The 112,202-nt window shown below is 41.8% G+C and overlaps 12 protein-coding genes, 4 non-coding genes and 2 pseudogenes across 16 annotated transcripts; 10 read left to right on the top strand and 8 right to left on the bottom strand.

Moving 5' to 3' along the window:
- Window positions 1-3,533: 3,533 nt before the first annotated feature.
- Trnaf-gaa6 (transfer RNA phenylalanine (anticodon GAA) 6) lies at window positions 3,534-3,606 on the top strand. Its single transcript has one exon. It is a non-coding gene; the product is annotated as a tRNA-Phe (tRNA).
- A 726-nt stretch (window positions 3,607-4,332) lies between these two features.
- Trnai-aau10 (transfer RNA isoleucine (anticodon AAU) 10) lies at window positions 4,333-4,406 on the top strand. Its single transcript has one exon. It is a non-coding gene; the product is annotated as a tRNA-Ile (tRNA).
- A 19,449-nt stretch (window positions 4,407-23,855) lies between these two features.
- Window positions 23,856-23,929, bottom strand: Trnat-agu14 (transfer RNA threonine (anticodon AGU) 14). Its single transcript has one exon. It is a non-coding gene; the product is annotated as a tRNA-Thr (tRNA).
- Window positions 23,930-24,630: 701 nt separating this feature from the next.
- Window positions 24,631-24,704, top strand: Trnai-aau11 (transfer RNA isoleucine (anticodon AAU) 11). The gene has a single exon. It is a non-coding gene; the product is annotated as a tRNA-Ile (tRNA).
- Window positions 24,705-31,042: 6,338 nt separating this feature from the next.
- Hist1h2bc (histone cluster 1, H2bc) lies at window positions 31,043-35,307 on the bottom strand. Its single transcript, NM_001408764.1, is given in 2 exon segments — window positions 31,043-33,495; window positions 34,888-35,307. Coding segments are annotated over 2 exon segments (405 nt in total). The 5' UTR covers window positions 35,265-35,307; the 3' UTR covers window positions 31,043-33,467.
- A 162-nt stretch (window positions 35,308-35,469) lies between these two features.
- LOC100910554 (histone H2A type 1-like) lies at window positions 35,470-36,129 on the top strand. The gene has a single exon (XM_003751711.6). The coding sequence runs from the start codon at window positions 35,577-35,579 to the stop codon at window positions 35,967-35,969; it is 393 nt and encodes a 130-aa protein (XP_003751759.1). The 5' UTR covers window positions 35,470-35,576; the 3' UTR covers window positions 35,970-36,129.
- Window positions 36,130-36,721: 592 nt separating this feature from the next.
- Window positions 36,722-37,126, top strand: Hist1h4m (histone cluster 1, H4m). The gene has a single exon (NM_001271221.2). It carries the CDS (start codon window positions 36,760-36,762, stop codon window positions 37,069-37,071), a length of 312 nt encoding a protein of 103 aa, NP_001258150.1. The 5' UTR covers window positions 36,722-36,759; the 3' UTR covers window positions 37,072-37,126.
- A 6,319-nt stretch (window positions 37,127-43,445) lies between these two features.
- On the bottom strand, window positions 43,446-43,836 carry Hist1h2ao (histone cluster 1, H2ao). The gene has a single exon (NM_001408759.1). It carries the CDS (start codon window positions 43,812-43,814, stop codon window positions 43,503-43,505), a length of 312 nt encoding a protein of 103 aa, NP_001395688.1. The 5' UTR covers window positions 43,815-43,836; the 3' UTR covers window positions 43,446-43,502.
- Window positions 43,837-44,799: 963 nt separating this feature from the next.
- Ung-ps1 (uracil-DNA glycosylase, pseudogene 1) lies at window positions 44,800-45,871 on the bottom strand (annotated as a pseudogene).
- A 787-nt stretch (window positions 45,872-46,658) lies between these two features.
- On the bottom strand, window positions 46,659-47,125 carry LOC103690190 (histone H2A type 1-E). The gene has a single exon (NM_001409012.1). It carries the CDS (start codon window positions 47,098-47,100, stop codon window positions 46,708-46,710), a length of 393 nt encoding a protein of 130 aa, NP_001395941.1. The 5' UTR covers window positions 47,101-47,125; the 3' UTR covers window positions 46,659-46,707.
- A 237-nt stretch (window positions 47,126-47,362) lies between these two features.
- Window positions 47,363-48,113, top strand: H2bc8 (H2B clustered histone 8). Its single transcript, NM_001408754.1, has one exon. The coding sequence runs from the start codon at window positions 47,391-47,393 to the stop codon at window positions 47,769-47,771; it is 381 nt and encodes a 126-aa protein (NP_001395683.1). The 5' UTR covers window positions 47,363-47,390; the 3' UTR covers window positions 47,772-48,113.
- Window positions 48,114-55,133: 7,020 nt separating this feature from the next.
- On the bottom strand, window positions 55,134-56,747 carry Hist1h2bo (histone cluster 1 H2B family member O). Its single transcript, NM_001106114.1, has 2 exons — window positions 56,371-56,747; window positions 55,134-55,321 (listed from the first exon to the last, which is right to left on the bottom strand). Exons 1-2 carry the CDS (start codon window positions 56,745-56,747, stop codon window positions 55,282-55,284), a joined length of 417 nt encoding a protein of 138 aa, NP_001099584.1. The 3' UTR covers window positions 55,134-55,281.
- Window positions 56,748-57,010: 263 nt separating this feature from the next.
- Window positions 57,011-57,498, top strand: Hist1h2ai (histone cluster 1, H2ai). The gene has a single exon (NM_001408670.1). The coding sequence runs from the start codon at window positions 57,037-57,039 to the stop codon at window positions 57,427-57,429; it is 393 nt and encodes a 130-aa protein (NP_001395599.1). The 5' UTR covers window positions 57,011-57,036; the 3' UTR covers window positions 57,430-57,498.
- Window positions 57,499-62,153: 4,655 nt separating this feature from the next.
- On the top strand, window positions 62,154-62,626 carry Hist1h3b (histone cluster 1, H3b). Its single transcript, NM_001408765.1, has one exon. It carries the CDS (start codon window positions 62,175-62,177, stop codon window positions 62,583-62,585), a length of 411 nt encoding a protein of 136 aa, NP_001395694.1. The 5' UTR covers window positions 62,154-62,174; the 3' UTR covers window positions 62,586-62,626.
- A 2,206-nt stretch (window positions 62,627-64,832) lies between these two features.
- On the top strand, window positions 64,833-65,863 carry H1f5 (H1.5 linker histone, cluster member). Its single transcript, NM_001109417.2, has one exon. It carries the CDS (start codon window positions 64,890-64,892, stop codon window positions 65,556-65,558), a length of 669 nt encoding a protein of 222 aa, NP_001102887.1. The 5' UTR covers window positions 64,833-64,889; the 3' UTR covers window positions 65,559-65,863.
- Window positions 65,864-91,170: 25,307 nt separating this feature from the next.
- On the bottom strand, window positions 91,171-91,641 carry H2bcl1 (H2B clustered histone like 1). Its single transcript, NM_001409088.1, has one exon. The coding sequence runs from the start codon at window positions 91,596-91,598 to the stop codon at window positions 91,218-91,220; it is 381 nt and encodes a 126-aa protein (NP_001396017.1). The 5' UTR covers window positions 91,599-91,641; the 3' UTR covers window positions 91,171-91,217.
- A 218-nt stretch (window positions 91,642-91,859) lies between these two features.
- On the top strand, window positions 91,860-92,320 carry hist1h2ail2 (histone cluster 1, H2ai-like2). Its single transcript, NM_001408761.1, has one exon. It carries the CDS (start codon window positions 91,892-91,894, stop codon window positions 92,282-92,284), a length of 393 nt encoding a protein of 130 aa, NP_001395690.1. The 5' UTR covers window positions 91,860-91,891; the 3' UTR covers window positions 92,285-92,320.
- Window positions 92,321-94,153: 1,833 nt separating this feature from the next.
- Ost4-ps1 (oligosaccharyltransferase complex subunit 4, non-catalytic, pseudogene 1) lies at window positions 94,154-95,670 on the bottom strand (annotated as a pseudogene).
- Window positions 95,671-112,202: the final 16,532 nt, after the last annotated feature.

Raw genomic sequence — 112,202 nt, forward strand, 5'->3', positions numbered from 1 at the left:
CTCCTTCTCCTTCTCCACCCTGTCTTAAAGAGCCTTCAACTCACTGCTCTGGGAAATCAACTGTATCAGGACATAGAGATCCACAGAGCCTAGGGTACATCTTGAATTGGCAGGAGAATTTGGTAGCATTGTTTAGATGATGATGGTTTGGAAGGCGGGAAAGATGCAAGATTGAGGAGGGTCATGAAGTCTTGTTCAAAGACTGAGGTCAAACAATGTTGGGAAAGGGTAAGAATCTCTGAAAGGATGCCCCTAGAAGAAGCTGTGATGGTAAAATTTAGGCTGTACTGAAGACTCTGGGATACTAAAAATGCCAGGACTATGGAATATATGTCAAGGAAATCTGAAGGCATAGAATGGAGCATGCCTAAGACAAAGACTCTGTATGCTACAGGACTCAGAGCTGCAGGAGCAGGCTATTCAGTTCTATTGGAGCCTAGGTGATTCTGCCCCAAGCTCTAGGCACTGTCCTGAAGTTGTAGGATTTGGTGTTTGCTGTGTTGTACTTTGGTCTTACTTTGCTTTGATCTTTCCTGTTATGCATTCATCCCTCCCCCTTGGAGTGTGAATGCTTATTCTGTCCCATTGTCTATCGGAATGTTGCAATTTTATTTTGATTGTACAGGAGCTTACAGTTAAGAGATTGCCTGGATCACAGAAGTGACTCTATACTAATGATTTTGAACAGTGTTGGGACTAAAGATAGTGGGGACTTCTGAAATTGGGCTGAATATGTTTCATATTATGAGATGGGTATAAGATTCTGGTGATAGATAATGTTCTGGTGTCAAGTTAACAAGGGTAGAATTGTGATAGTTAAATCTTGATTGTCAACTTGACAGTACATGGAATCACTTTGGAGACAACTCTCTGTACATGTAGTTATATAGTTCCTCCAGTAACAGTCAGTAACTGGGGACCAAACATTTGAATGCTTGGATTATGGGGGAGATTTCATTCAAAATACCATACCTTACTGCAGTCAAATGCTCTACCACTGAGCTATACCCCCAATACCATACCTTACTGGATCTGTTGCAGACCCTTCTTTTCTGGGTGTCATTCCAATGAGCAGTTTTCTAAGTCACTAGATTGTGGCTAGAATGGCACACCTAAGTAAGGAATGTGCTGCCTCCCAAATGCAAAAGTTGATATTGGGCTTCTTTTTTGGTTCTAGGAGGATAGGTGCAGTAATTTACTCACATCTCTAGATTTTCCCAACATGTATCATACTATTGGATTCCTAACAGGATTCCCTAGGTAAAAGGTTGCTAAGTTTTAGTTGGCTGTATTTTCCCATGTCTGAAACAAAATATCTTTGACGAAGGTATATTTCTCACTTACCTGCTATGTTCATATACTGTCATAATACACATACACAACACACACACACACACACACACACACACACACACACACACACACACACACACACATACTTCTCCTTGCTCTGATCAAATACCTCACAGGAAGAAGCTTAATGGAAGAAAAGTTGGTTTTGGCATACAGTTCAGGACAAACAGTTTACTGTGTTGGGGAGATATAGTGGTGGACCAGCTCCTGCTCATGACCCTGGCAGCAGGACATTGCTTGCTCACATTTTGTTTGTCAGGAAGCAGAGAAGGATGTTGTCATCTGGCTCCTTTCTTTTCCCCATTTTAGTCTGTCAGGAACCACAGCCCATGATACAGTGGTGCTCACATGAGGGGAGTCTTCTCCCCTCAGCTCATCTTCTTTATAAAATTTGTCATAGATTCAATGCTGTGCTTCACTGGTGCTCCAGGTATTTCTCAATCTAGCTGCAATAGAACTATCATGTCATTTTTTAAAAAAAAATTCTTTGATTAGAACAACTCTGCAAACTTTGTGTTCTTTGAAATGAACACAAAGGCAAGCATATTGCTGCTGGGTAGACATATCTAACAGAAATTCCCACAGTATATTACACTCAAATCAAGTCTCCCTCCTGAGTCTCTTAATATAGTCATTACACAAATACACATTGAGTACTCCCCATGTGTTTTCTAGATGATGTAACAGGAAAGGAAAACAAGAAGCCTTTGCTCTCTGGAACCCAAATTCTATAAGGAAGACAGAAAACATAAACAGTGAAACACCTGTGCATATTCCAGCACTTAAAAGACCTAGGTAGGAAAATCCAGAGTTTCAGGGGAGCCTTGGAGCTATGTAGTAGGATCCTATATTAAAAGTATATATTGTGCCTACACACACACACACACACACACACACACACACACACACACACACACGGTTAGAACAGGAGAACAGGTGCCATGTAGATACAATTAGATGTTTATCTAGATGAGTCCTTAAATAAGACAATTTCTGTAGGGAAAAAATAGAAGTAGATTAATAAAACGTAGAATATGTATGAAGTGCTACTTCTTTCCTCTCTTTTCTTTTGAGATGGGATCTTTATGTAGTTCTTGCTATCTGTTTTGGAACTTGCTATTTAGACCAGGCTCACCTGGGACTCACAGAGATCTACCGGCTCTTAAGTGCTGGAATTAAAGGTGTGTGTCACCACATCCAGTCCTGAGGTGCTACTTTGTATAAGGCTGTTATAGAAGTCTTCTCTAAACAATCAACATTTAAGCAGAAATATTATTTAAAAACAAGAGAGGGAAAATCCTGCATAAGGTCAGAATGTGGGTATGGTCCCTAAAGCAACACAAAGCAGAAAGAAAGAAGTTGTTAATGAGGAATTTTCAACTGAAGACTTTTTTTAAAGTACTTTTTCCCCCTCACCAAGCCATGGTCAAGCCAGGCAAGGTCAGTTATGGACTGGCAGAGCTTCCGGCGGGACAGTAGCCTGGGAACTGGCACTTGATATTACCCCCCTATGTATGTGGTCAAATATTTCAGACATTTAGATGTACAATGCTTTGTTTGCCATTCCAGAATGTACTTTGCTAAAGGGAAATTGAGATACCTTGAGCTCCCTGTCATGTGACCTAGGAGAAACAAAATCTCCAAAAGAAAAAGTAGCCCAAGGATTAAATCGTTCTGTATCCAGGTTCAGTGTGCTGTAAGGAAGGAGATAACATCTATTTAGAGAAGTTGTTCAAATTGGGTCACATCTGGAACCATGTCCGTTATTTTAAACTTTTAAAAATTTCCCACTTGACATTTGTTCTCTCATTGCGTTTGGGTTCAGTGTTCAGGCTAAACTAACACTCTCTTTCTCCCTCTCTCCCTCTCTCCCTCCCTCCCTCTCTCTGTGTCTCTGTGTGTCTGTGTGTCTGTGTGTCTGTGTGTCTGTGTCTGTGTCTGTGTCTGTGTCTGTGTCTGTGTCTGTGTCTGTGTCTGTGTCTGTGTCTGTGTCTGTGTCTGTGTCTGTGTCTGTGTCTGTGTCTGTGTCTGTGTCTGTCTCTGTCTCTGTCTCTGTCTCTGTCTCTGTCTCTGTCTCTCTTTTTCCCCTTCCTCTCCCACCACCCCCGTCCCTTCCTCTTCTCCCCTCCGCCGGGGACGGTCTAGAGCCCTGACATGGCTGGTCAGGAAAGAACCAGTAAGCCGAAATAGCTCAGTTGGGAGAGCGTTAGACTGAAGATCTAAAGGTCCTTGGTTCGATCCCGGGTTTCGGCAGAGGTTTACTTTTCACACCTAGTTGGTGGAGGTTTCACGTCATCCATTGCTCCTTTATTTAGCCTCTGTTGTATGATAAGAGGTTACATAATTTCACTGTTATCACAGAGTAAGACTTGAAAATCTTTTTGTTTACACGAAGCTAAGTTGTTCTTCAGTTTCCAATAGTTCCCGGAATGAAAATAAGAAAAAATTATACAGCGCATTATTCGTTTGAAAGTAGCTTTTATTAAAAGTCTGTATGTATAAGATTCAGGAAGGAAGTGTAGTTCAGGAGTAGTGGTTCTATATGCTAGACTCTGAGTTCTGTTCCTAGTAACATCTTGGTTCCCTGGGTCTCTTCGTACCAAGAAGTAAAGCCACAGCTATGTGCTGTGGAGTAACCCAAACCTAGATGCTAATGTGAGCGAATGTTTAGAAACTCCGTTCCTCAATACCACCAGTCTCTGAGGATTTACTTTGAACCAACTTGAAATTCGAGTTATCTCTTGGCAATAATTAACGAGTTATCGAGAAGTTTACAATTTGCTGTCTAGTGACTAGGCGTGCTTCTAAAAGTGAAACATGGGGTCATGAGAGCTTTTACAGGAAAACTTCGTCAACGTTAAAGGTTTTGTTCTGAGTGTGATGTCTAAGTATTCCAAATTCTCTTGTTTAAAACTATGAATATAAATTAAATAAAAAAAATCTCCTCCTGTTGCTTTACTTGGACCACTTGATACAGTTGGCCGGTTAGCTCAGTTGGTTAGAGCGTGGTGCTAATAACGCCAAGGTCGCGGGTTCGATCCCCGTACGGGCCACTAGTTGAAGTCTCCATTTTCCTTCTTTCTTTCAAGTCTCTAACAACTGAGAGCCAGATTTCCGTTTGCTCCAAGGTTTAAAATTCCTCCAAGGAATTCACTACATTAAAAGGACGAGTGCGCTGCTTAAATTCCAGCACTAGAGAGGCAGAGTCAGGCAGATCTCCAAGTTCCAGGAGAGTCAATCCTGCATGCACAGTCAAGTACTAACCCGTCTTTTAAAAAAATTCAAGAAAGAAAAGAAAAGCTAGGGGTGATTGCCTAGGTCTGCAATTCTCTCTCTTGCAAGGCAGAAGGAGTTGATGCTAGCGGGTTTGAAGCCTACGTTGGTTGGGCTACAGTGTAAAACCCTGTCTCACGAAACTTTGCCTGTAGTATGAGAGCTTAGGTGTATTTTAGAGGAAATTAGGAGAAGGAACAAAATTCTTTTTCAGTATATTGAGAGAAGGGCAGACTCAATGAGTCAATGAGTAAGTTGGTGAGAGCGAGGCAATAATAACAGCAAGAAAGTTTTTGTCTTTGTTTTCTGAGCAGTCTTAACTCTGTGGTGTTTGTTTTGAAACAGGGTCTCATGTAGTCCAGGCTGGTCTTAAACTGGAGTGTATGCAAATCTGGCCTTGAATCTTTGATCTTCCTGCTTTAGCCTCTCAGCTGGGCCTACCTTTTTAATTTTTCTGGGGTAAGTAAGCACTGGGGTAAATAAAGCCCACCCAGGCGAGGCTTCCAGGTGGCTCCCGCTAAGATCCTTGGTAGCTGTAGTAATGGCCGGGGCTTGCTGAAAGTTGATTGGGCTGATATGGTTTGCAGGGCTCTGTGGGATCCTCTGAATTGCGGAGGCTGCTGGACCTTTAGACTTGGAGGTGAGTATCCTGCACAGAGACCCAGCTGAGGTGCAAGGGTTTCACATAGGAGCAGCAGGGTGTTTCAAGACTCCCCTGTGTTTGGAGATTTCTCTGGTGTAAATGTTTCTTGCATAGCCTCATCTACTCAGACACACCAATAGTGAATTAATATCTGCAGACAGTTACAGTGCACTTATATAGACTGTGAGGTGCCCTGTGACATGTGAAAGGCTGATTAAGTGTTAGCTTTTGGTACAGAACCCATTATTAAATGCACCCCTTTTGCGCCTGTACCGGAGCAGGGACGGCAACACCAAGCAGTAAACGCCATAAGCTGGAGGTCACACTTGGCTTCTTTAGTTTTTTTTTTTTTTTTTTGTAATCCCCAAACTCTCTGTGAGAGGAAAGATAGATCCATTCCTAAACTAAGATGCTCTGGTATAACTTGAGAAAATTCCTCCCTCTTGACAGTTTCTCAGCTTCTAGCCTCTCTCTCCACTCTCTCCACTCTTCCTGAAATAAAAACTTCTTGCTTAGGGCACACTATGAGGCCTCCTTTTCATGCTCCCTTCCCTCTCTCTTTCTGGGTCGACCTCTTTCACCCTGGTACAGTCAGTCTCCTTCTTACTTTTATAAACACCACTTTTACCTCTGAAATGTTAGTTATGCTTTAGAGAGAAGATCAATTTGTTCAGATTTAAACAAATTGTATCTCTTTTCTGTGCCTAGTTTTGAGCTTTCTGCTTGGTTCAACTCTGTTGTGTGCTTACATTGAGTTTCCAAGAGAGACAGTGAGGCATACCATTTACCATTGGTGAACATTATTGTTGGAAATGTAGTTATTGTAAAGATGAGGTGTCCTTTCATACATTTCAGAAGATATTGACAATAGCCTTTTCCTCATGTCCAAATAGGTAAAAAGTGTAATTACTCACTATAGGTAAGTTTATTGTAAAGCATTATTATAACTCAAAGAAACCTAAAGGCACTAAAATGCAAAACAGAATCCAGCTCCCTGGATGATTTCAGGTTGGAAAGGGTTTGTCAGGGTAGGATGCTGATCCCACCACCAGACCACCAACTATTTTTCAGAAATCAAACAGGAAAATCTAAGCCTCACTGGACTCAAAGTCCAGTGTCTTAACTACTCACTCATCGAAACCTAAAAGACTTATTCATGTAAAAATTAACATGTATTATTTGCTAGAGAGGAGACTGATCTCCATTTGACAGGCACGTTTCAGAGGACACTCTCTTATATTTTTGGTTGTGAGCCTAGCCTTTAACGGCTGAGCCATCTCTCCAGCCCAGAGGACACTCTCTTCAACTCCATTCAACTCCATGCACCTTGTACCACAGCAGAACACCTCCATGTTCCTCAAGCCAAGGCAGCAGGTAGACCATCTCTAAATGTATAATCTGTGTCTCTCAGTTAGGGTTTTCATTGCTGTAAAGAGACACCATGACTAAGACAACTTTTTAAAATTAATTAATTAAATCTATATAAGTGCACTGTATCTGTCTGCAGAAATGCCCTAAAAGGGCATCAGATCTTATTACAGATGGTTATGAGCTACCATGTAGTTGCTGGGATTTGATCTCCAGCCCCCAAGACAGCTCTTATAAAGGACAACATTTAACTGGGGCTGGCTTACAGGTTCAGAGGTTCAGTCCATTATCATCAAGGCAGGAACATGGCAGTGTCCAGGCAGGCATGGTGCAGGGGGAGCTGAGAGTTCTATATCCTGATCTGAAGGCTGCCAGGAGAAGGTTCTCAATACCCATCCCAACAGTGACACACTTCCTCCAACAAGGCCACACCTCCAAATGGTGCTACTCCCTGTGGGTCAAGCATATTCAAACCACCACCCTGTGTTGGTTTTTTTTTTTTTTTTCTGTTTTAGTATGTAAGGTATGTAAGTGTTTACAAAACAGGCATGGCTCATTTTAAAATAGAACCCTGTACTTAGTTTGTCTGGAGTTTTAGAATACACACCGAGTATAATCCATTGTGCTGTGGAAATGGTAGTGTGCCTACAGTTACTGAATTTGTGCAACAGCCGTGGGGTCAAATTCAGCTGGCTGCTGAGCCTTCTTCCTTAGGAGGATGTGAAATGACAGTGATTGTCAGTCAAGTGAACATGGTAGCACCATCCTCATCTCCAAGCATCTCTCTATAGGTTTCCTACTTACTTCTGTTAGAAATGAACAAAGAATAACTTCATGTCACACAAAGAAACACATGGACAACGTGAAAGTAGGTTGCAAAGAGGCTGTGCCAGAATTCAAACTAGGCTAGCAAGAATACTTGGCCAATTTGGCAAAGTATTCTGTCTTTCATTTGTGACCCTTCTGCCTCTACCTCTTTCAGCAAATCCTACCTATGTGTACCATCAAAACTGGCTCAGTCTTTCGTCTATAATATGTGTAGTGACTTCATTTCACCCTGTGAGTGGGGGGCTTGACTTTGCAATCTAATTTGCCAAAGGTCAGCTTCAACAGGTCAGGTAAACTAGGGAGGTATCTTAGTTAGGGTTTTGCTGCCGTGAATAGACACCATGACCAAAGCAAGTCTTATAAAAGACAACATTTAATGGGGGCTGGCTCACAAGTTCAGAGGTTCAGTCCACTATTATCAGGGCAGGAACATGGCAGCACCCAGGCAGTCATGGGGCAGGCAGAGCTGAGAGTTCTACATCTTCATCTGAAGGCTGCTAGAGGAAGACTCACTTCCAGGCAGCTCGAGTGAGAGTCTTAAGACCATGCCCACAATGACACACTTACTCCAACAAGGCCACACCTCCTAATAGTGCTACTTCCTGGGTCAAGCATATTCAAATCATCCAGGAGGATAATGTGTGGAACCAGCTACTGATAACTCAGCAGACTTTTCTGTGAGAGAATAAAGCTTGACTCACTAGGCCAGCACTCCCTGTGACTGGTGAGAGAATCTCTAAACTCCACATTCTTTGAGAGCTGGCGAGAAAGAGAAGATAAAAAGGGGGTAAAATTACACACACACACACACACACACACACACACACACACACACGCACACACGCACACACGCACACACACACACTGAGTGGATGAAGCAAGACAAGCACCAACAACTTTATTTCCCCCCTTAACCCTTTTATACCACCTAAAACAAAGTTTTCTATGTAAGAGAAAATTTACCTCATAGCCGCAAGTTACAAAGTTTCTAAAAACAGTCACCACAAAGCCATATTCTTCAAAAAAACAGATTAAAATCACTACACAGAAGGAAATTACAATAGGATTATTGATTACCTATTCTTCTTTTGAAACTCACACCTAACTAAATATTTCTCATCTATCTTTCCACAACTACATTGGGAAATAATTTTTATGTCATTGATTAACAAAGTTTAAGCAAGCCAAGTTTGTAGTAACAGGGTTTTCCCTGTGCTTAGCTGGTGACACTCTGTATTTACCAAGAAACAGGTCATCTATTTTACATCGTATTTTTGAAATCTTGTTCAGCTAAACTGGCTAATCATCTGTCCTTTGTTCTTATACTACTAATACAATTAATTACCTACTCTTTGTCCGTGGCCCTCCTTTTCATGGTGCACATTGAAACCTGTGACCACATCCTAGACCACAAGATCAAGGACCTCAGACAACCTGGAATAAATGTATTCTTTGATCACTAACTTGCCTTAAGCCTATTTTTCTTCCTAGTATGTGCTTGCAGTGTATTAATGCTCACGGTCCTCCTTTTCTAACACATGCAGCCCTTTCTATTCTACAAGGAGGGGCACATTCTGTGGGATGATGTCACAGGTGAGGCAGGTACAAGATAGAACAAGGCCTGTCATTGGACGAGAAGGAAGGATGGGCAGGAGAAAAGTTTGAAGGAGGAGGAGGAGACCTGAATGGAAGAGGAGCAGAGAGATAGTAGCTGGGGACAACACGGAGGCTGACGTTAAGATTCCACGCTGTACCTTTACAGGTTGTTATGAATGTTCTTAAGGGGTGGATGTGTACTGGGTGTTGCATGTGTAGGTGGGCAATTATATCTTATCAATTGGATCAAAGGTTATTGTGTTGTGTGGTCTTTCTTGTGGAGAATTGAGTTTGGGAGAGTGTGTGGCAGCAGAGGGCCGCCTTGGAGTTGGGATGTGTGTTTCAGGCAAGATATCTAGCAGATATCTTGGGGTACTGTGGTGCTGGATCTAGTGGGGGTAAAAGACAGCATTTTATTTTTTACAGTTTTACAACAACAACATTCTATTCTTGATTCTAACTTTATTATATCTTTCTGGAAAATCAACTTAAACCATCTCCTTAAACTTTCTATCAACTACCTTATCTTCTTAAAACTATTTAAATCAAGTCTGGATTTCCACAAAATCATTAACTCACCTAAATTATTATTTTATGAAAGTTTCATCTTCATATTGATCTACAGGAAAATTGCCCGAGAGAGTGGGCTATCTCCCAAGAGGCAGGCACACCAAATTATAGGCAGTGAGAGTCTCCCTAGCGCCCAATCACGCCATGCTAGATATATGAGGAATACAGCAATGCCCCTGCGGCTGAACCTCTCCAAGATACACCCATAGCAGCTGAGAAAAAACAAGTCAGACCATCTCCAGGAAGCTTACTTGCCCACTGCTGCTCCCCTTGCTTGCTGTCCACCACTAATTGATTGCTAAACCTTACAAAGGAGAAGGGGAAGGCTCAGGAAATATTGAGCCTCTGTTGAATGAACTATGTTTGACAGGAAAGGAAAAAAAAAGCTTTTCAAGCTCCTTGCTGAGCCCTGTAGAGTCTTTGAGACTTGGTGCACCAGTATAAAGGCAGTCCTGCTAGCCTCTTCCTTTTCTTCCTACCTCTTTCACTCCTTAGGTTATTATCCCATGTACCTGTGTCTATTGCTTCTATCTATCTATCTATCTATCTATCTATCTATCTATCTATCTATCTATCTATCTATCTATCTACCTTCCTTCCATTTATATACTTATCTCTCCATTTCAATCAAGAATTTCTACAAGGCAAAATTGTGTCTCTTATTTTTAGGGATGGGAGGATGGGAAGGGAGGGAAGTTAGTGGCAGTGGAAACAGGTTTTCTCAACATACGTATGGTCTGTGTCTGCAGTTCTAGCACTGGGCAGATAGGGCAGATCAGGAGTTAAAGGTAAACCTTTAATACTCAGCAAGTTTGAGGGCAGTCTAGTCTATAATGAGACCCAATCTTTCAAGTCCCCCAAATCTAGAATGTTAACAAGTTGCCTATGACAAGGTACTTACTTGGACAGTAGTCTCAATGATGTAATCTTTTTTCTCACCTCATGTCTCTCTTTAATGTTTTTTTCTTATGCTTCCCTCTTGCTTTTAAAGAGACAGCCACTTTTTATTTTACTGGAATATGTCTCTCCTACAGAGTAGAATTCTATTTAGAAAAAGAAGAAATCCCCTTAAAAGAACTGTGGTTGGAACATAGTTGAAACATTTTTGCATCGTTTAATCACAGTCTTAATACTAAACCTCTCAGTTTTTATTGAGATATAGTCTCACTATGTAGCCCTGGCTGTCCTGGAACTCAAAATGATCATCCTGCATCAGCCTCCTAAGTGCAGGTATAGAAGGCATGCTGTCATGGTTTGAATATGCCCAGAGAGTGGCACTAATTGAAGGTGGGGCCTTGTTGGAGTAGGTGTGTTACTGTGGGCATGGGCTTTAAGACCCTCACTCTAACTGCCTAGAAGTCAGCATTCTGCTAGCAGCCTTCAGATGAAGATGAAGAACTCTTATTTCCTTTTGAACCATGCCAGCCTGGACGCTGTCATGTTCTTGCCTTGATGATAATGGACTGAACCTCTGAGTCAATAAGCCAGCCCCAATTAAATGTTGTTCTTATAAGAGTTGCCTTGGTCATGGTGTCTGTTCACAGCAGCAAAACCCTAACTAAGACAACCACCATACCCAGTTTTCTTTGGAGACTTCGAAGGCTTCATTTTTAACACCATCCATCAGAATCCTTCCATTTGCTTTTGACCTGGGAGGTAGTTGACTTTCTCACTGATACTTCTCTCCCTTACCCTGGGCCTTGGGTACCACAGATGTTCCAACCCTTTTTCACTTTTCTTTTTCTTTGAGAGTTGCTTTTGGAGTTCAGGAGTTTCTGCTTTTGAGTTCCAGGAGCAGCCCTTAAATGTTTAATTTTATAGGTGTCCATGTTGCATATGTCTGTGTTTAACGCTTTGGTCTGGACACTACCTTTCCTCTTTACCCTGCATTTTCTTTTTTCTATTCTTCAGTAATAATGTTAGCATTCATTATAGTTTCACTGAACTACAAAATTTTAATGCTTCAATATTAAAATGTATTCTTGGAATGGGTTTTTTTTCACTACCTGTGAAATACACTAGATTTTGCTCTGTGTAGTACTGGCTGTCCTGGATGTCTCTCTGTAAACCAGGCTGTCCTCAAACTCAGAGATTTGCTAGCCTCTGCCTTCTGGGACTAAAGGTGTGTACCACCATACCTGGTATGCTAGGTTTTCATAATGCTTCTTCTGGACAGTTAAGAAACTGAAACAAAAAAATAATTAAAATCAAAATACATTTAAAAAACTGAAATGATTGTAAAATATATTTTAAAAAATACTTATTAGATGTATTTATTTTATGTGTATGAGTATGTATGAGTACCATATATATGCTGAGCCCACAGAGGTCAGAAGAGTGTGCCAGATCTCCTGGAACTGGAGTTATGTATGGTTCTGAGCCACCATGTGGATGCTGGGAACTGAACTTGGGTCCTCTTGATGGCTAAACCATTGCTTCAGTCCCACTTGTAAACTATTTTACTGTTGCTAAGTATAGGTTTGTTTCTGCCAGGACCCAACTTCCCTCCGTAGCTATTGCCTGGTTTGTTCTAAACTCCACAAAAGCAAATTACTTAGGGTTGCCAATAGACTTGTAATATCATAGGTATATTTATGTAAACCACATTGCTACATTCTCAAATACTCTTTCAGTCCTTCTGTGAGTAATGTTTTGGGGAAGTTATTCCTGTAATAAACCAGAGGCAGTATTAACGCACAGTAGCTATTTAGCTTGAGCATTTTGAAATTTCTTTAATCTTGAAATAGGCCTTCTCTATTTCCTTCAAGGGAGCGCAGTATTTGTGAGAGCTTACTTTTGTCATTCTACCCCCTTTGTTTTTGCCTAGGCCTCCTGTATGCTAGGTGAACATTTACCATTATGCTATGTCCCCAGCCCTCTGGGTAGCCTTGGATTTAAAATCCTGCCTCAGCCTCTTGAATGTCTGACATTAAAGATCTGTGACACTAGGCCCAGTTAGTTAACTTCTTAGATGCCAAGGGCCAGCCTTGGCTTGCTCCAGATTCCTGAGAGAAAAGATGTCTGGAAGAGGTAAAAACAACTCAAAGTCAAATTGTAGGTCCAAGCTAGAGGCCTATGTTTTGCTCAAGATGGCTCCCTAGATAGCTCTCTGTAGATAGCTCACGGCTCTGTAGTCTGCTTAAGACAGCTTCTCAGACTGCTATCTCTCTGTTCTCCTTGAGACAGCCTTTCCTTTGCTATTCTGAAAAACTCTCTGGTTGAGACAATTAGCTTTCTGCTTACGACAGCTCTCTTTGCTAGTGAAAAAATCTAAAGCTCTCTGGATAGCTCATGGGTTTTCAAATTAAAGTTAGAAAAGCTGCTATAAGAAATTCTTGGATTTTTCTGACCAAGGTCAGAAATCCTATTAGAAAAAAAATTCTAAAAGGGTTGTGCTCACTCTCCATGGATTTTCCAATCAAAATTAGAAATCACATTTAAAAAAATTCTTGAAGAACTGTGTTTGCTCTCCAGAGATTTCTAGATAGCTCAGCTCTCTAGAGAAAAATTTTAAAGAAGGAAGTAGTATTACTTTTTGCTAGCTTACCTCAGATACAGACCAAAAGCCCAGATTTTTATTACATATCAATTCAGTTATTTATTCCAGATTCCTTTCCCCCTCCCTCCAGGTTCCTTCTTGACTATCCCACAAGTTAGCATTCATAACCTTGGCCCCTTGACTCTAAGGAAAAGACAACAAGCACAAGCACAGACAGTAAGAAAGCTGGGTGGAACCCTGCCCTAGAAATATCATACCATGAATGTACCTAAATTTGCTCTGTCCCATGTGAACCTTGAACTCAGGAATCTGTCTGCCTTTGTAAGCACACACACACACACACACACACACACACACACACACACACACACACACCACACCACACACACACAAAACAAAAACAAAAACAAAAAACTTAAGTGTTTGGGATCTCCCGTTATCACCACTCCCTAAATTTTTTTATCTCCTTTCTTAGTATTTTTCTGAGAAGTTGGCTAACAGAGCAGCTGCTTTTGTCCCTTTAGATTCCTGAAGCCCCTCATATAATTCATATTGCATCCTTAAATTATATGTTTTTGAACTCATGTTTTCAGAGATCTTTTCCTAAGTGCTGTCCAGAAGGTTCCAGCATTTACCATTTTGCTGGATCATTAGCCACACCTTCCCCTCCTGAACTCATGCTGTCTCTGATTATGATGGAATCATTAACATTAACAGGGAGGATATTCCTTAAAGGAGGAACAAAAATATGTACATTATTGTACAATTAAGCCTTATATCTACAGCAGCCATTGATACTATTTGGAAGCCTATTTCTGCTGACCCTGTTGCAGGGATAAGAACCATGTCATTCCACCCCTACCAAAGTCATGCTGGATCCAGCACCTAGAGTCTCTGGATTCAGGCTTTCTCTGCTTCTCCATTCATTTTTTTAGTCACTTTCATTCACTTTCATTATCTTACTACCTAATTCCCATCATAGACTCTTCCTTCTCCAGGAACTGTAAGCCCCTGTCTTACATTGATGATACTGAATTGATGAAAACACTGCCTTCAAAATCTACAATTTTTATGATTTTGGACAAGGTAATTATCTATGTATAATTACTTCTGCTACTATAAATCAGGATTGATTGCAACTAACAATGACAGTTGCCCATAAACTTACTTTGTTAGTTTATGGAAAGATCACTAAGCATTTGATTTAATAGCTAGAATAAATGAGCTCTTTTCTCCTTCCTTCCTTTCTCTCTCTCTCTCTCTCTCTCTCTCTCTCTCTCTCTCTCTCTCTCTCTCTTAATACAAGGTCTTGTTGGGCATAGTAGCTCATGAATTTAGTCCCAGAACTAAGAAAGTAGAGGCAGGCAGATCTCTGTGAGTTTGAGGCCAGTCTACAGTGAGTTTCAAGCCAGTAGGCTGTCCAGGGACCCTGTCTCAAAAAAAAAAATAAAATAAAAGACTTGTAGTAGTTCTGGCTGGTCTCTTGGCCCCCTCAGTGCTGGGATTACAGGCGTGTGCCATCACACTTGGCTTTCTGTTATTAGTTTCAACATGTTATAGAAACTAAAAAGAAAAAGCCTTAAAGAATGTATATCAGGAATACCCTTGTGTGCCAGCTCCATTCCTTTGCAAGCCTCAGAGAGTGCATTGGAGCCTTAGCATTATGTTTGGCAAGTGTACTTAACATGTATTGGCTGTGCATGACAATACAAAGTACTGTGAATTCATCACAGATAGAGGACAGATGTTGTTCTGTCCTCATGCAATCCACCCTTCAGGAGATAGGTAGTTAAACACCGATAAACATAGAAATATGTCGGGATCCAGTCATGACTCAGGGTCAGAGTTCTCAAACTGGAAGCAGGGATATCTGGAAGGCCCATAATAAACACAGACTACTCTTTGGGTACAAACTGACAGGCAATTTTTCAAGGCTTAAAGTTTCTCTCTCTCTCTCTCTCTCTCTCTCTCTCTCTCTCTCTCTTTCTCTCTCCCCCCCCCTCTCTTCTCTGCTCTCTCCTCTTTGCTCTCTTTCTCTCTTGCACCCTCGCCTGCAGCTTGAGGCTGCACACACTGTACATTCTCTTATGCACTCTGCTTTTCTCCATTGCGCTTTTGTTTTCTGGAACTCCCACACTCATGCACACCTCTGTTCATTACCTTTTCATTCTCATACACACTCTTTATACACACCTCACACATAGCTCACACACACCACATGTACTCTCCTTTCACTCACACATACAATCTTCATATGCACCCCTTATTCTTTCTTCACTCACTCTTCACATACTCTTCTCATGCTCTCTGTCTCTTTCTCTCTCTCTCTCTCACACACACAATCTCATGTACACCTCACCCTCTCTTCACTCACTCTCCACTTGCTTTTTACATGCTCACACATGTTCACACATGCTCTCAACTTTCTCTCTAGCCTTTCTCTTTCCCCAGTCTTTAATTGATACTCCAAAAGCAGGTAGAAAAAAGACATTGTATAATCATTGCCAAATCAAATTCAAAAGAATAACCATATCCCACACAGAATTAAGAATTACAATTAGGGGTTGGGGATTTAGCTCAGTGGTAGAACACTTGCCTAGCAACCGCAAGACCCTGGGTTCAGTCCCCAGCTCCGGAAAGAAAAAAAAAAGAATTACAATTGTTCCCCAAAGTTTCAAGCTTCCCTTATTCCCAGGCCTGTGGCCAAAATAATAATAATTGCTAACTTATCATTATGTAAACTTTAACTTTTGACTTATTATACTTCAGAGCTCAGAGCTCTGAGGTCAGCTACCTGCATTTTCCTGTGAAGCTTTAGTGAAAAATGACATGGACAAAGCTGCTAGGTAGTGGCCAGAAAGAATCAAGTTAACCCTTAACTCACTAATTCCGCTAGCTTTCTGTTCCTTGCACACAATGACTCTCATAAGAGTCCCAGTAGTTTGACTTAGTTTTACTAGTATATAGTTTTATGCATTCTGTATTTCCTTATCCAGGAACCACTCTCAAATGTTATGCAAAACTTATTTCATAACTTCAATAACTTTTTCCTTTTTTGGGGTCCCAATGTTGGCTCTAATTAATTTTCTAATAATTTCTTCAAACTTTCTTTGCAAGTCAAGCATTAATCTGGAACTACCATTGTGCAATGATTACATTGTTTCCTAAATGAGAACACACAGCATGCACCTGGGCCATTAGGACTGTGCTGTGTTGTGCCCGTATGGTTCAATTTCCAATTGTTTAAGAATCATTAGTTTCACAGAACATCCACTTTCACAGAATTCACCAGAGCAGAAGGAGAAAGAAGTAGGAAAGTCAGATATAATAGAATAATTATGCACACCAAGGCCAACTGAAAAGCAGTCATGCACAAATGAAATTTATACAGCTGTTGTCCAGAGCTAAGGTTAGTAGGAGAAATTGGAGCAACTGATTTTTACAAAGAGCTGTTGTGGGCTTCTGAGATGTCTCCATCCCGACCAACTGCTGGCAGTCTCTGTTATGGTATGCTGTCTCCAGCAGAGGAGCAAAAGAAAACATGTTCCTGTGAGGGCATGGACTCTCACTTATGCTTATGGAATTCTCCCAAGAAATCTAAGTGCACCCAGAGAAAACTAGGCAAAGCACAGTTTTTCTGGTTTTTTTTATTTGTTTGTTTGTTTTTGTTTTTCTCCAGAGAGACAGAGAGAGGAAGAAAGGACTTGTGGAATGTGTGAAGCCTATTGGCAGGAAGAGCTCAGTTCAGGGCCCCATCTCCAGGTACAAGCTTCAAGAGACAGTGTCCTGTGACTTGTGGTCTGTGGCCAGGTATATAGCAGTACATACCAGACTCCAGAGAGAGGGAGATACAGGGTCTCATTCTGAAGCTCAAGCTAGGCTGTGATCCCCCTGCCTTTGCCATCCCAAGTGCTGATATTTCAAGGGTGAGTCACAAGTCCAGCTATTCCAGGCCATCCAGGGCTGTTGTATTTAATGATTGTTGCAGAAATTGAATGGATTTAAAAATGTACAGCCTTGGGTACCCGGTATTGTAACTTTAATTTTTTAAATTCTATTTTTAACGATGGTTCTTAAACTCTTTAACCTTCCTTGTAACCCACCACCCACCAGAAGTAGTGGAAAAGAAAGGATAATGGGGGGGTGGGATTATGGGGGAAGTAGGACTGTTTAGAAAGGTTCTTTGGAGCAACTCCAGTCTGTGTTGCCTGGAAATCAGCAGTTCAGTTCACAGGTTAGCAGGCAGCTGCAGCTTGATCTATTCACAAACACCTCACAGATACACTAGCAGCCCAGTTTGGTAGAGTCAGGTTAGTAATAGTGGTGACAATGACCTATCAGAGACAGCCAGGTCTCAACCTCAGCTGGAATCAACAGAAAGGACCCTGATGGACACCAGGAGAGGTTCTCAGCCGTGCCTGTCTCAGAGAATCAAAGATCAGGGAAGATGTGAAACCCACAAGTGTTGTACAGCTAGCTGTACCAGCAAACCAAGGTCTGTCTCTCTCACTCTGGAGTCCTATTTATACCCTCCAAACATCATGTGTCTTCCATGTGCCTTGCCTCAGCTCAGCTCTTGCCTCAGCACGAGTACATCCATCCAATCAGTCCGAGTCCTTGGAAGCAGCAACAAGCTGCAGCACACCACCAGTTTTTTTGGTGTGTTCTCTCTGTGGTGTCCTGACAAAAGCAGCACAACTATGCAATATAAGGTGGACTATGGGGAAGTGGACCATGAGAGGTAACTTAGTCCCCACATAGGAGCTTCGCCTGCTCGCAGGCACCAGGCCCCTGTCACTAGCCACAGTCCCGGCTTGGCCATCAGTCAAGTAAGGGCAATGCCTCAAGCCTTCTATGTGTAGATGAGGCATTCCTAACATGCCAGACTAAGACAATAGGAAAAAAGACATGGCCAGAGATCTCCATGCTAATGAGGTACATAGAGGCCTGGAGGGCATAGCCAATAAACTTCACTTCTCAGACATTGCTCCCGGACAAAGGTATTTAATCTCAGGTCCACCCTGAGTGGGGAAGGGTGTATGGTTTTACACATTCACTTTCCATTATGGCAATAAATAATTCAGAACCATGAACTGTCTCTTTTCATTGGGATCTGCCATGGGGAGCTATGGAGAAGGCCTTTATCTACAAAGCCTCTGTCTCATCTTCTGTAGAAGGCCTCTCTGCACTCCCAGCCATAACCACCACTAAGCCTGGGATCATCAAGCCAAGGAGAATCGTTGTGGGACCAGCCGGAGCGCCCCCGAAACTTCCCCCCAGCCCCCTGCTCCACTGTCTGTCTGAGGGTCTCAACTCCATTCTCTCTCAGCTCTTCCACCACTTCCAGCAGCACTGGGGTATAGGAGAGTCAGAGAGCCTGAGAACCAGCTTGAGACACCCCTCCCCCAACCCCCCAGCGGTGCCTCCGAGCTTTCCTATGGCCCAGCACCTGCCTAATGCGGGTTATGCAGTCAAACTCCCGGAGTCCCACCTCTGAGCGGTGGAGCTCTGTGTTGGAGCAGACGTGGGGCCCACAATCCTACAGCGGACTAATACATGTGTGTTGTTAGCAAAGAATCTTTCATCATGTGTCCTTTCATGTGCTTGCCTTAGCAGAACATCCTCTCTCCTGTGTCTGCTTCAGTGATGCATTCCTCCAAGAGTCGGCCTTAGCCTTTCACACCTGTGTCTACTTTAATAAAATATTCCCAGCAAAACACCATCCAACGGGTTCTTTTTCAAAGAAACGTTAAGTTTCCACTTCAGGCTATAGCAGCTCTTGACTTTAATCCCAGTGTGTGGGAGGCAGAGGTAGTAGATTTGTTTAAGTTTGAGCCTAGCTTGGTCTACCTGAAGAGTTCCAGGGCAGCCAGGACTTCTGCCACCCTGTCTCCAAACAAAGGCTGGACAGTCACTGGCAGAAATGCCTTAACCAAGAGTGTCCAATGAAATGTGTGGACTGTTCAGAGCAGCGTGTCCATAGTTAGTAAACTGGGAAATAATCCTGGTGTTGAAGGACCCTAGTTCTTACTGAAGTGTAAGAGCTGTTAAGAGGTTTGGCCTGGTAGAAGGTAATTAGGTTATGGAGTTCCTATGAAGGACTCTGAGGGCTTTCACCAGCCTTACACCCACTTCCTCAGGTCAAGATTAGGACAAGTACCAGTTTCCCGCCTCTGGTCAAGGCTAGGCCATTCTCCACCCTGAAAAACTGCAGAATGTACTGACTGACAGTCACCTGACCCTCTGGTCCCAGAAACAGTTCAAATGTATGTCAGATCTTGCTAGCCAATAGATTTAAAGGTCAATATGCTTAGCCAATATTTTTAAACTGTAACCTTGCTGATGTAACCTGTACCCCTAAAAAGTATAAGAACTGTTTGTTGTAGCCATTCGGAGTTGCCTTCTAGTCACTTGCCATGAGGGGCTGATTGAAGGTTGACCCTGACATGACAGAAAATAAACCTCTTGCATTTGCATCGACCTCCGTTCTCGTGTCTCACTTGCGGCGTCTCCTGGTAGTTAAGACTCACTTCGAGCCTTACAGGGTCCAGGAGAAAAACAATTTTGGATCTGAGTCTTCAAAAAGAAGAGTGTGTTGTCAGAAAAGGAATGTGTCACTGACTATAACAGGAGGAACTGTTGTTTGGAAGCAGGACACAGAAAGAAATAGTTTAAATGGGAATTTATGAATTGCCTCATAGAGAAAGGAAATCTATAGAAGCCACAGTACTTTTTATTCTGATAGTGGGGAGAAAAATTGGCATGGTCAAAGACCAACTTTCAATTCTAGAAAGCAACAATCAACCAAGATATGATTTCTGACAGCTTTCAGATTAAATTCTGTCTTAGTGTCATTCTGTTGCTGTGACATATCCTGTGACCGAAAGCAAGTTAGTAGAGGAAAGGTCTTCTTTCAGTTCATAACTGAAGGTCACATGCCCTTACCCAGCAGAAGCCAGGAAGGAACACTTGACTGCTTCTGGCTCCAGTCTAACTAACCATCTACAAAATCAGACCCACGGGCTGAGGGAATGACTACACCCACAATGGGATAAGCCCTCCTGTATCAATTAACAATCAGGACTCCACCCCCAACACTCACCCTTAGTTGAAACTAAAGATGTATATGACAATATTAAAGGCAGAAGCTGGCTGGGTCTTGCAGCTCTGGCCCATAATCATAGCTACTCAGGAAGTCAAGAGAAGAGGATCAATAGTTTGAGGCTTGCCTAAGTCATGGAGTGAGTTCAAGAGAGCCTGAGAAACTTAGTGATACCCTTTTTTTTTTTTTTTAATAAAGTGGATGGAGGGACCAGAGAGATGAAACAGTGGAACAGTGGTTAAGAGCATATACTGTTCTTGCAGAGGGCCTGATTTCAGTTCCCAAAATCAATGTTCAGTAACTCTCTCTCGTTACTCTAGTCTAGGGGATCTAATGTCCTCTTCTGGTCTCCTATATACCCACACTCATATGCACACACATACCACCCACCCATATGCATGATTAAAAACAAAATAAATCTTTAAAGAAGTGGATGCAGGGGCTGGAGAGATGGCTCAGCAGTTAAAAGCACAGACTATTCTTCAAAGGTCCTGAGTTCAATTCCCAGCAACTGCATTGTGGCTCACAACCATCTGTAATGGAGTCAGATGCCCTTTTCTGGTGTGTCTGAAGACCGCAACAGTGTACTTACATAAAAAAACAAATAAATACCTCTCTTTTTAAAAAAAAGTGGATGCAAAGAAAAAAATTAGGTTAAAATGAAAAATAAACATTAATTCAAAAGAAGATGGAAGGAACAAAGGACACATAAAATTCAACAGGAAACATGAGCAGGAAAGACCAGTAGAAACGATAGGTTAAGTTGTAAGGGTCTAAAAATCGATGAAGGAAGACCCCAGACTCAGATAGTATACAAAGACAAAAAGGGTTTAATCTGCAGAAACAGCTAGCATGACAGGGTTTCCATTGTTTCCAAGTGCATCGAGTTCCTTTTGTAACAGGACTGCTTAATTGCTTCTGAGATCACAGCAGACTTCTAAAACTTAGGGCACATTCCAAGGGGTTACAGAAATCTCTAACGGAAGGTCATAAAGAAGACATATACTACAGGACTCCAGGTACCAACAAACAAAGAAACAAAAACCAAACCAAACAAAACAACAACAAAATCCAGGAGATTAGTTATTGATTGAGTTTGTCAGAACTTCAAGGACAGCTTAGTTAGAGTCTAAATCTCTTCCATGATCCTGCAAGCTAGTAGCAAATGGTGAAAGGTAAGCCAAGAAATTGCTCCTAGTGTGCATGCACAAAGGTATTGTCTGTTATAACCTCTTATTCAATCTAGGATTGACTTTATGTGCAGACCTGCAGTGAGCTTTTTTACCATGTGAACACATGTTCTCAGTCTTACAAATACTGAGAAAAAGGGCAGAGGTAAGTCTCCCTCCCCTTTCCTCATGGTGACAGTGATGACTCAGAGAAGAGCAACACCCTGCCAGGCTTTGCCTAGCCTCCTGCTGTGCCACTTTGAGTTCTAACTGAAGGCTGCAGAAGCCAGCCTTAAAATGACTTGGTCAGGTGGATCAGCAGTAGAGCGGCAGAAGCAGAATACCTTTCACCCAGGATAGATAGTGAATGGTCTAAATGGTCCATGGCTTAGTTTCTGAATGGGATACGAAAAATGAACTACTCACAATACAGTCCTATGAATAATTAAGTCAAATGTAAATGAGACAGGGAATTCAAACCCAGAGATTGTTGGGCTGGATTCTAATAAAGCAAAAGGAAGGAGCCAGTTACAGCTTGCTTCAGGAAGCACCCTAAGAGCCCAGATGAGGTGGTATGGTTGGGGCCTGTAAGATTCACAGAATAGAAAAACAGAAATAGCTGCCTAGGCTAGGCAGGGTCCTTGAGCAAACCTTTCTTACACCTCCCTCCTTCCTTAGTACGGCTTTTCAGAGACCTTGAAGGAGGAACAGGGAGGCTGCTTCGTGATTTAGTCTCTGCCAAAATGCTGTGAGATCTTCCTACATACTCCAAGCAGCCCTCCCTTCCTCCACATCCAAGCCATCTTTAGAATCCTACTTTAAGGTTTTAAAACAACTAATAACTTACCAAATTTAGAGATAAAGAAGCAAAAGCCACATACAAAAGCACCATTGTTTGTTTACAAACAATACTTCACCTGAGACTGAAAATGAACATTATATCTGTTTTCCTGAAGAAGCCTTAAAGTTCTGTCTCTTGGATCAGAATCCCATAATAGTATGCATGTTCATCTCAAATCCCAGCAGACAGAGACAGGGCTGCTGCCAGTTCCAGGCAAATCTAGGCTACAGAATCGGACCCTGTCTCCAAAGAGACATAGGGGAAAGAAAGAAAGAAGGAAGTGAGGAGGGACAAACACAACGGAAAGACACTGAGGAGAAGCAGACCTGGTGGTATGTGCCTGTAATCTCAGCTTCTTAGAGGCTGAGGTAGGAGAACTCTAACAAATGCAGAGTCAGCCTGGGCTCCAGAGACTAGCCTCAGCTATAACATAAGTCTCAGAGAGAGAAGACAAACAAACAAAACCAAAAAAACAAAACAAAACAACAACAAAAAACCCAAAAAACAAAACAAAACAACAACAAAAAACCCAAAAAACAAAAAACAAAACAAAAAACCCCCAAAAACCAACTAACCAACCAACCAAAAAAAAAAAAAAAAAAAAAACAAAAAAACAAAAAAACAAAAAAACAAAAAAAAAAACCAAAAACCCAAAAAACCCCCCAAACCAAAAAAAACTCCCCAAAACAAAATACGAAAAAACAAAAACAAAAACAAAAACAAACTCCCGGGGTTGGGGATTTGGCTCAGTGATAGAGCGCTTGCCTAGCAAACACAAGGCCCTGTGTTCAGTCCCCAGCTCCGAAAAAAAAACAAAACAAAAACAAAAACAAACTCCCCTCAAATCCCCCCCCAAAACAAAAAACAAAGGAAAAAAAAAAACCTTCCAAACTTCATAAAATCTAGTTCTCTGTAGAATTCTGTGAACTTTATTGAAGAAGGGAGGTTAGACTTTTACAGAGTCTAGCACAATCCGAAAATACATTTTAGAATATCAAAAGTAGGAAAAGAAATAGAAAACAAAACATGAATGAATAATTTTTTGGAGTTCGATGTCTTTTGCAGTTATTCTATGAAAAATCTGGTAGAAAAAAACTCAAAGACATCAAGTCATAGGATAATGTTTTTTCAATTACCTGTGGTCAGTCTGTCAGTTAGATTATATATGTTTTGTTACTAATCATTTTAAAAAATAGTATCTCACTATTCATCAGAGTTGTCTAGCCTCTGCCTCATCCCAAACTCAAATCATTGCAAATGTGCACCATCATTCCTAACATGTTTAAAGTTCATAAATTATTATCGCTTCTTTTCAGTGTCTACACACAGTGTGCAAAGGAGCACACTAGTCTAGACCGACTGCATCTCTAATCTCATGATCTCAAAACTAAAGTTCTGTAGTGTTTTATATAAGTTACTGGAAAGTTTTTGTCAAACTACTTCATTTCCTATCTACATATTCCAACTCAAGGCTGTTCCGTTTCTCAGCAAAGTTTAATAGACGGGATATGTTCCAACTCATAAGATGTGAATAAAAAACGCTCCCACTTAATTAGTGCAAATAACTGGTGGGATTGAGTAGAAACAAGTGAAAGAGTTAAAAAAAAAAAAAAAGGCCCCGCTGGGATTTGAACCCAGGATCTCCTGTTTACTAGACAGGCGCTTTAACCAGCTAAGCCACGGAGCCAGAACTGAGGGATAGTGTAGTTATACATTATTTGAATACGATCTAACATGTTTGTACGGCTCAGCCATCCTGGAAATTAGTTTAGAAATGAAAAAGATCAGAAATACCAATCACAGCCAAAGAAGAACTTTCTCTTAAAATGGCTGTATATCGTAGCTGGATTGAAGGAGCGACTTTCCGTTGGCAAAGGCTTTTGCTAAAGCCAGAGAAAAGAATCTTGTCTGCGATGGGTGCATCGCAATATACAGGAGCCGCACATGCGGCAGTGTAGTTTACGTGGGCGTCCCAGGAGGAGCGAAGAAAGCCCTTTCCTGGGCGCGGTTCACCTGGTTTAAGGGAAAATAAAACAAACCCCAAATATTTCTTCGGATGACATAGCGCTCCTTGAGGCAGAATCCCAAACAAGATAAATCAATGCGATTTCTTATTCTAAAAAAGAAAGGTCAAAGAAGAAAGAAGGAAAGAAAAGAAGGGGAGAGTGGGGGATGGGCAGGCTTCCTGGAGGGGAAAAACGGGAAAGGAGATAATATTTGAGATGTAAATTTAAAAAATATCCAATAAAAGAAAAAGAGAAGAGAAAAGAAAAGAGAAAAAGAAAAGAAAAGAAGAGGAAAGGAAAGAAAAGAAAAGAAAAAAAAAAAAAGAAAAATGCCTGTTTGAAATCTTTTGTAAGAAGTGAGGAAAGCAACTCTATAATATATGGCCGGTTAGCTCAGCTGGTTAGAGCGTGGTGCTAATAACGCCAAGGTCGCGGGTTCGAACCCCGTACGGGCCAGTAAGGTATCCAAATTTTACAACCCCTGGCTTGGACAGGTCTATTCTCTCTAAATAAAGCATAGTTCATCCTACCAATGCTTTGTTATCTGAACCTTGGATAAGTGACACATGTTCACTCACCACTTTTGTACTGATTATCAAGTATGGTCCTTATATATGCTAGGCAACTGCCATGCCTTTCTGATCACCTCAGTCTCTCTTTTTTCTTTCTTTCTTTCTTTCTTTCTTTCTTTCTTTCTTTCTTTCTTTCTTTCTTTCTTCCTTTTTTTTGCATTTGTTAAGGCTTTCTTTCTTTCTTTCTTTCTTTCTTTCTTTCTTTCTTTCTTTTTTCTTTCTTTTTTCCCCTTCTTTATCAACCCGAGTATTTCCCATTTACATTTCGAGTGCCATTCCCTTTCCCGGCCTCCGGGCAAACATCCCCCCAATCCCTCCCCCTCCCCTTCTTTATGGGTGTTCCCCTCCCCATCCTCCCCCCATTGCCGCCCTCCCCCCAACAATCACGTTCACTGGGGGTTCAGTCCTAGCAGGACCAAGGGCTTCCCCTTTCACTGGTGATCTTACTAGGATATTCATTGCTACCTATGAGGTCAGAGTCCAGGGTCAGTCCATGTATAGTCTTTAGGTAGTGGCTTAGTCCCTGGAAGCTCTGGTTGCTTGGAATTGTTGTTCATAAGGGGTCTCGAGCCCCTTCAAGCTCTTCCAGTTCTTTCTCTGATTCCTTCAACGGGGGTCCTATTATCAGTTCAGTGGTTTGCTGCTGGCATTCGCCTATGTATTTGCTGTATTCTGGCTGTGTCTCTCAGGAGCGATCTACATCCGGCTCCTGTCGGTCTGCACTTCTTTGCTTCATCCATCTTGTCTAATTGGGTGGCTGTATATGTGTGGGCCACATGTGGGGCAGGCTCTGAATGGGTGTTCCTCCTGTGTCTGTTTTAATCTTTGCCTCTCTCTTCCCTGCCAAGGGTATTCTTGTTCCCCTTTTAAAGAAGGAGTGAAGCATTCACATTTTGATCATCTGTCTTGAGTTTCATGTGTTCTAGGCATCTAGGGTAATTCAAGCATTTGGGCTAATAGCCACTTATCAATGAGTGCATACCATGTGTGTTTTTCTGTGATTGGGTTACCTCACTCAGGATGATATTGTCCAGTTCCAACCATTTGTCTATGAATTTCATAAAGGCATTGTTTTTGATAGCTGAGTAATATTCCATTGTGTAGATGTACCACATTTTCTGTATCCATTTCTCTGTTGAAGGGCATCTGGGTTCTTTCCAGCTTCTGGCTATTATAAATAAGGCTGCTATGAACATAGTGGAGCACGTGTCTTTTTTATATGTTGGGGCATCTTTTGGGTATATGCCCAAGAGAGGTATAGCTGGATCCTCAGGTAGTTCAATGTCCAATTTTCTGAGGAACCTCCAGACTGATTTCCAGAATGGTTGTACCAGTCCGCAATCCCACCAACAATGGAGGAGCGTTCCTCCTTCTCCACATCCTCGCCAGCATTTGTTGTCACCTGAGTTTTTGATCTTAGCCATTCTCACTGGTGTGAGGTGAAATCTCAGGGTTGTTTTGATTTGCATTTCCCTTATGACTAAAGATGTTGAACATTTCTTTAGGTGTTTCTCAGCCATTTGGCATTCCTCAGCTGTGAATTCTTTGTTTAGTTCTGAACCCCATTTTTTAGTAGGGTTATTTGTCTCCCTGCGGTCTAACTTCTTGAGTTCTTTGTATATTTTGGATATAAGGCCTCTATCTGTTGTAGGATTGGTAAAGATCTTTTCCCAATCCGTTGGTTGCCGTTTTGTCCTAACCACAGTGTCCTTTGCCTTACAGAAGCTTTGCAGTTTTATGAGATCCCATACCTCAGTCTTTCTTAAGCTAAAATTTCTACTTCATTTACTGCCTCTTTATCTGTACTCATTATTGGCACTTGACTGTCTTCTTGTCCACTGGACCTGGACATCAGTATGTTTGTTCGTTATTGCTTTAGAATGCTCTCCTGCCTGATAGCTCCAAACCTCGAGCATCACCTCGAGCATCATCCCTTCCTCTTATTTTTGCTTTCATCTTCATACCAGTAAGGTAATAATTTATTTCTTGAGAAGTGAAGCTTTGGGTCATTCTCATGTTTTAAGTGTTAGATCTTTAGTGCTGATGTATAATAGGTAGAGTCCATATGTTTTTGCTGTATGAAGGGCACTAGACACACATGCAGGCAAAACACCCATATACATAAAAATAAAAAAGGTTGAAGTCCTCATTATATTTTATTTGTGTATGAAGTAAAATCCAGAGAAGAAATGTAAATACGTCCATAAAGTAATACTTGACTGCACTGAAATTATATATACAATTGAGCTGTCAGTCATGGTCATTTGTATTCACGCAGCAGGGAAACAGCTTGACGGTTCCAATCTTGTACTGGTTAGTTCTTGTCAACTTGACACTAACTGTAATCACTTGAAACAAAGGGAATTTCAGTTGAGGAATTGCTTCCATTAGATTGGTCTGTAGGGACTTTAGATTGGTTTATGATGTGGGAGGGCCAAGTTCACTGTGGGCAACGCCATCTTGGACAGGTGGCTCTAGGCTGTATAAGAAAGCTGGCTGAGCACAAAGAATTGAAGCAAGCCAGAAAGCAGCATGCCTCTATGGTCTTTGCTCTAGGTCCTGCCAGCAAGTTCCTACTTTGAATTCCAGGGCCGTCATCCTGCAAGCATGACCTATGTATAACCTATAAGGTGAGAACAAGCTCGTTTCCTCCCTCAAGTTGTTTTTGGTTGTGGTGTTTTATCACAGCAACAAAAGCAAACTTGAGTCTCAGGGTTAAATTCCCTGAGATGGAGGATTACATGATAGGCCTGTGTATTACTCAGAGTTTTCTAGAGTCACAGAATATTAGGAACTGGTTCTAATGCTTTGTCTCCCAAAAAGCTGAGCTTCCAGACCTGAAGGTCCCTGTCACCAGCTGGCTTCGATTGATAATAAAGAATTGCCAGTCAGCAGGGAGATGGAGCAGACTTTTAAATTGCTTGGAGCGGAGTTTTAAATTGCTTGGGCAAGAGACTGAGGAGCGGGGGGGGGGGGGGGAAGAGGAATCACCATGACTTGAGGGAGAAGGATCAAATTTAAGAGCTGCAGGAGAGAAACCATCCAGCAACATAGAAAGGGAATGTGGAAGTGTGTGTGTGTGTGTGTGTGTGTGTGTGTGTGTGTGTGTGTGTGTGTGTGTATGTGTGTTGGTTCCAAAAGGTAACAGGGTAGCAGAATGAAATATAGAGTTTACAAGGTGTTAAGCCAGGGATAGTGGAGGAAAATGTATGCTAGCTGTGAAAGACCCCCAGAGTGGGGAGACCCTCACTCAAATCTCGGGGTGACACGACCCCTCAAGAACTCACACAAGACCGTCCTTGTAATCACATGAGGTTTATAGATAGGAACCAGTGCTCTGGGGTCGAGACTCATATCCCACGCAGGGGCAGTAGAGTTCGACCCCGAGAGGCTGGGAGAAAGGGTATTTAAAGGGAGAAACCACAACCCGAGGGGGCAGGGATGGCATTATTGGAAAAGTGTGAAGAATACCAGTGAAAAATCACAAGGAGAAACTCCCTGTTTCTCAAGATTGTTCAACTTTATGGTCTGCTAGTTCCTGGGAGAAGCTGCTTCCTGCTTCTCAAGATTGTTCGCTAAGATTCTAATCTAACTTCATGGTCAGCTAGTTCTTGGGAGAAAGCTGTTGAACCGGCTGATGTAATTACCCATTCTATGGTCCTAGGAGAAGCTTCCTGGAACATACAATCCCAGGGCCTAACCGGTTTCTTTCTTCTGCTCTAAACTTTGTGTCTAGGGGGGCAACTTTCAAACTTTTACCTTTCATTCCCCACTTCTTCTAGTGGCTAGTTCTTTTTTTTTTCTTTTTTTTTTGGAGCTGGGGACCGAACCCAGGGCCTTGTGCTTGCTAGGCAAGTGCTCTACCACTGAGCTAAATCCCCAACCCTGGCTAGTTCTAATCATAGAACTAAATTTCTGTATCTTTATAATATTGATTTTTTTTTGTCCTCCTAAAGTATGATACAAAACATCAGCCACTCTACCACAGTTTAAGTTCTGGATTGGGTGATAATTGTTAGTGCCTGGCTGGCAGGAGTGGTGTGTTCCAGGCAGAATGACACTAAACCACACATCTCACATCTCCCAGCATCAGGTACTGGTGCACTGAGACAGGTCTTAAGCTCCATATACACAGTCTGCAGATATGTATATACATGGCCTCACCCAGCCATTTCAGCCCACACAAGCCATTTTGGAGAGCAAATTTCTCATGAGCAAGGGATAGGGGCAGTCAGGGATGACCATGAACTAGTGGGTTACCTGGCCCATGCTAAGGTCCACTGTTCTTCGGGTAGTCCATGAGTATTGTTTGTTGCTGGTAGCCCCCTGTACCCAAGGTCTTTGATGGATACTGGCCCACTGGGGCATAGGAGCACAGAGTGTTGGGTTCCTGTATCCACAAAACACTGATTGGACTTCCCATCTATCCTGGGGCAGTCCCTGACCCAGTGTCCTTTTTTTTTTTTTTTTTTTTTTTTTACAATAGGCATTCTGATTTTTAGCCAGGAATTCTCTTCTGTTGCCAGGTACTGTCTTCCTAGTCTCTCTAACTACTGTGGCCAGTATAAGTTTTTCCCCTGCTTTTTATCTCTCGTTAGCTCTCTAGCTTTTTTTTTTTAATCTCTTTTTTTACAGCTACTGATGCTGTCCATTTATGTGCACAGATTTTCTCTGCAACTTACACTAACTCTCTCAGCGACTTAGCTTAACCCTTCAAGTTTCTTCAACTTTTTCTTTATATATTTTTCTTACTTTAGTCAAATTGGTGGGGTGTTTTTTCAGCCCCTCAGAGACCCACCATTGGAGCCTGGTATAAGACTTGTAGCATTCCCTACCTTCAGGCATATTGAAGTCAACAGGCAGAAGTGAGGGCCTTCCATCCGTGTCTGGAACATTTTTTCTGGCCTCTAGTAGGATTCTGTATTTCCTGTAACAGCTACTAACAAGCATCTCAAGTGGGATGGTGAGAAAATAAGAAGAGAAAATAGAGGTCCGCCGAAAAGGACAAAAGCATTCAGTCACATAGAAAGACAATCAAAAGATTAACAGACAAAAAAATAGAAGTGTGCATAAAAACAAAAAACAAGCAGCCGCCGAGAGATCACCACAAAACCGAACTGATTCAGATGGGAGCTTCGGTGAGCTCACCAAAAACAGGTGAAGGGGAGCAGATTCCACATCACTCCTCCTTCTCAACTAGAATCTCAACTAACAAGTTGTGTGTTCTAGCCCTAACTTCAGTAACACAAAACAAGACCTAAGACACACAGACAAAGACTACTCTGAAAATACAGACGGCCAGGAGGGCGGGTCTTTTCTCCAATCCAGGAGAATCACCGAATCCTCACCAGCACCCAGACCAGAATCTCCTAGGTGTCCCTGGGGTCCCTTCTCACCTCCTGGGATGTCTCCCAGGGCAGCGCAATCGGTGAGCCCCTGGCACATCTACCGCTCACATTCACGTCTCTCCTGAGACATGAGCCTCCCTCTCAGCCCGAGATGGGAGCGACTGCAAAACCAGAACTCCAGAACTCCCAAGCAAATACAGACCCAGAGTTTAGCTGGCACAAAACACAAAGACACAGACAAAGACGTAGATGCTATCTCACCTCCAACTGGGTCTTTGATCCTCCCTAACTCAGATTTGGTATTGGTATGACATTATTTAAGCCAGATTAACAGGTGGGTTTCCTTGAGTTAAATTTCTTGGGTAGGAAATGTCAAATACGATTCTTCTGAATATCCAAATATTTAAGACGAAAGTTCAAGTCCCCAACAAAAGGAGATGAATCATAAAAAAACAAAACAAAATGAAGCAAAACAAATGAACAAGCAAAAATGGTTTATAGTAATGGTACACCTATAATCCCAACACCTGGAAACAGTAAAGAATTCAATTTTGAGATGACCTAACATCGTCTTTGCCTAGCTTGCTCAAAGCCCTGGGTTTGATCATGGCCTGCTGGCACACTTTTGTGCCAACACTAGAGAAGCAAAGGCAGGGGACCTCTAAAATTGAGGTCAACCTGGTGTACATGTAGCATGTGGTAGAACCCTCCTGAAATACCAGTCATGTGGAGCAGGAGGCTCACACTCCCCCCCCCAACCCCACACCAGTGCTTTCCTTTGCATATCAAGGAAAAACAAAGATTTCTTTGGAATATTAGAGGTAATCATAAAAAGTGATTTCTTAAAGCATAGAGAAAATTTTCACTATCAAGATCACCATATTTCAAGAAATCTTTAATAGTTCAGCGTAGGTTTATGCATTTGAATATAGAATGATCTTAGGAGAGTAATCAACAGGACTGGGACGGTCAAGTGATTAAGGCATTGGACTTAAGATTCAATGGCCTTTGTGGGTTCGAACCACACTCCCAGTAGCTGGAGGGTTTGTGAGGGTTTTCAAAGTAGTTTTGAAATACAATTACATACCCACCCCACAAGGGAATATTTTTTGTGTTTATTTACTTTACAACACAACCTGGTAGCACAGGCTGCATTGGGAAATAGTGGCTCTGTCTTCACAGGCAGTGGTTTGTCGATAGTTTTCAACAAGTCTCAGGTTTCCAACAAGAGGAAAATCTATCCACCATTTTGCCTGAGCTTTTAACATTCCAAGAGGATTGGCCAAACCTTTATACCTTTTGTCTTTATGGAAATAAACTCTGGTTCTCTGAAGTTTGCAGACCCAGGATTCCCAGAATGAAAGAAAAGGCCAGGCCCTGTGCTAAAATGGGACCTTGCTAAAATATTTAATAAACATTTTACTGTTAGCTTTTCCCTCATTCTTCCTCACAGGGAATCTATGTCCCTATATTAGTGTAACTGTATATTGGGGAAAGAAACAACTGAACTTTCTAGGAGCTATTTAATACTGGTTCTGAATCGACATGAAGCATGTACTCCTTCAGTTACAGCAGGGACTTAGAGAGGCCAAATGGTTAATGGAGCTTTGGCTGAAGTCCAACTTACTCATCCTCAATCATTTCTCTCTCTCTCTCTCTCTCTCTCTCTCTATATATATATATATATATATATATATATATATATATATATATATATGTGCTTAGAAGTTGGCAGAATCTTGACAGTGGGTCCATAACTTTTAGAGTGAAAGCTATTGTGGTTGGAAAGGTTAAGTAGAAGCCATTGGAGTTGCCTTTACCAAGGAAAACAGCACCTCAAAAACCAATATTGCATCCCTGGAAGGATTAAAGAAGTTAGTGCCTACATCAAGAACTTGAAAAATGTAGGGGTGGTGGTTTCCAGCATATCTGTCTTTAACTCTATCTGTCTTGTGCAGAAGACAGGTGGATCCTGAAGAAATGACAGTTGACTAATCACACACTTAATCGAATAGTGACTCCGATTGCAGCTGCTATACCAGATGCTATATCCTTACTTCAGTAGGTCAGCACATCTCCTGGTAAGTGACATGCAGCTATTGTTCTAGAAAATTCCCTTTTCTTGTACCTCTCCACAAGGACCACCAGAAGCAATTTGCTTTTGGTTGGCAAGGCCAGCAGAAGGCCTATATAGACTTCCCCCAAGCTGTATTAACTTTCCAGCCTGTGTTGTAATTTAGTTAGAAAGGATCTTGATCGTCTGTCTCTTCCACAAAATCATAATGGTAGATGGTGTTCTGCTGACTGGACTAAGTGCATAGGAGGATTTGTTAGGAATACATATGCATGTGAAAGGATAGGAGATAAAACTCAAAATCCACAGGCCTTCCTTCTACCTCAGTGAAATTTCTAGGAATTGGTGATATGGGGCATGCAGAAAGCACAACAGTTACTGCCTGATTTGGATTCTGGAGACAGCACACTCTTTTCATTTGGGTATGTTACTCCAGCCTACATATTAAGTGATTGGGAAAGCTGCTATCCCTCAGTGGGATCTGGCATAGGAGAAGTCTCTTCAACAGATCTTGGCTGCTGTCCTGGCTGCTCTAGCATTTGGGCCGTATGATCCAGCATACCCAGTGGTTCTGGAGGTGTCAGGGACACATATGGACACTGTTTGGAACCTTTGGCAGTCCCTTGTGGTGTTAATCACAGAGGACACCCTTGGGATTTTGGAGCAAGGCTCTGCCATCATCTGCAGAAAACTAGTGCTAGAGCATCCTGGACTTATAAAAAAAGTGCTATGGTGGCAGAGATGGAGGTTACATATGGCTTCAAAACCTGTACTCCCACACAACAAGGCTGACCTGACCAGTTGTTGATACAGTACTGATACAAAGGATGACCATCAGAGAGCTGGTGGCAGGTTGACTGCATTGTACCACATTCTCCAGGCAAACGACAGTAGTTTGTCTTTATTGGACTAGGTATTTATTCTAGTTATGGATTTGCCTTTCCCTCATGTAAGGCATTTGCCCAAACCTCCATCCACTGACCTATAGAATGCCTTACACACTATCATGATGGTCTACACAGCATTGTTTCTGACCAAGAAGCAAGGCCGGAGAAGTGAAACAGTGGGCCCACACTCATGGAACCAACTGGTCTTACCAAGTTTTCCATGACCCTAAAGGAGCTAGTTTGGAATAGCCTTTTGAAAACACAATTACAGTATCAGTTAGGTGTCGAGAGCCTGCAAGGTCATGTCAGAGTTCTCCAGAAAGCAGTTTGAGCCAGGGCTACACAGAGAAACTTTGTCTTGAAGAACTAAAACAAAACACAAAGAAAAAGAAACGATTTAATTCTTATAAAGGGCTTTAAAAAGCATCATCTAGCATAAGAATTAATCTTTATTGTGAAAAGTTACTTTTGTGTCTTTTCCCACCAAACACAATGTTGTATTGTAAATTGCTATTGTATTTGCCTTTGAATTTTAAACTGCTGCTGAAAGAAACAAAACAGGTGGGACCGAGCCTAGAAGGAATCCTAACATTGAACATATGTCTTACACACTTTTCCAGAGACAGTACATTTCTATATGTAGAATTTCAGTTTAGAAAAGATATTTATATATGTAACTCCCAACAGTAATATACTAAATCTTCCTTCAAAGTTTTCCCAATTTACAGGCTACGGGCAGTGACTAAGTGACTAAGGTCAGGGAGGCCTAGTCACGGTTTTCCAGTCTCATCCTACCAAGCTTACTAGGTGAATAAGATATTGAAATGGTTTAGGAAAACAGGTGGCTTTGGTGCTTGTGAGGGAAAAATTAAATTTTTTGCTTTAGTATCTTGAAAAATCATTAGTTGTAAGAAAGTGAGATGTTAACTTTATTGGTCCTTTTGGGAAAAAAACAAAACAAAAACAAAAAAACCTGTGATGGTGTGTGATGTGCTAACAGCATATTCGTTCTACAGATGAATGTCCAGTCGATACTAAAGCTGAGGCCTAAAATTAGTCTTTCCTTTAACCCAACCTAAGTTGTAAACTGAAAATTTCAGTTAGCATATGCAACTTGATAGGTAGCAATCGAAAAAAACATCTTGATGGATCTTTTCTTGGCTAACACTGACATCTCTGAGCCTACATCAAGCATGTTCTTACCCTAGAAATAGACATTCGGGGGCCAACTCATCTACATTCCCTAGTCGAGCTCTAGAACAAATTAGGACAGGAATGCCCAGATAGTATGTCCCCGTATGCTCAAGAAAGCCAGACAAATACTCAATGCTTTTGAGCTAAAGTACTGATCCTTCAGGACGGATTATTTATTAAGTGCCTGCATATTAATTTTGATGCCCTCTCCTGGCACGGGACTTTGCAGGGCCCAAAGCATCCCCACTAAAATGACAATTGCCTTCTTTGCTCTACCCTTTAATTTGGAGGATGTTTTCAATTTGGTTCAACAGCTAAACGGAAGACCAGGAACTTACCTGCTTTCTCCTTATTGTTTTCTTTCCCTTCTTGGCAGAAGAGGCTCTCGGTGGGCAGAGCCCATTCAAAATACCCGTGAGTGGCTAAAACTAAAGATCTCCACGTCCAGCACTCCAAATTGGCTACATGGGAGGAGGATGCATATGCAACAGCCTTTTCCACTGAAAGTATAGGTGGCTCTGAAAAGAGCCTTTGGGTTAGGTAGGAGTGAGTTAGAGAACTCACTTGGAGCTGGTGTACTTGGTGACCGCCTTGGTGCCCTCGGACACCGCGTGCTTGGCCAACTCCCCGGGAAGCAGCAGGCGCACGGCCGTCTGGATCTCCCGGGACGTGATGGTCGAGCGCTTGTTGTAATGCGCCAGGCGCGACGCCTCGCCCGCGATGCGCTCGAAGATGTCGTTCACGAACGAGTTCATGATGCCCATGGCCTTGGAAGAGATGCCCGTGTCCGGGTGTACTTGCTTCAGCACCTTGTACACGTACACCGAGTAGCTCTCCTTGCGGCTGCGCTTGCGCTTTTTGCCGTCCTTCTTCTGCGCCTTGGTCACGGCCTTCTTGGAGCCCTTCTTCGGGGCGGGAGCGGACTTCGCAGGCTCAGGCATGTTGTCACTGGGACTCTTGACCTGCAGTTCCGAACTCTAGATCTCTAGCACTGAAGCCACAGGTCCTGTCTATTTTATGAGTACTCATTCAAATGAGGCATAGAAACGCACACTTATGATTGGTTTATGATGTCTATGCTGTCACCCAAACTCTTGCCCAATCGAAGCGCGTTCCGGAATGTTTCCCATTGGTCTAGAAGAAAAGTCAGCCAATTGCATAGGCCCGTTTTCGCGCCCAGAGAAAACTATGAGACAAAAAGCCCTTTTTTACCCACTTTCTGTTCAGTTGTCAGAGGCTAGTCATATTTAAGTATGTCTGGACGCGGCAAGCAGGGCGGCAAGGCTCGCGCCAAAGCCAAGACCCGTTCTTCACGGGCCGGCCTGCAGTTCCCGGTGGGTCGCGTGCACCGTCTGCTCCGAAAGGGCAGCTACTCTGAGCGCGTGGGCGCCGGCGCCCCGGTGTACCTGGCGGCCGTGATGGAGTACCTGACGGCCGAGATCCTGGAGCTGGCGGGCAACGCTGCGAGGGACAACAAGAAGACTCGCATCATCCCGCGCCACCTGCAGCTGGCCATCCGCAACGACGAGGAGCTCAACAAACTGCTGGGCCGTGTGACCATCGCGCAGGGCGGCGTCCTGCCCAACATCCAGGCGGTGCTGCTGCCCAAGAAGACGGAGAGCTACCACAAGGCTAAGGGGAAGTAAGACCAGCGGTTCACTCATCCGAGAACAAAGGCTCTTTTCAGAGCCATCCACAGTGTCTTTTAAAGAACCGAACACTTTAAGCAAAAAGTGTCATGTGCGGTTTAATGGTGAAAGTAAACCAGCGTTCTGTAAGTTTTAATTAAAAGAGACTTGCACGTATGACCCTAAGTATAAACTAGTTTCCCCCTAAACTAGGTGGTGGTACGTATTGACAATTGGCCATTGTAACCCCGCCCCTTTACGAGACAGGGTTTCTACGTTCCCTAGGTGTCCTGGAACTCCTGTATGCCAGTCCAGCCTTGAACTCTTACTGCAGAGTTGAAAGGTATGTGTCACCACCACTGCCCAGCGCTATGCACATTTTGTATGTGTGTAGGAGCGAAGGGACATAAATTATTCAGACCCGGAACCTTGTCTTTAAACATAGTGTACTATAGTGAATTTTGTTTCATAAGAACGAAGATCACATTGAATAAGGTGAAAACCTGTAGTTATGAGTGTGCATCTGCATCTTGCGTTGTTTGATGTACCTAAGTAAAAAAAAAAGTGCTAAGGAAAAACCGAAGTGTTTGAGTGTGAGAATGGATGGGTGATGCAGGGGGTGATGGAATTAGGGTCCTTTCTATTTGAGAATTTGTTGTATTAAATTTGCTCTAAGCCCCTCCCCTTGCCACACCCACTTTCACTGCGCTCCTGTTTTCACTCCGGTCCGCAAGTTCCCTATAAGAGGGAACTGCTTCTTGGAGACGCTATCTGTTTCTCTTTAGAGCAGAACGTGTTTTGTGTCATCATGTCTGGCCGAGGTAAGGGCGGGAAGGGTCTGGGCAAAGGCGGCGCTAAGCGCCACCGCAAAGTCCTGCGCGACAACATCCAGGGCATCACTAAGCCCGCCATCCGCCGCTTGGCTCGGCGGGGAGGAGTGAAGCGCATCTCCGGCCTCATCTACGAGGAGACCCGCGGTGTGCTGAAGGTGTTCCTGGAGAACGTGATCCGCGACGCCGTCACCTACACAGAGCACGCCAAGCGCAAGACTGTCACTGCCATGGATGTTGTCTATGCGCTTAAGCGCCAGGGCCGCACTCTCTACGGCTTCGGTGGTTGATGGCATCCACACCTTCACAACACAAGTATATAAAGGCCCTTTTCAGGGCCACCCACTTTTCTAAAGGGCTGTACCGTTATTGCTATAGTTGGAATTTGCACATTTGTCATGTTAGCAGTCTGGGAATTACTGATTGTGTATATAGTGCTTTCTTGCCTAAGTGCTGAGACTCCCGTCTCGTGTTCTTACCCGTGCAAGTATTTTATGCTACGTCTGGAGGTGAGGTACCTTCAATATACAATTAGTGGAATCTTTGGCTGATCACTTAACTTAGATGAACTTAGCAGCGTGACTTCCTTTAGCTATTTTCGTTCCTCCAGTGAACTTGGCAACAAATTAACAGGCAGGCCTTGTGTACGTGGTGCAGCTATAAATTCGGAGACGGAAATCGAATCCCTGGGAACGTAGATTGTGAGGCTTCCCAGTGTCCAACCCCCAACCCTCCAAGAATTTTTTTTCTGCATCAGTTTAAAGTGTTTTCCTCTTCTGCTCCCTGTAAGCTCCTGTTTAAGGCGCTTGATTCTGCTGCATTCAGGATTTAGGGGTTTTCGCCTGCTACCTGAGGACTTTTCCTGCCTTTTGACAAAGTGAACACAAGCATGGCTGAATACCTTTCAATGATTCATGTTAATTTTGTCTTAACAGCTCATCACATTTTGCATGTATATGGGATATAAAAGTGAGATCTACACTGCTCAAGTATTAAGGTGTGGCTTATATCACCTTACTGTACAACAGATGTCAAGAACATGTGCTTTTGGCTAACCACCCCTAACCCTCAAATCTGCCCCAGCATGCAGAAGTATTTGATATTATTAGTTATCTGTCCCAACCCTCACCCTGTGCCTGGTTTACTTGGTATTTTATTTTGGTTCATTAAGGTTATAGTAAAGTAGGATTTCCTTAGTGGGAAGTGTAATCTTGTAAAATGTATAGTAACACATTAAAAAAAAATCAGTTTATTCTGGTAATACATTGTCTTCATGGAAGCTAGTTAAATTACTATGTAAAATTAGTAAATACTTAACTGATTTTTATTTTGAGCATAAAAGAGATTCCTTACTGGTTATGAATGCTTTTGGTGCTTTGCCAAAAAAAGGAGTTATTTATTGTAATGTGGATAAGATACATCTAAAAGAGAAAGCTTGTAGTCCAAAATATGGAGTGCAGATGTGTCTTATTTGGGCTGAAAATGTGAAGTTTAGCTAGTTTTCTTGTTTAAATATCAAAACTTGGTTTTGCTTTTTTTTTTTTAGGTGATTTATATATTTTTACTTAATGTATATTAGTGTTTTGCCCACATGTATGTCCATGTGAGTGTCAGACCCCTGGATTGGGAGTTACACAGTTAATGAGCTGCCATGTGGGTGCTGGGAATTGAACCCATGTCCTATTGGAAGAGCAGTCAGTGCTCTTATCCACTAAACCATCTTCCAGCCCCCTTTATTTTTGTTTTTGTTTTTGCTTTGTATGTAGGGGTGCTGGAGACCCTGAAGAATCCAGGTTCATGTAGACACCCTCCCACATCATCCCAATTTTTTTTTTTTTTTTTTTCTTTGTAGAACCTAGGACAACCAACCTAGGGCTGGTACCACTCACAATGGTCCATGCCTTCCCCCATTAATCACTAATTGAGAAAATGCCTTATAGGCTTGCATACAAATGGAGGCATTTTCTCAATTGAGACTCCCTCCTATCTAATGACTACACTCCTGTCAAGTAGACATAAAATAGTATCCAGGGCAATTGTTAAATAAACAACCAAACTATCCTGCTGAGTTGATAAGATCTTGCCCTGCAACATCTTTAATCCTAGCACTTGGGTAGGAAGATCCCTGAGTTCCAGGCCAGCCAGGGCTACAGAGAGAAACCCTGTCAAGCAAACACATGTGAGCACACGCGCACGCACGCGCGCGCACACACACACACACACACACACACACACACACACACACACACACACAAAACTATGCTAGCTACACTTACGAAACTCCCTTGATTTATCTTTAAAAAAAAAAAAAAGAGTAACATGGACTGACAAATTCTCAGTACCTCCATGTATATATAATCTCACTCTTCTATACTGCTGGTTTTTCAAATTTACTTGTTACCCTGCTTCCACTCTTGATTTTCAACTGTACTATAGATAGCATTGATAATTGCCCAAATAAAGAATTTGCTCATAAGATCATTCCATAAGTTCCTGTCCATTAAGTCAATTCAAACACAAAGCACATGTCAAAGAGAAAGACATGGGGCAACTTAGCACTTGAGGTCAGAGTGTATGCAGCTGCACCACACACAGCAGTAAGCTCGTGGGTGACAGTGTTCATGTATTTTGTTCCTCTCCTTGCTGCATCTGTCACATATTTCTCAATAACAGAACTATAGGATTTCAAACAGTACCAGGAAGGTATATTTCAAAATATTAGGAAACCAAGACCATAAATTGTTCCAAATATGATCCAGTCCTGGAACAGGTGTATAACAATATGGTAGGCTAAATCTAATCTTTTGATCTACTCTATTTTAACGATGCGGTTATCAAATGATAGATAGCTTGTTTGTTTGAAAGCATTAATTTTTGTGTATCATATATGTGGTGAGCTCATGGATGAAGGCAACCTTAAGGAATCACTTTTTTCCTTTCACCTTTCAGTAGGTTTCAGGGACCGAACACACATCATCATCTTGTGTAGTAAGCACATTTTTTTGAGCACAAGGTCTCACTATATAGCTCAGACTGTCATGGACCTCACAATGCAAACCAGGCTGGCCTCTGAGTTTCAATAGCTGAGATTAAAGGTGTTTGCCACTGTTGCCTCACTAGCCTGGAACTTGACGTTCATTCATTCATGTTGTATCCATGGGAACAAATTCATCCCTGTGAAAAGTAATGAGACCTAATAAAACTTTTTGTGTAAAATCTACTTACTACCGTTCTGTATTTTTGTGTGGACCGGGCCAATGAGTATTTTCTGTGATTGTGTGTCTGCCACATGTGTATGTGCTTGCTGTTAGGGAGAAGGGGGTTACTAGAGGTTCTGAACTAGACTTACAGAAGGTTGTGAGCTGCCATGTGGGTCACTGATTACTGAACTTGGGATTCTCCAGAGGAACAGAAAATGCTCTTAAAACACTGAGCTGTTTCTCCGGCTCCTAAATTATATATTTTCTACAAATATTCTTTCTTTCTTTTCCTTCTGTAATGGGCCTCCAGACCTTAGTAGGCCCAGAGACCTTAGCACAAATGACTCCATGGTAGAAACGCCATTCAGGCTGTAAAACTCAGCACATAGACAGCACCACCTGCTGAAACTAAAGCAAGGGCCTAATCCAACAAAGCCCACAAGGCTGGGAAAGCCTCTAAAGGTAGCAACTTTGCTTTTCAGCTTCTGTAGTTCTCTGCCCAGCTGTTTTTGTTAAGTGAAGTCTATCAACCCAGGATATGTTTTTTTTTTTGTGTGTTGAAAAGCCCACTTGAGAAAGGGTTGGGACTCTACTGTTATACCAAATGCCCAATGTGGTGCCTAATAAAGACTTTCTATTGGCTTAAACCCATGTCTGATTTAGTCTTCTCTGGTGAACATCCCACAACACCTCCCTTTCTTTTCTTTTCTTCTCTTTTCTCTTTTCTTTTCTTTTCTTTTCTTTTCTATTCTTTTCTTTTCTTTTCCTTCCTTCCTTCCTGCCTGCCTGCCTGCCTTCCTTCCTTCCTTCCTTTTTTTTTCTTTCCGAATAAGTTTCCTATTATGTAGCCTTGGCTAGCCTTGAACTTACTATATTTTTAGACCAGGGTAGCTGCAAACTCAGAAGTTTGGCTGCCTTTGTCTCCCACGGGCTGGAATTAAGGTACATAATCATCACTTCCAGCCACAGTCATTGTTCTAAAATCCCTGACATATTGGACAAAATTTCACAGAATATTTTTCTAAAGTTTGAGAGGACAGTTTGGAATTGAAAGCAATGGAAAGTGTGTTGGATGAGAAGGTCTGTGCTATCACGGTGAGCTCAGTTATGGAAGAATCTGTTCATTCCTAAATACATAAAATGATTTTGGCTGAAGCACTGTCTCTCTTATGACCCACAAAATTTAAAACTATGGCATAGGTTGAGTTTCATAAGTATCGTTGACAGTCTTATTCTGATGTCTCAGGAAAACTCAACTAGTGGTCAGTAATTTGTGGTATGGGCCTTTTGATAAGTACATGGAAAAGAAGAGTCATTTATTGATAACAGCAGAATTTGTCTTGTTAATTTACTGCATTCTTGTTTTATCATTGTGAAGTAGCGATCTCTAGGTAACACAGGATCAGCGGCGCAGACAGAGCTTCTGATTATTCCCAAAATGTATTGCAACCACAGCAAACAAACAACAATAACAAAGCCCAAACCACACAAGAGCAAATTTAATCTGCTTGCACTTTTATGTTCCTTTTTATTGTGGGTATGTATGTGTCTCAGGCTCCAGTGGCAGTGTCTGCCTAGCATGAAGTTCTGAGCTTGACATTCAGAACTACATAAGCCAGGAATGGTGGGTGGCACACAGTGGTAATCCTGGCATTCTGATGAGGCAGGAGGGTCAAGATTTTAAGGTTGTGGCCTGTAGTAGTTAAGAACTTGTTCTTTCACATGACCCAAGTTAAATCCCCAGCACCTTTGGAGAGGAAGGAGGATCTCACAACTGCCTGCAACTCTAGTTCCAGGAGATCCAGCGGCTCTAGCAACCAAGGGATCTTGCACCACCACCATTAGCCTATAAACACAAACATAAAAAAAGCTTAAAACTTCAAGGTGATCCTTGGCTACCTATGGATTCAAGGCTAGCTTGAGATGTTTTTAATAAATGAACGAATGAGTACTTTGTTATGTGTTATAAAAATGGGTAAGCATTCTTATTGATGAGTTTATATTAACTCCCCCCCCCCCCCCCCCCATTTATGAAGGGGCTGAAGAGCTACCTGAGTTCAGTTCCCAGCACCCCTGTCAGGTACTCATAACCTTCTGTAACTTGAGTTCTAAGGGACCTGACACCCCTTTCTTGTCTCTCTGGACACCTGTATACAGATACATATACATTAAAAAATAAGTCTGTTTTGAGACAAGCTCCCTTATTTTGCTCTGGCTGTCCTGATATTCATTACCTAAATCTCAAATTTGGAGATCCTCCTCCTGATCTGCCTCCCAAGTGCCCAGCTAACAGTAAATAAAAATAAAACTTTAATTTTTCCTTTGCTACATTGGTAATGATATTTCTCTAGGTTCTTTTCTTTATTTTGGTTTAAAACTGGGTCTTACTGCTGCGTAGCTCTGGCTGACCAGGCTGGCCTTCAACCCACAAATCCACATGCCTGTCTCTTGAGTGCAGAGGTTGTTGGGTTGAGGAGAAACAGTTTTTTTGTTTGGGGGTTGCTTTGTTTTTTGAGACCAGGCCTTACTATGTTTCCTTCACTAGCTTGAAACTCACAATGGTATTTTTATGAAGTTAGAACTGAAGCTCAAAAACTGAAATTCAAAACCCTAGGCGACTTCTTAAATTCTTCCATGTGATACGTATGCATGTTTTATGCATGAAACACTTCTAATAAAATAGATAGGAAGTATACCATGCATTACTATTGAACCAAGTGAGAGACTAAGACATAGGGCTAATAGGCTTATTATATATCGACTGTGGTGACAAATTGTGATTAGTAACAGGGCCAAGGGTTAAGTTTATCATCACAGCCATATAAACTACAGAGCAAGGTATATCCGAACCACAGAAGACGAGCTTTCCGAAACGCGTGGTAGTCCTGAAGTGATCCGTTTTAGAGGGAAAAAGTAGTACAAAGCGGCCAGACAGGCTGCTTTCTCAGAGTTCAATTCGCAGTACCCATAGGACAGCTCAATTGGAACTCTTCAGGCTGAGTTCTTTTAAAGCCAGTTATGTTGTAAGTTGCCCTTATATTATCAGAGGGCATAAAGGAACATTAAATTTTTACGAAGACTTCCCAGAGGTAAGAGGAGAGAAAGGATCACCGGCCAGTTCCTCTCTTGTTTATACAAAAATATTGGACATATTACCAATACTGGAAACTAATGTTGCAGTCCTTTAAAGTTACATGAATGGTAACTACTGTAGTGTAAATGTAAGCACATATATTTGCCTAACAGCTTAAGACAAGATACCCGAGAGAACATCTATACACCAGTTGGCAGGACTGTAGGCTTTCGCGAATCGAAAACCGACATGCAAACTAGGTGCATACGTAGGTTTGCCCTGATTGGACAACGTACTAAGCTTTATCAGTACTGTGACTAGTTCTGTTAAAGTTAAATGTACATTCTGATGAGTAAAATCTGAACAAGCGTTACCTCCTTCACAAAACATGTAGTGGCCCTGAAAAGGACCTTTAAGGATGATCCGGATGTTTATGTAATTGAGCAGCTTAGCCGCCGAAGCCGTAGAGGGTGCGGCCCTGGCGCTTGAGCGCGTAGACCACGTCCATGGCGGTGACGGTCTTGCGCTTGGCGTGCTCCGTGTAGGTGACGGCGTCGCGGATCACGTTCTCCAGGAACACCTTCAGCACACCGCGGGTCTCCTCGTAGATGAGGCCGGAGATGCGCTTCACTCCTCCGCGCCGGGCCAGGCGGCGGATGGCGGGCTTAGTGATGCCCTGGATGTTGTCGCGCAGGACTTTGCGGTGGCGCTTAGCGCCGCCTTTGCCCAGACCCTTCCCACCTTTACCACGTCCAGACATGATGTCCTACAAAGGAGCAGATGACCTCTCTGGAAAAGCAGTTCCCACTTATAGGGAATTTGCGGACCGGAGTGAAAACAGGAAGTGCTGGGGCGGAACTGGGTATTTTGAGGGGAGGGACACTCAGCTCAATTTTTTTTTTTTTTTTTTTGGTTTGCACAACGCTAAGCTTCAACCATCCATTATCCTGCTCAGGCAGGCCACTTCTCTAACCAGCTGGGTCCACGGAATCCAGGTGTAAACTCAGTAGGTTGTCTCTTAAAAAGGGCCAAAAAAAAAAAAAAAAAAAAAAAAAAAAAAAAAGTACCTGTTAGCATTCTGTGTAAGCTCCACACTTACAGTTATCTGGCAACAACCAGGTATGCCTGACACTATAAAAGGGGCTGCTTGCCCCTCCTCACTCTCTTGCTCCCTCTTGTTCTTTCTTGCTCTTATTCCCTTCCCCCCTTTGTCTTTTTCTCTCATTCCCCTCTCCTAGTCTTTCCAAGTGCTCATTGCAGGCCTCTACTCTCCTCTTTCTCTACTTCTCTCTTTGCCCTACTACCCTCCCCAAACCCTGAATAAACTATTCTATACTATAGCTGTCGTGTATCTGGTCCCTCAGGAGGAAGGAATGTCTCAGCCTAAGCTGAGGCATTCCCTGCCCCCAGACTCCCATAGAACATTCCCCCCCACCTCCTTACCTTTCTATAAACACAACATTGGTGCTGAAACCCAGGACCAATATTCTGTTTATCTTCTTATAAACACATCAGTACCTGCCTACCTTGTAAAAGATTCAACATTATCCATTGTTGCAGAAGAACATAATCTGTGAATTCGACACACACAAGGGTTCCTTTCGAGACACGCACCCGGACACTTAGTAATCTCCAATTCTAAAGGATAAATAGAACAGCAGCAGGCACTGAACTGCTGGTCAAATTTGCAGAGCTCTCCCCCGACTTCACGGGGGAGAATGTGGCCGCTGGTCTCTGAGAAGTAGGTGTGTTTCGACCGCCATTTTGCCAGGCCTGGAGAGTACAAACCTAGTGCCAGTCAAGAGGTTCTGCGTGGTAAAACTGCAGTTTCTGGGTCCTGGCTGGCTCATGGTGGTTCTACATAGATCTTGCTCTGCTCACACAAGCAACTTAAGAGCAGGGACATTTGCTGTGACTTCCTAACTGGCAAATGCTTCAGCAGCAGCAGCATCTGAAAGCACCTCTGTAGATAGACACTGTCCCGCAGGGTCACAGCTCCTTCCAGTTGATGGGTTTCTTGCCAGACTTCTGGAGCAGTTCATTGGCTTTAGAAAAATGTCTACCTCCAAAGAATCCCCTGTTCACCGACAACGGGGAGGGATGAACTGTTTGCAGGACATGGTGATGCTTCCTGTCATGGCACTGCCTTTCTGAGCATGAGCGCTCCATAGAAGCTTCTCATTTAATCAGTACACGACTGTGTCCGTGAACTGCTCCCAGCCTCTCTCCTTATGGGAATTGACTTGGTGTGCCCGGAAAGTGAGGATGGCGGTGAGGAGGAGGACTCCTTGTCTGGCCCACCCTGACAAATTTTTTTTTGGCTAGGGTGAACAAAAACATCAATGTCTGTAGACAGCTCTTTAAAAATGTTTTCCAAACTGGCGGAGGTGGAACTGCTTTTTGGACACCGAAGCAGAGCCTGTGAGCTTGATTAGGTCCGTGATAGGGCTCTTGTCCCACATCACCTATGTCGCCTCGCCCATCTGGGTCCACGTGAACACCTGCTCCGGGGGTGGATAGACCTTGTGGTGTTTCCTTTCTAAAGCAACAAATCCCAGCATCTTGACGAAGTAAGGCTTCTCGAACTCTCCATACAACTGCTGCTTCCAGCTTTTGCGGAGGCCGGGGGCCACGTTGCAGGTGGCGAGCCTGAGCAACACTTCGGCCTTTTTCTTCTGGCTGCTCCGCATTGAGCGGCGAAGAGGGCGGCGTGGCCTGCTCATTCTGCTCCACCCCGGCCTTCTTGGGCGGGGCTGGCCTGCCAGGAGTCCGCGTGCTCAGGCTCCGAGCCAACCTAAGGCCTAGGCCGGAAGACATCTATGGTCCATCCAAGCCGGGGACGCACTTCGCCAGCCTACAGGGGCTCGTTTAATGCTACAGTTCTTAAATGGAAAGGAAGCGAATTCCATCAACTCCCCACACTTCCAGTTTTCTTTAGCCCTATTCGTATAGGACCAGAACAGCATAAGTAATGTTGCTCATTCTTAATGCGTGCGGGCTTCAGTTACTGTGATTCCTACCATGTCCTTATAAATTAAAACTATATACAAAGGAAAATTGCACCATTTGCATTTATACTATTTTCACTACTTGGGACTAAGTATGCATTTTAAGCTGTAAAGTTAAGTTTTAAACTGAATGATTTGATGCTGAAAAAAAGGATTGAACTACACAGCTGGGTGATCGTGCACACTCTTAATCCTCAGCACTCCAGACTCGGCCTGGCACACCGAGTTCAAGGTCAGCTTGTTTTTACAAAATGAGTTGAAAGGCGGACAGGGCTGTCAGGACACGGTGACCAGAAACACAAAAATCCAAAACAAAAAGCTTCTGAACCTTAAAATTAAAGGGAGTATCTAGATAGTTATCAATATTGGCAGTATTTAAATTTCAATCTCAGTTAAAGTAGGTACAACTTAAGTACAAGAAAGAGTTAAGAGTGCAAATGATGATATAAATGTAGAAACCCGGATGGTGAAGATTCAACAATAGCTTTCAAACACCTACACCTAGATGCAGCCCTTCCAGGCCACTTTTGTGTCAGGATTACGCGGCCGCGTGCCTTGGTTTGGTATTGAGTCAACAGCTTCTTAAAAGACATTGTGGATGGCTCTGAAAAGAGCCTTTGGTTCTGGATGAGTGAACGGCTGGTCTTATTTCCCCTTGGCCTTGTGGTGGCTCTCGGTCTTCTTGGGCAGCAGCACGGCTTGGATGTTGGGCAGGACGCCACCCTGCGCAATAGTCACGCGGCCCAGCAGCTTGTTGAGCTCCTCGTCGTTGCGGATGGCCAGCTGCAGGTGACGCGGAATGATGCGTGTCTTTTTGTTGTCCCTCGCCGCGTTGCCTGCGAGCTCCAAGATCTCGGCCGTCAGGTACTCCAGCACGGCCGCCAGGTACACCGGGGCGCCGGCTCCCACCCGCTCCGCGTAGTTGCCCTTGCGAAGCAGCCGGTGCACGCGGCCCACGGGGAACTGCAGGCCAGCTCGGGAAGAGCGCGTCTTCGCCTTGGCGCGAGCCTTGCCGCCCTGCTTGCCGCGTCCAGACATGACAAACAGCAAGTTGTCACAACTACAACGCGAAAAAGAGCAAGAGCTTGGTTCTTATAGTTGTCTATGGGCGCGAAAACGAGCCTATGCAATTGGCTGATATCTTCTTTTCTTCTAGGCCAATAGGAAACATTCCAGAGCGCGTTTCGATTGGGCAAGAGTTGGTGACAGCATAGACATCATAAACCAATCATAGGTGCGAGTTTTTATGCCCTATTTGAATGAGAACTCATAAAAAATAGACGGGCCCAGGGTCCTGGTTGCTAGAATCATAGTGTTCCAGTCTTAACATGCCTGAAACTGCGAAGTCCGCTCCCGCCCCGAAGAAGGGCTCCAAGAAGGCCGTAACCAAGGCGCAGAAGAAGGATGGCAAGAAGCGCAAGCGCAGCCGCAAGGAGAGCTACTCGGTGTACGTGTACAAGGTGCTTAAGCAAGTGCATCCGGACACGGGCATCTCTTCCAAGGCCATGGGCATAATGAACTCGTTCGTGAACGACATCTTCGAGCGCATCGCGGGCGAGGCGTCGCGCCTGGCTCATTACAACAAGCGCTCGACCATCACGTCCCGGGAGATCCAGACGGCGGTGCGTCTGTTGCTTCCCGGGGAGTTGGCCAAGCACGCTGTGTCCGAGGGCACCAAGGCGGTCACCAAGTACACCAGCTCCAAGTGAGTTCCTCTAACTCACTCCTAACCCAAAGGCTCTTTTCAGAGCCACCTACACTTTCAGTCAAAAAGTCTGTTGCACATGCGTCCTCCCATGTAGTCAATTTGGGGTGGTGGATGTGGACATCTAGTTTTTGCCGCTCAGCGTTTTCTTTTTGTGGACCCTTCCCTCTCCAGGTACTTTACAAGCAGCTCCTAGTGTCATTCCTAAGTCGAATGCTATTGGGACAGCCAATCATGTTTTGGGTTTTCGGTTATTCCTTTGGCTTTATTGTATACAGGGATATTTTTATGAATGACAATTTAACATCTCTTTGACTTAAGTATGTAAATATCAACCTGGAATTAAACCTGTAGATATTACTGTTTTTGAGTATATAATGTGTGTTAAGGTTTTATTTTCTTTTAGCAGTGTAGTTTGTAATGTAAAAGACTAGAAGCCATCTGATCAGGAGCTAATTACAATGTCACATTCTGTATGGAAAAACCTAAAGGTAACCACAGTAACAGTGCTAAGTATTTTTAAAGAACTTTATATTAAGTCGTTTTTCTTTTTGTTTTAGTTTTTCTTGACAGTCTGTAGCCCTGTCTGTCCTGGAACTTATGCTATTCCAGGCTGGCTTGGAACTCAGAAGTCTGCCTGTCTGGCGTTGTGGGATTAAAGATGTGTAGGGACACATCCAGTTTATGTCATGTTATTTTGTAGCAACCTTACAATACAAATTACATTTGTGCCTATACTACAGATCACAAGGCACATGTCAGTGGCCATTAACAAATTTCCTGAATTTCCTCAGTTAGTAAATAGTAACTCCTTTATAAGGAGTTTCAGAATGTATGGCTGTAACCACAGAGTATTGGCACAGCCTGTCTAAACACCGAGGAGTGATGAGTGTCTCTAAGATACAGAGTGGTGAAATCTGGAGCCTATTCCTGACCCAAAGGAAAATTTTTTTTCACAAAATTTGAAACAGTTTGTTGTTATCAACAGAATGTCATTCTCCAGTACTGTTCAAAGAACGGGCACTCCTATCTAACTTGATTATTAGCTTCTCCTCTGCTAAAGTCACCTTTCAATGAGCATTATCATGGGACACAGTCTCTTCACATCCATTGCTCAATACATCTTGCCCAAAGGTCTTTCTGAACAAATTTCCATTCACACTTTTTATTAAAAAAAAAAAAATGAATCTATCTAGCCAATTCACTGGCTGTGTGACTCAGGAGTCAGTTAAAAAAGTCTTACTTATGGCCACATCTCTCTCCTAGCAAGATATATGACCATGTGTACCATGTCATGTTCTACCCATCCTGATGGTTTCCCTTCACCAGGGTCTTTGAAAGCTGACTTAAAAGGAGGTTGGAGCGCTGTAGCTGTCCACTTCTGGATGTGTTCTACTTAACATTCAGAACCATCAGTAAGCCAGGCCCTGGTTTTTTCTCAGTCCATTATAGAGCGAATCCCACAAGGTTACACCTGCATGTTTGAGAAGTAGAAACCATAGGCCTTTGGCAAACTACTTCATGTGACTTGCTTAAGCCTGCAGGACCTGCTTAGGCTCAGTCACAAACATACATTCAATTTGTAGTTGGCAAGAATTGTCCTGTGCACATCCACCTTCATGGCCTCATCAGTCAGATAATACCCAGTTGCTGATGGGCAATTCAGTCACTTGGTAACTTGGTGTCCCATTGTCAAGTATTCAGTTTCCATTAAGGTTCAATAGCAGGCTAAGAGCTGTTTCTAGAAAGAACAGTTTTCTGCAGATGATAGTAGAGCCTTGCTCCAAAATCCCAAGGAAGTCCTCTATAATTAACCCGCAGGGGCTGACAAAGGGTTCAGATGTTTAGTGACTCTCTCTCTCTCTCTCTCTCTCTCTCTCTCTCTGTGTGTGTGTGTGTGTGTGTGTGTGTGTGTGTGTGTGTCTGTATACACACAAGTGTTGTATGGCCTATGTGAGCAGTCAGAGAACAATTGGAATACTCTTTCATTTGATACTGGAATGTGTCTTTAAAGTACTACATTCTATAACTGCCTCCTCTCACTTATTTGTATTATTGTTCCACTAGCTGCCAGACTGATGCGAACACAACCCCGCTTTTAAACTTAAACATTTCTTCTTTCTTTTGCCAGAGGTTCATTATGCAGTCCTTGTGTCCTAGAACTCACTACATTACCAGGTTATATTGGGAGTCAGAGAGATCTGCTGATTGCTCAAATTATGTGTTTACCTTTTCTTTTTTCTTTTGTTCTTTTGAGACAGTGTCTTTGTAGCTGAGAATGACTTACTGCTCCTTGACCCACATTTATTTCCCAGAACCCACATGTGACTGTTGGGAACAAGCAAAAGAAATGTATGTTAAATGCTATCACTTCATTTTTAGACTCCATTTAATCATAGGGAGAAACTAAATTCTAGGATCCAGGCTTTAGAATACTGGGGGCTTTCTAATAGCTGAACAGCTTCAATTATAAGGAAGGAAACAGTTGTCTGAGTCTAGCCTTCAAAGACAGCTTCTTCATCTTCCTGGTAGGATAAACTAGGTTTATTTTCTCAGGCCCAGGAACCTATTTCTATCATGACTGATGAAAACTCCTTTGCTTAAACTCTATGTCAAAATATGACTGGACAATGCTACAGACCACCCTGCTCTCCCTCGCTTTATGGCTTCATCCTTTAAGTATGCCGCACAATGTTTTTTCAAGGTCACATTTCAGTCCCAAGTCTGGGCTTTGGCACTGATCAGTGAGTAGTGGCTGATTACAATAAATTCATGTGCATTTACCTGGTGTTTGAGTTATGTTGGATTTAAGTGGACCTCCACAACAGTGACACACAACATCTTGTTACTCCAGTTTTGGGGATCAGATGCACTATTTTGAGCCATCTGAGCCCCTGAAGCACATGGTAGACATACATTCACTGAGGCACACAAACACATACAGAAATAAAAATAAACGAAAAGGACATTTTAAAAAAGAAATGGCAGCTGTGGTGGCTCATGTCAGCCTTTGGGAGACTGAGGCAGGTATTCAAGGTTACACAGCAAAACTCTGCTTCCCCCTCACAACAAAACAAAACAAAACAAAATTACTTTACTAACACAGGTAAATAAGAAAGCAATGTAGTTTTGTTCCTGTGTTCCTTTAGTTCAGCACGTGTAAATAGGTTTGTAAACTCAGTGGTGGAGAGTTTGATCCCTTCTTTTATGTCCTCAATTTTCCTCCCTCCTCTTTCTGTTTGTTTTTAGTTTGGGGTGAGGTTGCTTCCTTCTGTTTTGAGGTATGGTCTTGCTTTGTAGCCCAGGCTGGCCTCTAACTCTCACCAATCCTCTTGTCTTGGCCTTCTGTGTGCTGGAATTACAGGCGTGCATTCTGACAGCTGGCTCACCCCACCTCTACTCTCAGTACAGGGCATTAAGCACAGGGCCTCAGCAAAGCAAAGCAAGAACACTACAGACAATCACTGCCAGCTGAGATGCATTCTAAGCCAAGAAGAAACTAGGGGGTGGGTTGCAGGAGGATGGGGGAATCTCTTATCCTTGCTTGGAAAACATTCCTTACCGACCCACACTGCACACTGAATGTTGTCAATGAGTAAGTTAAAAGCGACTGTACTCAATGTATTCGTGTACACTCTGTGGGTTTGGTTGTGAAGCAGGAGTCCTATGAACGTGGTCACTCCTGGTAAAAAGATGGCCATGCCTTTGTGTTTGCTTTTCTGTTTGCTTTTTGAGAGAGGACCTCAGGTAGCTTGGGCAGCCTTGAACTTCCAATTTTCTGCCTTTGATTCTGTGTCCCAGGTTATAGGCCTGAGCCATGGTGCAGGGTTTTATGTGTTACTAGGTATCCAGCTTCTTGTGTATTAAGAAACACTGTGCCAGCTGAGCTCCTGGAGTCTCTCTGTAGCCCAGGCTGTCCTGAAACTCACAGCACTCATCCTATCTCAACCTCAAAAGCTGGCGTTATAGCCTATTTGTTAACCCTACATCCTAGGAGAATTCATCCTGAGACTTAAGAATGCTTTTGTTGCTGTGATAAAACACCATGACCAAAGCAACTTGGGAAGGAAAAGGCTTGTTCTCACCTTACCGGTTATAGGTAGGTCAAGCTTGAGGGAAGTTTGGTCTAGAATTCAAAGTAGGAACTTGCTGGCAGGAACTAAAGCAAAGACCATAGAGGCATGCTGCTTTATGGCTTTCTTCAATTCTTCATATTCAGCCAGATTATACAGGCCTCTGAGGGCATCTGCCTACAATGAGCTTGCCCCTCCTATATCAATCTGATGCCCCCTCACACTAATCTGATGGAGGCATTCCTCATTGGAAGTTCCTCTTTTTGTACTGGTGGTTACAGTTCCTGTTAGGTTGACAAAGAACCAACCAGGACAATGTTGCAAACTTAGCCCACTGTCACATTTTTTCCCTGCTGTGTGAATGCACATGACCATGACTGACAGCCTTATAAAACAAAATTTATTACAGAATGTACAAAGAAAAATCATGGCCTTTGCATTCATAGTCTTCCCACTGTTTGGGCATAAGTATGCCATTTAGCTATAAAGACATAGTTTAAGGACTGAATGATTTAATACCAGAAAGGAAAACTGAAGAATATGGCCAGGTGGTGGTAGCCCATGCTTTTAATACCAGTACTCTGGAGGCAGAGGCAGGAGGATCTCTGAGTTTGAGGCCAGCCTGGTCTAGGGAGTTAGTTCCAGAACAGCTAGGGCTACACAGAGTAAGAAACCTTGTTACAAACAAACAAACAAGCAAACAAACAAACCAAGCAATCAAAAGAAAAAAAAAAGAACCAAAAAAACAAACAAACCCATAAGTACTCATGCCTACACCTCCCACCCACTCCCACCGCCAACCCCCCCCCCCCCCGCCTCCCACCAACCTTTCCCTCAACCTCCCTGCCCCGCATCCCCCCCACAGCAAAGTCCCAAACCAACAACTGTAAAAGAAACCAAATCAACCAAAAAACCCAAATACAACAACAGCAACAACAACAACAACAACAACACCTACCACATCTTGTGAAGTCATAACATATGGCAATAGTGACAAACATAACAAGGCACACTGTTCTCAAGACATAAGTCTACCCATACATTCTGATTCTGAGTGTATTACAATTTCCCAGGTTTCCTTCTCTTAACCCTCCTACTACAAAATAAACAAGTGAGAGTTGTATAACATTTTTTTTTAAATCGATCTTAACTCATTTTTAATGGTGGCTAACAATTGTGATTTTTTTTTTTTTAATCGAAAGTACCTGGCTTGTCATGTACCACTATTCCATAAATACATTATACCTTTAATGTCTCAGACCTTGCATAACTTTTATGCAAATCTTTTACTGTCACCAGGAATAAAATTTGTTTACATAGAGCTATCGAATCCACCCATCTCCAGTACATTTCCAGAATATGGTGATTGCCTGAAGAAGGCAGATTTCCCTTTTTCTTCTATTCTTTTACACCAGTTCCTTTTAAACAAGACATTCTTGACAGATTTTGAGGTGGGAGTCCAGCCAAAGGAGAAAAGCTACTATTAACCACTTCATTACAGTAAAAGTCAAGTGAATTTCCTGTACCTGTATGCTGGTTACTCAGTTTACTTTCTGTCCCCCCCAACCCCCCGTTTTGTTTTGAGACAAGGAAGGGTTTCATGAAGCTCTTGCTGCCTTGGAGGTCAGGCCAATTTCACACTCATAGGGATCTGCCTGCCTCCCAGCTGCTCAGAGTAAAGCTGGTGGGACCAAGTCTTCTGCCTGGTGCACTGTTTTGCATAAAGTAAATTGCCTTAAGGAGATGCTTTGCCTTTGGGTTTGTGTTCTCTGTGTGACCTTGACATTCCTTCCTGCAAGAAAGCCAAGGAATTCATAGCAGATGATTCGGCCCCTCCAAAACATTATGGGAACTATATGTGGTACTAGGTATCCAGCTTCTTGTGTATTAAGAAAGCACTGTGCCAGCTGAACTCCTGGGGTCTCTGTGTAGCCTAGGCTGTCCTGACACTCACAGCACTCATCCTATCTCAACCTCAAAAGCTGGCGTTATAGCCTATTTGCTAACCCTACATCCCAGGGAAATTCATCCTGAGACTTCAGAATGCTTTTGTTGCTGTGATAAAACACCATGGCTAGAATGTTTCTCTGCTGCCCCTAGACTAACAGTATGTGTTCTAATAGGAGGATTCACATTGTTTTATATTCATACAGAAGGTAAAGGAATTAGCTAAATGCTACCCCAATTATGCCTGTTGCATAATCCTAAACTCAATCCTAAACTTGGTTTGACGTTCTCTTATAAGACAAACTGTCCAAAGACAAATATCCAGAAACTACTGCAATATCAAGATTTTCTTCCAAAAATTGTCGTAAGTAGAGACTGCATCAACTCCTTGCTCCTACAGACTTAGCACAAGTGGTTTGTTTCCTCAAGGCTGTTGCCTAGCTCACTTCCTTCTACTAATTTGCCTGTAAGTCTTCCATTCTCCACTAGAAAGGAATATAAATTTCAAGATTTCTCTGATCAGGGTATTTGGTTTTCTTTCATGTAATATGCCTACACACTTTGTTAGACCTGACAAAACCCACAGCTGTCTTGATTAAAGCAAGCTTTATATTTAGAACTGGGAAGTCTGCTGCCTCTCCCAAAATTAAGATTTCAGAGAGCAGCCCCCTCACTGGGTTTTGAGTTACATTTTATGAGGAAACATGAGGGCTGAAAGAAAAGAGTTGTGCTGTTAGCACCAAGACAGAAGAATGGGGGACTCAGGGCTCAAGGCTGCCTGTGAGGTAGATAAGTTGTAAAAATACATCATGTCATCAGGGGATGACATCAAGGTATCTGGGAAGACACATTTTAGTAAGGCTAGAAGGCAATCATACATCACAGGTTCAGGAGTTTAGCAACACAAAGGGGTGGGCATCATACATTATGGGGTCACAAGATTAGTAAACTGAAAGGCATGTTTTGCAGGATACATTAGGCATGGAAAACAAACTTAACTCTTGTAAGGTATGGAGATTTAATAACAATGTAGTTCTCTGGCTAATGTGTTTACCACCATATTCTTAATCATGGGTCACTGAGACGAAACCTTATTTTCCCTCACAAGAATTCAGTCTGAAATTCTTCTAACTCAAAAACAGCTGATGAACAACCTTGTAAGCATAGTGTGAGGCTGAAGAAGGAGACTTTCTACTTAAGCCTTGCTACAGAGTAAGATTCAAGTTTTTTGCACACAAAACATCAAAAAACCAAAGCTACCAACCCTCCCTGGAAAACCCAAATGGCTTAAAAAAAAAAAAAAAAAAAAAGAAAGAAAAGAAAAAAGTAAGAGACTATTATATAATGGGATAAATTAAAACATTTATTTTATAATGTATGAAATATTTCTTTTTCAGGATCATATTTTGGAGGGTAGTTCACAGTTCAGTCTCCACTCAGATAAGTCTGTATTTATGTTGCAGCTTCAGTTCAATCATTTTAATTTCCTCAACTTTAAAAGGAAGGAAGATAATAGAATTTGTTCCACAGGATTCTATAGAGATTAATGGAGATGGTTAAGGAAAACAGTTAGGCTTTATTAAGACCTTACTAGTCATACATTCCTTTTAGCGGCTGCATACTAACATCTCATTGATATTCCACTTAAGTCGACAATATTTGCATTTAGTAACTTGTAGGACTTACAGAGATAGGGCTTTAAACTTCTTTAAAATTGTTTGATTTAATCTTAGTAGTTTATCCTCTGAAAAATTCCAGGACAATCCGAAGTAAAAAAAAAAAATCACAGTAAAATACAATATGTCCTTTAGTTTCTTTTTTCCCCCCTCCCACAATCTATTTTCTGTCATCACCATACCAGTAGACCATGACGGTGTAACAGAATTTAGAAAAAACGGAAATAAGTTTTCTATCTTGTAAGAACAAGTCTGGTTCAATAGGCCTGTGAATCCAGCGACTCATGAAACTGAGGCAGTAAGTCCCATCTTGAGGATAGCCTGGCTAGAATTAGTTTGAGAACAGACTGCTATTATCAGTGAAATTCGCTCCGAAAACAAAACACTTAAACTAAACGACCAAGAAAATGGGACCCAATCAAGTTAAGCTGCGCCTGACCATGTAGAGCTCCGGGATCCAAAAGACGATTTGTGACTTTTGTACGTACCCTAGTTCCATACCCTAGTTCCAGAAAGAACACAAGGTGTTTTATTGAACAGAAGCTACTGTGACGTCTTAGCTTTAGGAGTTCAAAAGCATACTTAATACACTGGGTTATAACACTAACAAGATAGGCTAAATGTCAACTAAGCATTCCTCATAGACTCTGGAATTCTAAAATGAATGTTAAAGCCAGTGTGGGTAAAGGTGTTAAAACCCAGCACTCAGGAAGTCCTTAGTCTCCGAAGTTAACCTGACCTACACATAGAGAATTCAAGGAGAGCCGGGGGTCAGTGAAACATTGCTACAATGTTATCAGTAATAGTAACTGTTTCAGCAGGAACCAGTACAAGCAATTGAACTCTGTTTTGAGAATGTGCTTGGCTCTGAAAAGAGCCTTTGGGTTAGTGAGTTAAAGGAACTCACTTGGAGCTGGTGTACTTGGTGACCGCCTTGGTGCCCTCGGACACAGCGTGCTTGGCCAGCTCCCCGGGCAGCAGCAGGCGCACGGCCGTCTGGATCTCCCGGGACGTGATGGTCGAGCGCTTGTTGTAATGCGCCAGGCGCGACGCCTCGCCCGCGATGCGCTCGAAGATGTCGTTCACGAACGAGTTCATTATGCCCATGGCCTTGGAAGAGATGCCGGTGTCCGGGTGCACTTGCTTCAGTACCTTGTACACGTACACCGAGTAGCTCTCTTTGCGGCTGCGCTTGCGCTTCTTGCCGTCCTTCTTCTGCGCCTTGGTCACGGCCTTCTTGGAGCCCTTCTTCGGGGCGGGGGCGGACTTAACCGGATCAGGCATTTTTAGATAGGAAGTCTAACGCTCAACAACTTAGGCAGTGACTCTTTGGTTTTTTTTTTTTTTTTTTTTTTTTAATAAGGCGTTATTCAAATGAGGCTTAAGCAAGCCCATTTCTAATTGGTTAAAAATTTCAAATTTCCATTGCCCACCGCAAAAACGGTTCTCATTGGTCTAGAATAAAAGAAGAAACCAGCCAATCGCATAGGCTCTTTTTCGCGACCAGAGAATCCTATAAAAATCAAGCTCCTCACACTTCAGCATAAGTGTCATAACTTGAGTATCTTTCGGAATGTCTGGACGTGGGAAGCAGGGCGGCAAGGCTCGCGCCAAGGCCAAGACCCGGTCCTCCCGGGCGGGCCTGCAGTTCCCCGTGGGCCGCGTGCACCGTCTGCTGCGCAAGGGCAACTACTCGGAGCGGGTGGGCGCCGGCGCCCCGGTGTACCTGGCGGCCGTGCTGGAGTACCTGACGGCCGAGATCCTGGAGCTGGCGGGCAACGCAGCGAGGGACAACAAGAAGACGCGCATCATCCCGCGCCACCTGCAGCTGGCCATCCGCAACGACGAGGAGCTCAACAAGCTGCTGGGCCGCGTGACCATCGCACAGGGCGGCGTCCTGCCCAACATCCAGGCGGTGCTGCTGCCCAAGAAGACAGAGAGCCACCATAAGGCCAAGGGAAAGTAAATATCAGTCATCCTAGATACAAAGGCTCTTTTCAGAGCCAACCACTCATTTCACTTAAGGAGCTTAAACGTTTTTTTGGACCATTTTTAGTCACTAAAAATTTGTCCTTTATTTGTAGAAGTAATCTCAGTTTCTGTCGTCGTTGATAATGCAGTTTTTGGTAACATTCTAGAAGTCTTCAGTTTGGTAGATTAGAGGTTCATGAATTTTGTGTTTTGAAGGCTTTAACTACCTTAAATTTCATAGTCTTCATAAATTCAAAAAGGAAAACTAGGATACAACTTTTGTCTTAGTACTTCGATTTTTTTAAGTTGAGAATTGATAACACCAGGTGACTCCTTTGGATTGAAAATTTGGCATCATTTAGGTTCCATAGAGAAGGCATTCTTTGAATTTCTTTTGTAAGTAAATGATATAGAGTAGAAATATAAAATATCTAAGTTTACAGAATTGAACCAGTGGTGGCCATTATTCATTTCTACGTATGTCGAATTTTGTTAGACTCAACTGATGTAAAACGCATTGAATTTTCAAGGTGTAGTAAAATATTTGTGATAATTAAGGACACATCACCTGACATTTTATCCTGTTTTAGTGTACTTTGGAATAAAGAGAAATGTTACTAGCCGTTATCTGGTAAAAACAAATAGAAGAACCCATATGTGAGAAGGCAAACACAGCATGGAGATTACTAAAATGTATGAAAGAATTTCCAAATGCATTTCTGTGGACACATTACCTAGCATATCAATGTACCCTGTTTCAGTGTACTTCCTACGACAAATTATTCCACTTCTTGTTATCTGTACTGGGGGAAAAAAAAGGAACTAAACAATCTATCCGAGGAAAGAAAATTCAGTCTGTAGATTACTAAAAGACTCAAAGTTGCACATGTATTCTGTTGTTATATAGTCCAGGCTGGCCACTAAGTAGCAATTCTCCTTTCTCAGCTTCTAGAGTGCTTGGCTTACAATTGTACTACCTACATTTCAAAAGGAAAGGCAGGATTTAAATGAATCTGAAGCTGTTCCGCATGACTTAAAGATTTAAAAAAGACAAAAAACAAAAACTCAATACGGAAGGGATAGTTGGCCAATAACTTTAGAGTTCGGGAGGCGTGGTGTGGTTTTGTCCAATCAGCTTCAGATGCTTATTATAAATAGGCCTTCGGTTCCACACCATCGAGCACTTATCTGTGAGGCTATGGCTCGCACAAAGCAGACCGCTCGCAAGTCCACTGGTGGTAAGGCCCCGCGCAAGCAGCTTGCCACTAAGGCCGCCCGCAAGAGCGCTCCGGCAACCGGTGGCGTGAAGAAACCCCACCGCTACCGTCCTGGCACCGTGGCTCTGCGTGAGATCCGGCGCTACCAGAAGTCGACAGAGTTGCTGATCCGCAAGTTGCCTTTCCAGCGTTTGGTGCGTGAGATTGCTCAGGACTTCAAGACCGACCTGCGCTTCCAGAGCTCGGCCGTCATTGCCCTGCAGGAAGCGAGTGAGGCCTACCTTGTGGGTCTATTTGAGGACACCAACCTGTGCGCCATCCACGCCAAGCGTGTGACCATCATGCCCAAGGACATCCAGCTGGCCCGCCGTATCCGCGGAGAGAGGGCTTAATACTCTACTAATCTCTTTTTCAAAGGCTCTTTTTAGAGCCAACACCTTTTCACATAAGTGGCTGTTTCACTAGCTTTGGACTTGCAAGTAGGTTGCAAACCTGAAGTCTTAGTTTTTAGGTCTTCAAGTATCCTTTCTTTTCAATACATAACTAATATACAGAAGGTTTGGAGCCGACTTACAGTGCCACGAGTGTGCAAATAGGCAAAATGAAGAGCCTCTTCTGGGTTAAGATTAGTCTGGAAGCTCCAGGGCTTGACCTATTTGGTCTAGCAAAAAGCCAAATTCCAACAGTCCTGCTCTGCCCAGTTTCTTGAGCTGTGTGCAGAAGCATTCTCAAGTATGGAACAAGGCTACTGAAAGGGTAATGAGCGCTCCCACATCACTTAAGTTTGCAGGAGTGTAGTCGTAGTTTCTACTCCCTTTGCTGAATTCTGTCTTAAGTATTTAATCTTTGGGAGAAAAGGCTCCAGGAGAGAGTATGCCAGGGATTTCCTTCACATGCACAATCTCCATCAGTGAGCATCATCAGGGAGACTATTAGCAGGATAAGACATGACCAAAGCAACCAAACTAGCCGAATTTCAAAACATCTCATACATAGGACTTAGTGTTTGATGCCAAGTATGTCACTTGGGTATAAGGATTAACTGAAGATGACACTTCACATCTGACAGAAGTTTCCCTTTAGAATGCCATAAAGGAGAATTTCCCTGTTATTGTGCTCTAACATACCAAAAAATAATGCCCACCACGGAGGAGTCCTATTGGGTTAGCCTCTTCCCATTACTAATTTACTCTATGTCTTTTCCTTCCCATATACTTATTCCCCAGATCCTTAAAAGAGCCGATAAACTTTAGTTTTAATTTTCTTGAGCTTGCTTGCTGCAAGGCATTTCTCTATATATTTCATTAATCACTTTCCATGTTAAAAACCATTTGTCAGCTCAATTTGGAGGCCCTAGGGACCAAACTTAAGGTTAGATGAAGGTTTTTTCCTGTTTTCAACTCTTCATTAAAGAGAGAATTGGACCCAAGAGTTTTGTGTTATAAAATTTCAAATAATGTGCCCAGAGCCTGTGCTTTTCCCCCAGGTAGAATGATTCTTGGTTTTAAAATAATTGTTCCAAGGAAAGCAGATTGTTGAGGGTTTTCTGCAAGAGACCAAGATCACTCACAACCTATGAGCGAGCACTGAAGAGTAGAGTCATTACCTCACAAGAGCTTGTGCACTTCAAGATGTCCTTACACAAACTATTAAAATTAAAGTTTTTTCACTGACATTGCAGGTAAGAGAGAAGGAGAGTGGGAGAAAACTAATTTGCTCTGGAAGATAGTATAGGGCGTTTGGTAACTCTTTTTAAACAGCTGGAGTCTTGAGAACCAAGTAACTATGTTGACTTGCCAATGATCTTTTCTTCAATAAAGTCATCTTTGGCTTCTGCGTTGCACCTCTTATTTCTAAATGTAAGAAAGAGGATGTCTGGGTGTAGTTGATTTCCATGGGTAAATAAAGAGGACAGGAGTGAATTCTGAACAGCCCTTTTTAATCTCTTCCCAGTGTGAAGAAATATGGAGCAGCAGCTCTGATTCTTGAATGTTTTTGGAATGAAGAAAACTCGAATCACTTTTCAGCAGAAATATGGCAAGTCTGAGAAAGCACAGAGGAAAGCAGCACAGAGCTGGAGTTTGAATCTCTCTTTCCCAAATAATTATATATGGAAAAAACACAAAGAACCACATTTTGGCAAGTGTGTGTGTGCGCGCGCAGCGCATATTCATCTAAGCTTCAACTACACTGATACACCTGCAACACTCTTAATTTGCAGGCTGGTTAGCTCCTGTTATAAAGAAAGCATTCTTTATAACCTGACATTGTCAGAAATATTTGTCATCAGCCCTCTTAAGTTGTGAGTTTCATATCAACCAATCACAAAGACTATGCTGTGAGTGAAGGCAGGCTAGGAGCCTGACTTATAAACAAGGATGACCCAGTAGCAGTGGGTAGCTCTGAATGTGAGGTGGATGGAGCTATTTTCAAATAAGCCTCTTTAGAATCTGGAGTTTCAGCAGTTCTTTCTTTTTCTCTGAAAATCTTAATATGGTTCTCTGGTAAACACCAAGTAATTATTGCTTGTGCCAGATATTCCCAATTAGGCAAAAAGCCTGATCATAAAACAACGCGCCTACTGTCTGATCTTACTACTTTTATTGCTGGCAAATATGACCACATTAAGTGGGGGCCTGGGCAAAAGCCGCGTCAAACACTACCCAATAGTCACGTGCATCATACTGAATATCAGCAAGCCTGCCATCTTCTGCCTGGCGCAATAGCAGCAGCAGCAGCAGCAGCAGCAGCAGCAGCAGCAGCAGCAGCAGCAGCAGCAGCAGCAGCAAGACCATCCTTGGCTTAGCTACTCCAGAGGCTGCCTTAGTCTCCTAGAACTTTATACATTGTTTTTGTGTAGCCTGCTGTCTCTGCGAATTCCCACCTTCCCTTCCTACCTTAATGGTATATCTTTGTAACTTGTAAATGAATGCCAACCACGAACCACATGTACCTTACAGTGTTGCTATGATATAGTAGTAGAATCTCAATGCCTTCTGGGGTTGGAACTCCAGTAAGTTGAGGGTTCACCCATTTTGATTTTTTTTCGCGCCAAAATCGCAGCAGTATCAATTACAACTTCTAAAAGTTTCCGGTCATAAAACTGTTCCAGCGGTTCTTGGGTGAAATCAAATGTAAGAAGTGTTGACGACTCCAGGAATAACTAATTCTTTTGTTAATTTTCCTTTCAGATTTTTTCCATTAAATTTTTGCTCCAAATAACAACGCCCTTGCTTAAATAAATAACGAGGAGGTCCTTTGGACTCCAAAGCCAACATCTTCTCGAGATGATAATTCCTGGGAGTTGCTAGAGTATTTTATCCGCAGAAAACGAAAATTGTACATTTAATATAAAATGTAGGCAATGTTTTCCCTTTCATTCCTTGATTTAAACGCGCACCAATCCCCTGTTTGGAACATGACATCATCAACTTACCGTCCAATCCAAGAAGGTGGCTTGTTATATATATACTTGAATTTTCTCTGCACACACCTCATTCTACATTCCTCTCAACGTTCTCAAATGGCCCGTACTAAGCAGACCGCTCGCAAGTCCACCGGTGGCAAAGCCCCGCGGAAGCAGCTGGCCACCAAAGCTGCCCGCAAGAGCGCTCCGGCTACCGGCGGCGTGAAGAAGCCCCACCGCTACCGTCCTGGCACCGTGGCTCTGCGCGAGATCCGGCGCTACCAGAAGTCGACAGAGCTGCTGATCCGCAAGCTGCCTTTCCAGCGCCTGGTGCGCGAGATCGCGCAGGACTTCAAGACCGACTTGCGCTTCCAGAGCTCGGCGGTCATGGCCCTGCAGGAGGCCTGTGAGGCCTACCTTGTGGGTCTATTTGAGGACACCAACCTGTGCGCCATCCACGCCAAGCGTGTGACCATCATGCCCAAGGACATCCAGCTTGCCCGGCGCATCCGGGGTGAGAGGGCGTAGTTCCCCTCCCCATTTCTACAAAAGGCTCTTTTCAGAGCCCCTCCATTATCACCAGAAAGGAGCTGTTTACCTCACTCGTATCCTAAGTTAGTATCTAGGATGCTAACTGCAACCCATGAGAAGCCCTTGTGCTTTGCAGAAGCCATAAACCTTCTAGCCTATCTCCAGTTTTTGTTGCCTCCAACATAGGCTTAGGCCATTGCTAGGTAGTTTTACCCTCCAGAGGCATATATGCCTTAAACTTCCTGACCCCAGGGTGGCAGGCATCTAAAGTCTGCGGAAATTAAATCCTATGGTAAGTCTGTAAATCCGTGCCTTTTTGATAACCATTATGTAACGCTACTAGTTCATGGAAGTACCCATTATAGTTGGTAGGTTTGGCTGTTTTGTACACCATTCCTACATTATTTGTAGCAAATAATGTTGACTTCTTTAGCGTCCTTGCCGACCTCTGCATTGGTAAGACGGCCTTTATTCCATTTTATTTTATCGAGATAAGGGCTAAAGTAGCTCAGTGTTCCATGTTGGACTCACGAATAAGTAGCAATAAAAGACCTTGTAATAGTAGTCTTGCTCCAGTTACATAGTTGATAGGATTATAGGTATGCTCCAGTAAACCTTACTCCAGAAAGACTATTGTTTGGAACAAAAGACACACAACTCCAAACTGTGTTTCTTTTACAAGGTTTCTCTGTGTAAAACAATATTCTTTGTGATCTATCCATCTGAACCATTCTGATGGACTTTATTAAACAATTACAAATCTTGTACTTTTTTCCTCACCAAAGCAACACTCACATAGCTTAGCAAATTTCACTTTCTCTTTACCTTTTATTTTCCTCAGTCTTTTTTTTTTTTTTCCTTAATTCAAGACAAGGTTTCTCTGTGTAATCCTATCTGTAATCCTGTGTAAACAAGTCCTAGAACTTAAGCTATAGACTCCAGACTGGTCTTGAACTCACAGAGATCCACCTACTTCTGCCTCCCGAATTCCTGGATTAAAGCTGTGTGCCACCACTTCCCAGTTTCTCAAAATCTTTTAATTTGTATAAATGTAGGTTCCTCAACAGTATTCTAAAATACTGGCCTTCTTGTCATTTAAACATGCAAAAACTACCAATGTTGTTATTGGCTATTTATAAAGAGTGTGAGTGATTGTGCTGTTCTTTTACTTTCAAAATCTCACTGGCCATCTATCTCATTCAAGGGCGGTAGAATCTCCTTGAAAATTCTTCTGAAAGTTTTAGAATTTTTCTTAGGTAAAATATTTTTTAAGGTAAGTATTTTCTGTCTCCAAATATCCCTAGGAAATTGTGAAAGCCCATTGATCAGAACCATATCTAATTTATTTTTACTTAGAATTAAGGTGATTGGCATCTGAAGTTAGTGATTCCTTTTTATGTGTTTGAGATATGTTTTAATTATTTATGTACATGAGGGTTTGCCTACATGTATATATGTGCATCACTTATATGTCTAATACTAGCAGAAGCCTGAAATCCCCTGGGACTGGAGTTATAATCAGTTGCAAGCTGTCCTGTGGGTGTTGGAAACTAAACCCAAATCTCCAAGAGTAGCAAGTGGTCTTAAATGCTAGGCTGTCTCTACAGCTCCTAAATATAATGATTTTCAATCTCTCTACTTCAAAGAAGTCACTCTCACACTAGAAATATTGCATTTTCCATTAAAGATATCAACCCTGTACAAAGTACTAGGAGTTTGAACTATTTTAAAGAGAGATATTTAAAGTGGTTAATTTCAGTTTGTAGCCCCTAGGCCTGTGTTATTTGCTACAGATACAAACAACGTTTTTGCCCAAACCAAAAGAACTATTAGTTTTACTCTTGAAAAAATTAAAGGCGGTATCTTTGTACAAATCCTCTTAAGTAATGTTCCTTGCATCCTTCGTATAAGTTTACGGAAACATGCAAGTAACTCTCAGGATGCTCTCTGCTCGGTGGATTTTTAGTAAACACTGGAGGGATTTTTAAAAATACCTTTGGTCAGTTGCGTGGGATTCAAAAAAGCACAACCAGGTACGTGAATCCGAAGGCTGTTCTCCTTTGGAACTCCAAACTGCCAATTTCTGTGGCATTATTTTCGGCAGTAAGTAAAAATTTGGTGACTAACAAACACAATTTGGGATTGTAACCTTGAGTCGCTGCGGCCAGAGGGCGGTGGATTGGACGTTCCACCAATCACAGCCCAGCACCGGCTTATATAAACCCGGAGCCTGAGCAAAGGAGCATTGCAAAATTTGCTCTTCGCGTTAGGTTTCCTTTTCTTGCAGATTTTATTCTCGCCATGTCTGAAACTGCTCCCGCCGAGACTACGGCTCCCGCTCCTGTAGAGAAGTCTCCCGCCAAGAAGAAGACAAAAAAAGCTGGCGCGGCAAAGCGCAAGGCCACTGGCCCCCCGGTATCTGAGCTCATAACTAAGGCTGTTTCTGCCTCTAAAGAGCGCGGCGGCGTGTCCCTGCCTGCTCTGAAGAAGGCATTGGCTGCTGGTGGCTACGATGTGGAGAAGAACAACAGCCGCATCAAGCTTGGGCTCAAGAGTTTGGTGAGCAAAGGTACCCTGGTGCAAACAAAAGGTACTGGCGCCTCTGGTTCCTTCAAGCTTAACAAAAAGGTGGCTTCCGGCGAAGCCAAGCCCAAGGCTAAGAAGACTGGGGCTGCCAAGGCCAAGAAACCTACAGGTGCCACCCCGAAGAAGCCCAAGAAGACTGCCGGGGCCAAGAAGACCGTGAAGAAAACTCCAAAGAAAGCAAAGAAGCCTGCAGCGGCTGGAGTAAAGAAAGTTACCAAGAGCCCTAAGAAGGCCAAGGCTGCTGCCAAGCCTAAAAAGGCGACTAAGAGCCCGGCAAGGCCCAAGGCGGTGAAATCTAAGGCGTCCAAGCCTAAAGTTACCAAGCCCAAGGCAGCTAAGCCTAAGGCTGCCAAGGTAAAGAAGGCTGTTTCCAAGAAGAAGTAAGCTTGCTTGTAACAGCAGCAAAGCCCCAAAGGCTCTTTTCAGAGCCACCCAGAGAACTCTGTGAATGTAGCTGTACACACTTTAAGCTCTCCCGGGTTGTTATCTCCCAATTGGGCCAACCAACTGGAACACCTTCCCGCCCTGATTTGGGCCCTGTGCTCAATCTACAAGGTAAGACGGTTTAGTCTTACCTATGGATAAATTGGTTATGTTGGCTGTTGGTAGTCTCGCGGCCCACTATGGTCACTTGGGACCTGTACGTGGGCCATAACTGCCCAGTGTGGAATAAAAGCGTTGTTAGTAGCCAACATTCACTTAGGATTAAGTGAGACCTCGCGCGAAAAATAACTCATTGGCTGTGTCGTATTACCTAAACCAATGGTACTCTGGTTTATTACTGACTTTAAACTTGATTGGACAGTCATTAGAAGACGTTTACAGATAACGCGGTATTCATCGCCATAGTCTGTTTAAAATGAAGCCAGTGCGGAGACCATCTTCCCTCCCCCTCCTTTAGAGTTTCCTTAACAGAGCTTGAGCTGGTGGAAGTCTCGGTCCGACTGGAAGGGCTCGTAGAAGGCGAGGGACAAGTATGCAGAACAGCAAGAGGTGGAGCCAAAGCTGCAAGGTCCTGAAGCAGGCCCCCCAACACGGGCATCTTTTCCAAAGGCTGTGTACAAATTTCCACTCTCAAGTCATTTACGCTTTTTTTGGAGCCTTTTTGCTCAGTTCTTCCATTGGAAGCACCCAGACACTGAAGTCCCTTAATGAACGGTCCTTTTGTGTTAAAGGTTTGTTAATGTAGTAATGGGTGTGACACTCCCCTACATAGGACTTTCACTGTATTTGTTTAACATTAGATCAGTTTTAAGTGTTAAAGATAAGATGGTGTAGCATTTTCACCTTTAAGGTTAGATTATTGCCAATATTACTAATTGGTAATTAGTTTTCACTGTCACTTCAAGCTTCCCAGTGGCACAGGTAGGAATGCTCTGAGAAAAGTTTTAAAGGGAAGTTTTAAGCCACTTATTTATTTATTTAATTTATTTATTTTTAGCAATATTAAGTATTGCTCACGGCAGGCTAAATTTGTGTGAATGCCTGAATGCTATCCAGAAGTTAAATTACAGAGTTAAGACACCCCACAGGCTTAACGTGGAATTGGCTTCTTGTGTACACACTATGTTGGTAGTTCGATTTTTTTCCCCCTCTGTCAATCTGTATATCTGGGAGTATCTATATATCTCAAAGTATCTGTATTTATTCCCATAGTCAGACTTTTCTATGATTTTTCTACAATGAAAATGGCAGCTTCATTTTGCCTCTTCGGTTTTATTTGCCTCTTAATGTTTTGCCTCTTCCAAAAAATAGTATTTGTAATTATTTTCAGATAGTGTCACAGACCAGCACAGGGTGCCCTTCTACTGAAGGCAATGTTTGCTGAGTCTCAGTGCTGGGATAAGTGTGTGTTAGAATGCAGACACCATCTTGCTTGATTGTCATTAATTCCTCAGGGTTCGGATTTTCCTTCATCTATAATGCAGTTCATTCTCTTAGAATTAGCTCTGTCTCATTTTTATATATTTCTGAATGAGCTGCCTTCAGCAAAGATTTAAAATGCCCTCTTACTCCCACCTCAAGTCCTCATTCCTGAGAGGTTAAATGACCAGCTTGAGTACAAATTAAACACAAATCGCAAACTAAATACTTTAGGTTGTCTGCACACATTTCCATATATATTTTAAACAAATAGAAAATTGGACATCAAGTAGGTAATTGGTAAATAGTATTTTTTTTTCTTCAGTAACAATGGTATTTCATAAATTTGCTAGAGAGACAGGAAATAGGCAAATGTTGAATGTCTGAATTCTTCTGTATTGATATCTCTTCATAGGAATGCTATTCTATTTATTTAGTAATTTAAAAGAGAACTGAAAAGTTTTGTGATTATATTTGTAAATATTTTATTGCTTTGACTTTGTTATCACTTTCAGTATTTGCATTTTTAATCTTCTGTAGATTCCTATGTGTAGAATTCACGTTTACCTTGCAGGGAAGCTTTCCTCCATCTTTGGATCTGGACAGGGACCCTCTAGCAATGGTGATGGGCAACACAGGAGACTTCAGAGTGTTTTGAACACGCTTGGCCTAAGATGCATCACAGAGACCCAGAGCAGAGGATAGAATACCCTAGCGATGAAATTCTTGGCCAGTCTGGTTAATACAAGTCTGAACAGCCTTCACTCTTAATGCCCATGCTCACCTGCATCCCTGCCGCTGTCTCTCCCAGTGCTGGCATTTTCTGGTCCTTGCCACAACTATTATGTGGCATTTAGGTCTGCCCTCTCCACCTCTGCCTTAGTTTTGCTGTATTGTAAAAGAAATCATGGAAAAGAAATTGGTTAAGAGAAATGGATTCATTTATAGTTTGACCCAAATCAGGAGAAGAGCCTATTTCTTCACCCCAGTGCCTGTGGTGATCTAATATTTGATAGGGGATAAGGATGGACAGTAGGCAACTGAGGTTTACAGGGCCTCTTCTGCAATGAATACCATTGAGCCTGTAACACTAAGCCCTGGGTGGCCTTCGACTCTCATCAATCCAACTAGGACCACGAAAAAGCTAAATCACGGCTTCTCTCCTGATGAACCTGTGGGTTTGAAGGGACACAGGAACATGTACAGCTGGGAAAGGCAATCTCTGCTGTCATGCTTGCCTACCATGTCTACCCTCTGCCCTTCTATGCCTGCCATTATGGGTGGGGGCGCTTTGATAGGGTGTGGTGTGATCTACACGAAGTGTGTTCATAGGTGACATTTCCAGACACATGTCTTGTGTGTTGCAGTATGGGAGGCACGCTGCTTAAGAGTTCCTTCAGGACTGAGTTAAGCCTATTATCTACAGTGCTAAGTTGTAGTGTTGCAGAAAGCTATGTAGGACAGTTTGGCTTAGCTCTGAGAGGACAGACAGACTCTGAGACACAGGAGACAGTAAATCAGAGCATCAAAATACAACAGAGAGGAGAAGCAGACTGAGAGGGAAGGGGCAGAATATGAGACATAAAGGAAATGGAGTAACTCAGAGTTTCCCAATTGGGTCAGGAGAGGGCCCTTGATTGAAACGTACTGGGATACACTCCATTCTGCTTCTTTGGGGACTAATTGCATAGCAGGAGTTTTCTTGAGGATGGACTTGTACCAACCCATGTCTCAATATTTCTTAAAAGCTTTTGGGGCTGAGGTAAACTGAGTTTGGTATCTCTGGGTCTCTTGGTAGAAGGGTTTAAGATCCAGGAAGGGATAAATGCCATTTGAAACCTTGATAGAATCATTCTACAGTAATTGAGAGAAATCTAGACACATTCTCTGACTCTCCTGACTAGACTATTTTGGTCATCATATGTGCCCTTAGATTTCAGATAGCATTTAAAATGTGTTGTGCATTAATAAAATTGGAAATCATTTTTACCCAGAAAGATAATCATAGAAAACCTCAGGTTTGATCAGGTTCAACTGCTGCATGCAGGCATGTTACTAGAATGCCAGAGATTGGGAGCAGGAACAGGAGAACCACAGCTTTCTATCTTGCATGGGGCTGCAAGATAGAGACACTTAAGATAGAGACACAGTCTTTTCACTTCAAAGCTTTGAATTATGCATTTATCAAAGTTGGAATTTCTGGCCCAACTTGCTGGAAAACTCCTAATTTTTTTTTTCTTTTTAAGATTTATTTACTTATTACATATGAGTACACTGTAGTTTTCATACACACCAGAAGAGGGCATCAGATATCGTTACACATTGTCGTGAGCCCCTATGTGGTTGCTGGGATTTGAACTCAGGACCTCTGGAAGAGCAGTCAGTGTTCTTAACCACTGAACCATTTCTCCAGTCCTGGAAAGTTCTTAAAATGCAGCAGAGACCTTTTTATATGTTTTACGGTTTGGGAGTCAAGCTCTTTTTATCTTGACCTCTAAGTCGTGTCCAAAATAGTTGTTTTGCCTCCAGCCATTGTATCTGCATCTAAAGACAGAAAATATTACAAAGAATGAACAAAAGAGTTCTCCTATTATATGGGGCTGTAGAGAGATGATTTGGTAGTTTATTGAGCAGATACTGCTCTTGCAGAGGAGCCAAATTCAGTTTCCAGTATTCCCATTAGCCAGCAAACATATCTGGAACTCCAGCTCCAGGGAGAATCTGATGACTCTGGCTGCCAAGGATGTACACACACGTGTGGAGACACACACACACACACACACACACACACACACACACACACACACACACACACATCCATACTAAATTGTAAAATAAAATCTATGAAATATTTATTTTTATTTTATATATGTAAGTGTCCTGCCAGCCTGTATGTGAACCATCTGTATGTAGTACCTCTGGAAACCAGAAGGGGGAGGCAGATCCTCCCAAACTAGAATTAAATATGGTTGTGAACCACTCTGTAGATCCCGGTAACTGAAACCAGGGTCTTATGCAAGATCAGCAACATTTTTAAACTATGAAGCCAGCTCTCCAGCCCCAACTGTTTTTTAAATGCAGTGTCTGGGACCCTTTCACCTAACTCGTACTTGGAATTCATTCACACTAACTACATCATGCGGCTGCAAGGCAGATCAGTAAACTGCTGATCTTCTGTGTAAATTTCCCAAAAAGAACAAAACTGAAAGAACCTACAACTTCACTCACCATCAAGACTAAAGGCTTGAGTGTAAGCAGTATAGAAAAAGGGAAAATCCAAGTGAGAAAACTAGGGCATGGCCTCTAGAATGATGCCCCTGGGTGAATGGCTGTAGGCCCCTCTTCCTGCCTTTAGAGTGACTTGGGTAAGCAATCCACAGTGTATGGACTCTAACCTCTCACCAATCCAGCCACAGTTACTGTAAAGAATTGGAGCCTGGAGATCAGAGCTGGCCAGCTTGGTTGTACAAAAGACATCAGTGAATATGTGGCGGTTAGGTAAATGGTCATACAGAAGACCCATGAAAGAATAAGGATAGATGAGAGGATGGTGATTGGACGAACTGCCATGTATGTTTGGCATGGATGGATAGATGAGTGAGTAGAATCACGGACGAATGGGTGGATTGCTGGGTGTGTGCCCCCTGCCAGCAGGGACCCAGTTATTTGTGAGGGTCGAGGGGGACCCATACCTGCGGGCGAACGGGCAAGAAAAAGGAGGGAGACCAAGCAGTGTCCTTGTCGAGGTCTGTTTATTGAGAGGAGTGTACAGCATTTAAAGCTCTGAAGCAGGAGTTGAAGCAGGGATTGAAGCATAGGGCGGGCGGAGTACTGGGAAGTGCCCAAAGACATTAGGTGAATCATTAAACGGCTAGATATTCTCCTTAGACAATGAGGCAACAGTCTTGTGGGAACCTGTTCTTTCTTTGAAAAGGTCAAGCCCTTCTCAGGAATCTGCTCTGGGCAGGGCTCTAGCTTTGCCTAGTCCGGCAGTCCCGTCTGGTCCCCAACAGGTGTGGGTAGATAATGGATAGTGCTGTTGTTTGGCTTTGTTGTGATTGGCTTACAATTGTCATTGTGTTGGGAATTTGTTCCCCGGTACGGTTATGTGGGAGACAGTCCAGACGTCTACCTTTTGGGAAGCTCATAGGGCACTGTGGACCATGAACTTGGAAGTGATAAAAATAGTTGTGGAAAGCTCTAAGTTAATTCTGAAGAAAGGCTCATAAACAGAAGAAGGGTCCGCCTTCCCCTGCCTCTTCTATTTGAAGAAGTGATTTTTTTTTCAGGGTTCCTCAACCATTTATAATGGGGCCTTCACTATCTTTAGACTATTAGTATCCAATACCGTAAGCCAGTCAAACTTCTTTCCTTTACAAATATCCTTCTTCAGGTATTTTATTGCAATTGATAAAGAATGAGAAAAAGCAATGGAAATACCAGTTAGTGTGAGTAGTATGGAAGCACTAAGATAGCTAAGTGACCAAGTTCACAAAGTAGAACTTTCTTGGCAGACCTTTTACCTCCTGTTTTCCAGTTCTCCTTTCTCTTCAGGACCTGCCTCAAAACTTATGTGCTTGACTTCACGAAACCTGCGCCACCACGTAGGGACCCTAAGGAGACTTTCCCTTGCACCTGCTTATTTCTGTCTCAGCCATTGTCACTTTCTGCTCATATCCTGCAGCATCCACCTTAGTCTTCAGACCGTCAGGTGCAGGAGGATGAGACTGATTCCACTGCTGACTTGTGAACATGACTCTAAGGACATGTTTAATAAGTGTTGAAATGGTAAATATAAAAGTTAGAAATGTGAGCTAGAGAGACAAAGAAAAAAAAGCTTACTACTTATAGCAGTTTTCAATGAAAGTGTCCTCCACTGTCACTGGTATTCAAATACTTGTTCTCTGTTGCTGATGTTCTTTGGAGAGGTTTAGAAGGTGAGGCCTTGCTGGGAGAGTTGTCCCTGGGGGCCAGGTCTGAGACCCTAAGGCCTAGCCCCACCTATAGTTTGCTCTTAGTTTCATTCTTGTGGTTGATGTATGAGGCCACAGCTTCCAGCTTTCAGCTCCAAGTGCCATGCATGGTCCTTCTATCATGGACTCTGGCCCCCTGGAATGGTGGACCAAAGTGAACTTTCTTCTATAAGTTGAGTTCATTTTGGTGTTTTATCACAGCAGAAGGGAAGTAACTAATATACTACTTTTTGTTTTGTTTTTAAGAAAAAGATTTACTCTGTCTCTGTCCCTCTGCCCCTCCTTTCCCCCCTTCCTGTGTGTGTGTGTGTGTGTGTGTGTGTGTGTGTGTGCTTTCGAGTAGAAAAAATGGGATCTGATCAATTGAAATTGGGTTCAGTACAAGAACATTATATGCTCTAAATCAACCACTGACCCATCTCTCCAGCCCCTGTTGCTTGGTATTTGTAACTAGCAGGCCTGCCAAGCATGGTACTCCTTTCTCAGCCTCCTGAGTGCTGGGAGTATAGGTATGTGACACCATACCCAGTTCCATTATTATTGATTTATTTAATCATTTGTTGTACATTAATTTACAATGAAGAAAATTTTCACTCTTACAGTCCTTTCCCACATCTTAACCATATTCTATGTGAACATTTTTCATTAAAAATATGTTGAGTTTACATTATTTTGATTATATAGTGTTCTGGTCAAAATAATGTGATAATTAAATTTCCTCTTTGTGGTGGTTTGAAGGAGAATGGCTCCCATAGGCTCATATATTCGAGTGTTTGGTCCTTATTTGGTGGAACTGTTTTGGGAAGGATTAGACAATGTGGGTTTGGAGGGGTGTGTCTTTAGGGGTGGGCTTTGAGAAATAATATTCTCTCTCTGTCTTTCTCTGTCTCTCTGAGTGTCTCTGTGTCTCTGTCTGTCTGTCTCTCTATCTCTCTGTCTCTGTCGCTCTCTGTGTGTCTGTGTCTGTCTATCTCTCTCTGTCTCCCCCTTGTTGATTAGACGTGAGTGAGCTCTCAGCTCACTCCAGGGCCATGCTTATCTGCCTGCTGCCATGTTCCCCACCATTCTGGTCATGAACTCATCCTCTGAAAGTGACAGCAAACCTACAAGTAAATACTTTCTTTGGTAAGTATTTGTCTTGATTGTGGTGTCTCTCCACAGCAAGAGAATAGTGACTAAGACAGTCCCAGAGACAGGGGAAAAGTACCCACTAAGCAGGGTACCATACTGGAACAATGACCTGTATGTATGAAAATGCCATTATGAAACCCATTTGTTTTGGCTGTAAATTTAAAAACAGCAAAAATGAATTCAAGTTTCTAACAGCATTTTTTTTTTAAATTTCTATAATTCTCCAATGTGACACTGTTTCAAAATGACTCTGAAGAGATAGCCATTTAGCCATCTGCAGAATATTCATATATGTAAGACACAGAATTTTATGGCTTTGACTCATTCTGTGATTGACAACAATAAAATTTGCTATTCATTTAAGTTATAAACTTTTACATATGTACAATTAATAAAATGTGATGTGACAAATCATACCATCATGTGCTTTTTATATTGCAGCATGTCTTTAGATTAAAAAAATTACTATGTCTGTTTTCTGTTTCATTCTTACTATGTAGTCCAGACTGGCCTTCAACTCATAGAGATACACCTCCCTCTGTCAACTACAGGGATTAAAGGTATGTGCCACTATGCTTGGCTTGTCACAATTTTGCTGTAAAAAAATAAATATATTTTTAATTAGTAAGCGATAGGCAAAGTCACTTATGATATTTTATATACTGTTAAGTACTCAGTAAATCTAATGTAGCAAGAAGGGTCTTAATATCAAGCGACAGCTAATGTTCATTGCACAAAATGGGAAACAGTAAATAGTCAGAATTAACAGAAAGGACACTCTTAAACATTAACAATTCATAGACTTTTAAAACACATACACATACCTGGATACCATAATTCTGCAATCAAGAAATAATACAATCAGGGCATGGTAGTAGGGCCTATCTTTCCTGTATTCAGAGTCTGAATTGGATTATGTGATTGAGGCTAGTCTGGGCTACATAGCTAGCTAGCTTCAGGGTATCCTGCACTATATGTGGAGGAGGAAGAGGGGAGGGAACTTGTTGTTGTAAAAATATAAAAAATAAAAAAAGTATTGTTGGCTTTTACCTTGCTCTAGGTCCAGCACCACAGTGCCCCAAGATATCTGCTAGATGTCTTGGCGGAAACACATCCCAACTCCAACGCCACACACTTTTCTTACACTCAAACTGTCACATAAAAGAACACACAACACAATAATCTTTGACCCAATTGGTAAAATATAATTGCCCACCTAAACATACAAAGCCCAGTACCATCCATCCCTTAGGAACATTTGTAACAACCTGTAAATATAGAGTGAAATCTTAACATCAGCCTCCATTGTCCTGCCACAGCTTCTCTCTCCTCTCCTCTCCTCTCCTCTCCTCTCCTCTCCTCTCCTCTCCTCTCCTCTCCTCTCCTCTCCTCTCCTCTCCTCTCCTCTCCTCTCCTCCTCTCCTCCTCCCCTCCCCTCCTCCTCCCCTCCCCTCCCTCCCCTCCCCTCCTCCTCCCCTCCCCTCCCCTCCCCTCCCCTCCCCTCCCCTGCCCTCCCCTCCCCTCCCCTGCCCTCCTCCTCTCCTCCCAGGAACTAGCTGACAGTAAAGTTAGATTAAAATCTTAAAAAACAACCTTGAGAAGCAGGGAGCTTCTCCTAGGAACTAAAGGGAACACAAAATTAAGCAATTTTGAGAGACAGGAAGCTCCTCCTTGTGATTTTTCACTGGTATTCTCAACACTTTCCAATGATGCCATCCTTGCCCCCTCCTTGTGGTTTCTCCCTTTAAATACCCTTTCTCCCAGCCTCTTGGGCTCAAACTCCACTGCCCCTGCGTGGGATAAGAGTCTCGACCCCAGTGCACTAGTTCCTATCAATAAACCTCATGTGATTACAGCAAGGATGGTCTTGTGTGAGTTCTTGGGGGGGGGGTGTCACGTCATCCTGAGACTTGAGTGAGAGTCTCCCCGATCCAGGGGGTCTTTCAATATTCTGCTTATTGATATTGGAATTGATAGAAAGTATTTGGTTTGTTTTATGAATTACCCTGCTAAAGGCCATATGGCTCGTTGATGCTGGCTAGCAAGGGTTTGTGGTTACTTTTGATATTTATCACAACAGGAAGCTCGGATTCTCTTAACGTGGGCTCCACTGGAATTTTTGGTTAATTTCCTGATATCACAGAGTACAAAAGTCTACCAGGCTCATTGTTTAGCTTACTTCCTTTTTAAAAAAATGTTTAGTCTTCATGATGGGTATGACTTTGAATTTTATGGTTATATTATTACTCTGGGATAGAGTGCAAGATACAAGCTTTTCTGGTTTCAGACTAAGGAACACAGTATTTTGGGAGAAAGATTTTGTCTTCGTGGTTTTAAAAAGTGTGATTTGGCTCTGGAAACCTTACAGAGTCATACTGATCAGATTTGATAGAGGTAGACCACCTGAAAAATTTATTCAGGAGACTCAAACAAAAAGATATCTCAAGTCTAAACTTTTGTCTTGAGAGTTGTATTTTGCAGAATGTGCCTACTTGGATTCCTGGTCTCAAGGACTTTCAGCTGGGTCCAGTCAGGACACATTGGTGAAAGAGCGTACCCCAAAACGGGGAGCCGCGTCTCTCGCTCTGATCGCAGGGTGGGGTGCCCCCAGGAATCACGAGGAGCCATTCTTGATGTAACAGCAAGAGGTAGCTTTATTAACGAGATCCCGGGTCTTAGCGGGATCCCGGGTCGACACGTATCTCACACAGGAGACAGAGGAATCGACCCCGAGCTTCCAAACTCGGGGGTTTATATAGGGGAGGTAAGGGGCATTCTCGAGGTTACACATGATTGGTCAATTCAAAAGGTGCACGGTTACTTTCGGTGCGAAATGACATCAGCAAGGAGTATGTGTTATCTAGCAGCTCAGCAGGCAGGTAGGGTGGCTCATCTCACTCAGGGGAGTGAAGGAAGGGGAGGGGGTGGCTACGGATGATCAATGTCCTTGGGGCTGATAGCTGGTTTGGCAAGTCCTATCTCTGGCTCACCCTCAGGCACGTCCGGCCCTGCACATCCGGACTCTGACAATGAGCAACCTTTATGAAACTCTAGTTCTGCACATTCGGGCTCTGACAATGAATAACCTTTATGAAACTCTAGTTCTACATTGGCTATAGCATTTGCTTCATTCTTCCTATCCCCTTACCCTTAAGGATATCTCAATGCCCATGTACAGCTTGAAGAAGTTATAGAGGAGTCATCATCCCAATTCCCTGGACTTTTGGGGGACTGGAAGTGGTTATTCTAAAGTTGTTTTTATGAGGAATTTAATAATGGTTGTAATTTAACAGGGAGGAATTAGCTAGATTGAGTTATACAGTTGTAATCTCATTTGTTAACTAAGCTAAAATCATATCTTTGCTTTGATATGGAATATATTTGTTAAAAGTTTAAAAGTACAAGGTTTAGAGCCAATCCTTCTATTGATGTCATTACAAACTTCTGAGTTGATTATACATGTGAGTTAAGGGCTAAATAGCAAACATATTACTGACTTTGTGAGAGAACTTTCAAGATATTATTAAGATATAAAGACAATGGTCCAGATTATCTTATATGGATAGATGGTTTTCAAAAATGTCAGAAATCCACAAAATTTGAGATTTAAAGTTATTTAGCTTTTGTTGAGACATATCTGCCCCTACAGTTCCCCTTTGGAGGATTTAACGAAGAATTTGAACATCTCTACCTCCAGGCGAGGCAATACTTTGTGGCTAGGCAGCCACTAGACAAAACTGCCTGTTTCATCTGCAGACTAATACTGTCCAGAAAAAGACACATTATGCAGAATAGTTGACTGATAAACTCTGCCTTGACTTCGTGATCAGCCCTTCAAAATCTGCATTTCAAGAGTCTGTCAGTTGATTTTGGGCCAGAAGGCTGAAGACTTGTCCTCACATGTTGCTAACACGGGACTGTGCTAGTGGAGATTTGTCTCTACAACCTCTCAGTTCTGGAAGCCATGTTAGGCTTCCTATATGTATAGATATTTGGTCATTCTCAGATTTCTGATGGGGTTGAGGACTGATTATAGTCTCATAGCCTACCAGGCTGTTAGCTCTGAATATAGATATTTTATTGGATAGTTATCAGATAGTATACAAGCTAGCCAAGATATAATACAGATTTTAAGCCTTTCTTAAGCTGGAATGAATAACTAAATGTTCTGTTTAACTGATATAGCGGTAGACTGGGTGTTGAGAATATCATATGCTTTATAAATTGTAGAATGGTAATAATTGTGCTCAATTTATATGTAAGTGAAAAGGCTTTTTAACTGGACAAAAAAGGGGGAAATGTTGTGGTTTGCCCTGAACTTATCTGTATTTTGATGCTAATTCCACTGCCCCAAGGACAGCTGCCTAGTCTTGTACTCAGGAATCAGGTGACTTAACCAGAACCTTCTCTGCATTGAATTTGTAAAGTACAGGTGAGGGGCAGGTACAGGATAGAAGGAGGCCTGTCATTGGAGGAGAAGGAAGGATGGGTGGGAGAGAAGTTTGAAGGAAGAGGAGATGAGAACAGAAAGGAAGAGACAGGAGAGGAGAGAGAGAGAAGCTGTGGCAGGACAATATGGTGGGATGGCTGGTGACGTTAAGATTCCATGCTGTACCTTTACCGGTTGTTACAAATGTTCCTAAGGGATAGATGGTACTGTGCTTTGTATGTTTAGGTGGGCAATTATATCTTATCAGTTGGGTCAAAGATTATTGTGTTGTGTGTTCTTTTATGTGACGGTTTGAGTGTAGGAAAGTGTGCGGTGGCAGGAGACTCTGGGTCGCCGAGGAGTTGGGATGTGTTTCTGCCAAGATATCTAGCAGATAATCTTGGGGCACTGTGGTGCGGGACCTATAGTGAGGTAAAAGACAACCATACTTTTTTTTTATTTTTATATTTTTACAACAACAGGAACTAGAGGGAGGAGGAAGATGGAGAAGGAGGAGGAAAAGAGTAGTACAACAGAACACCCTAGCTATTGCACAACTGTGGTCAGGCCTATTCATCTTGTGTCTCCCTCAAGGTAACTGCAAATTATGGCAGAGCAGCAGATTCAGGACAATTCCAAACTCCTGATTCTGAGAGCTGACCCATCTCACCCATCTGTGCCTGAAGCTGTAAATTTGCTCATTCTCCCTCCTCAACCCCATTCTTGATCTGTGTTTTAAGTTGATTTAATAAGCAGCTGCTTGGTTATCTAACCACTTTCTGTTCAGTGCCTTCCAGCAAGCTGTGTTTAAAGGATGTAAGGAAACTTCTATGCAATGCTTATGGTTCCTGCTAATTTTCAGAAGGGCTGCATTTGGAATCACCCAAGGGGCTTGCCCCATGTGTGTCTGAGATTGGGTTTCTAGCATTTGTCTGAGGAGGATAGTGACATCTGGAATGTGGGTTGTACCAATCCAAGCTTGGTCTGGGTCTTAGACTGAATAAAAATAAAAGCAAGAAAACAAGGTGAATACTAGCATGAATCTTTCTGCTTCTGTGTGGATGCAGTCTGACAGCTACTTCACTGTGGGAAATGGGATCAGGAGGGGCCCTGGGATGTAAAGTCACAAATCCAGGAAGCAGACTCTGGAGACCAGCATTGAGGCACAGATCTACTCTATTGCGAAGCAGCAAGCTTCCTTCCTTCCTTCTTTCTTTTCTTTTTTTTCCTTTTCCTTCATTTCCCCCCCCCCTTCCTTTTTTTTTTTAACAGCCTTTGGGCAACTGGGGAATCAGCATGAGCTCTTGAGTAGCCAAACATCCCTCTGGCACTATGGGGGGCGGGTGTGCCAGGCTGCCAGCACTCGAGGGGACTTTCATAAAGACAGGTGGGATGGGTGGTGGTGGTGGTGGGAGAGCAGACACCACCCTGTCCTGGGACCATTCTGAGTTTCCACTAGTTTACTAGGAACTTCTATTTTGTGTCACACAGTATGCCAGAGGACATGGGCACTTTTACTATTGTGGTGGCATGGAAACCTCCCTTGTTGTTCACTGAGCCCTATCCAGTTTCGATACCACACACACTTCATATTTTGAACACTATGTTTATTTAGTATTTGTCTCTTTATGGTTAGAGCCTGGGCCACAACAAGGTGGACATGGCCATCCATTCTCCATATAATTAAGGACTGTCATAGAGAATTGCAGAGAAAGATTGTTCACTGTGGCCACACTGGCAAGAGGAACAAATGAGGAGGTCCAGCAACCTTTCAAATTGTCTGATGCAAGTTTTTTTTTTTTTTTTTTTTTTTTTTCTTTTTTTTCAGAGCTGGGGACCGAACCCAGGGCCTTGCACTTGCTAGGCAAGCGCTATACCACTGAGCTAAATCCCCAACCCCTGTCTGATGCAAGTTTTAAACAGAAGGGAAGGGATATGCCTATGAAAAATCCCACGCAGAGAGACCCTTACTCAAGTCTTGGGAAATCTCGGACCCCAGACACAGAGAGACCATTTTGGATGTAATAAGCAAAGGCGAGGTTTATTACGGAGACCTATTACAGAGATCTCTGGGCCAACACATATCCCACGCAGGAGACAGAGGTGTCGACCCTGAGAGGCTGGGAGAAAGAGTATTTAAAGGCAGAGGCTGTGAGCCCAGGGGATGGGGGATGTCAAAGGGGAAGGCACCACAAGTTACAGGATTGTTTTATGGCTCCAGGAGCTAAGGGGACGCCAGAAGGTTTTATGGCCCCCTGGTTCCTGGAACAGAGTTACTAAATCAGGAGAAGGGTAGGGTCTTCAGGTCCTCATTATTTTTAAAAGTTTGTCAAAATTGATGAAGCATCTGTATTTGAAACACCTCTGGTTAGGCTTGGGCAGCCGGTTTCCAGGAGTGCTCTCTATAGGATGCAGTGGCTGGAAAGCACAAGTAGGGGCTTAAATAAACATCACAGGGGCAGAACAAAGAACAGTTACTCACACCGGGTGATAAGCAAAGTAGTTCTCTTGTATTTCGTTTCTTTATCTTTATGGCCTGCTACTCCTGAGTTTGTGGCTTTTGGGGCTTACTCTTTTAATTTTATATTTTTAAACCTTAAATTTGTATAATTTTCCTTTCACCTACATATGCAGTCCTAATCAAAATGTATCCTAGTCAACACTGGGCCCATCACTATCTTGGCTGCCATAAGGTGGCTGATACATTGTCAGAACTATTTAAAACCTCTTCTAAGGAGCCAAGTTTCTTCTAGAGCTGGTACAAGGACTTTAACCTTTCCTTTCCCCAGCATGAGCCTTGGGGCCGGAGGGTGGGGTCGAAAGGGCAGTTTTAATTGGGGGTGGAGTTTCCCATAGTTTCAGTAGCCTGAGGTCTCTAGGGAAGTCTTGAGTGTTTCTGCCGGGATGGGGATGGATGGTTACCATGCCGCCTCTGCTCTGATGGATTACACCACTTCAAACCAGGAGTGAAAATAAACCCTCCCCCTAAGTTGTTACAATTTGGAATTTTGCAACAGGAAGACTCACTCATTGCTACCATTAAGCTTGCTAGGTTATGTGGGGTAGTCATCTAGGTACAATCTGCAGGAAGTGAGGAAAAGAAGAGAGGCATTTCAGTCACAGGGAAAGACTCAAAGCTTGAGGTGCACAGCATGCTTAAGGTACCTCCAGGGACAGGAGACATAGCACATAAAACCTCAGAAGCGGTTGTAAGGGTTCAGCAAGTCTGAAACAGTGTCTTAGTCAGGACTTGTATTCCTGCACAAAACATCATGACTAAGAAGTAAGTTGGGGAGGAAAGGGTTTATTCAGCTTACACTGTTGCTGTTCATCACCAAAGGAAGTCAGGATAGGAACTCACACAGGGCATGACCTTGGAGGCAGGAGCTGATGCAGAGGCCATGGAGGGATGCTGTTTACTGGCTTGCTTCCCCTGGTTTGCTCAGCCTGCTTTCTAACGGAACCCAAGACTATCAGCCCAGAGATGGCACCACCCACAATGGGCTGGGCCCACCCACCTTTAATTACTAATTGAGAAAATGCTTTACAGCTGGATCTCATAGAGGCATTTCCTCAAAGGTGGCTCCTTTCTCTGTGATAACTCCAGCTTGTGTCAAGTTGACATACGAAACCAGCTGGTACTGACAGGAACAGATGATGATTGTATTGGAAGGTTTTATGAGGTTTCATGGAGCTGTAAAGGATAGAATATATGCAGGACAGGGATGGGTAGGAGCAGGCACAGACTATAGAAGCTGTGTTAGGATTCTCTAAAGGAACAGATGTCTTGATACTCTACGCATAAGTCCCACACGTCTAATACTGTGAAGAAACCAATGGAAATTAAGCTATGTTTGGATAATCAGAGCACTTTCTGGGACTCAGAATTCTTAGTCAAGGCATCTTAAGTGTCTGTAGACTGTGGAGGATATGTTAGAATTGCCATTAAATCCTATTTTAAGCTGAAATCTGAGCCTATGAGCATTTTTTTTTTTTACTGGCCTCTGCCAGAATTTTACTTTTCTTCCTCCTTTTAAAAGAAAACAAGAATACCTCCAACAATGCTGCCTGAGAGAAAAACACCAGAAAGCAAAGGGAAATAGTCTGCTCAGAGGTAATCACAACTTTCGGCATCAAAAGAAAAGAAATGTGAAATTTTCCATCAATTGAAGACCAGTATGTATACCTGTTCAATGCTCTATTTAACGGACATGGAGGATGTGTAAGAAATGAAACTTTCCCACAATTTTTTAAATAGGTTAAGAAACATTGCTATTGGCTCCACCAGAATGGAAGGATGGGTCTTAATGATAAAATATGGAATCAGGTTTTAAAAGCTTTTAAAAGGCAGGTTCATGTGTTTATATAAACGGGGGCGGGGGGATATATTCTATGGAGGTGTGGTGAGGTATGGGGAAGGGGGTGCCTCGGTAGGCCTATGCTGAGACATCTCTTCCCCTGAGGGATCAACTACACGATGGTATAGTGTAGAATAGAGTTTATTCAGGGCTTGGGGAGGAGAGTTAAGAGGGTAGTAGGGAAGAGAAAGGCAGAAAGAGAGAGAGAGGGAGAGAGGGGGAGAGAGAGAGAGAGAGAGAGAGAGAGAGAGAGAGAGAGAGAGAGAAGAGAGGGGAGGGGAGGAGAGCGGAGGGGAGGGGAGGGGAGAGGAGAGGAGAGGAGAGAAGAAGAGAAATAGAGGCCAGCCATGAACATGTGGAGAGAAAGAAAGTAGGGAGGGGAATGGGGAGAGAAGGGACAAAGGGGGAAGAGGAGAAGAGGGCAAAATAGTGAGGAGGGAGTGAGCAGCCCCTTTTATAGTGTCAGGCATACCTGGCTGTTGCTAAGTAACTGAGGGGTGGAGCTTAGAATGCTAACAAAGGTAATTATGGGGAATTTTGTTGAAAACTAGTACATAGTTTTATTAAAAGACCCAATTAAAGGATTAGGTGGTAAGGTAAAATATTCTATATCTAAAGAATTATTTCAGCAAGTACATAAACATTGCTACAGGTTCATCCAGAATGGAAGGGGGGTGGTCCTTAATTGTAAGACATGGAACTAGGTTTTGAAAGCCTTTAAACAGGCTCTGTACATGACATTTCCATACCCGAGTGGTCTCTTTGCTCACATGTTCTAGGCTTTAAAGCCATTATAAAATAACATAATAGAAAGGAATAATAATCAGACAAATCCTGAAATGGTTACAACAAGAGAGAGACAATAATGATGGTTATGTGTCTGTTGTAATCTCAACCATTACCTTCCCTTCCCCAAACACCAAGAACCTCTTCTGAACAAAGAAAATAAATATGCATCAGTTTAAGGATAGGGTGGTAATTATGAAGCAGTCAAATAATGAAGTTTAATATAGAAATTGATAACAAATCTGTAAGTTATGAATCAGATAATGGAGAGTAGCATCTAAAAGTCAATATAAAGGATTATGAAAATTGAACAATTAGCTCCTAATTTTCTGATATAAATAAGGAATGTAATGTCAGATCTCCTGCTTATAATCCTTATGAAAAAAATCAATAAAAAGAAGCCCCTCCCCCCAAAAAAGATATAAAAACATTTTCTGTAACTGTGACTCAAATTACTCCAAGCTCTCAAGGATAAATACACTATAGCCATATTCTATTAACTTATGAAACTTTTACAGATTTTAAACATCTAGTAGTTACTTATGGAATACATTCATTTACATTAAAAGAATGTTACAAAGACTCACCTCTAATTACTGCTTAACGTCATATGACTTCTAGAAGCTGGAGCTATTTATAATTCTGAGCATGGTGGCAAAAGCTAGTATTACAGCTGGAGAAAAGTCAAGGAAATGATGATACTGTCACTGTAGGTTAAATCAGGGACACCCTGTTGACTCTAGAGTGGGGAACTCTGCATCTCTTGATGCCCTTGCTTATCAGTGTTCCATGTTGGTTGAGGGCCCTGACATTGTCTGATTATTACTATTTATATTTGTTAAGGTCAAGTGAATCCCAGTTGGGACCCCTTAAAATGTAGTTATGTTGTCTGGTATTTGTCTGTATGTATAAGTTTTATTGTAGTTCTGTCTGCTTCCTAGAGCTTGCTCAGTCTCTGTCCCCTAGTTGGCTTGTTCATTCAATCAAGTCTACTGTTTAAGTTCCACAAAATCTCATTTCCCAGCCTCCTTTGTTCTCTCTTTGTACTGGTTCATCCTTCTGGTCCCTTGATTTTGCAGGGATTCAGATGTATTTTGGGTGAGGACAGTATTGTTTTATGCTGTTCTACTTTATTAAACAGCTGGCTCTGGAGTTGGGTTATGGCTCCCCCTCTCCAGACTTAAGCAAGTTTAAAAAGTTTCCTCAAATGTCTGTCATAGGTCAAAAGGTCATTTGACTCTGGGACTGAGACAAAACAAAACAAAACATCACAACAGCCGGAAAGAATTTTATTTATCACTTGGGAAGCAGAGGCAGATGGATCTCTGAGTTTCAGGCCAGCCTAGTCTACAGAGTGAGTTCCAGGACAGGAAAACCCTGTCTCAAAAACCAAAGCCAAAACCAAACCAAACCAAATCAAACCAAGCAAATGGTAGACTATTCTCAATAGATGAAAGGGTAATATAAACCCCATTTGTCTCCATTTTGAGGACCAGGCCTGATTTCAAAAAAGGCAGTAAGGCAGCAGCTTCAGGAATAGACCATAAAATCCAGAACAAGATTATAAAACTCTCTCCCAAAGAACAGCCTGGGGATAACCACAAAAATGGGGAGATATCTTATCTCAATGGGACATCTGGACTGGGCAGCCCCATTTTTTTTTTAAAACATGGTTGAACATTCATGACATAGGAATGTAGACCACTGATCACCTGTGACCTCCCCACCCCTAGCACTCACCAATGAAATTTTAGATTACCTATCCTTCTAGAGAGTTCTCCGCTTCCATATAAGAAGGCTTTCATGCCTTTGTCTGGTGTCTCCATTTAAAGAATGGTTGTGTAGGGTCCATGCCCTAATAGTAGATAAACACGATGAGTGTTTTATTCTGCGGGTATCCAGCATGCTGGGGTCTCCCATTACCAAGACCCCCCCCCCCCCCCCCCAGTGAGGTCCCAGTTCCAATTTAAAGCACCTTTAGGGAATCCCGAGGTAGGCAGACTTTGTCTTACTTTATCCCTAAGTATATTCTATTACCAGGCTCAGGGCTGGCTGGAAACTGCTGATCCATTGTCCTTACTGTAGGCCAGGTGGTGGGGCAGTTTCTGACTAGATGTCCGAAGCCTGGAGGTTTAGGTCTATCTAATCTCCTGAACTGCCAATTTGAAGCCTGTCATGGAGTTAGCCTCTCTCATCAGTTGACCCCCCCTCCCACCCTTCAACCCCCCCAATGTTGGTTGTTTTCACAGAATATTCACTCTTTGTTTTGTATACTATCTGGGCTTCTTTCAGCGATGTTCGGACCCTTACATGGAAATCACCTTTGCTTTGCTCATACTTTTGGCTTTAACTCTCTGAAACATTTTAAAAAATATAAACTTACCTAAGGACTTGTAAACTTATTGTGTATGGTTAAAAGTGTTTGTAAAATCAATAACAAAAAGTTAACTTAAAACGTATTAGCCCTGTTAAATCCTCTGCTCCTTTTTAAAATCGTATCTCTTATTTAAACTAAGAAAGTAACAACAGGTTCTTTGGAAAATTAATGAAAATTAGCAGATTGCTTTAAGTGATTATATAAAAAATTAATAATTTGACAAAGACTAGCCATGTCCTGGAGAGGGGTTCTGAGACATGGAGTGTTTGGGAGCGGCGAGACAAGCGACTCAAGTTAAGCCATGGGTCCAAGCTGGCAGCCTACGACTGCTTTCCAGCTTGCTTCCTCTCTGTTCTACTTTCTCTCTGACCTGCTTTTTCTCTGGAGACTTCTAGACAGTACTCTAGTTTTATTCTGCTGGACACAGTTCTCCAAGTGGTTCTCTTTTGCTATTCTAAAAACTTTCTCTTGATAGCTCATTACCACAGGTCACAAGCCCAGTCTTTTACTTATTTTTACATATCAATCCAGTCATTTACTCTGGTTTTCCTTTTGATTATCCTAAGAATAGGGAATAGCAAACACACATTTTCTTTTAATATTGCAAAAGAATTTAGAGAGCTGCCTGCTCCTCTGTTAAACACAAGTGGTGAGATAGCTGGGTGGGACCCTGTCTTGAAATTACCATTTCTACTACACCTAGGCCTAACCTTGCTGTGTCCCAGGCTGACCTTGAACTCAGGAATCTCCTTGCCTTTGTATCTTTCTGATAAGCTGGTTTGTAGTGTAGTGGCCTTTGTTCCTTTAGATCTGTGAAGCTCCCTATACAATACATATTGCATCCTTATGTTTTTTGTATAGTTGAGAAATTATACATTTTTGAACTCATGCTTTTAGAATTCTTTTTCACAGCCTTAAGGGCTATCCTGAAGGTCCCAGCGTTTACCATTTTGCTGAGATATTAGCCACACCTTTGCCTCCTGGACTCATTAACGTTAACAGGACATTCCTCGGAGGAATGTGAAAATAAGTACAAAACTATACGAACAAGCTTTATGTCCATGTCTGCCATCCACACTCTTGGAGTCCATTCCACTGGCCCTGTCCCAGGGGCAGGAACTGTGTCATTCTGTCCCCACCAAGACCATGCCGGACCCAGAAATAATCAATATTCGAATACAAATGTCTTTAGTTTTTAAAATAAACGTGTTATTATTGGTCCTATCACTAAGCATAGACCTTTTGATTGAAGTATATATTTTATTTACTGATGCTAATATATTTAGAATTATTGGATATTCTTATGAAAAGAAGAGATATTTCTAAAGTATTATAAACCCATCCTTATCTGTGCAAAAGGCCAAGTTTCCAGCTATTATTACCTCCTTGTCAGATTTTTGAAACCCTTAAACATTATTACAGACTCACAATATGCATCATATACTTTTCAAAATGTTCACACTCTTTTTCTTTATCGTGATGATACAGAAACATTTGTTTTGACAGTTGTAACAACTACTAATTTATCACATTAATCCACATTTTATTATGCATATCAGAGTATATACCAATCTCCAGGGCTCTGTGGTCAATGCTAATCAATTCTCAGATTCTTTTAATTAATATATTTCAATTATATTCTTGTACTTTTTGCCTGAAGCTACTAAGTTTCATGCCTGTATACACATGCTAACTGGTGAGCTTTACAAAGAACATTTCCTGTAACTCAAGGCATGGTAAGTAATAACTTTAAATTGTGAAACTTGTCAAACATTTCATAGACCCTGATTGCTTTCTGGTAATATCAGATGAGATATAGCAATTGGATGTAATCTACATTAAAATTTTTGAAATTGCAATATATACATAATTCTATAGATACATTTTCAGCATTTCAAGAGACTACTGCATTAAATAATGAAAAGGCTTTATCAGTTATATTATGTTTAAAAGGAGCTTTTAATATTATTAGTATTCCTTAACAAAATAAAATGGTGAATGTTAGTTTATATGTCACAGAACCTTAAAGAATTTTTACAACATTGGAATATTAAATATATTATGAGTATCCCTTAAGACTCTCAAGGACAGGCCAGCATTGAAACTTCTAACAGAACATTAAAGGAGATGTGAAACAAAAGGAGAAAGATAGACTTTAATTCTACAAACATCATTTTAGATTCATTATTTACTTTAAAATTTTTGCATTGTAAAAATGATGATTTTATGCTTGCTAAAATTCAACTGTTATTGGCAAAGTGTTGCGGGTAATATATTACAATCTATTTGGTATAATGAGGAAGACTTAGAAATGGAAAAAATTAATGTTATAAAATGGGGAAAGGGTTTGTTTATGTTTACACAGATCCAGGTGATCATTGATTTCCAGAAAGGCAGATGAAATCCACATGTGACCAGTTTGTCCCTGACTTGCCTTCTCAACAAACGGCTTATCTGACTTTGGGTCAGACATCTAATACAAATTGGGAAACCACTACCTTCCATAGTGGATGTTTCCTACCTGGGGGCAGTTGAAAAAATTAGTCAGTGCAGGAGAAAAGATGGTTCATTATCTGAAATGAAAGAAAGCTCTCCTCTCTGTGCTGAGTAAGACCCCCCAGGAAGGCTACCCACATTAATGTCTGTAATTGAATTCCAGGACCCCATGACAGTAGAGGTTCTTTATTTCTCATTGAAGTGTATTCAGATTTGAATTCATCATAAGAAATAGGGCTTGAAATACTTCATATTTATATTGGGCATGAGGCTCATTGTTTGAAAAATATATCTAGGGGATGGTTATCTATTATTTGAATTGGAACAAAAACTGAAGGGAAGAAGCTGTTCATTTTAGTAGCTGAAGGGTTCAAAGGAAACATTACTACTTTTCATCCCACCTCATTTTCCCCCTTGCCACACTCCTGTTGTCTGTCTCTGAGTTAAGTGAATAGAAACACTGGGAACAAAGTAGAGGACCAGAGGTGCGAGTTCTTATGGCAGCTCATAGATTGGAGCCCTGTAGGTTTTCCTCACACCAAACAGAAAGGCAAAGAATTAAGATAGCTTCACAACAATAATAACACCATCCATCCATAGTAATTGGTCTGAAGTTTTAGTATGATAGGGGTGGATATCCCCTTCCTCTGCTCATATGGAGGGAGGAGCTACTCAAGAATATCTTTGGAAATTATTATTGGCATTGTATAACTTTTGGTCCTGAAAGGGAATATATGGAAAAATGCTATTAGCCACAAGACTATGTTCTCTTTTACGTATAAAAAAATGTATCTTAGTGTGGCAAGTGTTCCTCTTCCTTATTTGTTCATGACTGGAGAATCTACTTGAAATCAGTTTGAAAAATATGTATCTTGTTTCAGTTGTTCTTTATAAACATGTTTATATGCTGGAACTATTGTTAATTTGAGTGCCCAGAGAATTTCTGTCCTTTGAGCTTGGATTCGTGTTTGGCTGTGTGGACAGATGGACAGATGGACAGATGGCTGGAGCTTGGCAAGGACCTCCTTCCATGCCTATGGTTTATCACATACTGGATCAAATGAAGGAAAGGACTGATTATTGTCATCCTGGTGGGAATGACTGACATCTCTACCACCACCACCACTGCTGGCCTAGACCTACACCAAAGCAATCAGAATGCACATTATATTCAAAGACTTCATTCTGACTCAGAAAACTTCTGCAACATGCACAGACATTTAGACAGTACACTGCATGCTGGAATCACTGACTTGGCGTCAGCCATGATTATGTTAGGTGACAACTGTTATTAAGACATGATTGGAATGTGGCGCAATTTTATTTCTCCTGTGCATTGAAATGAGACCTTATCCCCTGGGATAAGGTTATAAAACATTTACTAACTTATGGAAGCCTTGATCAGGAAATATTAAATTATAATCTGATATTACATATTTGTACAACATTGTGTAAACTATCGGGTGATAAATTATTGGTAAGTGTTTATTACTGGTGCTTTGGTTAAGTCAAATGCATTGGATCGATTTAAGATTGCAAGCTCTTCCTATCTTAGAGTGTTTATATTGATTATGTTATATTTGTTTTTGTTATTTTTTTAATAGTCTGACCAAAAAACCTCTCCCACCATCAAAAAAGTAATTCAACATCGATTGTCTTTATTCAACATTATATTACAAAGTACCGTTAAACAGAAAAGGGGGAAATGAAGATTTGCTGAATTAACATCAGGCCAGGACAATACACTTGCCAGACATCCCTGGAAAAAAGGAGGATGCTTGTATAATTATGGAAGTCTACTACCTTCCTACTCCAGCAAGTATTTCCTTGACCAGTCATCATGTTTTTCTCATTTATTTTCTGGGAAAAGGATCAATTAGTAATAGAAAAAACTACTTTTTGTTCAGTTAAAAAAAAAAGAAAAACAAAAGACAAACAAGACATGATACCCTTTTTTTTTAAAGTCCTTGTTTATTTTATGTATGCAACTACACTGTTGTTCTCTTCAGACACACCAGAAGAGGGCATCGGATCTCAAATAGCTGGTTATAAACCACCATGTGCTGGGAATTGCACTCAGGACCTCTGGAAGGGCAGTCAGTACTCTTAACCACTGAGCCATCTCTCCAGCCCTATATTTGGTACCTTATGTACTATTTATTTTGTAATCAGCACTGTAATGGTACAATATGGTTAAAAATAAAGCCTTTGTACTCTGCTTCCCACATAAGATGAGTCCTTTCCTCTTCTTAATCCTGATCTTTCACACATAATTTTAGCTCAAACCTGAACCCATGAGCCATGTTATTGGCCTCTATCAGTACCTTCTCTTCCTCCTCCTACTAAAAGAAAACAAGACTACTTAGAGAAACTAGGTTCTCATTAATTTTTCTTTATGAAAAATATGAAGCTTAGAAGTTTTACTCAGGTTCTTTCCCTTTCTATTGTATGTATACTATATCGTTTCTGACAAAAAAGATGACAAATTAAGTCAGACACCCACAAGCAAATTTGTTCCCAAAAAGAGATTTCAAAGGCTCTGTGCTTCCCAGTCATCTGAGCCGAACTTGTTAAAGTAGTTTCGCGTAATATTTTTACATTTTCCTTTATCAATATTATTAAAGTTTGCAATCACAGACGTATCTAAGTGAACTTCAAAACTAACTTGGTTTTGATTTTATTAAATGCTATTTATTGTTATGTGGACCTCCTGAAACACGACTCTGAAATTAAATAATTTATTCAGCTGTTTTCTTCTGTTTATGACATGCATTGTTAATTTACCCCGATTAATTCATTTAAAGAAAATAAAGGAACATGTAACTATTTCTACTAGTTTGTCTGAAAGAATGCCATATCCCTTAAAAATTCAAAATTATGGGGTTGGGGATTTGGCTCAGTGGTAGAGCACTTGCCTAGGAAGCGCAAGGTCCTGGGTTCAATCCCCAGCCCCGGAAAAAAAAAAAAAAAAAAAAGCACAAAAATTCAAAATTATCTCCCATTGCTTATGTGCTCAGAATGAGAACATCTGGGAGTCACTAGAATACATTAACCATATAAAAATGTACTACTAAAAGAATTGAGCAAAATAAACTTGAAGCATTTTCATATAAATTCCAGAAAAGATTCAAAATGTTTCAATTAAGCTATTGCATATTTTAAACTGAAAAGCCCGTTTTTATTATCCAAGGTGAGACTACGGAATGAGCAGGGAAAGGCTTTCTGATTTTTCCTTTTTAAAATTTGTCCTAAGTACCAGAAACAGTTGAAACACTGAGCAGGAAGAACCCCAAGAATGATGGGGAAACAAACGCGACTATCTCTGGCGTTTAATTTTGAAACTGCCCGCGAAACGCCGATTGGCTAGCGAAGCCACAAATCAGGACACTGTAAAGATGAGTCTAACTTTCAGTTTTGGTAAATTAATCCAAAGGAAAAAGTTTACGGAGCACTGTACTCAAAAGCAGTGTTGTCTGTACTCGGCCCTTAGGCATGCATTTCACCGAACCTCTTCAATTGTCACCTTCCTTTAGTCTTTAGCTTTCTAAGCAAACTCGAAGTGCAACATTCTTTCAGTAAGGTGAGTGGCTCTGAAAAGAGCCTTTGGGTTAGGAGTGAGTTAAGATGAACTCACTTGGAGCTGGTGTACTTGGTGACCGCCTTGGTGCCCTCGGACACAGCGTGCTTGGCCAGCTCCCCGGGCAGCAGCAGGCGCACGGCCGTCTGGATCTCCCGGGACGTGATGGTCGAGCGCTTGTTGTAATGCGCTAGACGCGACGCCTCGCCCGCGATGCGCTCGAAGATGTCGTTCACGAACGAGTTCATGATGCCCATGGCCTTAGAAGAGATGCCCGTGTCCGGGTGCACTTGCTTCAGCACCTTGTACACGTACACCGAGTAGCTCTCCTTGCGGCTGCGCTTGCGCTTCTTGCCGTCCTTCTTCTGCGCCTTGGTCACGGCCTTCTTGGAGCCCTTCTTCGGGGCGGGAGCGGACTTCGCGGGCTCAGGCATAGCGAAAATGAAACACCAAACAAAGGAAAATAGGACCGAACAACTGTACGGTTTCTGCACAGGCTGACTTTTAAAGAAACTTGTGGCTTTGGTTAGCGCGAACTAACAATCGTCATCCACTAAATACCCAATCATAGCAAGGGTTTTTCTAACCAACTGTGTTATTGGTCTAGGCGAATAGTTCCATGTAACCAATGAAATTGCTACTTTTTCACGCCCTGCGTTGCGTATAAGTGCCACAGCATAGCGGTATCTTCTCTCAGTGAGTAGATTCTAGTTTTCGTTTCTTTGCTATGTCTGGACGTGGGAAGCAGGGCGGCAAGGCTCGCGCCAAGGCCAAGACCCGGTCCTCCCGGGCGGGCCTGCAGTTTCCCGTGGGCCGCGTGCACCGTCTGCTGCGTAAGGGCAACTATTCGGAGCGGGTGGGCGCCGGCGCCCCGGTGTACCTGGCGGCCGTGCTGGAGTACCTGACGGCCGAGATCCTGGAGCTGGCGGGCAACGCAGCGAGGGACAACAAGAAGACGCGCATCATCCCGCGCCACCTGCAGCTGGCCATCCGCAACGACGAGGAGCTCAACAAGCTGCTGGGCCGCGTGACCATCGCACAGGGCGGCGTTCTGCCAAACATCCAGGCGGTGCTGCTGCCCAAGAAGACCGAGAGCCACCACAAGGCTAAGGGGAAGTAAGACCAGGGATCACCAAAGGCTCTTTTCAGAGCCACCTATAAGAACACACGGAGGAGCTGTGCTAATTAGAATGGTAGTTGGGTCAATGAGTGCAACACTATGGACAGAGAAACATTAAGTTAAGCCAGTCCTAGGTTTATTCTCAAGGATTAATGAATCAAACTGCCAAGTTTTAATTTACTGCCCAGTAAGTATTAGTACCTCTTAAGTTCTAATGCTTCAGGCCAGGAACGTTCCCTGTATTATTAAAAGATCATTGTTTGTTCTTGTATAGCATTCTAGGAGGAATAGCAAGTTATCTAATAGATTGTTCTTTCACTCAGCATTTACAGAATGACTTATGTTAAAATCTGTCATTTCTTTAAGCCTCAGCCATTTTAAAACGTTTTTTTTTTTCTTTTTTTCGGAGCTGGGGACCGAACCCAGGGCCTTGCGCTTGCTAGCCAAGTGCTCTACCACTGAGCCAAATCTCCAACCCTTTAGCCTCAGCCATTTGTTCAGTCTTTTACCCCTTTTCATCTTGGCCTTTGTTTTGTAAAGCGTTTAGGGCAAGTATTTCGTGGGTTGGTACTGAGTGAACCTTGGGATGCACATGTTAAAGTTTACTACGGTGGTACAGGCTTTAAGGAGCCTGAGGTTAAAGAAAAGAAAGTTTAAAATAAAGTCTCTGCTGTCAAGGGACTTAAAAACAATTCAGTGTATTTCTAAAGGTAGAAATTAGCAATTCTGGAAAGGAAATGTTTTAAAATCATGTACTAAATTTATTAGTAGAGTTATATTTTATCTGAAGCCAACTTTCAGTACATGTGGATAGTAGTTACTTTGAAAGAGTCATTTGGGGGCCTAGAGAAGCGGCCAGTCCTGCAGGGTTAGAGTTAGGTGTCACACATCCTGTTTTGGCATCCTGGGCACTGACACTGAGACATCAAATTTGCACATGAAATCAAAAAATGAAATAAAGGGCAGAGAGAAGCTAGAATCAAAGGCCATCTCCTGTCATCTCACATGTTGAGTACCTGTTATGTCCTGAGCCAAACTCCGGTTACATGGACTAAATAGAACACACATCATTCTTGTACATGTGGAACTTGATGGAAGACATGATCAGACCACCAATCAAAAAATGTAGATATCCTGTTGCATCTCCCAGCTTGCTTGGTATTCTATAATCAAATCTTCATGTTTGATAGTATTCAAATGACAAATTTGAAACTCAGAGGAGTAAGAAACTCTAGCTTTGTCACTTTTTATTGTTAATTTCTTTTTCTCATGAGACTTGGTCTTCCTCAGAGAAAGCAGAGATATGATATTACCTCCAGGACACCTAGGGAGAAGTGCCAGCATTTGCTTTCAGGCCAAACTCATCATTTTACCTGGATTCCTAAAATAGCCATTTGCTTGCTTCCAGGCTCACCAAAGTCAGTCTTCAGTGTAGTCCTTGTTTTCTCTACTGAGTGGAGAAGACAGGCTCTTAATGTGCCTCCTCACTGCTCTCTGATACAGCCCTAAGACTCTTCATGGTTTGTCCCTTCCTACCTCCCTGTGACTTTGGGTCGTAATGCCTGCATAGTTGAAAACACACACACACACACACACACACACACACACACACACACACACACACACACACACGGGGGGGGGGTGGTGGTGGTGGTGGCAGAGACAGAGAGACTGGCAGAAAAACAACAAACAAAACAAAAATCCACACAACTCTCACCTGAAAGGGAATAAGAAACACTGTATTCTAGAGGTTTCTCCAAATTTTATGCTCCAACGTGGACGTTTTATGAAGTTAGAGAACAATGCCACGAGTAAAGATGGGTTTAAACACATTGATGGGTACATCAGATATATATATATATATATATATATATATATATATATATATATACATATATATATATATATATATATATATATATATATATATATATATATATATATATAAATATTTGTACTGGGGGAAGGAGTAGAAAAGAAAGCAGCCTCTATACTGGGCCCTATTCAGTGGCAGCTTCTTGTTCCATAGGGTTAAGGAAGACTTTGAGGAAATAAAAGTTGTTTGGAAAAATCCAGGTGCAGTTGCTTTGTATGCTGTGATAGGAGAGATGAAGTGAAGTGTGAGGGCCCCTCACACCCTCCATCTTGCCCTGGAAGCCTGGGGTGGAGAAAATGCCACTTTCATTCCTGCTTCTTGGGGTTATTTACGGCCACATAGTGATAGAGGACCACAAGCAAGAAAAGCGACACGCCCAGCTTGTTGGCGGAAGATGGTGAGCTGCACGTTTGTGATCATCCTGACTAGCTCCACCCGACTCCGACCCTACTGCCACACTAACTTGAGGTAGGCGACCTGAGCCCATCAGAGAGATATTTACAGCCATGTGGGAGAATATTTTCTATAGATCTCAGATACTATCTGATGACATTCTTGGCTTTTGGATTGGTGGAAACTACTGGGCTGCTATGTTGAGGTTGCAAACGGTTTTTATCTATTAGTCACATAGTGTTAGACATAGAGGATCACATTCAGGAGCATAAAGGTACCAAAGAGAAGCCAACCAGCCTCAGGACAAATGACACTGCAGTTTCACTGTTAAGTTTGCATCCCTCTCATATATGTAGTTCTTGTCAACCAGTCTTTGAAGATACAGTTTCTTTCCATGAATTTTCTTGATAGATACTAATTTAGAAGTTGTGGGGAAAATTTTACAGGGATTAAAAAACAAAGTGTTCATTTTACTTGTACTGTACATACAGTATTGTGCGTAGCAGTCACAGCTGAATCCCCAGCCTCAAAAATTTTGCTCAAACTTCACAAAACTATCACTTGGATATTTTCTTGAAAATATTTGGTGAAAGTTGATTAAATAGAAAATATTTGAGAAGAAATGAGGTTGGCAATAGGGACGATGAAATTTTAGTATAAAAATTAATTTAATATGGTCACAATAGAATTTCAGTAACGACCCTAAGTATAGTGAAGAAAAATTCACTTACATGTGAAAAATGACTTTAAATTTAAAAGGACTCACCAAGTCATGCAGATGAATAATTCACCGGTTTATGCGATAGCTTTTTGAAAGTTTTAACTAAAAATATCATTTGAAATGTGGTCACTGTTAGAGAAAGAACACAAGGCAATTCACAGCACGTTTTACATGTTAGAAAGTCCTTTTTTTGTTTTTTAAGTCTTCCCTTCCCCCATGGCGGCGGGCGCAAATTGCCGCCTCCTCCTTGCAGGTTCTCATTTCGGTCCGCCCCCTGCCGTATAAAAGCGGGCGCCCAGGCTCGGTGTTAGCATAGCTGCTCTGGGCTCCTCAGAGTGCAGTCATGTCTGGCCGAGGCAAGGGCGGGAAGGGTCTGGGCAAAGGCGGCGCTAAGCGCCACCGCAAAGTCCTGCGCGACAACATCCAGGGCATCACCAAGCCCGCCATCCGCCGCCTGGCCCGGCGGGGAGGAGTGAAGCGCATCTCCGGCCTCATCTACGAGGAGACCCGCGGTGTGCTGAAGGTGTTCCTGGAGAACGTGATCCGCGACGCCGTCACCTACACGGAGCACGCCAAGCGCAAGACCGTCACCGCCATGGACGTGGTCTACGCGCTTAAACGCCAGGGCCGCACCCTCTACGGCTTTGGCGGCTAAACCCCAGTGCTTTCCTCCATTACTGCTAAAGGCCCTTTTCAGGGCCACCCACATAACTCCCTGAAGCGCTGTAGCGTAGTTTTTGATGTGCAGTATCCAGTGAGGATGGGAAATAGTTGCTATGTGATTTGTCCTTTGTAGCCTTTTTTTTTTTGGTAAGCATAAAGATAAACCGAAAGATGGTTTAAATTAACGTGCAGCAATTTATTTCCTGTAGTTGTCAAACGCCCAATGTTATTTGAAAGCAAGATTCTAAAATTACATGATTACTGTTTGCCACACTGAATGTCTTGATTCACTTAGAAGCTTTCATTTTGTCCCTATAGTTTGGAGTTTTTTGTTTTGTCTTGTCTTAAGACTGGGAAGGAATACATCTAGTTCATATTCTATAGTCTAATATAGACCCCTAAGGTTAGTTTTTGTCCCTTCAGTGACCATTTAGTCATTGCTCCCTCGTAAAGCGTTTCTGCGCTTCTAAGAGCAGTTTTTATGAAGTTTTCAATGGTTACTTTGGTTTGTTTGTCTTCATTGGGTTATGACAAAAGATTAAAGATTAAGGTGTCCTACTTGGTAAATGCCATGTTTCTTAATATTCACTTGAACAGATTGGAGTTTCTGAGAGCTTTTGAAAATGTTACATAATTAGTAAACACCATTTTTCTGACTTGTGCTTAGGACACAATCTTTTCTGCGATCTCATTGATAGTAAAAATTAAGTTATAATAATTGATTAACCCCCCACCCTCCCCAAAAGCCCCAAACCAAAAAAACCCCAGCTGGTTGTCCAGCTGTGGAGTACAGATATGTCATAGTTTTCAGTTAGTAAACGTCTGATACGTTTGTGGGAGAGCTGGCTATTGAAGTACCATATCTAGGCACCACATCCCAGCATCCCATAACCTTCCCTTTGTCTTGGCTGGTCTCAAACCTGTGATCTTTCTGCCTCTGCCTCAGAAGTGGCCAGGGTTACAGGTATTAGCTACCAGATCAGGTTTCAGAGCTGATTCTTTTTCCCTTCCAACAGGGAAGCACCATTTGTGTATAGCTGAGCGGTTTCACCACAAATATGACTTATTAACACTTCCTGTGGGTTGTGGTCCTCCAAGCAACATTGAAATCCCAATGTCTGACAGTGCCTTTTCAGTCAATACTAAAACATCAGGTGACTGCAGAACTTTTAGGCAACAAACTATTTTTGCCCACACTCAGTCCTTTGGAGATCCCATCCACTGGGGTCTTAAATAGTATCTATTCCTTAATGACTTCTAATTTTATATCTGCAGCTTAAGTTTTCTTATCTAGCTTCTGAAATAATCTAACTCTTCATGAATGTTTAATAGCCTAAGGCTAGTAAATACAACACAGTATCCCCCAACAGTATCCTAACAGGACACCTTAACCAGTTTTTCATTTTTACTTGAAAATGAAGACATAACTAAGCACCAACAAAAAAGCTCAACCTCTTATTCTCCATAACAGTATATAATCACCCAAATGCACTGCAAAGTAAGCACTCCAACGGTATATAACAACTTGGATAACATTTATATGCAAATATAGTTTATTAATTCAATTTATGGCTGGAGCAATGGCTCAGTGGTTAAGAGCACTTGCTATTTTTTAGGTTAAGAATTCACTTCCTGGAGAGATGGCTCATTGGTTAAGAGCACTGACTGCTTTTCCAGAGGTCCTGAGTTCAATTCCCAGTAAACACATGTTGGCTCACAACCATCTGTAATGGGCTCTGATGTCCTCTTCTGGTGTGTCTAAAGGCAGCTACAGTGTATTTAAATAAATAATATAAATACAACTTTCTTAAAAAGAATAATAGTTCACTTCCCGGTACCCACTTTGAGCAACTCATAACTCAATCCAACTAAAGAATATCTGATTACCCCTTCTGAATCCCACACTGCTGATGTACACATCACACTCATTCATTAAATAAATAATGAAAAAAAACTGAATCATTTTAAATGCAAATCCTACAGCAAAGGAAAAGAAGTGGAGCAAAGAGATTTTATTAAATTTTTTGTTTATTTTGTTTTGTCTTTGTTTCTTGTTTTCTTTATCTTCCTGAGATGAGGTCTCACAGCTGGCCTTGAACTCCTGACTGAGTTTCCTGATTTCATCTCTGGAGTGCCTGAATTACAACTTACAACATCTCTGGCTTATTTTCCTTATTGCTGGATCAGGCTTCTTCACTGGTTATAAAGACAAGGGTCCCCATTTGGACAACGTGGACGGTAGCTGCACCAATGACTCAAGTAGGCAGACAAATAGGCCTGGTCACTGTTATGGCTCAACACAAATATTGGAACACTCTGAAGTTTTATGTGTAGTTTGGCAGCTAAGTGTACATAGTTCCACAATGAATAGCACCACTGAATGACTGGATTTGGGCATTCCATATACCAGATAAATTTAGAGTATCATGAATTTCAGCATTGAGGTATTTTATGTTTAAATAGTACTTCACAGATACCATCAACCTCTTGGATCTTTATCTCATGTGCATTAACACAATTGCACAGCTTACTCCTTATCTATACCAAACACATTTTAGGATTTTGTTTTACCTATCACACTTGTAGTTTCAAATAGTACCAAGAAGTCACATTAATAATGCCAGGATACTAAGACCATGAATTTCTCCAAATATGGTTCACTTCTGGAACAGATTTGTAATGATATGGTCTAATGCATCTAATGTTTACTTCTGCATGCTTCAATGATAAAGTTATCAAAAGATAACAACTTGCTCGTTTTAATAATGGCAATAACTTTATCCCTGTGAAATGGAACTTAATAGAACATTTTGTAGAAAATGTGCTTACTCTTCTGTGTTGTTTTGTGAACAGGGATAAAAATATGAATCACATTTTCCACAAAAATTCTTAAGTGTTATTCTTAAGTGTTCTTGCTAGTACTGGAAGATGCTTAATAAAATATTTTTGTAAAGTTTGAGAATATAATTGTCAAAAGCAAGTGGGAGTGAGGCAGAGAAGAGCGCATCTGTTGATAGAAGAACACTATAGACTTGGCATTTTCAGTCCAAAATAATTAGTGCTGTGTTGTCTTGAGTGAAGAACTGGGCTTCTGTTAGGGCATAGAAAATGTAAAACAAGTCCAAGTGCTGTGTGACAAGTGTCCTTCTTTCTTAGGTTGTAGGGTTCTTCAGGATAAACTCTAGTGTTTCCTCAGTCTTTCTGTTTCAGTCCCAGGTCTCTGGCATTGCAGATCTTTGTTGAAGATGACCTTCAGAGACAGACAAGTAGTTGGAACTCTCTTTAAATCTGGGCCTACCCTCAACATCTGTACTTTTTCTACCCTGGAACCCGACCTACCATCTGAAGTCTTTGGCTGTATTCTCATGCTGCTGAATTAAAGGTCTGATGCCTCTGCAAAAATTGGTTGTCAGTCTGAACTTTGTTTCATGGGTCTTTGACAAATACATGGAAAAGAACTGTTTGTTGTTGATGAAACAGAATATACCTTTCATGAATTTACATCAATATGAGAAAGGGTAATGTTGTCTATTAGATATTCCAGAATCAATATTATGGATAATGTTAAAGTCCAAGATGTGTTGGCTATTAATGCAGTCAAATAATCATAATACACATAGGGACAAAACTAATCTTTTGGCATTTTTATGTTTCATCTTCTTAATGAAGAATATAAAATATGTTTTATATTAAAACATCTTTAAAAAGAGTTGGTAAACCTTCATATTAATGAAATTCTATTTGTTAATTGAGGGGTGTATAGTTTCTCTTCAATTTTCTATAAACAATGTATAATAGCAGTTTTCACAATGTATATAGCATATGTATATGACTATTTCCAAATTGTCTTCTATAAATGATGAAACAATATGTGGCCTGTGCTTACTTGGTAAACTTTAAAAATATCAATTATAACCAACACTTTAATGCTTCCTCTTTCAAAATGTATCCTTTAACTGGAAAAAGAAGTAATAATAAAAAGTTTAGTCATGTATCTCTAAGTAAGGCAGTGGAGTGGGAAGAGTGTCAATGTCAGCGGGGGTTAAGAGTTATTAGTTTTACGAGATATGGGAATAAGACTTGGCTTTGTGATATTTAGGGTTGTTGTACAATAATACAAATATTTACTTATCTAATTCGAAGTCACTTTGTTACTTTAGCTGACCTGCCTGAGTCCCTTTGAGACCAGAAACTGCAGTCCCTGGCATTTAGCACCTTATCATAAAACTGTTGTTGATGAGACAGAATATGCCTTGCATGAATTGACATCAATATGAGAAAGGCTATCAAGTTAAAGGATTAATTGCCTTTTGCCTTTTGTCCAGATGCCTTACTTGTCAGACTAGGGGGAAGTTTGGAACAATAACCTATTGAACCAGGAGAAGGAATCATGATGGTAGAAGAGGAAAAAAACCTTTTACATAAGCAAATACTCATAAACTCATATGCATTCATAAACAGATTCACACATACCCACTTATACAATTCCATTCCACTCAAACCAGTTGGGTCCACCTTGTATGCATTCTCATAATTACCTCCCTCTCTCTCTCTCTCTTTCTCTCTCTCTCTCTCTCTCTCACACACACACACACACACACACACACACACACACACACTCTTACTTACTTACATATGCATTTGGAGCAAAAGACTAAGTGCCAGTGCAGAAAAAACTCATTCATTCCGGATGAAAAATGAGCTCCAGTTTTTATTGCATAGAGAAAGAAAAAGCTTATACCCTTTTACTGCTAAAACCCTTTTAATGCTAAATGAATTAAACCTGAGTTTGCAAGAAGAAAGCTTTGTTCCATTTAATAAGATTAAGCCTGCCTCGTTATTAAGAAAGGACCTGTTCTGTCCTATGGTAAGGAGAAGACTGCCTGCTCCTTCTGCTCTCTGCAGTTTCTTCTTTTTCCCTCTTTTCCTCTGCATTCAGCATATTGCTCTTTTAGTTTTTTTTTATTCCTTATAGTTTCTAACTTATTCTGCTCTGCACTCTACTTCTAATCTTGTTCTCCTCTCCTGCTCTGAGGTCACAATAATGCTCTTACTCTTAATGCCTTTTCTCTCAGAGCCTTTACTTCAAGTTCTTATTGAGTTCAGTTCTGTCTAAAAAGTTCTCTTGTGTCCTGACTAAAAAATTATCTGGTTCTGTTCTAGAAAATTCTGTTCAGATCTGTCTATAAAGTGTCCTGTCTAAAGTGTTCTCCACCAGCTCAGTTCTGTCTCTTCTCTTTGTCCTCAGTACTTATACATCTTTCAGAATGCCTGATTGCATGCTAAAACGTTCACCACAAGTTTAAACATAAATTTCAATCATAAATCAAGCAAGAAGTTTACAACAGAGAATGTTTACCTGCATATCCACTAGGACTAATTATCTGACTACACATTCATCACCTGTCACAGCTCCACAAGTTCAGGGAAAGTCATAACTAAGTTAGTAGTGATGTTTTATATAGATAAACCCAAACAAAATTTTATCTTCTGTCCTAGAACATATTAGAGATCATTAATTCCCCTTTCAAGACCTTTGAAAATGGTTTTACAATCTTTTGGAATGTGCTCTGAGTAATAGAAGGACTGCTTACTATCTTAGAAGCAATTAAGTGGTGACACTTGCAGACTGGCAGAGTTCTCATTGCAGTTTTTTTTTTTTTAAGATTTATTTATTTATTATATATAAGTACACTGTAGCTATCTTCAGACACACCAGAAGAGGGCATCAGATCTCATTACAGATTGTTGTGAGCCACCATGTTGTTGCTGGGATTTGAACTCAGGACCTCTGGAAGAGCAGTCAGTGCTCTTCACCACTGAGACATCTCCTCAGCCCTCATTGCAGTTTTGATTATCAGAAAGAACCTGATAGTAGTTCCAGGGTAAAAGAGCTTAATAAATAGTGATATAGTTTTAGGAATTCTTATAGGATCATCATTAAAAATTAAGAAGTGCTCTATTTATCTATATAGCATCAGCACAAGACAGTACATCTTTGTAGTTCTACAGAGCCTACTCAAAGGAGTGGGCTAATACATAGTGATCGTTATATATATTTAATAATAACAGGAAAACATATTAGTAGCAGGAATCTTTCCTAAAATGAATTTCTAAGGGGCATTGGCTATTGACAGCAAATCTGTCATGGATTAAAAATCCAAGGCAGACTCATCTCCGGAAGTTCACTTAGTAGTTTAATTAGCTTGTCCTATGTTGGCTCCTGATATTAAAACTGGCTATCAGATGATGAATTGAGTTTTACACAGTAAATGACTTTTTTTTATTTAGATATTCAAAATAAAAGTTATTCAATAACTCATTGGAAAGTTATCACAAGTGCATATTAAACTGTAATTGGATATTGAGGAAATATTAAATTCTAAAAAAGAGATGGAAATAAACTCAAGGACAGAAAACACATAATTATTTCGATTGACTCTATAAAAGCATTTGTTAAAGTTCAACATGCCTTCATGATAAAAGTTTGGGGGATTTGGGGCATAGATGGAACATACCTCAACATATTAAAGGCTAAATACAACAAACCTATAGCTATCATTGTATTAAATGGAGACAAACTTGGAGAATTTCCTTTAAAGTCAGGAACAAAGAGGACAGTTCTCCCCTCTTAATCAATATAATGGTGAATGTCTTCTTACCTATAGCAACCACATAAGAGAGAGACATATAAGACATAATGCTAGAAAGCAAAGAAGTAAAACTCTTCCTATCTAAAGATAGGATTCTTTACTTAAAAGACTATGTGGAGTCTACTAGAAACCTCATGGGCCCAATAAAGACATAGTAAAGTTGCAGTATACAAAAATCAATTAAAAACAAAAACAAAGAAAGAAACAAAACAGTAGTCTTCATGTTACTAACGGTTGATTCTCTGTCTTATGCTAGTGCTGGGGACAGCATACTGTGACAGGGACTGCCCACAACAGGCCAGGATGGAGACATCTCAGAAGCCCAGGGTTGTTAACATTTCTCCTAACCTTAGCCCTGGACAACGGCTGTATAGGTTTCATTTGTACATGACTGCTTTTCAGTTGGCCTTGGTGTGCGTAAGGGAAGAGGGACTTTCCTCTTCCCTTCTCCTTCTGCTCTGGCGAATTCTGTGAAACTAGATGATCCTTGATGTAATGCTTCTTAAACAATTAAAAACTGAGGCACAGGGGCACTGTACAGCACAGTACAGTCTTTTTTTCTTTTTTCCTTTCTTTTTTTCTTTTTTCGGAGCTGGGGACCGAACCCAGGGCCTTGGGCTTGGTAGGCAAGCGCTCTACCACTGAGCTAAATCCCCAACCCCAGCACAGTACAGTCTTAACGGCCCAGGTGCATGCTGTGAGCTCTCACCTTTGAAACAATGTAATAAATGCACAATGGTCATTCTAGGTTAATGTCTGATTTGCAAAGAAAGTTTGAAGAGATAATGTTTAGAAATTTTAGAAAATGAAACAGAGCCACTACTGCTAGAGTCATACAGGATCCTTTACCAGAAACTGAAGGAATTTGCTGGAAACATGAAAAAGCATTAGTATGAGAGACACAAACATGGGATACTTTAATTCAGAAAGGAAAAAAAAAAAAACTACTCATGCTATGAAATAAATTTTGCATAATGTTTGAGAGTCGTTCCTGGTCTCCTTTGGATATGTATGGATATAAAGTATAAAATGCATAAAGTTATATACTAGTAAAGCTAAGTCAATACACTGGGATTCTTAGAGCCATTCTGTGCAGTGTAAAGAAGCAGAAAGTAGTGGAACTGCTGAGTTAAGGGTTAACTTGATTCTTTCTGGCCACTGCCTGGCAGCTTTGCCCAGGTCATTTATCACTAGAGCTTCACAGGAAAATGCAAGTAGCTGACTTGCTCTATAATAAGTCAAATATGAAAGTTTAAATAATGATAAGCTTGCAATTATTATTATTTTGCCCATAGGCCTGGGAATAGGAGAAGCTTGAAATTTTGGGGAACGATTATAATTCTTAATTCTTTGTGGGATGTGGGTATTCTTTTGAATTTGATTTGGCAACAATTATACAATGTCTTTTTTTCTACTTGCTTTTGGAGTAACAATAAAAGACTGGAGCAAGAAAAAGGTGACAGAGTGCACACATGAGGTGTGTGGGAGGTGCATGTAGAGTGTGTGGTGTGGAAAGTGAGTGAGAAGAGAGAGTGTGGGTTGAGTGAGTGAGTGAGTGAGTGAGTGAGTGAGTGGATGTGAGAATGTGAGGTGTGTGGTGTGGAGAGCCAGGTGAGTGAATGTAGTGAGAATGAGTGTCTGTGGACTGTGTCTGTAGAAGAAGAAAAAGAACACACTCTGTGTGTGAGTGTGAGAAAGGAATGAAAGATAGCATGACCTGAAGCCCAAAGAGAGAGCAAAAGTACATGTAGCTTCAAGCTACCAGAGAGAGAGAGAGAGAGAGAGAGAGAGAGAGAGAGAGAGAGAGAGAACTTTAAGCCTTAAAAAAAAAAATACATGTCAGTTTGTACCTGAAAAGTTCTCTGTGTGTTTATTAGGTGCCTTCCAGAAATTCCTGTTGAGAACCCAGATCCTAAGTTGAGTGAGGTTGGACCCCCAGCACACCATTTCTCACTGGATACCAGCAGAGGGGGTGGAGCATCAGTGGGGGGGGGGGCAAAACTTGGTTTTGTGAAAGTAAAACTTGCGTAATGTTACTTAATACTTACTTGTGTAGTATTACATAATATTGACTCTCTTTGATTCTTTTTAGTCTGGGCCCAGAAGCTGATGGCTTCCGAGTATTAATACCTGTTGCTTAAGAGTGAGGAGTGGAGGAATTAAGTAAAGGAGCTAGGGTTTCTTTCTCTTTTGTCAGGAGATTTACCTTGCCAGGTGTGAGAGAGGCCTGAAGCAATTAACTTTTATTGAACCATATCTCTCTCACAGAAAGAAAAACTTTTATACAAGCAAACACACACACACACACACACACACACACACACACACACAAACACACACACACACAGACACACACACACTTTTTAGTTTGGTGGATGGGGCAAAAGCTCCCATGAGCAGGTTTCATTGAGCAAGCACCAGTGCAGAGAGAACTCACTCATTCTCGATGAAAAATATGCTCCAACCTTTATTGCTCAGGGAATGAAAAACTTATACTTTTTTATTTCTGCGAGTAAAAAAGATCCTAAAGAAAAGGCTCCTAAGTAAAAGGAGTAGTTGCACAGTAAGAAGAACTCTGACTGCTGTCTCTGCTGTCCTGCTCTGCTCTTATCGTCATAGTTCCTAGCTCTTGTACTTTTTTAGGATACATGGTGTTCCAAGCATCTTTTTTTCAAACGTTCACAATAAGTTCATGTAAAAATTCCAATCATAAGTTGCATAAGGAGTTACAACGGAGATGCTTACATGTGCTTCCACTAAGACTAGTTATCCATCCAGGGACTAAGCCACTACACAAAGACTATATACATGGACTGACCCTGGGCTCCAACCTCATAGGTAGCAATGAATAGCCTAGTAAGAGCACCAGTGGAAGGGGAAGCCCTTGGTCCTGCCAAGACTGAACCCCCAGTGAACAGGATTGTTGGGGGGCGGGCGGTAATGGGGGGAGGATGGGGAGGAGAACACCCATATAGAAGGGGAGGGGGAGGGGTCAGGGGGATGTTTGCCTGGAAACCGGGAAAGGTAATAACAATTGAAATGTAAATAAGAAATACCCAATTTAATAAAGATGGAGAAAAGAAAAAAGTAAAAGACTAGTTATCCAATGAAACAGTTATTATCTGCCATGAGCTACAAAGGTCCATTAAGAGTTTAGTTTGAACAATTATCCTTGCTTTGTCATCCATGTGGTGGGTAAACTGAGGCAGGCAGTTATTGGGGGGTCAGTGCTTAGAGCCACTGATGGTGGTGGATCCAGACAACTACAGGGGCTGCTGCAAAACACAGACAGGGACTAGCGAAATTACTTGGCAGACTTTTCTGTGGGGAAAAAAGCTTAAATTACTAGTGCTGTCATTCCCTGTAAGACACACATAAACAAGTTCTCTCTTTCTCTCTCTCTCTCTCTCTCTCTCTACACACACACACACACACACACACACACACACACACACATACACACACACACACACACACAGTTGATGAGTGGAAGGAGCAGTGTGTTCCACCCCATTCATGGAAACTTTACATATATACATACATATGTAATTGATGGATGGAAGGAACAATGTAGCAAGCCACCACTCAAACAAACCTTACACGTATACAGGGTTGATGGCCCCAATCCTCATAATTTATTCTTTCTTCCATAACTTATATATCCCAGGAAAATGTTTCAACCATTATATAATTATGTGATTACATTTTAATTTTCTTCTAGTGATAGTCCCCAAAATTCACATACGTTTGTAACCAAGCAACATGTTACAGATTAACAATGTGTAATTTCAAGCAAAGTAGTTTTTTCAGCCATTTTCTGTTACTGGCAGGCAGCAATTTCCACTTACAAAGAAAGAAGTGATTATTTTATTTATCTTCAGGAGGAATCTTGGAAGAATCTTAAAAGAATCCCAAGTCTAAACTTTTATATAAAAATCAGTCATATCTACAGTAAATCCTCAGAATGCATATCTACTCATCAGCAATTCTTATTAAATCATATCAGGAAGCTGAGGTCAAAAATGGGGATAAGAAATCAATCCTCTCCTGAGAGACACAGCCAGAATACAGCAAATACAGAGGCGAATGCCAGCAGCAAACCACTCAACTGAGAACAGGACCCCCGTTGAAGGAATCAGAGAAAGAACTGGAAGAGCTTGAAGGGGCTCGAGACCCCATATGAACAACAATGCCAAGCAACCAGAGCTTCCAGGGACTAAGCCACTACCTAAAGACTATACATGGACTGACCCTGAACTCTGACCTCATAGGTAGCATTGTATATCTTAGTAAGATCACCAGTGGAAGGGGAAGCTCTGGGTCCTGCTAAGACTGAACCCCCAGTGAACGTGACTGTTGGGGGGAGGGCGGCAATGGGGGGAGGATGGGGAGGGGAACACCCAGACAGAAGGGGAGGGGGAAGGGCTAGGGGGATGTTGGCCCGGAAACCGGGAAAGGGAATAACACTCGAAATGTAAATAAGAAATACTCAAGTTAATTAAAAAAAAAAAAAAAGAAAGAAAGAAAGAAATCAATCCTCACCAATCCAGCCTCAGTGCCATTGGCAGCCATCGCTGCCATTGTTCTTTTTCCCTGACCATAAAGGTCCCTAACTTAACTAATAAGAGTGTGCCTTTCTGAACTTCATATTGTTCCTAAGAGTTCTACATCAGAGTCAGTAGCAAAAACATCTTAACCTAGCTTCACTAACAATTTTATTTTTCCAAATTTTTGTAAGGGTGGTGGTCATTCTTGACAATCTGTCTCTCAATTCTGTCCTAGGTTGGTGATTGAGTCTGCTTCAGCACGGGGCCTGAAAGAGATCAAGTACTGTGAATGCCAGAGACACTGTCCAGTGAGTGACTGGAGGCCCCTTTAAGGTTTTCATATAATTCTTAGATTGAGAGAGATGTGAGGGCAGCAAGCAGAACTCCATAAAAGCGTGAAGTTCTCAGGACACATGGTCATCGGGGCTGTGTCACACTGAGGCTCATCCACATGGCTATGGTAACATGTGGGCTGCATTCCATGAGTTCTAAAGTCACTTGTCCTTCTTCCTGTATAGACCTAGGCAAATCCATATGTGTAAATTTGCACAATTTTGCTAAGGGGAGAATCATCTGCCCAATGTCTCATTTGTATCAAACTTTTTATAGCTAAATCCAGTCAACAATTTACCTTCTGTCCTTGCACCTACAATAAATCGTTCATTCTGTTTTATGACTTCAGTTATCAGGTAATGGTTTTACAGCCTAAAATGAATATTTTTCTTGATAGTCAATCTGTTTCATGCCTGCTTTCTGTCCTAGTACAAATAGTTCGTGACTCACGACAGATTATAGAGTCCTAATTGCAGTTTTATTAAAAAGGGCTCAAAAATTACTTGTATAAAGGTAGGAATTCTATAGAATCACTATTAGGAATTGTGAAATCATCAATTTGTCTAGATAACATCACTACAAAACAGTACATTTTTGTTGATCTGCAGAAAATCTTCCCAGTAGGGTGGGCTTGTGAGGTTCGAATTGGACCTCTACCAGGACCTCCTGAAATGAGACTCACAAAAGCAAGAGGAGTTTAATCATTCCAACATGTTGGAGACATCTCACTTCAAGGGAGAGATGATCCTGAGCAGACTCTAAAAGGGAGTTATATACCTTGCAAACAATTGGGGCAAAATTCAAACAATTGGGGCAGAATTTGCACAATGGTAACTAGGCGGAGTTCTATGCACATGTGATGGAGCAAAACAATGTTCAGATTGATGCAGTGTACAGTTCAAGACTTTCCCAAGGTGGGTTGGTTGGGTGTGCGATAGTTTGGCCTACAGCTGTTCCAGGAACTAAACTAGCTTTTCTTTTTTCTTTCTGGGAGGGAGGGGCTTTTGTGTTCGGAGGTTTGTGGTGGAATTTTCCCACTGGCCTTAGACTGACCCCAGCTCTGGCTCTTTCAGAGTAATGTTCAGGGAGTATTATACTAGTTTAATAATGACAGGAAAAGGCATATTCGGGGTAAGAATCAATCCTGAGATTAAGTCTCTTTTGGGCCTTGCCTCTTAGAGCTCACTCATCCCACACCATGAAAAATATGGTGGCCCACCTTCAGAAATTTACCCACTAGCCTTTAGTCTATCCTCAATGGCTTTTGAGAGTCTTAGGGTTATTACTGCTGCAACAAAACAAACCACCAAACAGCAAGTTGGGGAGGAAAGAATTTATTCAGCTTACACATTGCTGTTTATCACCAAAGAAGTTAGGACAGAAACTCAGACAGGGTTCCTGGAAGCAGGGGCTGATGCAGAGGCCATTGGACAGATGCTTTCTCACAGAAACCAGGATTACAAGCCCAGGAATGGAATCATCTACTATGAGCTGAGCCTGCCCTCATTGCTTGCTAATTGAGAAAATGCATTACAGCTGGATCTCATGGAGGCATTTTTTTTCTTCTTCTGAGGTTCCCTCCTGGCTGATGACTTTAGCTTGTGTCAAGCTGACACACAAACCAAGTCAATACAACGCACCCCTTGTCAGCTTGACACACAATTGTATCACTGTTAAGTTCTAACCCTTACTTTCTTATTTATCCTATTTAGGGGCATTGCCTTGGTTTTCGGTCTAGAGGGAAGACTTGGCAGACATCAGATTTATCTTGCCTGATATTTCCTTCAGAGAAAAATCAGACAATCAAGGCTTAATTTTCTCAGGTGTAAAAAGCAGGGGGTCTGAGGGTACTACTTCCTTAGGTGAGGTAAACTCTGAGAATTTGAGGATTCAAAGTTCTCAGCTTCAATAGGGTCCTCCCACACATCACCACCCCAAGTTATAGGATCCCACTCTGCCAATTAATGCACTTACTTTAACTGCTGACCCCTCTGAGACTGAGACTCAAATTTTCGCTGTAATCCAGGCAACTTTATAATGAGAGCTTTGGTTTGATTTTCTGCAACCTGAGCTCTATGGCTGCTGGAGAGAAGATTCTCTCCAAGGGCACTCTTAGAAACCTTTAGAGTGTTTATTTGCACCTGGAACTCTTTGAGACCATTCCTCCCCTTTAACAATTTATCCAGAGATGCTAAGAACAACTAAAGAGCAAAAGCATTTTCTTTATTTCCCTCCAAACTGTAGAAAGCTTCGTGTAGCTGGTCTCCAAATCTGTTGCCACACACAACATGGTTCAAGATAATTTTACCTCTTCAAGTTTGAAATATAGTTTCTACCGTAGGCTTTCAATACTCTCCAAGCTCCCAGGAGAAAGACTGAGTGATGGGTTTCTTCAGTAGCTGACTGTGCTGGTGAGTTAGAAGGTGCTGGCAAAATAAAGGCCTATCCCAAATACTTAAAAGATTCATCCTTATACTCCTGGTACCAATTTCTCCTGGTACTATTAGTCAGGGTTCTCTAGAGTCACAGAACTTATGGAATATCTCTCTATATAAATTTTTTTGGAATGAATGACTTATAGTCTTTAGTTCAACTAACCTAACAATGGCCAGCTGTGAATAAAAATTCCAAGAATCTAGTAGTTGCTCAGTCCCACAAGGCTGGGTGTCTTAGCTGTTCTTCTGTATAAGCTGGAATCCTGATGAAGTAGGCTCCAACAGATGTGCTGGCCAGGTGTAAGCAGGCATAGAAGAAAAAACCCTTCCTTTTCCTGTTGTTCTTATGCAGGCTTCTGGCAGAAAGTATAGCACAGATAAAGACTGCTTCAAGATTTGGATTAAAGGTTTGTGTTGATCAGGATTAAGGGTATGGGCCATCCCACCTCAAGACCTGGATCAAAAGCTTATGTCGTCCAGCCTCAATATCTGGATCAAAGGGTTACATATGTGTCCTCCATTTCTGGATTTTAGTTCATTCCACATAGAGTCAAGCTGACAATCAAGAATAGCCATCACACTCTCCCAGGTAGTAAGAAAAAACATTTCCTTCAAAACACTCCCAATTAAGTATTCATACATCATTATTCTTCATCATCATCATTATCATCATTGTCATCATTGTCATCATCATCATCATCATCATCATCACCATCACCATCATCATCATCATCATCATCATCATCAGCAGCAGCAGCAGCAGCAGCAGCAGCAGCAGCAGCAGCAGAAGCAGCAAGAACAACAAAAATCCAAGACTTCTGCAACAAAAACTGTAAGATAGTGCAAAAGGAAACCACAGTGAAGCGAGTAGAGTACTGCTGTTTTTGTGATGACTCTGTCTGTAGACACTTCTCAGTCCTCTACCTCCATTATGGTCTTCTCTGGCTTGGGAACACATTTGCATTGTTGATGACCTTGACCACTATCCAGATGTATTAACCAAAATAATTAATGTTTGTACAAACTAAACACAAACTCAAAACAACTGCTAAGACATAAATCAAAATGATTACGTTTGTTCTTCCCAAACAGATGTAAGTCTACTATGACTCTCACATAAGATTGATGTAATTGTGGTGGTCTGTGTGGTTTTTTGCTTTTAAAAACATAGTTCCCTGAGTTTCCAACACCAAGAGACTTTCTTAGGCACTAGCCCCAGTCTTGGTTGCTGGCCAAAAATTAAAAAAAAATCTTTTAATTTGGCCTTATATGTATAATTATGGTGGTCTATAACTTTCTCACCTAAAATACAACAGAAGATACCAGAAAGTGTAAAATAAAACTTTTTATACAGAAATAATATTGTAAAAATATCTACAAGTACCAAAATTAATATATAGAATTAATAAAATACCTATGAAAATGTCCATGTCATATTTTACAGGCTTAGAAAAAATAATGCAAAAATCCATATGGAACAAAAAAGATCCAAAGCAATTGTAGTGAGTAGGAAGAATGCTGGAGTCATCACCTGACCACAAGCTATGGTGATAAAAGACAGCTTGGTGCTGGCATAAAAATAGACATGTACACAGTCCAATGGAATAGAGAGTGGAATAGAATAGAGGGCCTAGAAATAAAAAGGCAAAACTATTCCCACCTGATTTATGACATAGTGGGAAAAGCATACTTCGGGAAAAGCCTGTTCAATAGTTCTGGTAAAGCTGGATTTTTAACTGTAGAAGAATGAAATTGAATTTGTATCTTTCGTCTTGTGCAAAACTTTGTGCAAAATGGATCAAAGCTCTGAAACATTTAAACTTTTAGAAGAACATGCAGGGATGCCCTTGAAGATATTATGGTAGGTAAACTCTCAAATAAAACACAAACAGCAGAGGAACTAAGGTCAAGTTACAACAGATGGAACAACATGAAAATAAAGTTTCTTTGTTGCAAAGCAAACAATCAGAACAGCAAACAGACAACCTACAAAGTGGGATCAAATGTGTGCCAGCTAAATTTCGGACTGAAGACTATGTCCAGGATTTACAAAGAATTCAGGAATTGAATGCTAGAAAAATAAAGCTGCCAATCAGCAAATAAATTGAATCAATAGTTCTCAAAGCAAAAAATGGCCAGTAACTATTTTGAAGTGCTCAAGAACCCGAGACATCCGGATATACACATTAAAGCTGCTTTGAGATACCACTTCAGTTAGGATGAAAACCATCAACAAATGGTGGCAGGATGTGGAAGGAAATTCTGATTCACTGTTAGTGGGGGTGGGGGTGGGGTGG

Source organism: Rattus norvegicus, chromosome 17 (genome assembly GCF_036323735.1).
Source record: "Rattus norvegicus strain BN/NHsdMcwi chromosome 17, GRCr8, whole genome shotgun sequence".
Lineage (NCBI taxonomy): Eukaryota > Metazoa > Chordata > Mammalia > Rodentia > Muridae > Rattus > Rattus norvegicus.

What these genes read in the sequence shown, in the direction of transcription:
- hist1h2ail2 (NM_001408761.1), top strand. Translation starts at nt 91,892, where the DNA reads ATGTCTGGACGTGGGAAGCAGGGCGGCAAGGCTCGCGCCAAGGCCAAG.
- LOC103690190 (NM_001409012.1), bottom strand. Translation starts at nt 47,100, where the DNA reads ATGTCTGGACGCGGCAAGCAGGGCGGCAAGGCTCGCGCCAAGGCGAAG.
- H2bcl1 (NM_001409088.1), bottom strand. Translation starts at nt 91,598, where the DNA reads ATGCCTGAGCCCGCGAAGTCCGCTCCCGCCCCGAAGAAGGGCTCCAAG.
- H1f5 (NM_001109417.2), top strand. Translation starts at nt 64,890, where the DNA reads ATGTCTGAAACTGCTCCCGCCGAGACTACGGCTCCCGCTCCTGTAGAG.
- H2bc8 (NM_001408754.1), top strand. Translation starts at nt 47,391, where the DNA reads ATGCCTGAAACTGCGAAGTCCGCTCCCGCCCCGAAGAAGGGCTCCAAG.
- Hist1h2ao (NM_001408759.1), bottom strand. Translation starts at nt 43,814, where the DNA reads ATGTCTGGACGTGGTAAAGGTGGGAAGGGTCTGGGCAAAGGCGGCGCT.
- Hist1h4m (NM_001271221.2), top strand. Translation starts at nt 36,760, where the DNA reads ATGTCTGGCCGAGGTAAGGGCGGGAAGGGTCTGGGCAAAGGCGGCGCT.
- Hist1h2bo (NM_001106114.1), bottom strand. Translation starts at nt 56,747, where the DNA reads ATGCCTGATCCGGTTAAGTCCGCCCCCGCCCCGAAGAAGGGCTCCAAG. An exon ending in ACCAAGTACACCAGCTCCAA is followed by an intron (nt 55,322 to 56,370) that starts GTGAGTTCCTTT and finishes TAATCTCTATAG; the next exon opens with AATCCTGTGGAACAAATTCT.
- LOC100910554 (XM_003751711.6), top strand. Translation starts at nt 35,577, where the DNA reads ATGTCTGGACGCGGCAAGCAGGGCGGCAAGGCTCGCGCCAAAGCCAAG.
- Hist1h3b (NM_001408765.1), top strand. Translation starts at nt 62,175, where the DNA reads ATGGCCCGTACTAAGCAGACCGCTCGCAAGTCCACCGGTGGCAAAGCC.
- Hist1h2ai (NM_001408670.1), top strand. Translation starts at nt 57,037, where the DNA reads ATGTCTGGACGTGGGAAGCAGGGCGGCAAGGCTCGCGCCAAGGCCAAG.